We start from the raw sequence: 144,179 nt of genomic DNA on the forward strand, positions 1-144,179 counted from the left end.
ATTTAAGTCAATGACCTAAAATCTGTTATATGCTATAAAATATTTTATGAGCATTTAATGGGAATTTTGATGTTATTGATGCATAGGTCTATAGATGTTAGATTAGCAAGGAAATAGAAGACATAAACTACATTGTACATAAAATAGAGTTAACATCTATAGAGATACAATTTAGTTCATGTCTTCTATTTCCTTGCTAATATTCTGTCTAGTTATTCTATTCATTACTGAAAGTGAAAAATTAAAGTCTAAAAATAATATTCTTAAATATTTATTTCTCACCTTAATTCTGTCAGTTGTTTACTGCATGTTGTGTATTCTGATACTAGGTGCATGTATATTCACATTTGTTTCATCTTCTTGGTGAATTGACTCATTTATCTTAATAAATGTTTTGCTCTTTTCTCTATGACAATTTTTGTCTTAACATTAAATCTATCTGATATTTGTATAGCCAATCAAGCTTTCATTTTGTTTATATAAGGTTTCTTTTTCTATCCTTTTACATTCAACATATTTACATCATTTTCATTTCTATAAGTTCTACTCTGTATATGTTGTGGCACACCTTCAATGTTGAGGCAGTACTATGGACTTCATGATTTTATCTCCCAAAATTTATAAGTTGAAATCCTAACAGCCAACATGATGGTATTAGAAAATCAGACCTTTGGTTGATGATTAGGTCATGGAGGCAGTGCCCTCCTAAATGAGATTAGTGGCCTTAGAAAAGAGACACTAAGGAGCTCCCTCACACTTTCAGCATGTAAGGACACAGTAAGGCCATCACAGTAATATGAAGACCATTTATGAACTAGGAAATACATGCACTAAACCTGCTAGCTCCTTGAATTTAGACTTTCCAGTTTCTACGACTGTGGAAAATAATTTTCTGTCATTTATAGCCAACCAGTCTCTGGCAATTTTGTTAAAGAAGCCTAAACAGACTGTGACAGGCAGGAAGTTTATAATTCTGCCTTTGTTTTATGCTAACACAACATCTAAGAGTCAGGCTGGTGTGATCGTTTAGGGTCTTATTAGATCTTTCCTGGGCATGTAACCAGCCCTTTGTATGTACTAGTCTTTTACATGTGCAGCACCTTTAAATTTCCAGGAATATATTAGAAGGTTTCAAAGCTACTAAATAAACAGGTTTGTTTTAATTTCAGCTTCTTATAAGTGAATAGTCAGAGATATATTTATAAAATAGTAAAAATGTTTTATATAGTATATACCCCATTTTTTAGTTACTATTTTATGATGAAGCCTTACCTATATGCTAAATATTTCTCTAAAGCAGGAATTTTAACTTCTGCCTTACAGTTGTTACAGATACATTATATATTTTGCTATGATATTAAAAATACCTACAAATGAATATAATTAATGATAGTATTTATGCAGAAGCCAAAGACTACTGCTGTGTATTAACATGTAGATTTTGAAGTTTTTATTTATTCATAGCAGGCCGTGACTGATTAGTTTAAAAAAAAAGACACCATCACCAAGTCAAATTTTCACCATCAAATTGTTTTAATTATAGCCCCAAATTAACAGATTTTTAACAATGTAGACTCTGCCTTTTTCATAGCCTATGAAAATGCACTAAACATCTACTAGCCATAAATAAGATAAACCCCAGAAAATAAAGACTACAAGCCACTCCTGGCCTTTAGAACTTTCTGACACAAAGATTTTATCATGCTGCTAACTAATATCACCTATACATGTGAGCCCTTCCTCTCTAATACCCCTGTCTCCTGGGAAATTCCTGACCCTTCTAAGTGGTGAGCCATGCTATAGCCTCTGATGAGATTTCTACTGTGAGGAACTTCCCCAACACGCAAATATTTCAAGGCATTACCCAATAAAGTCTGTGTGTTCTACTGCCTATGAGTAGACAGGTCTTTTTTCTTGATATGCTCCCAAGTCCCTAAAACCCCTATATACACATCACTGTGGTCCTCACTGATTATATCTTCAGATTAAGTAACTCTAAATAATATAGTGTTCCCAAAGTCATTAACCTTTCTAGTAACATTCACATTTTATACATTTGCAAAAACGAAACATATTAATTCTATAAATTTTGAAAAACTGCAACATGTCAATTATTAAAGTATATGCATTTTTAAATCTGATTAAGAATTTAGAAGAAAAAAATTTACAGATTTCAAATGAGTCAGAGAAAATTATTTCTGGTGCAGTTTTTGCTCTTTATAGATATATATGTAATATATATACACGTGTATTTTTAACTAAAATATGACATATTATACATACACTTGGAGGGTAAAATTTCCATTTAGTATTCTGTATTTATTGTATAAATAAATATGCTACATTAATTCATAGTTATCTAGTATTCTGTTGTGTGACTGCTTCATTATATAATAAAGCCCCTATATTCAAATATATACATTATTTCATTTACTTTGTTATTGTAAAATTGTGGTCTTTCAGAATAATGTTTTTGCAAATATTTTTTATCATTCACCTCAAGAAAGCTTAAAAGTTACATTGTTGAATCAAAAGGCAATCAAAAAAGGTGTTTTGTTTTGTTTTTGACTTTTGGTATACGTAGCACCATAAAGATAATCTCAAGCTGTGCAAGATGGAGAACTATGAAGTTTTAAGCTTTTGTTGCCCCATGGCAACATTTAAAAAGTACCTAGAGTTGGCTAAAATAACTTTATAAGAACTCTACAAAACAGTCAAAGATGTGCAGAAACCAAGTAAATGCCCATGAAGAAAAAGTCACATTTTTAAAAGTAGGAAATTTCATGATATATGTACTTGCCCTTGCCCTGCCTCTGTACCACAAAACACACTGTGGTCGGGAGGAAGCAGCAGCTCAATTCCCAATGGCCACCCTTGAGAGAGTAGGAGAAGAGAAAACTTTATTTACAATGTTCTATTCTGCCTGTGGAATGCCTGAAGTTCTTTGTTTTGTATAACTCAGAACTCATAGGGGAAAAGCAGCATAGTTCAGTTCTCAGGTTAGGAAAAGACACTGTAAAGAGCAGGCAGGCTTCATAAAAGCTGAAGAGGACTACAAACATTCAGATACCTCAGAATAAGAGATTACTTGTAGATAAATACAATAGAATATCTAAGGCACCAAGAAGTAGCTGGTAACTTAAGTAAACTGGTAAATTAAGACCTTGAAAAGCAGCTTTGTATAAAGAGGAATAAAATAAACATGCATACACAGAAACACACATACATTAGGCAAAATTCATGACCAGGTAAAAACTGAGAATTCCAGAAACCCTCGCCCTGGGCTAATCCCAAGGATCAGACCATGTCCTGATAATTACTGAAGCACTTCCCCAGCAAGAAGCCAGTCTGTAAACACTAAGAGAGATGGCTCTTTTTTTTTTCAAATGCCCAATTTTCAACAAAATAAAACAAGAAATTAGAAATAAAAATGTGTTTCATTTGAAGAAAGAAAATTTAGTGGCAGAAATTGTCCATGGGAAAACAAAGACATTGGCCATACAAGGCAAAGATATGAAAACTGTCTTAAATATGTGCAAAATGCTTAAGGAAAACGTGGACAGAGAACCAAAGAAAGCTCAACAGAAAAATGATATGTGAACAAAAATGAGAGTATCAATAAATAAATAAAGGTGAAAAGTATAATAATTTAATTAAAAAGATATCACTAGAGGGGTTCATGAACTTACTGAAGCAGATAGATGAAGATCCAGCAAAGGTGAAGATAGGACATTTGAAATTTTTGAGGTCTGTGGAGTAGAAAAAAATAAAGAAATTTAAACAGAGCCTAAGGAATTTATCAGATATCATCCAACAGATAAATACATACATTATGGAGGTTCTAACAAGTAAAAAGTGAGAAAATGGAAAAAAAAGATTATTTGAAAAAATAATGGCCATAAAATTTTCTAAATATATATATTTTTAAATGTGGATATACAAATCCAAGGTGCATGATCAGCTTCAAGGAGGGTAGACCCAAAGAGACCCATAATGAGGCATATAATCAAATACCCCAAAGCCAAAAAAACAGAGAAAGTCTTGATGAACAGTAAGAGAGAAGTGACTCAAGTACAGCAGACTTCCCTTATCTGTGGGGAATATATTCCAACACCCACAGTACACACCTGAAACCATGGATAGTACCAAACCCAATGTATACTACAAGTTTTCCTATACACACTATGATGAAGTTTAAGTTATAAATCAGGCATAGTAAGAGACCTCTTTTTTTGGCATATATTTGGCTTCTCTTTGGTATATTTTAAACTTTCAGGGTCACTACACTAGTGCTTTGAAGTCATTATTAAGGAAATTAAGTGTTACTCGAGCACAAGCACTGCAATACCGTGACAATCAATCCAATAACTGAGATGGCCTCAAAGTGACTAATGAGTGGTTAGTGTATATAGCATGGATAAGTTGGAAACAGTGGTAGTTTATACCCAGGGTGAGATTTCATCACACTACACAGAATTTCACACAATTCAAATCTTATAAGTTGTTTGTTTCTGAAATTTTGTATTTAATAGTTTTTTTTTACCATGGTTGACAATGGGTAACAGAAATCATGGAAAGTGAAAATGCAGATAATGGAAGACTACTGTACAAGAATTCCTAGTGAGATTACCAGTGGATTCTTCAGTGAGAACCTTAGAGGCCAGAAGTACTGGGATGATAATTTAAAATACTAAAAAAAAAAAAAAACTAAATCAAGAATTCTATATCTAGCAAAACATTGGATAGACATTAAGCATCTTTAAAAAAATGAGGGAGAAATTAAAACATTCCCAGATAAATAAAAGTTCAGAATATTCATTACCTCTAGAGCTACCTTATTTTTAAAAAATGTTAAGTGAAGTTCTTCTAGTTGAAATGGAAGAACATTAGACAAACACACAGCCATAGGAAAACATAAATATCTGTACTAAAAGCAAATACATACACAAATATGAAAATATTATTCTAAATTTCATTTAACAACTGCTTTTCCTTTACCACAGGATTCCAAAGACAAATGCAGAAAAAAATCATTGTAAATGTATGCTAATGTGCACAAAATGTATAAAGATGTTTTTTGTACATTAACATAAAGTAGGGGTGATGAGTTATGAAAAGTAGAGTTTTGTATACCCTTGAAGTTAGATTGTATCAATTAAAAATAGATGGTTTTAACTTTAAGATGTTATATGCTATCTACATAGTGGATACTAATAAAATACCTATAGAATATACTCAGAAGGAAATGAGAAGGGTGTAAAAATTTGTCACTATGAAAAATTAACTAAAAGTAAAGGAAGGCAGTGATGAAGCAAACGAGGAGAAAAAACTGTACAGAAAACAAATAACAAAACGGCAAATGTAAGTTCATTTCTGAATTGTAGAAGATTTCCATCTGAAAGGCAGAGAAAATATTTACAGTTGCAAGTTTTCTAAAATAAATTCTCTAAGGAAAGGTAAGTCAGAGGTTTATCATCAGGTTTTGGCTGGAACAAAGAGTAAATTATTTTGGTAGCATTGAGATTTCTCAGGCAGGCACTTTCAAATGGCTAGGGTCATCCTAGCAGCATAGTCATGATAGAATTTGATCAAGTCTCTTAATGTGTGTATGTACAGAGGGGCTTGGATGGAGTCCTTGGTATCATGTTGTTGTTATTTACTTTTTTAAAATTAATTCTTGTTTGTGTGTATGTGTGTTTATTAAACATTTTTTTAGAATGCTGTAGGTTTGCTGCAGAATTGAGTGGAAGGTACAGAGATTTTCTATACAACCTCTGCCCTACACATGCATATCTTCCTGATTATCAACATTCCCCACCAGAATGGTACATATGTTAAAATCAAGGAACCCAACATTAACAAGTCATTCTCATCCAAAGTCCATAGTTTATTTTATAGTTTACTCTTTGTGGTGTACATTATATGGGTATAGACAAATATATAATGATGTGGATCCACCATTATAGCACCATATACAGTAGCACTACTGACCTAAATAATCCCCTGTCCTCTGCCTATTCATCCCTCCTTTCTCAAACCCCTGACAATGACTGATCTTTTTCTGCCTTTGTAGTTTTACCTTTTCCAGAATGCCATATATTTGGAGTCATACACTATGTAGCCTTTTCAATATGGCTTCTCTTAGAGATATCCTTTTAAGGTTCCTTCATGTCTTCTCATGACTTGTCAGATTATTTATATTTGGCACTGACTATTTTATTATCTGGATATACTACAGTCCACGTATCCATAATTCACTTACTAAAGGACATTTTGATTGCTTCTGTGTTTTGGCAATTATAAATAAAATTGCTGCTAAAAATATCCCACAGATTTCTGTGTAGACATGTTTTCAATTTCTGTGAGTAAATATCTAGATGTGTCAGTGTTGGATAGTATGGAAAGATTTTTTTTTTTTTTTTTTTTTTTTTTTTTAAGACAAAGTCTTGCTCTGTTGCTCAGGCTGGATGGAGTACAGTGGTGCAATCAAGGCTCACTGCAACCTCTGCCTTCGGGTTCAAGCAATTATCCTGCCTCAGCCTCCCTAGTGGCTGGGATTACAGGTGCATGCCATGATCCCTGGCTAATTTCTGTATTTTTCATAGAGACAGGTTTTTGCTATTTTGGCCAGGCTGTTCTCAAACTCCTGACTTCAGGCAGTCTGCCCACCTTGGTCTCCCGAAGTGCTGGGATTACAGGCATGAGCCACCGCACCCAGCCGATTTGTTTAGTTTTGTAAGAAACCACCAAACTGTCTTCCAAAGTGGCTGTATCATTTTGCATTCCCACCAACAATGCATGAAAGTTTTTGTTGCTATATATCCTTATAAACTTTTGGTGTTGTCAGTGTTCTCAATGTTGGTAATTCTAATGGGTGTGTGGTGTTACCGCATTGTTGTTTAAATTTGCATTTTCTTGAGCCATGTGAGATGAAGAATCTTTTTATATGCTTATTTTTTATCTGTATATCTTCTTTGGTGACTTGTCTGTTAAGGTTGTTGGTCCATTTTTTAATGTGGTCTTTTGTTTTTCTATTCTTGAGTTTTAGAAGTTCTTTGTCTATATTAGATAACAGTTCTTTGTCAGATATGTCTTCTTTGCAAATATTTCTTCCAGTCAGTGGCATGTCTTTTTATTCTATTGACAGTGTCTTTAGCAGAGAAGAGCTTTCAATTTTACAAAAAAGTTGCAAAAATGGTACAAAAAATTATCTTGAGCTCTTTATCCAGATTCATGATAGTTAAAAGTATTTTGTCCAATTCGCTTTGTTAGTCTGTCTCTCTCACTTTCAGAATCTTTGGGAGTAAGTGGTAATCCTCATGACCGTTTAGTGCTGAAAAACTCGGCATGTATTATTCAGAAAAAGAAATAGATAACCACGGTAAAATTATTTCATTCTGGGAATTTAATATTCATAAAATATCTAATCACAACCCATATTATTTATTTTATTATATAATTAATATATTTTATTAATTATATAATTTATCATTTATTATTAAATGAAAAAATTCATACGAGGCAAGAATGAGCCAGAAGTGATGTGTTCTCTTCAGTGTATTTTACCAAGATGACTGTGAATATTGGTTTATATCAATGTTGGTGATACTAACTTTGATCGCCTAGCTAAGCAGTCCTACAAGATTTCTCCATTGTAAAGATACTATGATTTTTATTTTAAGTAATAAGTAATACTTGGTAGACACTTAGAGACTATTTAAATATATTTTCCCACATGAATCCCTCCACTATTTTTAACATTTATTTATAATTTTCTAACTCTTATTCCTTCTGTATTTGTTGGTTGTCATTAAAATATAAGGAATAGTTTCTCATTCTTCCCTCATATTTATTTATTTAATCATTTATATCAGTTTGAACTCATGGATAATATAGTATTGACAAAATTATCATCCATCAGTATATTTATTTAGTTTTCCATTTTTTAATTAATTTTTTTTTTTTTGTGCGTGTGTTTTAGAGATGGGGTATCATTATGTTGACTAGTCTGGTCTCAAACTTCTGGCCTCCAGCATCCTTCCATCTTGGCCTTCCAAAATGCTGAGATTACAGGCTTAAGCCATAATTCCCAGCCTATAATAATGTAGTTTGATGTAATATCACCTTAGTTTTGACCAGTGGGGATTCATTCAAACTATTTTCTGTGTGTCTTTGACATATCCCTATCATTCTTTGAGTAGTCTCTAAATTTCTAGCACAACAAGTGTTTCCAGGACCATCTTGTACTTTTTTTGCTCCAGACCTGGAATTGGCTATTTCTCCAAGGAGCACTGGAATATTTTATTGGGCAATGATATTCATAAATGAAAATCTGATTGCTAATCTTGCTCATTCCCACTGGGGAGTCATTGATTCTAGTTCTCAGTAGAAAATTGTACTAATATTTCCAATGAAAATCTGATGTTACCTGATTAATGGATGCATTCTACCTCAAATTGTTTTTTTAAAATTATTTATTATTTTCAACTGTAAAATGAGAAAGCTGAATCTATACTGAATATATTTACTTATTTGCGCAAGCCTAGATTACACAGGAAATAGTTTCAGAAACACTAACCCATAACATTGTTAAAAGAAAATTTACTAAAACATGTTCAGTAATTGTTTGCAGTTATTCTTTTGTGAAGAAAATTCCTATAGAAGGAAATACAAAGGTATTAACTGTACAGTTCAATAAATTTTGATACGTATGTGTATCTCTGTAATTATCATCATAATTAGGATATAGAATAGTTCCACTACACCCAGAATTCTTTTAGGTCCTCATCCAGTAAATTCCTACCCCATCACAGACAAAGAATATTCTGAATTTGTCACTTAACTATTCATACCTGTTCTGGTACCTAAATTATTTTAGCTATACCTCTTTGGATTATTTCTATGATTGCTAGTGATTACAATATATATTATTAATTTATAATCAGACGAAGTCTAGTTAGAACTAGTATTTAACCACTTTACAAAAAATTTTAATTTAGAACAGTATGATTACATTTACCTATACAACTTTGTTGCTATTGTTGTCATATAGCTCACATCTTCATATATCAGACAATCTATTATACAATTTTTGTTTTGCTGTAAACAATTTGTTTAAAGAAATTAAAAATGAGAAAAACATATTTATATTTGCCTATGCACTTATTCTTTTTGCCACACTTCAGTCCTTTGTGTGGATATGCTATTTAATCTGGTGATATAATGCTTCATTCTGAAGAAGTTTCTTTAACATTACTTTAAGTGAAAGTTGGATAGTAATAAATTCTCCATTTTGATTTATTTGAAAATGTATTTTTTCTTAATGTTTTAGGGATATTTTCACTAGTTATAGAATTCTTGATGGATCCTTTTTGTTTTTAATTTTCACCATTTTAAAACTAGTGTTCCATTGTGGTGTTTGTGTGTGTGTACTTGATTATTTACAATGAGAAGAAAGACATTATTTCCATTACTATTTCTTTCAAGAGAATCATTATGAACCCTGTCTGCTTTCAAGATTCACTCTTTATTTTTCGTTTCACTAGTTTGAATATGATTTGCTGAGGTTTTGGTTTGATTCTATGATGACTGAAATTCTTGGGTCTCTACATTAATGTTTTCAACTAAATTTTGAAAAAATAAAAAAAAATAATTATTTTCACCCCTCTTTTTTCCATTCCTTCTTTTTGATTGATTTTATTACTGATGAATGTACAATTTTCCATCTTTTAAGAAGAGTATTTTCATGGGTTAGTTTTCTAGGGATTTATCATATTTAGAATGTCAGTTGTGTTTATACCTAAAAAAAAAAAAATGCTGCTTTTGCATAAAATTCTTGTTATCTTTTTTCCTTAATACTCTACAGAAAGGTAATTCTTAATCATTGAGGACATATGATGAAATAGGTATAATGAAATAGCATGCTGAAATAGGTAGGTAAACTTCAAACCCTGAACCATAGTTACCAGCTCTTAATGTACGCAATGCTGCTGTTAATAGGAATGAGTTAGGCACATAAATGATGAAAACGTAGAAAAATATATGGCTGTTTCTTTTCTGATTTTTTTTTATCAAGTAAGTTTGTACTGAAGTGTGATGTCAATTCTATTATATCCCATGTTTTTAGGTTATATATTTTCTTCTGTTATACTTTTTAAAACTTAAATTTTCCTTTGTAATCTGAACACATTTTCAGTTGGGTATAGATGTGGGTATCACTTTATTCAGCATGGATTATTCAGCATGGAGTCCATCAGTCTGCAAACACATGATTTTTTTCAACTTTGGGAAAAATCTACAGATATAAGGTTGAGTATTTATTTACAATTGTATTGATTTATTGTCCAGAGATAACTATACTTCTTTTTAAAAAATAATTTCAGGTTTTATTTCTAATTCAGGGAGTAAATATACAGGTTTGTTACCTGAGTATGTTGTGTGATGCTGAGGTGTGAGGTATGAATGATCCCATTACCCGGGTACTGAGCATAGTACTAAATAGGTAGTTTTTCAGACCTTGGCCGGCTTCCTCTCTTCCTGCTTTTGTAGTCTCCTGTGCCTATAGTTCCTATACTTTTGTCTGTTTGTTCCCAATGATAAAATATCACTTATAAGTGAGAACATGTAGTATGATTTTCTGTTCCTGTATTAATTCAATTAGAATAATGACCTCCAGTTACATCTGTGTTCATGCAAATGACATGATTTTTTAATGTTTTAATGGTTTCTTACTATTCAATGGTGTATATGTTCCATATTTTTTATCCAATCCACCATTGATGGGCACTTGTGTTTTTACTCCATGCCTTTGCTATTGTGAATAGCACTGCAATGAACATATGAGTATGTGTGTCTTTTTGGTAGAATGATATCTTTCCCTCTGGGTATATACACAGTAATGGCATTGCTGGGTTGAATGGTAGTTCTGCTTTGAGTTCCTTGTGAAATTTCACAACTTCTTTCCACAGTGGCTGAACTAATTTACATTCTTATCAACAGTGCATAAGTGCTCCCTATTCTCTGCAGCCTTGCCAGCATCAGTTATTTTTTTACTTTTTAATAATAGTCATTCTGACCAGTGTGAGATGATATCTCATTGTGGTTTTGACTTGCATTTCTCTGATAATTAGGGATGTTAAGCATTTTTCATGTTTGTTGGCTGCTTGAATGTCTTCTTTTGAAAGGTGTCAGTTCATATCCTTTGCCCTTCTTAATGGGGCTGTTTTTAACATGTTGAATTTTTTAAGTTCATTATAGATTCTGAATAATAGATTTTTGTCTGATGAGTATTTTGTGAATATTTTCTCCTCTCCTGTATGTTGTATTTTTACTCTGTTGCTAGTTTATTTTGCTATGCAGAAGCTCCTTAGTTTAATTAGATTCCACTTGTTCATTTTTGTTTTTGCTGCCATTGCTTTTCAGAAATTAGTCCTAAGTTATTTGCCAGGACCAATGTACAGAATGGAAACTAGGAAACTAGGTTTTCTTTTAAAATTATTGTAGCTTGAGGACTTACATTTTAATTTTTCATCAATCTTGAGTTAATTTTTGTATGGCTGAAATGCAGGGGTCTAATTTTATTCTCCTGCACATGGCTAACCAGTTACCAAAGCCCCTTTTTTTGAATTCGGAGTCCTTTCCCCATTGTTTATTTTTGTTAACTTTCTTGAAGATCAGATGGGTGTAGGTGTGCAGTTTTACCTGGGTTCTCTCTTATGTTCCATTAGTTTATTATGCTATGTTTTTTACTATAACCTTATAATATAGTCTTAAGTCAGATAGTGTAATCCCAGCAATAACACATTCAGATCAGATCCAGGTCACCAAGCTGGTCCTGACTGCAAGTCTGGTAACCCAGGAGAAACCATGGCTGCAGCAGCTCTCCTCCAACCCCAGACTTTTATCAACTAGATGCCATTGCAGGGAGTGTTTGCCTACCTTCTACTTCCCAATATCTGGGATGTCCTTCACTATTACATTGGATTCTCATTTTCCTTCTTGAATAAAATCTCACAGAGTTGACATTATGTACTATTTTGCTATTTCCATGTGGCTGGAGCACGCCCAAAGCTTCTAATCCATCACTGTTTTACTAGGAATTCTGGGGTATTTTTTTTCTTTTCTTTCTTTCAGAAGTTTTTTTTTTTTTTCCTTAATCGGATGACTCCATCACAGTTTGCAGAATGAAGAAATAGACAAATGAAAAGCCTTCCAATTTAAGTCCAGGTGTCTGTTTTTTAAGCATTTACTAACTCTTGGTAGCTCTTGCTAGTTTTCCTGTGTTCTCTGGAGGGAGGACTAGAAGGTGATGTGGGGTCTCAGTACCCAGTGTTCTCCCTATGTGGACTATTGTGAGGCACATATATACTCTTGCTGCCTCTGCTTTTGGAGGGGCAGCCTTCAAAACAAAAGGAATGAGTATGGGGGACATATGTATGGGGGTTTCCATGGTCACTGGCTGGTCCCACCTCACCACTCCTCAACCTACACACACCTCTTTGGGGAACTTATCCCCCCTCCCATCTGTGCACCACCCTGGGGGTTTCCCTGGGGTGCAGCCTCAAGTTGGCTCTGCTAACTGCTGCTGCTGCCATCATTACTGCAAAAGGATAAGGTGGGATAACTGTAATTCTTAAGTTGAATATCCATTTTTCTTGACCTGCATAGAAACTGCTCAGTATTTTAATTTTTATTTGTTTGCAGCTTGAGGACTTTCATCTTACATTTATGACTTGTCTTTCCTTTTTCATGGAGAGCATGTTTTCCAATGTCTCATTGGTAATACCAGTCAGATTTCTTTTTAGTTGTTATCCTTGTGTATGGAATAATTTCAGGAAGATGTGTTAACCAGGACTTCAGAAGCAGGTTCATTTCCCTAGGCCCTCTATATATTGTAAAGAATCCTTATGAGACTTTTATTTTTATTGCGTTTTAGGTTTTGGGGTACATGTGAAGAACATGCAAGATTGTTGCATAGGTGCATACGTGGCAGTGTGATTTGCTGCCTTCCTCCCCTTCACCTGTATGTGGCATTTCTCCCCATGCTATCTCTCCCCAACTCCCCACCCCCCACTGTCCCTCCCCTATTTCTGTTAAAGTGTCCTGGAATCATAAGAGAGATGTATGCAGTGTTTTCATGAGATGATGTGGTTTGAATTGGCCCTAGTAATGCCATATAATTTCAATAGAAGCAGAAAATCAGAATTTTTCATTCAATGAGCTTCATGATTGAGAAGGACCATTTTACATGTTTTCATGGCACATTCATTTTTCACAAATACAATGTTTAAATACATGACTGCTCAATAAGAAATATGAGGAGCTACTATGCCCATTCTTAGATACTGAGTATTGTTTTTTTTTTTCCCAAAACAACAGATGAAGAAGGTTGATGTGACTATATTTCAATTTCTACTATCTTAAAATTATTTATCTATGACAACTGTTTAAACATTCTATAACACTCTAACCCTAGGGAATTTCTGTAAATAGCTTAAATTTTCAGCATAAACTCTAGATGATTCGTTGATCAGTACCTACAAACCAACACAGAATTCTTTTTTGTCTAAGTGCTTTTCTCCACTTTCTAGTATGCAATATTCATTTGGCTTTAAGCTGTGTTAGGAAGAGAGGGAAAGATAGTTGTTAGTATGGTTTCAACGTATGTGTCTCTCCAAATTTCGTATGTTGAAAACTAATCCCTAAGACGATGGTATTAAGAGGTGGGTCTTTGGAAGATAATTAGGTTGTGAGGATGGAGTCCTCATGAATGGGATTTGTGTCCTTACCATTTTTGGCTTGAGGAGGCTTGCTAGCCCTTTTTTGCTCATCCACTATGTGAGGACAGAGCAAGAATGTGTCATCTACAGGGAATGGGCTCTCACCAGACATCAAATTTTCTGGAGCCTTGATCTTGTACTTCCCAGCTTTCAGCACTGTGAGAAATAAATTTCTGTTGTCTATAAATTACCCAGTATAAGATGTATTGTCATAGAAATTTGAAATGACAGAAACAGCTGTATTTTCTTGAGAGTAAATAAAAAATCAGTTCTAATCACAAAATCAGTTCTTGTGTTTCCAGGATTATTACTCTGGCACTTTTATAGAAAAAATACTCATTCTAAAGAGGGGTGGCTTTTCATTGTTTAGTTAATAAACCCTTACTATCCGTCTACCTGGCAAGACTGCTATTTATATTGCTCATTGTGACATTTATTTAAGCTCTTTTGACCTTATTATGAGTAAAGATTACTTTCTAACTCCACTACTAGGTAGCATATCAGCCTTGTTTAGGTTTTTGAAAAAGAAGCTATTACTTTTTACCTATTTTTGTGTCATGGATATTATAAGAAAATTGAGAAAGAGGTGTAAGGATGCCATTTTAAAAACTCAGAAAATCATGATTGGAACATTGAAGAAAATACCACGTATCTTCATTTACCCCTTCTTTCTTCTATAATCACAGCATTTTTTCCCTTGAATATTCACTGGAGAATTGATGAACATTTTAATACTTGTATTTTATAAAATGTGCCATGAGATTTCAAGTCATTTTTTTATTTTTTTAAATCATTCATACTTTTGTTATGTTGTCTTCAAGTTAAATTGAGATTAATCTACAATATTTTAAAGGGAATAATACACAGAAAATGAATAATAAGGGGAGGAGAACTTGAGGAAAATTTCTTACTTTGACCTAAAAGCTTACTTCCCTGCTGTAAAACTTTATCCTAAGAAAATAGTAAGTTTTCCACCAAAAGCAATTGAAAAAAAGCCAAAATTGACTAATGGGATCTAATTAAACCAAAGAGCTTATGCTCAGTGAAAGAAACAGGGTGAACAGGCAACCTACAGAATGGGAGAAAATCAGAGTGAACAGGCATCCTACAGAATGGGAGAAAAATTTTGCAATTTATTCATCTGATAAAGGTGTAATATCCAGAATCACCAAGGAACTTAAACAAATTTACAAGAAAAAAAAAAAAAACATGAAAGAGTGGGCAAAGGCAATGAATAGACACTTCTCAAAAGAAGACATTTATGCTGCCAACAAACATATGAACAAAAGATCATCATCACTGGTCATTAGAGAAATGAAAATCAAAACTACAAGGAGATGCCATCTCATGCCAGTTAGAATGGGGATCATTAAAAAGTCTGGAAACAACAGATGCTGGGTAGGATGTGGAGAAACAGTAATGCTTTTACACTGTTGGTGGGAGTATAAATTAGTTCAACCATTGTGGAAGACAGTGTGGTGATTCCTCAAGGATCTAGAACTAGAAATATCATTTGACCCAGCAATTCCATTACTAGGTATATAACCAAAGGATTATAAATTATTCTATTATAAATATACATGCACATGTATGTTTATTGCAGAACTCTTCAAAATAGCAAAGACTTGAAACCAACCAAAATGCCCAACAATGTTAGACTGGATAAAGACAATGTAGCACATATACACCATGGAATACTATGCAGCCATAAAAAAGAATGAGTTCATGTTTCTTGCAGGAACACGATGAAGCTAAAAACCATCATCCTCAGCAAACTAACACAGGAACAGAAAACCAAACACTGCATGTTCTCACATATAGTGGGAGTTGAACAATGAGAACACATGGACACAGGGAGGGGAACATCACACACTGGGACCTGTCAGGGGGTGGGGGGAAAGGGAAGGGAGAGCATTAGGACAAATACTTAATGCATGCAGGGCTTAAAACCTAGATGAGGGGTTGATAGGTGCAGCAAACCACCATGGCACATGTATGTAACAAACCTGCACATTAAGCACATGTATCCCAGAACTTAAAGTAAAATTTAAAAAAATTATAAGTAATTAAGATTATTTTTTTAAAAGTTGAAAATAATAACTTTTCTTATTCAATCAAATTTTATTGAGCCCTTAATTCTGCAAACTAGTCTAGGCACTGTGGTAGAATCTAAGATAAGACATAATATTCATTTTAGTTCAGGTCTATATAATCTTGTTGATACTTGCTTTAATGTGACCTTATAGAATATATCAGGTTAACTGAATTTGTGAGAGTAACCAATCTACTTCAGGTAAATATTTATCATTCTTTATTCATTAATTTTATAGTCCTTCACCCAGAAACGATTATGAGTGATTACTGAAAAATTTGGTGGGAATTCAAAAAGGAATATTGCATTTCTCCTGACCTGCCTAAGGTGTTCACATACTAGTGGAGAAGACAGAAACAAACACCAAAGATTATAGTAACTAATATTAACATGAACAAACACCTATGAGAGTAAAGAGAAGAAAGTGATTAATTTCTTCTTGTTTACTCCTTGAGAGCAAAAACTATTTCTTTCATGTTCAAAAAATATCACCCATGGACAAGTGCCTGTCTCATTATAAGCATTCAATAAATATTTGTTTAATACATAAATAAAATTTTAAAAGTAATTTAAAATATTTTACAGAGAAAGTTATATTTGTGTTAATCTTAAAAGACAGGATATTTCCAGGAGAAAAGTGGTAGGAAGGGCTTTCCAGGCAGAAAGGATAACGTGAGCAAAATTATACAAAGACAAAAATGAATGATGTGCATGAGGAACAGTAATTATTCAATTATAGCAAATAATGCCATATATACTTAAGGCTTTTTCTGAAACAGGTTCTTTAGACTCAGACAATGAGTGAAAATGTATGACAACCGAAGGAAATGAAACATTATTCTGTAGGTAATTAGGAATCACTGATGGTTTTCAAGTGACAGGATGAGAACTTGTCTGAGTTCTTTGTACTAATGGAGAGAGAGAGAAAAAAAAAAGGAAATAGTATGCCTAAAACCTTTATAAGTATTTTTAAAGGATTGTAAAAATAAAGATTCAAAAATTGTCTCCACACATGGTACAAAATTTGATTCAAAGACTGAGATGTGCTGCTTTACATACAGGTAATTTTTCTCAAAAAGTTGGCATCTACTCCCTTAGACAAGCTGAGTAGTAACAAAATGATGCCATGTATTACTGTGCTTTTTTACCTCATGAACTCTTGTCATATTTTAATTCAATATCAGATTATTTCTTTGTAGGAGATGCTTTGAGGATATGGACAGGCATTGTATTTATGAACTGTAGTGTAGGTTAGCCACTTCTAATTTAGTAGAATCAGAACCTTTTTTTTTTTTTTACAATGACACAAATGCTCTGGGTTTAAAAACTACTTCTTTAAGAGTATGTGAGGACTTATAGCCAATAATGTTTGTCATTAGCTTACCATACAAAAAATCATCCAGTGTTTATTACTTGATGCCTTTTATTTTTGCGGCAATCCTAGTGGCTAATATATACATTTACCAGCTGTATTTTATTATTTGAAAGATCTTGAAATATTGTTTTATCAGTAGGAAGTTGGATAATTTCCATGAGAATAAGAAAAAGCTCCAAAGAATAGATTCAGAAAGATTTAAAATAATCAGTAGATGGTTTTAAAACAAAAAAGCTAACAATAAAGGATTGAGGCTGATTCTAATGACCCAGTCATGTGCCTGCCTCCACTGCTATCATTATAGCACAAAAAAATTCAGATTTAAATTCTTTCTGTAGCTGAGGATGCACATGTAGTTTCAAGCTGCCCTTTCATGATAGCTGCTTTGCAATATATATTTTTTCAGAATAATGTATGTATTTAATTTATATTTTTGTGTAACGTATTTTATTTTTTTATAATTTTTTTTGAAATGGAGTTTTGCTTTTCTTGCCCAGACTGGAGTGCAATGGCATGATCTCATCTCACCACAATGTCTGCTTCCTGGGTTCAAGCAATTCTCATGTGGTTTCAAGCTGCCCTTTCATGATAGCTGCTTTGCAATATATAATTTTTCAAAATAATGTATTTATTTATTTATTTCTTGAGACAGAGTTTTGCTTTTGTTGCCCAGGCTGGAGTGCAATGGCATGATCTCAGCTCACTGCAACATCTGCTTCCGGGTTCAAGCGATTCTCCTGCCTCAGCCTTCCAAGTAGCTGAGATTATAGGCATGCACCACCACGTCTGGTTAATTTTGTATTTTTAGTAGAGTCAGGGTTTCTCCTTGTTGGTCAGGCTGGTCTCAATCTCCCGACCTCAGGTGATCTGTCCCCCTTGACCTCCCATAGAACTGGGATTACAGGCGTGACCCACTGTGCCCGGCCTAATTTTTCATAATAACGTATTACAAAAAGAGCATGCTATTGTAACATTTCCATGTATACTCCCCAACTGCCCTTCACATCTGTTGTTGTCCAAAGTTTGTTGTATGTCTCTCCTCAGTATAATAATTTTCAAGTCCATAGTCATGCAAAATTAAATGTGCATACTTGAAAGATGTGCTGTGTGGGTAAACAAAAATATGATTTTGCTGACTTTGAGAATTATTTTATTTGGTTCATGAATTTATATTCATATATGTAAGCTTTAAGTGCTTCAAGATACTATGTATGTGATACCAAAAAAACAAATCATTAGTCAAGGCCATAATAATTGTTAGCAGTATTTAATGCATACAAGGCATCATATTTTGGTCACTGATATGATCAGTTATGAGTAACCTATTACAATTTGTTAGCACAGAAGTGACCTTTTCCTTGTAAGCAAAGGGCACATTTTACAGCTTTCTGAACATGTCTTATCTACTTAAGAAGTTTGAGAAGATATAAGATGTGGTGACATTTAGTTTTATTCTAGTTCATTGCCGTTAACTTCTCGATGCTGACTTTTAGTCATATATGGTCCTTTAAGACAAAAAATAAAAACTCTGTATGTCAGTGAAACTTGTTAAACTATGAAGAATATAAGAAAAGGATTGAAGAGTTTAATAAATTCTTGTGATAGTTAATACTGAGTGTCAACTTGATTGGATTGAAGAAAACAAAATATTGATCCTGGGTGTGTCTGTGCTGGTGTTGCAAAAGAGATTAACATTTGAGTCAGTGGTTTTGGGAAGGCAGATCCACCCTTAATTTGATGAGCAGAATCTAATCACCTGCCAGCAAATATAAAACAGGCAGAAAAACGTAAGAGACTGGCCTAGCCTCCCAGCCTACATCTTTCTCCCATGCTGGATTCTTCCTGCCCTCAAACATCAGACTCCAAGTTATTCAGTTTTGGAACTTGCACTGGCTCTCCTTGCTCCTCAGCTTGCAGGCCGCCCATTGATGATCATGTTAGTTAATACTTAATAAACTCCCATATATATATAGATATAGATATCGATAGATATCTATATAAATATATATATATCGATATGTATATATCGATATATATATATCTATATATGGGAGTTTAAGTATTTATATATATAAATATATATAATATATATTACATATAATAAAATATATAATATATAAATATATAATATATAAATATATATATTATTATATATTTATATATTTAAATATAATATATTTGTATATTATATATATTATATATATAACTATATTATATATAACTATATTATATATATAATATAAATATATATAACATATATATATAAGTTCTGTCCTAGAGAAGCCTAATAACACTTTTATTAGTCATCTAGTACATCTCTTAAATAACCACAAGAAATACATACCCAATCAAAAAAGGGATGCTTGAGAAGGTTTCCATCAAACTCTGTTCTTTACAAAAACCTCACCACTGCAAAAACTTAAACTCTCTTTGAGCAGCAATAACTTATAAGTGTCATTTCCACATACTTAAATTCACATCAACAGTAGAAAGATTACAACATAGAATATGCTTCTGATTCTGAGCTTTTTTCCAATGTTGAAATTTAATCCAGTATGCAATTCCATGCCAACTATGCCACAGCATTTAGTATACTCAGTGTCTGGCCTTGAATCCTGTGGATCAATCCAGCCATCAATTTAACAAAATGTAGAACCTTTCTATGAGCATATGTTCAACCGTGCATTTGCTATCCTCCTCTCCACAGTGTGTAATGAATTTGGACATAAAATTTAAGGTATTTCACAGGCTGCTTGGTATGTATAGAAAATCAGAGTTCAGAATGAGGATTTTATTTCAGTTAATTCAATGTTTGAAGTGTGTGTGTCAGATATATGAGAGATAGGTAGTTATATTGTGTGTGCGATGAAAGAATCAAATCTTTCTTACTCATCCCCTATGCTTAGCCTTCCTTGAATGTGTTCATTAAACTGATAAATGACTTCCAACAAAGAACATTAGAAATGCTTCAGATATTGGAGAATATTAAAGGAGAATGAGAAAAACTGAAATCGAAGTTAGAATATAACATAGAATGTTCTATTACAAACTTCAATCTTAGTAATTGTTATTTTGATACTGTAATTTTCTTTTCACTATTGGCTACGATTATATTCCAAATATTAAATTTGTAAAAATCAGACCCTTATACTAATTACAAATGTGAATGGAAAATATCTGAGGTATGTCTTAGTCAATTTAGAAAGTTCATTTTGCCAAGGTTAAGGACATGCCCAAGACACAGCCTCAGGAATTCCTGAGACATGTGCCCAAGGTGGTCAGGGGTACAGTTTGCTTTTATACATTTTAGAGAGACATGAAACATCAATCAATATGTATAAGATTAAGTGGTCTGGTAAGGTGGGACAATTCCAAGTGGAGGCTTCCAGGTTAGAAGTAGATAAGAGAAAAAAGGTTGCATTCTTTTGTGTCCTTGATCAGCCTTCCACTGAATACACAATTCAGTCTGGCTCACTGAATCTGCATTTTTACATAAATAATAGAAAAGAGGGAGCAATCAAATATGTATTTGTCTCAGGTCAGCTCAGGAGAATAACTTTGAATAGTATGAGAGGCAGGTTTGCCCTAAGCAGTTCCCATTTGTCTTTTGCCTTTAGCTTAGTGATTTTGGGGTCCCAAGATTTATTTTCCTTTCATATTTCTCCTATTTTCTTTAAAAATCTTTCAGAATAAGCACTTTTGAGAGAAAAATGAGTCTCTGATCTCAGGTTTTGTCTGATCTCTTATGGTTGGAATGGTTTATTCCTAGATGTGTATGTCCCACAATATGAGGAAACCTCATTTTTAGCAGGTTGTGAAGTCTCATTTCCTACAAGGGGAAAATAGGAAGAAAAGAAAAACAGCAACAAACAAAAAAAGAACAATCTTGGAAAACCAATATAGGCCATATTACTCTGAAGTTCATGTATCATTAGGCATGTATGAAAGTGGCTTATATATGTAAATAGGTTGCTGTTATTACCTTCCAAAGTTTAAGTTGTCTAGCTTCAGTTTGCAGGGCTTTAAGAAAGCACAGCTGCATTGACTTTGGAGAAGTGAAGCCAGGAAAAATTTTAGAATTCAGTTCAAACCGTAGAAAATAATAAAACTTATAAAAATTAGGCAAGACTAGAATATAATAACAGATGTACTAGTTTATATTGAAATATAATTTGTCTCTTCAGTCTCTTCTTATTAAAAACATAATAGGATCAATTTATTTGTGAGCTTTATTCTTATGCTTGACATTATTATCTGTATAAAGTGCATCAAGGATAATTATTTTTCACATAGGTTTTTTAAATAGGCTTTTGTGGAACTCTTTTCCATAAGAAATCTCAATAAGACTTATTTTTTTTTAAGCTGAGCCCAGACATGAGTTTGTACCCTCAAATACCTATGAGTTGAGTAAATTTCTTTCCTCTTAAGGTCCAAAGATAACTTGGGGTTGCTGGGCCTGTTACAAAGGCCCTTTACTTACCAAAGGTCAGAAATCCTATACAGGGACTCTGCAGACAAGGTAACAGGCTGGTTTTCCCAGTGGGCTTTTATTGGCTTTTTAAGCCAAGTTTAAAGGAAAGCAACAACATTCCTGTAAAAGCCTTGGTAAAACAAGCAGTTTCTCCCATTGTGTCCTGTTGCAAAAGGAAACATTCTTACTACACTTATGCAAATAACTATATTGCCATAAGTTAAAAATACTCACAAATAGTTTCCAAATTCTGGAGAAATTAGGTAGAGAGAAACATGCTCCAAATTTTGTTCACAGGAATATACTTTACTCCATTGTTCAAATCTGTAAATAGCTTAAAAGACAAGTTTTCTTGAAAAACAAAACAAAGGATCAGCAACATTTTAAGCAAAAAAATCAAGATTACTTTAGTCTTTAGTTCAGTCCATGAAGTTAACTCTTTTTTGACATTGATGAACATTTCAGCTCTCTATGAGTTCTGAAAATGTTTTCCTTATTCTAATGTCACAATTTCCAAAGTCATAAGAGACTTACATTCAAGAGCACCTAACAAGGTGCTATACATTGATTAGAAATCACCTTTTGAAGAGAAATCACCATAGACAATAGTCTATGGATGACAAGTCTTAGGACAACCATTATTAGTCACAATTGACTAGAAATGCATTACTTCTGTGGCATATAAAAGTTTCACATAAAAATTATAATTAGTAATAACATACACTAAGTCTTATTAAAATTATGAGTTTCCCAATATTTTGGAACACAGACCAAGAACATTTATATAAATATAGCCCAAAGGAAACCAAATGTTATTTTATATTTGTCAATGCTTCCTGTGTGATTTTTATACCAAATAAGCTGAATATGTCTCATTTGGACTTCAAGGAAATAATATCAGGAAATTAATGAAAATTAATATCAGAAAATTAATGAGAATGCAAGTTAGAATTTGACTTTGGAAAGTTTGTCAAATATAAAAAGTTTAAAATGCTTGATATCACAAAATAGGATCACGGGTCATTGTAAAATAAGTCATTAATTTAACCAAAGTGATAAAAAATTCTTTAAAAAAAAAAAAGGTGAAAACCTTTATTCTTTGAGAAAGCAGTCAATTTCACAATAACCTCTAATAAAAACAGTGCAAGACCAATTAAATCTGTCCCTCAATATCTTATAAGCAATCTATAAAATTTTAATTATCTTGACTGTAAGATAATTTCCATAAACCTTCTTATAATCTTTATAATTTGTATTAAGGAGTCAGTTAACATGACAAGGAAACCTTGTTAATCTGACACCAGGGCCCAGATGTTGCTTTTGCATCAGTGTACCAATGATATTAATGGTTAATTTCTAGAGAAACTGAACTAATTTTATACCTTAAAATTATCCCTTAAAATCTCATGTGTTCACCTTTTCCTAGATATTTCCTAGGAAATGAGATGTTGAATAGTTTTAATTCCTGGCCCTGTGTCTCACAAACAAAGTTCATTTTGATTGGCATCTTCTACTGGGTCTGACGATGAGAATTTAATTTAAGCTGTCAATGTGCTAGATTTAGCAGAACTTGTTATCCCTTTTACACTTAGGAGTAAAAGAGTTATAACTGAATGGCATAAGGACTTTAAAAGCATGTACAGAAAGTTACATGGATGTAACTACTGTAATTAAAAATACTTTTTAGGCTGCTTTTTTTCTAAGCAACCCAAAACTTACTAATGACATGGGGATTTATTTTGCTAAAACATAAGATCTGTTAAGTCAGTTGCAAATAGGCAAAAGAGAAGACTTTCTGCAGTGCACAGAAAAGTGTGTTGGAAATAAACATTTCCATTAGACTTTTAAGGAAGCATTTTTAGCATCAGGCTACAACAGTTAGAACCCAAGAAGGAAAACAACTTATATGAACTAAAAATGAGTTAAAGAATGGTGTCATTATTTCACACCTTTTAAAAGAGGAGAGAAAACCAAAAATGATGAGACACAATAAAAGTTAAAGTTAAAAAAGTTAAAATCTGTTATAATTAAGAGTAAATAAATTCCTTAATAAAATTTCATTGTTCTAAATAATTCTTTAGTGTATACATGCTTTTTTTTAATAGCAAAATGTGATTTCTAGAAAGACTGTTATAAATAATTTTCCTTTAATTATAGACAATGTGATACAAATTATTTATGATATGCTTAAACTTTCTATTTTATCCCAGACATTCCTCTTCCTTAAATAATGAGTTATTTTATTTTAGGACAAAATTTTCTATACAAGATTATTTTTCAGATAAAATTATTTTCCTTTTAACCTTTCTTGCCAAAAAAACCTCTTTATTTTTATAACTTTACTTACATTGTTCTTATTCACTTATACTTAATTTCATGAATAACTTTTAAATTACCTTTGAATTAGAAAAAAAATTATTTTCCTTTAAATAAAAACACTTTTGTAAGAAAAATATTGTTCTATAAGTTAAAAAAAAACTAGAAAGGACCCAGAAATTTAATAGTTACTATTTAGCTTGATATAATTTCAGATTTTAAATTACATGACAAGATTATTTACAAGCACCTATTCCATTACATTTACCTAATTATTTTTTAAGTGTACTCACATTCTTTATGAAAACTGTGATACTTATAATTTAAAGTCATTTCCCTTTTAAACACTTTTATAATGTGAATTTAAGCTTTTTCTAAGTAAGAACCTTAAGGTTAGATAAGTATGTTATTTTTGTTTGTTTGTTTTTTTCAGGATTTATTTGTTTTTGTTAACTGAAAAATATGTAAATCAAAAACCAAATTCTAATCCCCCCTCCACACCAACATTCTGAATGGAATTACTCCTCAGCCAGGGCTCTTAAAATTTAAGACTAGTTCAAGCCATGATAGGTAGTAGGAGTTGGACTTGCTTCATTATTCTTCTCTGGCATTAACATCAACACAGACTTTAAGTCTGATAAGAAGCATTTTATGACTTATTCTCTCTGAAGCCTGCTACCTGGAGGCTTCATCTGCAAATATAATAAGAACTTGGGTCTTCACAATCCTTTGCCATAACCCATACATTCTTTTCTATTGATCCCTGGTCTTTAGATAAATGCAACCAACTGTCAACCAGAAAATGTTTAAATTTACATATAACCTGAAAACTCCTGCTTTGAGTTGTCCCACCTTTCTGGACCAAACTGATGTATTTTTTAAATGTATTTGATTGATGTCTCATGTCTTCCTAGAAGGTGTAAAACCAAGCTGCACCATGACCACCTTGGGCAAATGTTCCTAGGACCTCCTGAGGGCTATATCACAAGTCATGGTCACTCATATTTGGATCAGAATAAATCTTTTTGAATAATTTATAGTTTGACTCTTTTTGTCAGCAAATATTAAATGTCTTATTTATGAAATTTTACATTAAAACTAATTCTCTTTTTGGCTGCATCCATAGCTTTATAACCCTAATGCCAAATTTTAACATCTAGCAGAGATAAATAATACAGGTTGGCAATTCTGAAGTCATTTCTAATTCTATTTCACCAAAAATTTTAAAACCAGCTTATTTATTAAAAATTTACTTAAGTCACATGAACATGCAAAACCATTTGGCTTAAAGTCTATTTTTCTGATAAAGTGTTTTATTTAAGCACTTTTTTTTTTGAGACAGAGTCTTGCTCTTTTGCCCAAGCTGAAGTACAGTAGTGTGATATTGGTTTACTGCAACCTTTGCTTCTCAGGTACAAGCAATTCTTGTGCCTCAGCCTCCTGAGTAGCTGGGATAACAGGTGAATGCCACCATGCCTGGCTAATTTTCTTATTTTTAGTAGAGATGGGGTTTCACCTTGTTGGCCAGGCTGGTCTCAAACTCCTGACCTCAATTTATCCACCCATGTTGGCTTCCCAAAATGATGAGATTACAGGCATGAGACACCATGCTTGGCCAAGATTTAAGTGTTTTATAAACCCAATTAGTTACAGCTCTTTTATACATGTTTAGTAGTGAAATATCATATCCACAACACATAAATACCTAGACTTATTAGACACATAGATAGAAATAGATCTTACAGATTCATAAGACCCCTATTTTTCTCTTATTTTAGACTTCCAAGTTCTTGGTAACCTATTTTATTACCCTAGGTGGTTGTCAGCAAGATAGCCCCAAATTTGCATATTAAAGAAATTCTTAGGTGAAAAATCAGATAACAAAATTTGCATCTCATAATACAGAGAGGAAGTGTCTTGTGGTGAAATGGGTGAGGCCAAGATGGCCAACTAGTAGCAGCAGTGATTAGAGGCTTCCATGGAAAAGAAACATATGTGTGTGACCTCTCAGCAGAAACCCTAAAAGCCAGAAGATAGTGGGGGCAAATATTTAATATTCCAAAGAAAAAAATTTTCAATCCAGACTATTGTATCAAGCCAAACTAAGCTTCATACATAAGCAAAGGAGAAATAAAATCCTTTTCAGACAAGCAAACACTGAGGGATTTTGCTACCAACAGGCCTGCCTTGCAAGGGCTTCTGAAGGAAGCAATAAATATGGAAAGGAAAAACCCAGTACCAGCCACTGCAAAAACACACCAACATATAAAGACCAGTGACACTATGAAGAAACTGTATCAACTAGTGTGCAAAATAACCAAATAGCATTATGATGACAGGATCAAATTTACACATAATGATACTAACCTTAAATGTAAATGGACTAAATGCCCCAATTAAAAGACACAGACTGGCAAATTGGATAAAGAGTCAAGATCCATTGGTGTGCTGTATTCAGGAGATTCATCTCATGTGCAAAGACACACATAGGCTCAAAATAAAGAAATGGAGGAAATTCTTCCAAGCAAATGGAAAGCAAAAAAAAGCAGGGTTTGCAATCCTAGTCTCTGACAAAACAGATTTTAAATCAACAAAGATCAAAAAAGACAAAGATGGGCATTACAAAATGGTAAAGGGAATAATTCAACAAGAAGAGCTAACTATCCTAAATATATATGCACCCAATACAGGAGCACCCAGATTCATAAAACAATTTCATAGAGACTGACAAACGGACTTAGACTACCACGCAATAATAATGAGAGATTTTAACACCCCACTGTCAATACTAGACAGATCAATGAAACAGAAAATTAACAGGAATATTCAGGACTTGAACTCAGCTCTGGATCAAGTGGACCTAATAGACATCTACAGAAGTCTTTATTCCAAATCAAGAGAATATACATTCTTCTCAGTGCCACATGACACTTATTCTAAAATGAACCTCATAATTGGAAGTAAAACACTCCCCAGCAAATGCAAAAGAACTGAAATAATATGAAACAGTCTCTCAGACCACAGTGCAATCAAATTAGAACTCAGGATTAAGAAACTCTCTCAATGCCACAAAATTACATGGAAAGTGAACAACATGCTTCTGAATGATTCCGGGGTAAATAATTAAAATAAGGCAGAAATCAAGAAGTTCTCTGAAACCAATGAAAAAAAAAAGATAATGTACCAGAATCTCTGGGACACAGCTAAAGCATTGTTTAGAGGGAAATTTGTAGCACTAAATGCCCATACCATAAAGCTAAAAAGATCTCAAATCAACACCCTAACATCACAGATTAAAGAGCTAGAAAAACAAGAGCAAGTTAATTGTAAAGCTAGCAGAAGACAAGACAAAGATGAGAGCAGAATTGAAAGAGATAGAGACACAAAAAACCCTTTGAAAAATCAATGAATCCAGGAGCTGGTTTTCAGAAAAAATAACAATAATAATAATAACAAAAGAGATAGACCACTAGCTAGACAAATCAAGAAGGAAAAAAAAAAGAATTAAATGGACACAATAGAAAAATGATAAAGAGGATATCACCACTGACCCCACAGAAATACAAACCACCATCAGAGAATACTATAAACATCTCTACACAAATAAACTAGAAAATCTAGAAGAAATGAATAAATTCCTGGACACATACACCCTCCCAAGACTAAACAGGAGGAAGTTAAATCCCTGAATAGACAATAGCAAGTTTTGAAATTGAGGCAGTAATTAATATCATACCAAAAAAAAAAAAAAAAGAAAAGAAAAAGCCCAGGACCAGACACATTCATAGCCAAATTCTATCAGAGGCAAAAAGAGAAGCTGGTACCTCCTCTTTGTTCCTTCTGAAACTATGTCAAACAATTGAAAAGGAGGGACTCCTCCCTAACTCATTTTATGAAGCCAGCATCATCCTGATACCAAAACCTGGCAGACACACAACAAAGTAAGAAAACTTCAGACCAATATCTCTGATAAAATCAATACAAAAATCTTTAATAAAATACTGGCAAACCAAATCCAGCAGCACATCAAAATACGCATCCACCACAATCAAGTTGGCTTCATCCCTGGGATGTAAGGCTGGTTCAATATACGAAAATAAATAAAAGTAATCCATCACATACACAGAACCAAAGACAAAAAACACATCATTATCTCAACAGATACAGAAAAAGCCTTTGATAAAATTCAACATCCCTTCATGTTAAAAACTCTCAATGAACTAGGTATTGATGGAATGTATCTCAAAATAATAAGGGTTATTTATGACAAACCCACAGCAAATATCCTATTGAATGGGCAAAAGCTGGAAGCATTTCCCTTGAAAACATGTACAAGATAAAAATGCCCTTTCTCACCACTCGTATTCAACATAGTATTGGAAGTCCTGTCCAGGGCAATCACACAAGAGAAAGAAATAAAGCATATTCAAATAGGAGGTCAGATTGTTTCTCTTTGCAGATGACATGATTCTATATTTAGCAAACCCCATCATCTCAGCCTAAAACTCTTTAAGCTAATAAGCAACTTCAGCAAAGCTTCAAGATACCAACTCAATGTGCAAAAATAGCAAGTATTTATTTCCACCCACAACAGATGAGCAGAGAGCCAAATCATGAATGAACTACCATTCACAATTGCTACAAAGAGAATAAAATACCTAGGAATACAACTAATAAGGGATGTATAGGACCTTTTCAAGGAGAGCTACAAACCACTACTCAAGGAAATAAGAGAGGACAAAAGCAAATGGAAAAACATTCCATGCTCATAGATGGGAAGAATCAGTATCATGAAAATGGCCATACTGCCTAAAATAATTTATAGATTGAATGCCATTTCCATCAAACTACCATTGACATGCTTCACAGGATTAGAAAAAACTACTTTAAATTTTATATGGAACCAAAGAAGAGCACATATAGCCAAGAGAGATAATTCTAAGCAAAAAGAACAAAGCTGGAGGCATCATGCTGTCTGACTTCAAACTACACTACAAGGCTACAGTAACCAAAACAGCATGGTACTGGTACCCAAACTGACATGTAGACCAATAGAAGAGAACAGTGACCTCAGAAATAAGACCACACATCTACAACCATTAAATTTTTGACAAACCTGACAAAAACAAGCAATGGAAAAGGGATATCCTATTTAATAAATGGTGGTGGTATTACAGGCTATCCATATTCAGAAAACTAAAACTGGACCCCTTTTTTATACCTTATACAAAAATTAACTCAAGATCTATTAAAGACTTAAATGTAAAACCCCAAACCATAAAAACCCTAGAAGAAAACCTGGACAATACCATTCAGGACATAGGTACAGGAAAAGACTTCATGACGAAAATGCCAAAAGCAATTGCAAGAAAAGCCAAAATTGACAAAAGGGATCTAATTACACTAAAGAGCTTCTGCACAGAAAAAAAAAAAAAAAAAAAAAAAAACTGTCATTAGAGTGAACAGGCAACCTACAGAATGGGAGAAAATTTTTGCAATCCATCTGACAAAGGGTTAATATCCACAATCTACAAGGAACTTAAGGAAATTTACAAGAAAACAACATGAGACCCTATGAAAAAGTGGGCAAAAAATATAAACAAACACATTTCAAAAGAAGACATTTATGTGCCCAACAAACATAAAGAAAAGTGCAACATCACTGATCATTAGAGAAATGCAAATCAAAACCACAATGAGATGCCATCTCATGCCAGCTAGGACAAATTGCTGATATTTTAAAAGTAACAAGTATCAAACTGGGAAGGGTTTGATTTAGAAACCGACTCCAGGCTATAATGTTGAAAAAAAAAAAAAAAAAGGAAGAAGAAGACAGAACCTTAACAATGGAACTGCAGTGTGGGGCAACAGCCATTGCTTTTACAATCTGGCTTGGTTAGCAAAAAGGTGGCTCTGTTCTGTAAATAAAGTCCCTTTTTTAGTCAAAATAAAAAAATCTACCCCCTTTTTATTTTGTGGGAATTTAGCCACTTCAGAGGCCTTGTTCCCATAAATTGGAACTTTCCTTCAGGTTTGATCAAGCCAGATAGAGTTGGTCAAACCCAGTGGGAAAAAGATTAAAACAACCAAAACAGGAACAACAACAACAACAACAAACAGTTAAGCAGCAAAACAAATAATCTTACAATTTATGCTAATACTGAGCACCCTAATGGTAAAAATACATTAAGACCAGATGGTTGTTAATCTTAACTTTAGCCAAAACAAAACCAATTCAGCTACTTAGCCAGGAATGGGTCTTAGGCCGAAGACTGCTATCTACCATCCTGGAAGCAGGAAAAAACTCAGACTTGCCTTCCCTGTTGGAAGTTTCCTCAAACTCCAGAAAGGAGTTACCTGCCTTCCATCATCATGGAAGCAGGAAAACTTGCCTTCCCTGCAAGAAGAAAGTAAAATTCCAAAAAGAGAAGTTGTACAGCAAAATAAACTTTAGACCTTGACCAAATTTGGAGTGATGAGGGATTCTCTGGAGGAGGAGTTTCCAGGCCTCAGCAAATTGTCCTATAGCTTGAGCCATAAAAAAGCTCAAGCTGGTACCAAGCACCTATAGGAGATTTGTAAAAGATCGGGGCACCTACACTCAGAATCCCTCTGTGGTTACTCATTATAAATGCAAAATATCTGAGACGGGTCTCAGTCAATTTTGAAAGTTTATTTTGCCAAGGTCAAGAATGCATTTGTGACACAGTCTCAGGAAGTCCTGAGATATATGCCCAAGGTAGTCAAGGGTGCAGTTTGCTTTTATATATTTTAGGGAGACATGAAACATCAATCAATATGCATAAGATGTACACTGGCTTGGTTCAGTAAAGTAGGACAACTCAAAGGGGGGCTTCGAGGTTAGAATTAGATAAGAGAAAAAAGGTTGCATTCTTTTGGGTCTTTGATCAGCCTTCCACTGAATACACAATTTAGTCTAGCTCACTGAATCTGCATTTATACATAAACAATAGGGGAGAGAAAGTAATCAAATATGTATTTGTCTCAGGTGAGCCTCAGAGGGATTACTTTGATTAGAATGGGAGGAAGGTTTGCCCTAAACAGCTCCCCGGCTTGACTTTTCCCTTTTGCTTAGTGATTTTGGAGTCCCAAGATTTATTTTCCTTTCACACAAATAACAAATAAACAAAGGCAAGTTGAATCCAAAGTGGTGGTAAAAATTCACTTTTATCTATATTAATGTTAAAGTAATGGTTTACATTTCCTAATTGCCAAATCATGCAAGGGAATTATAAAAAAAAAAAATCACATTTTGAAGAAGCATGTAATTTATTAAAATAATTTGGAGAAAACATTTTTCTAGAACATAGCTTCATGTTCCTATTTGATTCCAACTTTGATTGTGATTTGGGTGTTTTATCCAAATAGCTACTGTCAAATTTCCAGTGCTTTTAATCACCTAATTAATTTTTCTTTTTCACTATTGAATAAAGTTAGACTTATTCCTTTGTCTAGAAAGCATTTGCTTTTTCATGTGGTTTCTTTGCTTTATGTAGTTTTATCTATTCTCATTTAATAAATGAGATAGGTGAATTACATTAAAATATATATGCAAAACATAGCTTATTTTAGAATTATGACATTTTCAAATGAGGAAATTTAGTAATTCAATTATAAATCTATTAATGTATGCAAACTTTGAGCATATCATGGTTGTTTTCCTGGTGGAGTGACCCAAACCTTCATTTCTGAAGAGTCTGGACCATTTGTAGTCCTGCCTGGATTGGGCTGTTGTAGTTTCCCATTGACCTTAATCACAGAGTGTGGTAATACTAAGAGACACCCCAAGGGCTCTCCTGTATTCTACAAATACTCTTCCTTACCTCTTGACTTAAAGGTAGGAGGAGCCCAAAATATCCAGGTGGCAATCTTAACTTCCACAATTGAAACGTTGTGTCTCCTGGTGGCAGGATCTCTCCCTCTGGAATTAAGACCTCTAGGCCAGCAGAATATAATGTCATGGGAAAAGGAAGAAAAAATTTTGCTAGTGGATCATGAGGGGTGATGGTGAGTGGTGCCACTTCCACTTCCACCTCTTGATTTTGGGACCTGTGAATCCTGGCTATGGGAAAAACAGTACCATATATTGGATGCTGATTCAAAGCATACCTGGCTTTCTGGAGAACTTTGCCCCATCCCTGAAAAGTATTGTCACCTATTTGGCATTGTCATTGTGACTTGAAAAGGCCATTCCACCATTCTATAAATCCAGCTGCTTCAGTATGATGGGGAACATTGTAAGACCAGTTAATTCTATGAGCATGAGCCCACTGCCACAGTTCTTTAGCCATAAAGTGAGTGCCTTGGTCAAAGGCAATGCTGTGTGGAATACCGTGACAGTGGATAAAGTATTCCATGAGTCTACAGATGGTAGTCTTGGAGGAAGCATTGTGTGTAGGATAGGAAAACCCATATCCAGAGTTGGTGTCTATTCCAGTGAGGACAGATCTCTGCCCTTTCCATGATGGAAGAGGTCCAATATGATCAACCTGCCACCAGGTAGCTGGCTGATTACCCTGAGGAATGGTGCCATATCGACGGCTCGGTGTTGATCTCTGCTGCTGGCAAATTGAGCATTCATCAATGGCCATAGTAGCCAGGTCAGCCTTGGTGAGCCAAAGTTCATGTTGCTGAGCCCATGCATAACCTCCATCCCTGACACCATGGCCACTTTGTTCATGGACCCAATGGGCAATGACAGGTGGCTGGGAGAAGAGGCTGAGTGATGTCCACAGAATGAGTCCCCCTATCCACTTGATTATTAATATCCTACTCTGCTGAGGTCACACATTGATGGACACTCACATGGGATACAAATACCTTCACAGTTTTTGACCACTCAGAGAGGTCTATCCACAGACCTCCTCTCCAAATTTATTTGTCACCAATTTTCCAACCATGCTTGTTCCAAGTCTTTGACCATCCAGCCAAACCACTGGCTACAGCCCATGAATCAGTATAAAATCACATATCTGGCCATTTCTCCTTCCATGCAAAGTGCACAACTGAGTTCACTGATCAAAGATCTGTCCACTGGGAAGATTTCTTTTCATTGCTATCCTTCAGGGATGTCTGAGAATGGGGTTGTAATGCTGTAACTGTCCACTTTTGGTTGTTGCCTGCATATTGTGCAGAACCATCTGTGAACCAGGCTCTATTCTTCTCTTCCTCTGTCAACTAATCATAGGGAACTCCCCATATGGCCAGGGGAGGCTGGGGGAAAGAAGGCAGGGTGTCAGGAGTGGAGAACATGGGCATTTGAGCCACTTCCTCAGGCAACTTACTTGTGTCTTCAGGACCTACCTTTAGTTAACATTTCTTTCAAAAATAAGAGAATCAGTATTTTAACTTTAGTCATAGTAAATAAAATGCTGTCAAAATGTTTTTCATTACATTTTCTGTCTTTTTTGTGTGTATACATACATATATATATATATACACACTGTCAATTATATGTGAGTATATTTTAAAATAAATACACATAAATTGGAAATATATGTTTTTTTTTCCCCCGAAAGGAAATACTTAAAAGTATTAGAGCCCATTTCTTATTTTTCAAGTCTAAACCTGTGAAAACAAAACCTTTGAAAACAGATAATACAGAATATCACAAAGGATATTTTGGGTCACATGTATAGAAACATATACTTCAAATAATCCTAACCTAATAAAATTATGTTAGATTTAGATTATGTTCCAGCAAAATTATGCATAGGTAGTATTAAAACTATAATTGGCTTTTCACTCTAAATGAAATGCTTTAGTCATTTACCCTTATAACAGGATTTTAATTATTTTGTACTAACTAAAGACATAATTATGCACTCTAACAGACATTATCCTTTTCAGTTGGAAGAGGATATGTCAGCTCAACTATGTGTGTTAGTTTAAATCCTAATTATATATATTTCTTATTTCATAGTACAGTTCAAAAAAAGGATTTCCAGAAGGTGTAAACAAAAGAAAATATTATAAGCTCCCTCTACACCCTCCCAATATTAGAAAGTAACATTTTCAGAATGAAGCCAAGTAAAGAGTAAAAATGCCAACATATCATAAGCCTAATGTTTAAAATGTATGTATCAAAACATGGTTAAAGCCTAGCTCATGAACTCAGGTTTTCAAATAAGACTCTGTAACCTGCTCCCCAAGTGGAACCCTGGAGAACTGGAAGCTGTACTTTACCCTGGGTCAGCACTCAACCTGGTGGGCATCAGGGCTTGCACAGATCTTCTGGGCAGGCCAAAATGGAAGCTAAGTCTTGTGGTCAGGACTTCTGGGAAGTGATTGAAACTGCTTGAACTTGAGATAGGGACTGAATCGATTAAGAGCCACAGGAAGACGGGGCTAGCAGAATCTCACATTAACTTGTTGTTCTGACTCAGGATATACAGATCCATTTTAAATGCCTTTCAAAAGTTCTTCACAGCAGGAAAAGAGAGAGTAGTTGCTGAGTTATCTAGAGGACCTGGTCTGCCTAGACATCAGCTTCAGGTGATTTGGAGTACCAAATTTAAACAAAAGCAGCCCTTTTTAAGTTCCCTGAACAGTAGATATTATTCTTTCCTCCCACTACAAGTACTCACATGATCTCAATCTCACATTCTAGAGTCTAGGAGATCTAATTTACTTGCACGTTTTTCCTTCATAAATGTAATGTATTCTAACCACTTTATTTCACCCTCAAATATAAACACTTGTGTAATCTTTTCCTGCACTGTTTTTTAGTTTGTCTGTTTTCAGTTTCACTTTAAGATTTTTTTTTTTTTAAGACAGAATCTCGCTCTGTCTCCCAGGCTGGAGTGCAATGGTGAAATCTCAGCTCACTGCAACCTCCACCTCCTGGGTTCAAGCAATTTTCCTGCCTCAGCCTCCTGAGTAACTGGGATTACAGGTGTGTGCCACCCCACCTGGCTAATTTTTGTATTTTTAGTAGAGACAGTTCTCACCATGTTGGTCAGGCTGGTCTTGAACTCCTGACTTGTGATCCACCTACCTCAGCTTCCCAAAGTGTTGGGATTAGAAGCATGAGCCACCACATCTGGCCCAAGATAAATAATTTATTATTACCTGAAGAAATGAATGCTTTGATTGAACCCATTTATGGCTCCAAATGTCTTGTATGGAAACATTATGCTTCTATAATTTCAAATGTGGGGACTCCCTTGACATGAGATGGGGACAAAACATATTTTAAAAATGAATGGCTCTGGTGATGCTGATTCAGTTACACCTCAGAAACCTAACTCGCTTCTTTCTGGTTCTGCTTTGGCCCAAGCAAGGCAGGCAATGATATAGATAAACACAGTAGAAGTTACTGTAGCTGAATTCTCTTTCTATTTGGCAGTTTAATACCAGTAGAGTGACAAGATATGGCAAACATTAGCTCCAAGACATGATAAATTAATTAATTTAGGAGGGATTATAGGCAAAAGATAGATAATAAAAAGGCAAATAGCAAAGATTTTAGCCTAAATTTGAAAATTTAAAGCCAAGAGCAAGTCTAGATTTTATGATTATATTTAGCATTACTTTATGTTCTCTTCTCAATACTCTTTTCCAAATTTACTCCTATTCCCACATTTAGACACCTAATGGTTTATACTTCTGAAATATCTACCTTAATTTTTAGGCTATTGCAGTATGGATTTATTACACCTTTGGAAGCTAATGGCAAATGCCAGTGATTTATCACATTTGATTATACAATTTCCTCTCCTGACTCTAAAGGTAGGACATCCATCTCTCTCTTTTTTTTCCTCTTCTTGTATTTTCCCCTTGATTTTCTCTTGAATCAGTAAAAAAGCTATCTCTGGCCAATTGATTTACCTACATATACTGTTAGCCCAGATCATAAATAATGTTTTCTTCCTAGATGCTATTTAAAATAATTGCATTTTTAAAACTTTTCTTTTTTAATTTTTAAACTAACATAAAGAACATTTAACATACAGTAATATACACTCATTTTAATTGTACATTAACATGGATATTGGTATACAGTTTTTAGAAAATGTTCTTATTATTCTTTTAATCATAACATTGGTAAGTTGTTTTCTCTCTCCTTTATTAATGATAACATTGGCTTGAATTTTGTCAATTTTGTTCATCTTTTATTAAGCCCTCTTTTTTTTTTTTTTTTTTTTTTTGAGATGGAGTCTTGCTCTGTCACCAGGCTGGAGTGCAGTAGCGCAATCTCGGCTCACTGCAACCTCCGCCTCCTGGGTTCAAGCGATTCTTCTGCCTCAGCCTCCTGAGTAGCTGGGACCACAGGCGCATGCCACCACGCCTGGCTAATTTTTTTGTGTTTTTAGTAGAGACAGGGTTTCATCGTGTTGGCCAGGATGTTCTCCATATCTTGACCTTGTGATCCGCCCGCCTTGGCCTCCCAAAGTGCTGAGATTACAGGTGTGAGCTACTGCGCCTGGCCTAAACCCTCTTTTTGTTACAGTCTCTTACTCTCTTTCCCTATTTGTTGATTTTCACTCTTATTATTATTATTATTTTTCTTCTACTTACTTTGGGTTTTGAATTCAAATTGCTCTTTTATTCTAGATTTTTAGAGGTAGTGTAGGCTTAAAGCATTGATTTTAAGCATTTTTAAATATTTTTTATTGTGTGTATTTATCATGTACAACATAATGTTCTGAAATATGTATACATTGTGTAATGTTTGAATTGAGCTAATTAACTTATTCATTACTTTAGTTACTTATCTTATTTTCAGTGAAAATGCCTATGTCTTACTTTGTTCTTATACTGCTATAAAGAACTTCTCAAGAGCAGGTAATTAATAAAGGAAAGATGTTTAATTGAGTCACAGTTCCATGGAGCTGAGGAGGCCTCAGGAAACTTCCAATCATGATGGAAGGAAATGCAAACATGTGTCCCTCACCCAAGATATGGGGAATTATAATTTGGATTACATTTCAGGATGAGATTTTGGGTGGAGACATAGCCAAACAATGTCATTCCACCCCTGTCCCCTCCAAAATCTTATTTCCTCACATTTTGTAACACAATCATGCCTTTCCAACAGTCCCCCAAAGTCTTAACTCATTTCAGCATTAACTCAGAAGTCCAAGACCAAAGTCTCATCTGAGACAAAGCAAGTTCCTTTTGCCTAACAGCCTGTAAAATCAAAAGCAAATTAGTTAATTCCTCAATACAATGAGGTTATAGGCATTGGGCAACTACACTCATTCCAAATGGTAGAAATTGGCCAAAACAAAAAGGCCACAGGCCTCATGTGATTGTGAAATCCATCAAGGAAGCAATTGAATCTTAAATCTTTGAAATAATCTCCCTTGACTCCATGTCTCACAACCAGGTCAGACTGATGCAAGAGATAGGCTCCCATAGCCTTGAACAGCTCCAAAACTGTGGCTTTGCTGGATAGAGCCCCCCTCCAAGTTGCTTTCACAGGCTGGCATTGACTGTCTGTGGCTTTCCAGGTGCATGTTGCAAGCTGTCTGTGAATCTACAGCTCTGGGGTCTGGTAGATCGTGGCCCGCTTCTCACAATGCTACTAGGCAGTGCCCCAGTGGAGACTGTGTGGGGCCTCCAACCTCACATTTCCCTTTCACATTGCCCTAGCAGTGGTTCTGCATGAGGACTCCATGCCTGCAGCAAACTTCTGCCTGAACATCCAGACATTGTCATATATCCTCTGAAATCTAGGCAGAGGGTCTCAAACCTCAATTCTTCACTTCTGAGCACCTTAAGGCTCAACACCACATGGAAGCTGCCAAGACTTGGGGCTTGCACACTCTGAAGTAAAGGCCTGAGCTCTACATTAGCCTCTTTTAGCATGCTGGGATACAGGGCACCAAGTTCCTAGGCTGCACACAGCATAGGGGTCCCGGGGCCTGGCCCATGAAACAATTTTTCCCTTATAGGCCTCTGGGCCTGTGATGGGAGGGGCTGCTATGAAAGTGTCTGACATGCGGTGGAGGCACTTTCCTCATTGTCTTGATGACTAACATTTGGCTCCTTGTTACTAATGCAAATTTCTGCAGCTGGCTTGAATTTTTCCCCAGAAAAATTGTTTTTTCTTCTCTATCACATCATTAGGCTGCAAACTTTTTAAACATTTATGCTCTGCTTTTTCTTGAATAATTTGCTAGTTAGAAATTTCTTCTACCAGATACCCTAAGTCATCTCTCTCAGGTTCAAAGTTTCACAGATCTCTAGGACAGGAGCAAAATGCTGCCAGTCACTTTGCTATAGCAAAGCAAGGATTACCTTTATTCCAATCCCCAACATGTTCTTCTTCTTTATCTGAAACCACCTTAGCCTGGACTTCATTGTTTACATCACTATCAGCATTTTGGTCAAAGACGTTCAACAAGTTTCTAGGAAGTTCCAAACTTCCCCATATCTTCCTGTCTTCTGAGCCCTCCAAGTCGCGAGGAAATTCCAAACTTTCCCACATTTTCTTGTCTCCTTGTGAGCCCTCCAAACTGTTCCAACCTCTTTCTATTACCCAGTTCCAAAGTCACTTCCACATTTTTGGGTATCTTTATAGCAGCAACCTCCACTCTGCAGTGCCAATTTACTGTATTAGTTTGTTCTCATGCTGCTATAAAGAACTGCCCATGGATGGGCAATTTACAAAGGAAAGAGGTTTAATTAATTGCCATTTCTGCAGGGCTTGGGAAGCCTCAGGAAATTTATAATCATGGGGGAAGGAAAAGCAAACATATTCTTCTTTATGTGGTGGCAGGAAGAAGAAGTGCAGAGAAAAGTGGGGATGGGGAAGCTCCTCATAAAACCATCAGGTCTCATGAGAACTCATTCACTATCATGAAAACAGCATGGGGGAATTTCTCCCATAATCTAATCACCTCCTACAAGATCACTTCCCCAACACATGGGGATTATAATTCAGATTACAATTCAAGATGAGATTTTGGGCTGAGACCTAGCCAAACCATATCAGCCTATGTATTAGTCCATTTTCACACTGCTGATAAAGACTGGGCAATTTAGAAAAGGAAGAGGTTTAATCATCTTATAGTTTCACATGGCTAAGGAGGCCTTACAATCATTGCAAAATGTGAAAGGCACATCTCACATGGCAGCAGAAAAGAGAAGAAAGTTTGTGCAGAGAAACTCTCCTTTTTAAAACCATCAGATTTCATGAGAAATCCCATTTTCTATCTAGTATACTATCATGAGAAGAGCATGAGAAATACCTGCCCTTCTATCTCCATGATTCAATTACCTCCAGTTGGTTCCCTCTCACAACACATGGGAATTCAAGATGAGATTTAAGTGGAGATACAACCAGTCCACATCATTTCATCCCTGGTCCCTCCCAAATCTTATGTCCTCACATTTCAAAACCAATAATGCCTTCCTAACAGCTCCCAAAGTCTTAATTCATTTCAGCATTAACTTAAAAGTCCACAGTCCAAAGTCTTATCTGAAACAATGCAAGCCCCTTCTGCCTATGAGACTGTAAAATCACAAGCAAGTTAGATACTTCCTAGATACAATGGGGGTACAGACATTGGGTAAGTACAGACATTCCAAATGAAAGAAATTAGCCAAAACAGAGGGGCTACAGGCCCAAGGAAAGCCTGACATCCAGCAGGGCAGTCAAATCTTAAAGCTCCAATTTTGTCTCCTTTGACTCCATGTCTCACATCCAGGTCATGCTGATGCAAAATGTGGGCTCCCACAGCTTTGGGCATCTCCATCCCTGTGGCTTTGTGGGGTATAGGCCCCCTCCTGGCTGCCTTTCAGGCTGTCATTGAGTGTCTGGGGCTTTTCCAGGTGCATGGTGCAAGCTGCCCCTTTATATACCATTCTGGGGTGTGGAAGACGGTGGCCCTCTTCTCACAGCTCCACTAGGCAGTGCCTCAGTGGGGACTCTGTGTGAGGACCCTAACCCTACATTCCCCTTCCACACTGCCCTAGCATAAATTCTCCATGAGGGCTCTGCCCCACAGCAAATTTCTGCCTGGACATTCAGGCATATCCATACATCCTCTGAAATCTAGGCAGAGATTCCCAAACCCCAATTCTTGACTTCTGCGCACTCACAGGCTCAACACCACATGGAAGCTGCTAAGGCTTGGGGCTTACATCATCTGAAGCTGTGACCCAAGCTCTACACTGGCCCATTTTAGCTACAGCTGAAGCAGCTTGGACACAGGGCACCAAGTCTCTAGGCTATATACATCATGGGAACCCTGGGCCTGGCCCACCAAACTTTTTCCCTCCTAGTCCTCCAGGCCTGTAATGGGAGAGGCTGCTGTGAAGACATGTGACATGCCCTGGAGACATTTTCCTTATTGTCTTGGGGATTAAAATTTGGCTCCTTGTTACTTATGCAAATTTCAGCAGCTGGCTTGAATTTCTCCTGAGAAAATGGGATTTTCTTTTCTATTGCATTGTCAGGCTGCAAATTTTCCATTTTATGCTTTGCTTCCCTTATAAAACTGAATGCCTTTAACAGCACCCAAGTCTGTTATAAAACTTAATGTCTGTAACAGCACCTGTTAAATGCTTTGCTGCTTAGAGATTTCTTCTGCCAGATAACCTAAATCATCTCTGTGGAGTTCTAAGTTTCATAAATCTTTAGGGTAGTCTCTCTGATAAAACATAACAAGAGTCACTTTTGCTCCAGTTCCCAAAAGGTTCCTCATCTCCATCTGAGACCACCTCAGCCTGGATTTCATTGTCCATACCATCATCAGCATTTTGGTGAAAACTATTCAACAAGTCTCTAGCGAGTTTCAAACCTTCCCATATTTTTCTGTCTTCTTCTGAGCCCTGCAAATTTTTCCAACCTCTGCCATTTACCCAGTTCCAAAATCATTTTCATATTTTTGGGTATCTTTTCAGCAATTCCCCACTTGGTACCAATTTACTGTGTTAGTCTGTTTTTATGCTGCTTGTAAAGACATACCAAAGACTGGGCAATTTGCAAAAGAAAGAGGTTTAATCGACTTACAGTTCTAAGTGGCTGGAGAGGCCTCATCATCATGGCAGAAGGTGAAAGGCACATCTCACATGGCATCAGATAAGAGAGCTTGTGCAGAGAAACCCCCTTTTTTACATCTCATGAGACTTATTATCTATCATGAGAACAGCACTAGAAAGACCTGCCCCCATGATTCAATTACCTCTCACTGGGTCCCTCCCACAACATGTGGAAATTCAAAATGAGGTTTAGGTGAGGACATAGCCATATCATGACAGCCTGTATGAAGCATTTTAAGCTATAAATTTTTCTTTAAGCCCTATATTAATTGCATGTGACACATTAATATATAGTGTTTCATTTCCATTCTCTGCTCATTCAAAATATTTCTCTTGTGATTTCTTTTTTGACCCATGGGTTATTTAGAAGTGTTATTTAATTTTCAAATACTTTGTTATTATTTAAATATTTTACTGTTATTAATTTCCATTTTAATTTTACTATGGACAGAGATTATACTATATGATTTTAAAACTTTTAAATTCAGTGAAATTTCCTTTGTGTCATAGCACAGATTCTCTCCTGGTGACATTTGCACTTAAAAAATGTTTATTTGTTGTGGCCGGCATGGCGGTTTGGTGCAGAGTGAGCGGGACTGGGTCCCCTTTTGGCCAATGTTGTTTGGAGCTCCGGGAAGACAGAGTTGCCCATTCAGCTGATTGAAGGATGGACTCAAGAAGGGAGCTAGACCAGAGATTCCCGGGCAGAAAAGCACCATCAATCTTAACACCGCTGTTTTGGCCGGCACAGTGGATTGCTCAGATTTCGGTGCCGGGAATCAATGAGTTGGACGTCCACTCAGAGACCTAATTTGAAAGTCAGTAATCACAAAGATGACAGGTGGATAAATTTACAATGATGGGAAGAAACCAGCATAAAAAGGCTGAGAATACCCAAAATCAGAATGCCTCTCCTTCTACAGGGGATCACAGTTCCTCATCAGCAACGGAACAAGGCCTGATGGAGAATGAGTGTGTTCCATTAACAGAAGTAGGCTTCAGAAGGTGGATGATAAGAAACTTCTGTGAATTAAAAGAACTTGTTCTAACCCAATGCAAGGAAACTAAGAACTTTGAAAAAAGGTTTGACGAAATCCTAACGAGAATAGACAATTTAGAGAGGAATGTAAGCGAATTAATGGAGCTGAAAAACACAACACGAGAACTTCATGAAGTATGCACAAGTTTTAACAGTCGAATTGATCAAGCAGAAAAAAGGATATCAGAGGTCGAAGACCAACTTAATGAAATAAAATGAGAAGTCAAGATTAGAGAAAAAAGGATAAAAAGGAATGAGCAGAGTCTCCAAGAAATATGGGACTATGTGGAAAGACCTAATCTACGTTTGATAGGTATACCTGAATGTGACGAAGAGAATGAATCCAAGTTGGAAAATACTCTTCAGGATATTATTCAGGAAAACTTTCCCAACCTAGTAAGGCAGGACAATATTCAACTCCAAGTAATACAGAGAACACCACAAAGATATTCCTCAAGAAGACCAACCCCAAGGCACATAATCGTCAGATTCATTAGGGTTGAAATGAAGGAGAAAATACTAAGAGCAGCCAGAGACAAAGGTCAGGTTACCCACAAAGGGAAGCCTATCAGACTTACAGCAGATCTCTCAGCAGAAACCCTACAAGCCAGAAAAGAGTGGGGGCCAATATTCAACATCCTTAAAGAAAAGAACTTTCAACCCAGAATTTCATATCCAGTCAAACTGAGCTTCACAAGTGAAGGAAAAATAAAATCTTTTGCGAACAAGCAAGTACTTAGAGATTTCACCATCACCAGACCTGCTTAACAAGAGGTTCTGAAAGAAGCACTACACATATAAAGGAACAACCAGTATCAGCCTTTCCAAAAATATTCCAAAAATATATCAAAAAGTAAACAGCATTAACATAATGAAGAACTTATATCAACTAATGGGCAAAACAGCCAGCTAGCATCAAATGGCAGTATTAAACTCATATATATTATTAACTGGATAAAAAGCCAAACCCCATCGGTATGCTGTATCTAGACCCATCTCACATGCAACGACACACAAAGACTCAAAACAAAGGGACGGAGGAAGATTTACCAACCAAACAGAGAGCAAAAATAAATAAATAAATAAAAAGCAGGAGTTGCAATTCTCACCTCTGATAAAATAGACTTTAAAGCAACAAAGATCAAAAGAGGCAAAGAAGGACATTACATAATGGTAAAAGGATCAATGCAACAAGAAGAGCTAATGATCTTAAATATACACGCACCCAATACAGGAGCACCCAGATACATAAGACAAGTTCTTAATGACTTATAAAGAGACTTAGCCTCCCACACAATAATAGTGGAGACTGTAACATCACATTGTCAATATTAGACTGATCAATGAGATAGAAAATTAACAAGGACATCCAGGACTTGAACTCAGACCCAGAACAAGTAAACTTAATAAACATTTATAGAACTCTCCACTTCAAATACACAAAACACACATTCTTATCAGTACCATATCACACCTGTTCCAAAAGTGATTACATAATTGGAAGTAAATCACTCCTTAGTAATTGCATAGCATTTCATAGGTTTAAATGAAATATTGGTTGGCTGCTTGTTTGTTATTTTCTTCCCTTATTCCTTCCTGTCTCCATTGTTAAGCACAATTATTGGCATAAAAGAGGTTTTCAATTCCCATTTTTAGATTGCATTCTAGCCTGGGCAATAAAGGAATACTCCCATTCTCTCTCCCTCTTTCTCTTCCTTTTTCTTCCTCTTCTTCATTCTTTTTTTCTTTCTCTCTTTCTTCCTTTTTTTTTCTTCTTTAAAAACATGTTTATTGGGCTGTTGTTTGGTTTTATGTTTTATATATATCAACTAGGTCAATGTAGTTGCTAATATCTTTAATGACACTTTATTTGTTTTGTCAATTATTGATGTGGCAGTGTTGAAAACTCTAAGTGTGATTGTCTATGTTTATTATTCAGTTCCTTTTGCTTAATTTATCTTGAAGCTCTTACATGCATAGACATTTAGTATTTCATAACTACCTTACTAATTCAGACTTTCTATCATTATACAATGTGCTTTTTATTCCTGGTTTAGTCCTGAATCTATACTTATTTTAATATTAAATAGCACTTCCAGTTCCTATGATTACTGTTTGAGTGCCATCTTTGTTCTATCATTTTAATTTCAAACTATTTATGCCTTCATATTTAGATATGTTTGTTATAGGCAATAAGTTTAATCTTTCTTTTCTAGACAGTGTGACAAACACTGCCTTTTAATCACATTTAATATAATCATCAATATATCTATGTTTGTTACATTTCTTTTTGTTTTTTATTCTTATCTTTTATTTATTCAGTTTTTTCACTTTGTTTTACTTTCTTTTAGATAAATTGAGGATTTTATTTTACAAATTAATTTGTCTTGGTAAGTGTTAACCCAGCAGGTTTGAGTTGCTTAAATCCTGACCATTAGCAGATTGGCCTATTTGCATGATTGGCTATTGGTCAGAATGTCCCCTATGCTGCTAATTGATAAGGGTGTTTGGTACTCTTAAAATTTTAAACCATGGTGTTCCAGTTTCTTATAAAGTTTATGCAAACAATGTGATACTTGATTAACGTGTGCTTTGTTTCTGTGAGGTTTGGAGTGTCTGTAACTGAGGTCAGTCATGAAGATACTACCACTTGACCAACTCCCAGTATAAACCCTGCACTTTTAGACTTGAAAGAACTTTCTGGAATAAAACACTTCAAACATGTTATTGTCATGCCTTGCTGGGAGATTAAATATGTCCTTTATGACTTCATTGACTTTTGGAAACTCATGCCTGGTATTCTCCAGACATTGCCTGGTGGTCTTACTTTCCTTTATTAGACTTTACTTTCCTTCACTAATAAGTCTTATCCATTAATTTGAAAACTTCTGTGTCCTGAGAGTACTTCTAGTGCATCCCAAACCTGAGAGTGGTCTTGAAAAAAACTGATTCACCATTTTATCCACAATATTGGCATACTAGCTATGCTTGTTTGTTGTTTTTAATGATTGCTCTAGGGTTTTCCATATTTATATTTAGCTTATTCCAATTTACTGTCAAATAACATTATGTTACCTCATGTCTAATATAAAGGTCTACAACGTAATATTACTTTTTACCTTTAATAAAAAAAAAAACAAAACTATGACAGACCTTTTTTCTCTTATACAACATCAAGACTTGCTTATAATGAAGGTGAGTTTTTCCCCTTAAATGATAATAGGACACACTATAGATAGTAGACTGTTGTTCTAATTTTTTATTACATATATGATTATAATATACACTGATTCTTTTAAACATTGTCTTCATTATGCTAAGTCTATATTTAACCATGAATTATTGTTTAATAATAGATACTGTTCATTTAATATATTGTGCATCTACACATTAAATACACTATTCATCAGTTATAGAATGAGATTTTGACAATGGGGAACTGTTAAGAGAGAGATTAAAATGTTTTACAGGAATATTTTTAAAAATTTAATTGCCTTATGAAGGTAAACTGAAAAATAATATGTTGAAGATACATATATTCTGATGAAAGAATGGGATTATAGTCATCCTAAAGTGAAATACTAGTACCTTCTAGTTGGAATGCTTCTATAAAAACAATTTAGAATTGTATGTATATCCTAAATATTTATTACAAAATAATTTTCTGATAGTCACACAGTGTCTATTTTGTCAGTTCAACTATCTATACAATGCAAACACAGGATATTTGAAATTAAATAGCCAGAATGATGAAGATGAGATTTCTACAATAGATACATTGGCAATTTTATTAGTCAATAAATAACTCACTTGAATTACACAAGTATAATTTTTTTTATTTTTAAAACTAAACTTTATTTTTTAGGAGTACTTTTAGGCCCACAACACAATTGAGCAGAAAGCCTGGTGAGTTCCCACATGTCCCCTGCCCACCACGTCCCAATCTCATCCTCCCCCATCATCAATATTCTGTACTGCAATGACACATTTGTCACAATTGATGAACCTATGTTGATACATCATTATCACCCAAAGCTGTAGTTTTCACCAGGGTTTATTCCTGGTGCTCTACATTCTATGGGTTTTGACATGTACATTCTGTGTACATTGACACAAATTCACCATTACAGTATCACATAGAATAATTTCACTGTTGTAAAAATCCTCCGTGAATGAGTTATTCTTGCTTCACATCCTTGTCTGCATTTGGTGTTGTCAGTGTTCTGGAATTTGGCCATTCTAATGGGTGTGTCATGGTATCTTACTCTAAAAAAAAAAAAAAAAAAAAAACTTTTATATTATGTTTGGGGGTACAATTGAAGGTTTCCTAAGTAGGTAAACTTGTGTCACAGGACTTTGTTGTGCAGATTATTTCATTACTCAAGTATTAAGCCCAGTACCCAATAATTATTTTTTGCTGCTTCTCCTCCTCCTCCCACCCTCCACCTTCAAGTATACCTCAGTGTGTCTGTGGTTTCCTTCTTTGTGTTCATAAGTTCTCATCATTGACCTCCCACTTATAAGTGAGAACATGCTGTTTTTTGTTTTCTGTTCCTGTGTTAGTGTCCTAAGGATAATGGCCTCCAGCTCCATCCATGTTCTTGCAAAATACATGCTCTCATTCTTTGTTATGGCTGCATAGTATTCCATGGTATATATATGACACATTATCTTTATCCGGTTATGTCACAGGTGCACATTTAGGTTGATTCCATGTCTTTTGTGAATAGTGCTGCAATGAACATTTGCATGCATGTGTCTTTCAGGTAGAATTATTTATATTCCTCTGGGTATATACCCAGTATTGGAGTTCTTGTGTCAAATGGTAGATCTACTTTTAGTTCTTTGAAGAATCAACGTATAGGAGTCCTCAATAGTTTAGCTAATTTATGCTTCCACCAAGAGTGTATGAGTGTCCCCTTTTTCTGCAACCTCACTAGCATCTGTTATTTTTTCACTTTTTAGTAATAGCCATTCTGACTGGTGTGAAGTGGTATCTCATGATAGTTTTGATTTGCATTTCTCTAACTATCAGTGATCTGGAGCTTTTTGTTTTCATATATTCATGGCCACATGTATATATTTTTTTGAAAATATCTGTTCATGTCCTTTGCCTACTTTTTAATGGGGTGGTTTGTTTTTCTCTTGTGAATTTGTTTAAGTTCCTTATAGATGCTGGATATTAGACCTTTGTCGAAAGCATATTTTCTCCCTTTCTGTAGGTTATCTGTTTACTCTGTTGATAGTTTCTTTTGCCATACAGAAGCTCTTAAGTTTAATTAGATCCCATTTATGAAATTTTGTGTTTGTTGTGATTGCTTTTGATTTCTTTGCCTATTTCTATGTTCAGGATGGTATAACCTAGATTGTCTTCCAGGGTTATTATAGTTTTGTGTTTTACATTTAAGTCTTTAATCCATCTTAAGTTAATGTTTGTAAATGGTATAAGGAAACGGTGCAGTTTCAATCTTTTCAGTTCTCCAGGCACCATTTATTGAATAGGGAGTCTTTTCTACATTGCTTGTTTTTGTCAGCATTGTTGAAGATCAGATAGATGTAGGTGTGTGACTTTATTTATGGGCTATTTGGTTCCATTGGTCTATGTTTCTGTTTCTGTACCAGTAACATGCTGTTTTGGTTACTGTAGCCCTGTAGTATAGTTTGAAATTGGGTAATGTGATATCTTCAGCTTTTTTCTTTTGGCTTAGGATCGCTTTTGCTATTTGGACTCTTTTTGTTTTCATATAAATTTTAAATTTTTTTTTTTTGGTTCTGTAAAGAATGTTGGTAGTTTGATATGAATAGCATTGAATCTGTAAATTGCTTTGGGCAGTATGGCTATTTTAATGATATTGATTCTTCCTATGCATGAGTCTGTAATGTTTTTCTATTTGTTTGTGTCTTTGATTTCTTTGACCAGTGTTTTGTAATTCTCTTTGTAGAAACCTTTCACCTCACTGATTGGTTGTGTTCCTAGCTATTTTATTTATTTATTTTTTTTATTCATTATTTTTTTTTAGCAATTGTGGATGGGATTGTCTTTCTGATTTCTCTCTTGGCTTGGCTGTTGTTGATGTATAGGAATGCTAATAATTTTTATACATTGATGTTGTATCCTGAAACATTGCTGAATTTGTTTATCAGTTAAAGAAACTTTTGGGCCTAGACTATGGGGTTTTCTAGACATAGAATCATGCTGTATGCAAACAGAGATAATTTGGCTTCCTCTTCCTATTTAAATGTCCTTTATTTCTTTATCTTGCCTGATTGCTCTGGCTAGGACTTCTAATACTATGTTGAATAGGAGAGGTGCCTTGTCCTGGGGCATAAATATTTTTATGGGAACTGAGTAGTTTCTTTTTTTTTATTCTTATTAACAACTATTTTCAGATGAGAAAGGTACTGTAAATTATGAAACATATCATACCGAAGATGAATTAGTCTTAAACTTTCAATTAAGACAGATATATTATTGCCTTGAGTCAGGGAGGGATATGGAACACTTGAAGTTTCTGAAAATTCTACTAAATATAAGTCTGGCTGTGGTTTAGGGTCTCTAAGCCAATAGTCATTCAAGTCTGAGTTAGAGCCTGAATTAAAGATGAGCAACTTGAAATAAAACTGGCAATTTATTCTTTCCAGACAATTGCTATAATTGGCAATTATAGAAAAGGAATATCATGTGCTTCAATTTCAAAGTGTATGTAATACATAGTCTAAATAAAAAAGGAAGGGATGGTGAATTTTTTAAATTCTGAATTTCAGGGAAACTGGCCAGGGAGAAAATGTTTTAGAGATTTGGCATGGAATTTCCAGACAAGATTGTAAATGAGAAAGTAAGAGAAGCAGATTTTTTATGATTCTCTTGGTGATGTGTATTTTTCATTCTCCTTATTTAGAGTCTTAAAAGCAATTTGGATCCAGTAAAATTTAGATCAAGACTAATAGACACTATATAAAGATATATTTGAAGAGCTAAGAGGTAGAAGAAGGTCCCACTTGAGTTGTTTTGTGATGAATGAAAGAAATAGGCTGAGTTGAAATGCTAATATGACCTAATTCTAAGTAAATATGTAGTACTCAAGTTAACACAGAGCTTCTGGTGGGACAGAGTCTGAGATAATTTGAGTATTTTAATCTTCTTTATGTCAGGGATTGGGCTGTTCACCTCTTTTATATTTGGCCATAATTATGCAGTAGCATTAAGCACTACTGGCAGGCTGACTATAGGAATGCTTATCATTTTCTCATGTATTTACTATAGCATTAAATTATTTGAAATATTTTAAGTAACTCTATGATGTAAATACTTGGAAGCAGACAGGAAAAACAAAAGGACTTACCGCTCAAACAAGTTTACTTAAAATATGTTAAAATACAAGTTGTTATTCAAAACATAACTTTTATTCTCATTTATTAATAAAATTAATTGAACATATCTCAAAAGTGAGAAAAAAAATGAAATTCAATTCAACCCCTTAGTTTAATTCCTTCATAGTAGCAAAGTTTACCATACACCTTTATGATGTTACCAGACATATTTTAGTAAATATTTAGTACATACGAATCAATCAATATATATTGAACACAAATTCTATGGAAGTGATTAAAGGAGCATCTTATAGAACCCCAAATCAAGTTGGAATACAAAAGCTAAATTACATGACATGATTGAAGAATAAGGAATAACTTTGCAGTATTAACAAGTATTAACTCTCTAAAAGCCCAGGACTGTAACTATTGTTTTTCACTGTGTCCCTAGTAGTACCACAATGCCTGGTAAATAGTAACAACCCAAGAAATATATTTAAAATGCATAGACACATAAACAAATATGCATGTTTACTTAGCACATCTCATGTAGAGTTTCTACTTCTTTACCATAAAAATGAGACTTCTATGCTGGTATTTTTTAAATTGCCTCCTATTTATCTCATTGTTGAGGAAAAGATTTCTGCCCTAGGTTTATGGAGATAACAAAACACAGCTCTTATGACACTGGACAGATGTGATTAACAGCAGCTTATTCACCTCATGTAACTCATAGCAAAGGGGAAGAAGACATCACACACCATGCATGTCTACACAGGGACTGCATTCTGGAGCAGAGTGACTGCTTTGTAGTATCAAGAAAGTGAGGTGCCTTTGGTTCTCACTGGAAGAAGAAATCAGTTTGAATAATTTCATAAGCTGGCAGGGGACTAAAACCTATTATGCAGGGATAAGTAAGAACTCCTCCTGGTCCTTTTGCTAAGGAGTATTGTCTGGCTAGGTGACCTTATCTGTGGGAACACAAACATCTAAATAAGTTATAAAGACGTAATAAAATAATAAAAGATGGAGGGGAAATTTGCAGTTAGGCTATTCACAGAACTTCCAGTGCATGCTGGATGTTGTGGTAGCACTTAATATTAAACCTTAATTTTAGGCCTTCTATAAATTCATTCTCTGAGGTCAAAGGAAAAGCTGCTATTGACTGTTTGTTGTTTTAGGTATCTTCAGCCTAACATGGTGATATTTTTCTACTGAAGGTTGCTTTTAGAATAGGTTTATGGCTGTTCACTGAGGTGGGAGAACAATGCTTGCATATTTTGACTTTCCATGTGTGTTTCTGTAACAAAGTCAAATCAGAGAAAAGATGATGTTTATCTCACTCTATTTAGTTCCTTAATTATTTTATGGCTATCACCAGAAGCAGTATATGACCTAAAAATGTGCAGAACTCTTGTTTTCACACCGTTTATCTTGCTACTGAATCAGATTCCATCACAAAGATTAGTTGCCTCATTCGCAAAAATGAGGCTGAGAGTTAACAAAATTAATTTTGAATTCAGGCCTAATTTTTATCAAGCTTTGACCTTCTGGACAAGGATTTTAGTTTGTCTGAACTGCAGAAAAAAAAATTGTGTAGCACATCATGAGATTATTTTGGAAACTGAATAATTTAAAATAGTTAAATTTAGCCATGATCTACCAAGCTCACTAAAAGTTCTCTTCAATCACCCTGTTCTGACCCTATTTGGAAGATTTTTGCATCAAGTCAAACAACCTTTGACGTTTAAAAATATCTAATCTGTGTCCTCATTAGCAATATATATATGCCTTTACACCAGTATTTAGTACGATTAGTACAGAGTTGTTTCCTTTTATTTATCATTCCAGTACTGAAAACTTTCCAGCGACTGATATACAATATGTTCTCAAACCCTCTGTCATCAGACAAGGGAACAGACATGCATTTCAAAGGCAATAGAAGTTGAAAACTTTTCTCCTGATTTGTAGTGGTGGAATTAGATATTTTTGTGTCCCGTTAGAAAGTATACCAATTTTTTTTCTTTTTTGAGACAGTGTCTTGCTCTGTTGTCCAGGCTAGAGTGCAGTGGCACAATCTCGGCTCACTGCAACCTTTGTCTCCTGGGTCCAAGTGATTCTCCTGCCTCAGCCTCCTGAGTAATTGGAATTACAGGTGCCCACCACCCTGCCCAGCTAATTTTTGTATTTTTAGCAGAGACAGGGTTTCATCATGTTGGCCAGGCTGGTCTAGAACTCATGACCTCAGGAGATCCACCCTAGACCTCCCAAAGTGCTGGGATTACAGGCGTGAGTCACTGCACTCGGTCAGGAAGTATACCAATTTTCTTACCTTGCTCCTAACCTACCATACTTTTCTTCTGCTCTACTAGTCCAGATTTTACTTCAGACATTAATATGGCTGTGTTTATGTCTTTTTCTTGACGTTAGGAGATAGTAAAAGTAAAACTTCAAGATTTTATTTAAGATGAAGTTGTTCCTGATCTGAGTAGGTTTTGACTATCCTGAGGATATACTTGACAAAAGAAGGTAATCATCAATAATTATTACTTTAATGAGAAATAGGAATGAGACAATTCTACCATGCTATGCATTCATTTCCAATGTATCCTTTTAGGAAAGTTGTAGCTATAAAAAAATTCAGTTGAGAAAGCAAATTTTAGAATTTTCACTTGAGAAAAACTCATAATTCCATAGCAATTAAATAGAAAACATTAATGAAATAATGTATCACTTTAAAATGTAAGTATAAATACATTCAGGAGATCTATTGTGCAACATGGTGACTATACTTAATAATAAAATGTTGTATTCTAGAAAAATGTGAAGATAGTAAACTTTCAAGTGTTTCCACTATTAAAAAATCATAAGTATGTGAAGGAATTGATATTTTATTTAGCTCAATTTAGCTATTTCACATTGTATACATATTTCAAAAATGTACATGATAAATTTATGTAACTTTTGTTTTTCAATTAAAAATAAATGTTAAAGTGTGAAAGTCTTGAATTCTCTATGTAGTTTATATACAATGCAAAAAATTAATACTGACTGTTGCTGTCTCATCTTCACCACAGTGTTACTTAAGAAAAACCATTATTGCATGCTGTAGTAATGGTCCAAAGCAATACTGTAACTTGGTAATAGTGTAGTGATCCTCACTTTCACAGACCATTGCTGCATAATTGAGTCATTTATATTACTAGCAAAGTGTGACTAGCCTAAATGAGAGTTAAACATTCATGTCATGAGTCTACCAAGTGCTCACATTTGTTGATTCTGAGGCAGCACTTTTGAAGTATGTGAGGAAATACTACATAAATATTATCGTTGAGTTATTTTAAAAAGATCCAATAATGTCAATTTTCATTACTGCAACAAAACTTGTGCATTATCAAGATGAATGTAAGTGATTCCTACTTGAATCACAGTTTTAAAAATTAATAAAATAAAATGGATTACTAAGTAGAAAGGCTATTATATAATAATGATAATGGTAGAAATTATCATTCTCAGATTGCAAAAGCACCATTAACTCTAAATTAGTTTCAAATTTGCTAAGAATTTTCAAATCAATGACGATTTGAAAGAAACCATATTATGGTTTCTATCAGGGACTAGATGTCCAACATTCATTATCTTTAGTTTTGTTTAGAAAATCTTTTAAACATAAGGAAAATTAAGCATTATAATATAATAAACATGTATGTATCCACAATTAATTTGAAATAGATATTAACATTTACCAAAATTGCCTCAAATTTCTTTGTATTTTAAAGAAATAAACCTTTGTAGTTACATCCAACATCTTATATCTCTATCCCTTTCCCTCTCTTCTTTCTCCAAGCATCATGAATTTGGTATGCCATTGTAGTTCATGTTTTTATACTTGTATTTCAAATGTGTATGTGTGTGTGTGTAGTCTTCATATTTTTACTGTGTGCATGTATCTATATGTAATAACAGACAGATGTTCATAATCTACTATTTACAATAAAAAATAATACTTTCCCAACACATTAAATATTCAAGGAATTTTCCCAGCATCACTAAGACATTTTATATATATATATAACAATCTAGAAAGAATTTTTACATAAAATAAAGTATTCACAAATCAAACGACTTAATTACTTATTGCTTAGTCAACCTTTTTGGTGGTTATGTTTGTGTTCAGTTAATCATCAATAATGTAGAGCAATTGATGTAAAAATTATCCATTCACACTGAAACAAACATAATATGTTTCAATGCTAAAGATTATGTATAAAGTAAAAATTTGTAGTCACCACAAGCTTCAAGAAAAAGCAAAGACTTGGGTTTATGAAGAGACAAAATGTCACGAAGTTTTGGAAAGTTTGGGGAAGATAATTGTGATGATACAAAACACGTTTAAACAATGTTAGCATAGACATGATCCTATCTAGACAGGAGCTGAACTATAACTGCAGTCTAATCTATACCCTTTCTTCAGGACTTGTGATGCAAAGCCAAAATGTATCCATGTAGACTATTATGATAGGATTTTCACATAGTAAATTTGGGGAAAATTTTTACAAGTCATTGTAGTGAATATTTAAGTAGTAACATCTGGAAAGCAAGAGATATCTGTGCGTATAAAACTATGAAAAACATTGTATGTGTATATGCATATAATATGTATATATATACACATATACTATATGTGTCGATATCTACATATATATATATAATGATATAATGATGCTTTGGGTGTGCTTTAAAATTTAAATAAATGATATCTTAAGCATCCAGCAATATGAATAAAACTTGGCAATAATATGTGAAAGAAGACCCTAAAGGTTATATCCAGAATAGTACCTGCTTTTAATAAAGTTAAAATAAAACAAAATTTAAAAAAGAAAGGCTACATATAAATATAATAAATCTATCTAAAAAGAAATCCAGGAAATGATAAAGATATATTTCAGGTTTATAATATCTTATATTGTTTTGGGAGATGCATTAAAGGACTGTATTGTGAAATTAGCATTTTCTCAAAGTGCTAGATTTTGGTATTGGTAGGTGTTATTTATTGCATCATAAACTGTTATTTGTTGCATCATTAAAAGTAAATGAAGAAATAATTAGAAGCAGGTAATTCATGAATCAATGAAGATAATATGTGATAAACAAAGGATTTTTGATTAATTTAATTGTATGCATCTGATTGGGAAGGGAGGGGAGGGGAAGGCAGGGCAGGGCAGGGCAGGACAGGACACAGCAGGGAAGGGTGGGGCAGGGTGGGGAAGGGAAGAAGGAAAGGGAAGGGAGGGGAGGAGAGGGGAGGAGAGGGGAGGGGAGGGAAAACACACACACACACACACACACACACACACACACACACACACACAGAAGAATCTCACTATAGATTGTCCATATCAGCTTATTCAAATGAACACCTCACTCCTTTCCGTTTTGCAACTTCTCAAAGTGAATTAAACCCTAAAGGCCTTGTTTGGTTAACATTGCAGCATTGATTGATCAGATGACTTGCAATGTCATAAAAATGTATTTATTTTTCCTGAGTTTATTCTCTATGGCTGCAGGTGTCATTCCATCTGTTTGTTACACGTAAGAAAATATTTCTAGCTGAACTTAAAGACATATATACACAAATTTAAATTTTTATATGCCTGTAGAAACTGCCTTACAAACAATGAACTCTTCTGATATTCCAATGTAATAAATAAGTTAACACATAAAATAACTCACCCTAATTGTAATGTAACTTAGTTTAAGTGGAGTTACTTTTTTTAATTGTCAGAATAATAAACTATGACTGTAACTCTACCATATAGATAATACTCTAGAATAATTATTTAAGAGTGCAATCATGATGTATGAAACCATGGCTATTACAATCTTATCACCAACTCCTTATCAACCAACCCAAAGAATATATCCTGAATATCTGTTCCTCTCTGGGAAAGAACATTTCTGTGTAAATTTTACTATTGTCTCTTCTTGGCTCCTAAACTAAGATCTTTTTGCAGTCAAGTCATATGAGCAGTTCCTAATTTACAAGGATTAAATTGTACAAACACTACTTCTTCCTGTGTCCCACCTCTACATCTTCATAGTTCCATCTTCTGTTGGTTAAAAATAAAAATAAGGAGAAAGGAATGATGTTTGTAAAAGGCAAAGACAGATAAAATAAGGAGTTCCTTCAAGAGCCAGCCTAAAGAGTAGAGTACTATCCTAGAAAGGGCATCCTTCACCGTGAAGTTTTTATCCACCCTGGGCAGTGTAGATTATTCACCTGTGTTCTTACACTTCTTATGCATACTTTCATTATGGCATTTATTTAGTTATCCTGATAGCATTTATCTTGTTATCATTCGTCTGTCCTCTTGTATATTCTATGTTCTCCTCAAAGGCAAGAGTTATGTTTTACTTATGTTTGTACTAAACCTATTTTCTCTCTTAGTGCTTGTCATGTAGCAGGCATTTAAAGGAATGTGTGTTTAATGAATGATTATTAACTTAATATAATTAAGTGCACTGAAATATTCTAGTTGTTTTGCAACTTACTTTTCTCACTAATGATTTATTTCTATATCAATCCAGGCTGGGATAATTAATTCAAATTTTACTGTTGTGTGAATTATTATATGGTATGAATGTATCATATTCAAATCATACAGTTCATTATTGATCAAAATTTTTGTCATTTCCTATTTTTGCCTTTTTCAAATAGTGCTTAATAAATGTAGTTGTGCACCTGTGTGAGGGTTTTTCTATGTCATATAACTAGAAGTGACATTCTTGAATCAAAAAATTAAAACTTTACTAGATATTGCTAAATTGCCCTCTGAAGCAATTGTACCAATTTACACTCTGATCAACTGTGAATCATGTGAGTTCCCATTTCACCAGAAACTTACTAGCACTAGCTATAATGAAACTTTTTAAAAAATGTTTTGTACACACACACAAAATATCTTTTTGTTATTTCAGTGTGCATCTCCCTGATTAAGAGTGAGGTTACTCAAGCCTGTAATCCCAGCACTTTAGGAGGCCGAGGCTAGTGGATCACGAGGTCAAGAGATCGAGACCATCCTGGTCAACATGACGAAACCTTGTCTCTACTAAAAATACAAAAACTTAACTGGGCATGGTGGCACGTGCCTGTAATCCCAGCTACTCAGGAGGCTGAGGCAGGAGAATTGCCTGAACCCAGGAGGCAGAGGTTGCGGTGAGCCGAGATCGTGCCATTGTACTCCAGTATGGGTAACAACAGCGAAACTCCGTCTCAAAAAAAAAAAAAAAAAAAAGAGTTAGGTTAGCTATTTTTCTAGATCTTTATAAGGCATATTTTTTTTATCTTCTGCTGACTTCCCTAATAACTCAAGAGAGAGAAAATAATAAATACATTAGATAGTTAAATTAGAGATAGCAGACATAAAATCAGATTCCTTGAAGAAAATAAATTAAAGCAATGAAACTGAAAGATCACTAAGAACTATAACTCAAGAAAACTTTACTAAGATAATACCTGAATCTATATATTGAGAGGCATATCCTTTACCTGGAAAATTCTATCCAGTGTGGATAAAATATATGGAAAGTATAATAACCTCATTTGCACTTTTATAGGTAAAAACTGGGTATAACAACTTTAAATTAGATAGTAGTGAAGTCAAAGTATGAAGTGAGAAAGAAAAATTGTTAGCACATAAGATTTAGGGACAAAGAGGCAGCATCTAAAACAGGAGACAGAGGGCATTATATGAAGGTATATAATATAAAGGTTACCATTCCAACAAAATATAAACCTTCCTCATACCAAAAGAATTATGAGGAATAAACAAGAAAGCAAAAGTGGGACTCCATAATACTATGTATCTCCATATGTAAAGAAAATTTAAAATATAACATAACTAAGAACTAACCTATCAGTTATACCAACAAATGTAAATGACTTTGAATAATCTATAAAATAAAAAATGTAAGATTTTTCTAACAAAGAAAGCTTCAGTATATACATGAGACACACTTAAAAAGATTATAAAAATTTAATATGAAAGTATGAATGTATACCAGATAAATGCAAATTAAAAATCAGGCTTATGATTCTGGTATCAGTTAAGGTAGTTTACATTTTCATCATTAAATGCAACAAATATAATTTATAAGGCTAAGGAATAAAATTCACAATTAATATATAATAGTAACCAATATATAATAGTAAATAATAGTAATTAATATGCATTTAGTAATACAGCAGAGTTTATACATTAGAAACTACAAGAAACACAAGATGCTAATATTACCACACATCTTTGAGTCCTGTTGGAATTCACTTGGGGTGGCTGGCAAAATATTAGGGAAACATTAGGGAATGTTATAGATTATAGTCTCAAACCTTTTAGAAGGCCAAAAGCTTTTATTGGGACAGGTCAAAGGCAGCCGGTCCACTATGTTAGGGAAGAGATAGGAACGATAAGAGGCTTTCCCAGTTTAAGTCTGTTTACCCCACATCCCTTTGTCTCTACTCTAACTGTTTACTCATGTAAACTTTATGCTGGATGGTCCTCTCAGGGGGAAATCAAAGGGGAATAACTCATTAATAGTTTTTACTCTGGGCCCCCGGAACCTAAGGCTTTTATCATTCATAAAACCACTCTTTTAACCATGTTAATTATTCACAAGCGTGTTGACTTAGAACCTCTATTATGAAATTCATACTGAATAAATGTGAGGATGGAGAGGGAATCTTGGCCGATTGGTTGCATTTCGCCCTCTGAAAGCAGCTGATGACAATCCCTATCCCACATGAATCACTGAAATAGGTGTGAGAGTGCATTTATTCATCTGTCATTGAGTCAGGGTCTGCAGTACAGACTTCCGCAGGTGGTGTCTGAGGTCTCACAGTCCAGAACAGACCACATATGTAAAATTTTTAAAATATATTTAAAGAATCAAATAATATAACCAATGTTTTAGATTTTATACATATATATCAAAAATTGAAAATATACATTTTTCAAGTGCATACGGAATATTAATAAAACTTGATATATTGATCTTATAGAAAGTTCAACACATTAAAAAATTTTCAGTAATACAAACCAACACTTTAAGATCATAATGAAATCAAACTAGATATAATTTTTTTTAACTGTTGAAGATTCTTGTACCTGGAAAATTTTAAGCTCTATTTATATATATTTTATATATATATATATATATATTGCCAAAGGACATATTCAAGCTAAAATTGATATGTTTCTAAATTTTATGTCATATTAGAATCTATAGATTAGATAAACTGATAAAACAGTCCTCAGAGGAAAGTTAATCTAATTGGAATATCAATAAGGGAAAAAGAAAAAGTATTAAATACCTAGCCTAAACATTAGAAAAAATAAATAAAGTGAAAGAAGGTAGAGGGAAATAAATAAAAAAGAGAAATGGAAAAAGTGAACTAGAAAAAAGGAATAAAATAGAACTAACAAATTAAGCCCTAAACTGATTTTTTGAAGACAAATAAACCTGAGTAATACTACTTTAACATGGACTACCTATAACAGAAAACCAAATACCATATGTTCTCACTTACAAGAAGGAGGTAAACATTAAGTATACATGGACACAAAGAAGAAAACCAAAAACTGCAGGTAAGAGTCCAAAAACTGCCTATCACATACTATGCTTATTGCATAGGTGACAAAATCACCAGTACACCAAACCACTGTGACATGCAATTTACCTATATAGCAAACCTGCACATGTACCCTGAACTCAAAGTAAAGTTTTTAAAATAAAAAAAACTGTGGAAATCATAGAGTAACAGCAACCTATATGATGAAATTAAAATACCTAGTAATTTGGGGGCATGTTAACTTATTATATGTAGACCTGTTACAGTGTTTGAGCATGGCATGTGAAATTATCCTTCAATTCTGAAGTATTGCTATAAGGATTTTATTGACAATTCCCATTGCTATCACCTCAGCAGAGCTGATTCCCTCAATATAATTTAATAAAACTATGTTTAATTTTTAACCAACAGAAGTTGTCTAATTTGAGATTTCATGTTAGTGGAGCTCACATTATGTGATAATCTTGATTATAACAAATAATTAGTAATTTTGATGAACTAACAGGAAGACAAATATACTTAATTAATAGATATATAGTATTGTGTTTTTTAAATAAACACACATGGAGTGCTTGTGTGTGTGTATAAGTAAACCTCCAAACAAATATCTTACTTATTGGACAAACAAACTAGAGACACTCCTGTTGATGTTATGAACAAGATAAAAATGAAAATTATTTCCATTTTTACTTAACATTAGATTTTAGTTATTGGCCAATACTTTGAACAAGAGAAAATAATTGCAATGTAGTAATTGAAAAAGAAAGATAAAAACCACCTCTTTACACAGATGATTTCATTGTATATTTAGAAATCCAACAGAATCAAATGAAAAACTACTGAAAACAATTAAAAGGATTGAGTAAAGTAAAATTAATATAAACTATTGATCTTCATATGTATAAAATTAAGATAGATGAGAAGGTGCCATTTAAATTAATAAAATAATGATAATAAAACAACTAGCTAGGTATAAACTTAACAAGAAATGTCCAAAACCTACACAAAGAAAGACTTAAAAACACTCCTCATTGTCACACACTTAGATTTGAGGAAATGGAAAGACATAACACTTTCTTGATTAGTAAAATTAGACATGTTCATATGATACATTAATTCTTGCTAGCATAATTTATTATAATGTAATCCCAATGTGATGCTACTATTTTAAACTAAATCCAGAGAAGATGATTATAAAATTTTTTATTTTCCAATGCCCATCAATAATAGACTGGATTTTTTAAAATGTGGTACATATACACCATGGAATACTATGCAGCAATAAAAAGGAATGAGACCATGTCCTTTGCAAGGACATGGATGGAGTAGGAAGCCACTATCCTCAGCAAACTAATGAAGGAGCAGAAAACCAAACACCACATTTTCACTTACAAGTAGGAGCTGAATTATGAGTACACATGGACACATGAGGGGAACAACACACAGTGAGGACTGTCAGGGACATGGTTGGGGAAGGGAGAGCATCAGGAAAAACAGCTAATGGATACTGGGCTTAATATCAGGTGATAAGATGATCTGTGCAGCAAACCACCACAGCACACATTTACCTATGTAACAAACCTACACATCCTGCACATGTACCCCTGAACTTAAAGTAAAACTTGAAGAAAAAAAAGATCATTAGAGTAGCTAGGAAAATCCTGTAAAAGAAGATCAAAGGGGAGACATTTGTTCTCAGATATTAAAAGATATTACAAATCTTCTGTAATTAGAAGCATATGGTCCTCATTTATTTAAAAGTTGGAATTGGTTCATTTGTGCTGTTCTGAGACTATTTGGCCTTTAGATCCATTCTTGCCCTTCCCTTTGTTTTGTTTTGCATAGCAAATTGGAAAACCCCTTAAGATTTTCTTTCTATATTCCTGGATTCTAGCTGTGTTTGAAAATTGGAGGCAGTAATGGGAGAATGGAGACCCCAATGAATGTAGAAGCCAAGGTACTTCTACCACTCCCCTTCTGTCTCCAGCACCCAGTATTCCCTTTTGTTGCTCCAGCTCCTGCCATGATTCTAGTGTTCAACAAATGAACCCAGTGTAAAATACAGATTGAGTAGGAAGGGGTATTAAGGAAGTATTTTTAAGTCCCTATCTGTTAAATATATTCTAACATATTTATATGTGAAATGTCAAAATGTTTTTCACTTGTTCTGAAATAAATTAGCATAAAATAATTGTGAAATGAAGAACAGAAAGATTGTCAGAATGGTGGTGGTCATTTTTGAAGTTGGATGATGGAGAATCTCAAATTTTTTGTATGTTAGACATTAATCTAAAATGTTGAATAAGCAATTTATTTCAGATTGCTTATCTATATTTTCTTAATTATGATGCTTTTCTATGAGGGGAAGGTTATAATCATTTCTCATAGTACTGATTGCACTTTTTTCTTTTGTAATTTTTTTAGTAATATCTCTATTGAGAGTTTTTTTTCTTCTCAGTTATGCTTATCTTTTCTGGGATGATTTGGCACATTTGCCATATTCTGGCTTTCCTGGTGATATGGCTCCTAATCTGATCTTAGAATTGTATTTTGGGGCTCCTCCCCTGTTCTAATAGTGCAATGCCAACCATTACACCTGTGTTTTGTAGGTTAATTTCACAGGCTAACCTGGTTGGCTCTGCTTTGTATGGTTCCCTGGCAGTGTAACCCAGGTTCGTGGGAGAGTGCTATTTTAGCTTCAGTGCATAGACATGATGCTAGAATCCATCCTTTGTCTTCATATAATGAAGCATTTATAACAAGCTGTCATTTGTGGGTTACATTTGGCACCCATCCACATTATGAGTGTTAATTCTCTGATCTCCACCACTTCTAATCAGCTTTGGTTTCTGATTATCATTTAGCTTTAGGCCCTGTTACATTGTTAGTTTCCTTTTTTGTTTTTTATTAGCCCTTGCATATTTTATTCTATGTATTTTTACGTATTTGAATATTTTTTTAATTTATGTGAGCCATTAGGTTATTAAATCTAACTCACATCAATAAATAAGCTTCTCATTAATCCACTCACCTCACTCTCCTCACTTGTACCATAGTACAAACCACCATCATTTCTCAACTGCACTATATCCTTATTAATATCTCTGTTACCATTCTTATTTCCCTATAGTCCCTTTTCACACAAGAGCCAAGGTGAGTTTTTAGAAACATTCATCAATATCCCTGTTGTTGCTTCTTTCAATATCCTGATCTTTGAGTTTCTCAAACTCTTCGTCCATGATCTCATGTACTATCCTACTTGACACCCACTCCCGTGGTCTCAACTGCAAGCACTCCAATGTCTGACAAATGCCTTCTATTTTTCCTCTTCTTAAAGAATTTCAAATTCAGCAATTATTTGATCTAAGAATTAAAATTCACTGATTTATTTCCCTTTTACTCTTACTTTTTTCCATACTTTATTTTAATTTAATGTTCAATCATTATAGTCACAATTTTGTATGAACCTGTAATTGTCTTGCTCTTCCTTTGTTTCTTTATACTCACTTAGCTAAACCAAATTCTTGTAATATCCAACTATCTCTCTTCTTGGTGCCCAAACTCATGCAACTGAATATGACTGTAAGAAAATCCCACATACATTGTTTGGTCTCATTTCACATTTGTAATCACTAAACTACAAGTAGATCTGAAATTCTGCCTAGAACTCATATTTTCATAAACTATTCACCATTCCTTTTTTCTTAGATAAATATGTCTTATTTTCCTCTTCATTTGAACTAATGTATTTCCTCCCCATCCTCACTCTCTGTAGATGATCTCATTTTCTATTTTGCTGAGAAAATCAAAACAATCACAAAATAATTTATATAAGCTCTTAGCAACAGCTAAACCTTACATGCATCTGTGCTCCTATATTGTGCTCTATTTCTTGTTATTTTGTATGAAGTCTCTGTGCTCATTGCTAAGGGAAACTTTTTCACTTGTATGTTAGATCCCATCATCTTCGCCTACCCTAACAGCCACGGAGATGTACTGCTTGAATATCCCTTTAAGAAACAATTTGACCTTAGTTTAGCAGTGAGGAGTGAAGCTAGCTGACAGCCTCTAGCTGTCAGTGCCTCAAGGATTCCCTGGTCTTAAAACCCAGCCCCTACACCTGTGGGAAATTCTCAACTAATGGCTGAGCCATAATGTTGGGATCTAGCCATTTAGTTTCAATGCTGGAACCTTGCCTGATATTCAATATTTGGCCTAGATTTTCCCATTGGATTGAGCAAGACTTTAATAAATCTGTATAGCAATGTGAGGCTCTTATTTTTCCAAGTATTACATCCTCCTTCCTTTCCTTTCATAGTTATCAGATCTACATCATATTCTGAAAATTTTATTTACCCCATCCTGCTTCCTCACTTTTTTAACTTTCACAAACATTACAACCCCACTTTCCAAATGTGCTTCTTCTACACCCAAACCCACATTTTCTTCCTGGAGGACCAAAATGACACATCGACCTAAATAAATTGCCCCAACAATTATTGTTTTCATACTTGACAATCTGTTTTGGTTTTCCCATAACAATCCTGTCTTATTATACTTGGTACCCAGTTATAATTATTTATATCTTCTCTTTTACTCTTACAGGTGTTCCAGATAGATTTATACATTATTTGCATTATTTGGCCACTCTACACTGACTAGTTCTAGTCATTTTTAAATTTTCCATTTAACTTCATCCCCTTGGTGGTCTCTTCCATTCTTATTTGTAATTATGACTTATATGCTGATAATACTCCTATTTAATTCTTTGACCAAGACCAATTATCTGGACTCAGAGTCATATATCTGTTTACTCACCATTTTCACTTGAATGTTTAATAAACTTCTGAAATTTAACATATCTTAAACTGAAATATCAATTCCTAGATCTTCTCTTTTTTTCCATATCCCCACATCATTGAATTTTAGAAGCCCTACCTTCAAATATTAATCAATGATCAGACTACTGCTCACCATCTCTGAATGGGAAAACCTGCTATCACATTTCATTTTGATTATTGTAAAGATAGTTTTAAAAGTTTCTCTGCTTCTTTTTTTTTTCCTGCTTCTCTCTATTCTTAATGCAGCAACCAGAGTCACCCTGTTAAAATATAAATCAGATGATGCAACAAACCAAATGCTAAGAGCCTTCGAGCTCTTAGGTCGAGTCACCCATATCATTTAGAAAATTTGCAGTCCTTACCATATATGACTCTATGTCATGTATCCCCTATTATTTTTTAGTTTATTTCCCCCACTCACTCTTCTATATCCAAAACGTCTTCTTTTCCATTAGTTTGTGACCACTAATGATTAACAAGCTGGATTAGATATGAAATAGATTTATTAGAGGAGAGAGCATAAGAAGGCAAGGAAAGGCTTCATATTGTTATGAAGATCATACCTATGGAAAGATATAAGGAAAGCAGAAAAATTGGATAAGAAGTCACAGACTGCAGTGAAGTTCTGAGAAAGTTTTAGCCAGGATGATAGGAGGTCTTTCAGTTGAAGTTACACATTGGAGATCTCCATCCTCATCACAGTGAGCAGTATATTTTCAGGGCCACCACACATTGCTTTAGAGGAACCCATGTCATGGCTTTTGCATTAAATATTCTGTCTACTTGGAAAGTTCTTTCCTCCAATATCTACAAATCTTGCTTTCTCATCTCTTTTACTCAAATGTCACCTTCTGAACTAGGACCACTTTGTCTAAATTTTAACTCTTCTACCACCGTTGCCACAATGATCACCTTCCTCATCAATGTAATTCCCAATTCTAGCTTTTCAGTTTATTTTCTTCTTTAATAGTTATTCACTTCTAAGGTAACACATATTTTTGAAATATTTGTTTTGTTTCTTTTGTAGCTTTCCCACTACATTGAATATAACCTCCTTGAGGGCTGTGATTTTTGTTTCTTGTTCAATGGCTTCTTCACCACTTAGGACATTTCCTGGTACACAGTAGGCATTCAGTAAATAGGTGCTGAATAAATGAATGAAGCTCTATAATCCCTCTATTTTAAACCTTCAAATGACTTCTCATTATGCATGGAATAAAATATAAATTTCTTACTATGGTCTTCAAAGTCTCTGATAATCTCAGTTTATTTCTTAGAAATATTTTCTTGCTCAGTATGCACACATGATCTTTTTTCATTTATACTTCAAGTATTGCAGTTCTTCCATACTTTATTACATTTAGCAATATTTTGTCCTCTTTCTGCAATCCTTCTCAATTCTCCAAAAACCTCTAGTCATGTGACTGACTTGTACTTATAATTTTATGTTTATTTAAATTCTACCTCTTTAGAGAGAATTTCAGGACCACCATCATATAAGTCCTTTTCTTCTTTATATTCTCTATCACAACCTCTTATTTGTTTCCTTCATAATAAATACCACAACTTTTAAGGGGTTGTTGTTTTTGTTGAAGTGTTTGTTTATTTGCATACAGAGTATTTCCCCTCCAAAAAGTAAGTTTCTCAAAGACAAAAGCTGCATATATCTGATGTCTATCTTGTTACTAAGTGTATACTTAGAAGTTAGTAGAATGACTGATACTTCCCTATTGCTCTTTAAGCATTTGCCTCTTTTTCAGTACGGTCATTTACTAGGAATAGAACTAATTAAGAACATGGAGCTTTGGATCACACAAGCCTCGGATCTGTTCCCAACACTGTCACTAGCTCTATGAGGTTAAGCAAGTCACCTAACTTTGTTTTATATTGATAAATTCACTTCACTGGACTGGGATGAGAATTAAGTGATAATTATTGAAATCATTTACTCTCAGCCTGGTACATAGTCTGCAGTAAATGTTTTGAAAATATTTTATTCATTAACTTTGTTATTATAATCATTATCAGCTACTTTAACAACTGAAAGTCTTGAATAAAGTCTTTTTTGGTAGGAAAGACAAAGGTAGAAAAGAACTTTGTTACCTTAAGTACTGCAAAAAATAAAAGACATAAAAATGAAGACATAATTAGAATCATTCCATTTGTTATTTTTCTAGTTTTAGTCTATATAGTCATATCCCATATTATATGCTAAGTATGTTAAAAATAATGACTAATTCACAAACCCAGTCCATACTTGCAAACTTTGTGGATTGTTAACTTTTCAATACATTCTCAAAGCTTAAGAACCTATGTTTTAGCTAAAATTTAATAAAATAATATGAATATAGATCTCTCATTCTGGAAGTGTATTTGACACTAAAGTTGCCATGATTTAGGGAAAACAATAGTTGATATGTACTATTTACTTAAATATCTGTGCATTCCATGGTTAGCCTTTGATAATCTATATTTTCTCACAGCTTCTCTATAATTTGTCATCACTGAGCTTATTGCCCATATTCATGCACTTTACCATGTCAAAACTTATAGAAACAATAAAAATAGTTGTTTAAATTCTTGGCAATCATATTTTTAAAACTGTCATTAAGTACAAACCATTTTAATAGGATGCATTCATTTTAAGTAAAATGAAATATGATTTCCCATAGATATTAATAATTTTTAGTGTCTTTATTGCTTTAAACTACTACATCAAAACTCACAGAAGAAATAAAGTATTTCTTAGTTACAAAGTATATTTTGGAGGATGACTATTAATGCTTTATCATAATAGGCCTCACTGGATAATATTTGCTAATTTTTATCTTTTCCTCAGATTTTATTTCATTTAAAGGGTTTCCCAGAAGAATCTGACTTAGACTTTTCATTCCTTTTGGTTACTATATTTAATTTTATATTAACATAAATATCTTTTATTTATTTGTGAAAGTATGGCATTTGTATAAATTAATTTGCCTGGCACACAGTAGCTGTTTAAGGTGTTTCATGTATTCATTAAACAAATTAAATAACAGATGCATCTAAATATGAAAATATCACCTCAAAATTTAAATGAAAGTAATCCTCTAAATTTCAGAGAAAACCAATTAAATATATATTCAGAATTTTTATATATATGTGATTTATTTACAAATAGATACACAAACATACATATTTACATAAATGAATTTACACTGTATGTACTCTTCTGTAACTTTATTTTTGTTTATTATCAGTTTTTTAAAAATATTGATACAGTTATTTCTACCTTATTTTTCAGTGCCTGCACATTTTCATTAAGTGGGTATATCATAAATTACTTAATCATTTTAACTTTGTTGAATATAACCCCCTTCTAAAGGTGATGGCTACTACTTAATTCCACAGATTAATCTCATTCAGATATTCTGGCCCATTATTAATGGATCTTCTGGTGTTTTGAGAGAAATCAGAAATCATTTTTATAACAGCATGTTTCTTTTTCATGAGACAGATACACTTTCATCCTCCTAAGAATATTATGAATCTTTTAATAAGTTCTCTTTCTTAAGTGTACATTTAATCTTGGTTTAAAAATGCTTATGTGAGATCAAAACTTTAGTATTTTTAAGTATTCTTTTATTTTGAGGTTTCTGCTGTAGCTGAACTTAATCCTTACTGATTGAAGTACATATTGCCAAATGGAAAATCTGAAAAGTTGTATCAATTTACATGCCCAGGAATGTTGTGTGAGATATCTGGATTAACTCTGGACACTGCTAACTTTTTTACCTCTGCAGAAATGATGTGTTTTATATTATACTTTATAAGTAGGAAATATAAAATATTTTCAAGGATATCCTTTTTTTTGCATTTTCTTTTTATGACCATTTACCATTTTTCTATTTTGATGTCTGCCTTTGTCTATGGATTTGTAAGGTAATTTTTTTATTAAGGCTAGTACATATTAACAATTAATGTGCATTACAAATATATTTTTCTAATTTACTATTTGTTAATTCAATTCATGATGTATTTTTTCTATAAAGCAATTGTGAAGTTTTATGTAGTCAAAAGAAATTCTTCATTAGTCAATTAGGCCACTGCAAAATCTTTTTCTTCCACATAAGGAGTTGCAGAGATATCTACCCCTTTTACTGCACCAAGTGGAAGCAATGATTGAGGATATATAGCTCAAAGAAAAGGGCAGTGCCCTGAGCAGCTGTTGACACTCAGAAAGAATGGCAAAAAACCACACACTGAATGCTGGCCACAGGTACTTTCCTACCCAGATGGATTTCCCATTGTTTCAAATGCATGTTTAATTAATAGCTTGCACAAACTAGCAAAAAAGGAATCTCAAAAATAAAAAATAACAAACACACTGTTGAGATTCTCCCAATATTTTAGAAAAGCCACCACCATGAAAGTAAAACCCCAAAGAGTGGCAGTATCTTGTGATAGTTAAGAACAAGGACTCTGCCAGAACATATGGGCTCAAATCTTGTCATTGCTAATTGCTGTGTGAACTTAGGTGAGTTTCTATATATCTCTGTGTCTGCTTCTGAATTTACAAAATGGCATTACCAGTAGTAATTACCTCTCAGGGTAGTATTGAGGAATAAACACATGCATATGCATACATATATATTACATTCATATGTAAAATTATAAATATTATTCAATAGTTATAAAATATTTCAATGTTGTAAACCAAAAATTAAATTCTAAGTCCTCCATCAAACTAAATAGACATCTCTTTGGCCAAGGGGATTCCAAAGAAAACCTGAAACACTAGTTCAGACCATCATGGAAATGGAGGTCGGAAATGCCTCATTATACTCCCTCCCTTTGGAGTTTAGACACAACTGATTAGCATTAATATTAAAATACAGAACATAAGATGAACAAAACAGACTCTACATAGCATAAGGAACCAAATTCCAAACTGACCCTGGTACAGCATTACATAACAGATAGCAGGTCCTGAGGAAAATCAGTGTTTTATCTTAAATAATATTTCTCTGACATATTGTGGGATGACCCTCCAAAGCCACCTCTTGTGGGGGAAAGTTACAATCTGTAGATATTATCCTTCCTTTTCCAGGTGTTTTCTTGATCGAAGAGACATTTAAGGAAGAGTCTGACACTTCATTAAATGTCTCCTGGATCGAAGATTTAAAAGCCTGATAAGAGACATTTACCATCTATTCCTTCTGAACCCTGTTACCTGGAATCTTTGTCTACATAATAAGAACCTTTCCTTCCACAAGCCTCATCTTATCTTAACTGAAGCATTTTTTTTTCTGCTGAATTCAACTCTTCAGGCAGGTCTTAATTTTTTCAACCAATTGCCAATCAGGAAATCTTTAAATCCATCTGTGGGCTCCCATTTTGAGATGGCCCAACTTTCTGGGCCAAACCAATGTATACTTTACATGTATTAATTTATATCTTTGCCTGTAACTTATGTCTCCCTAAAAGATATAAAACCAAGATGTAACCTTGGGACATCTTGCAGTTGTGTCTTGGGACATGGTCACTCATATTTGGCTCAGAATAAACCTCTTCAAATATTTTAAATAGTCTTGCTTTTGTCAAAAACAGGTAGTGATTTATAAATAAAAATATAATAAACTTCAGAACAAAGGACCTACAAAAGAAAAAACACAAATAGAGTAAAGAGACATTATAAAAAGATGATGGAGGAGAAGGATGCGAGTATACCTGTCACTATACACAGGGACAGGCTGTTATAAAAAAATAATGACTAAAGATCTTGAAAATGAATTCTCATCAACACTTGTAGTGTTTCTTTAAACAACTCTAAAGTAGTCTATTGCTCTTGAGAACACATTTGGAAATCTCTTAGTTTAGAATAAATTCCAGAGACGTTCTAGTTTTATATTGGTAAAGATAAATGTTTTGTTTTGTGTTTTTCCCTTTTCTGAACAGTCACCTTTGCTACTATTGTGTGCCTCTATGAAGATAGTTACATGTAGATTTCCCCTATCTCTCTCCTAATCTTCTCTACCTCTAAATATAGTTTGAGCATATTAGTAAATTTCCCCACCAGATCATAGATACTACTGCCAATTTTAAGGCACTGGGCTAGAGAAAAAATAATGAAATTATTACATTTATATATGACCTTTTAATGTGTCTCAGACCCCAGCAATGCTTCTATATATTCTTCATCCAAATTAAAGTGTATTATCAGGCTAATAGGTTCTACCAGATTTTTTTCCACCAAAGAAGATCAAAATATTTTACTCCAAAATATATTTCTTTGACGTATTTTGAGATGGTTCTGCAGAAAAAAAGCAAACAGAACTAACCTTGCAAAAGTTGTCTTTTTGGGGGCATATTTACAACTGTAGAGAATTTATATTGATCCAGCCAGGTTTTTTCTGAAGCCATTTCTAGTCCAGATCTAGAAAATAATTAGCTGAGAGCCTGAAACCATGAAATATCTGAAAAAACAAATATTTATCATCTATTCACTTTGAGGGCTGCTAACCTGTGAGGTTTGATCTACATAACAAAACCATCTTTGTTAGCCAAGTCTCCTCTCTCTCCCTCCCATAAACTGTCTTATCACTCTAACCTGATATACCACCTTAATCCATTTTGGGCCATGCTCAGAGCCCTCATTCTTTCTGTAACCTCAAAATGGTACAAAAGTTTCTGAATCTCATTAAGGGATTGGGATAATTACTCTGGTTCTCCCTCATGTGCACGTTAATAAAATTGTATGCCTTTTCTCTACATAATCTGCCTTTTATGAGCTGACTTTTTAGCAAAAAATTTAGAGGGTAAAGGGAAAGTTTTTCCTTGGCCCCTACACTACTTTTATAGGGAAAGTTGAGTATTCATTCTCATTGTCTTTCATCATTTTTTTCCAAATTATACTGCAAGTGATAAAAATTAATCAAAGCATATGTTCTGCTATTGTCACTATTCCCTAGTTGTAGTGTTAGTGGAGATTATTTTCCTTATGTTTCCCCGTTTGGTTGTTTTTAACCAGTCCTTATAAGTTCTAAGCCAGGTTTTACAAAGCTATCTTTTCAAAATAACTTGCTTGATTTACATAATGAACTATTGTAATGTATTTTCTATTATTGAACTACTTTTGTATTCTCTCAGTACATCCAATTATTAATTATGAATCATTGTTTATTACAAGGCTTATTTTGATTTTCTAATAATCAGTTCAAATTTGAAAAATACATTTGATAATATAAAATCCCGATATTCCCTATACCTCAGACTGAAACGCCCTCTCCACATTACAATATAATGATCCAATGTTTTAGTGAGAGTTGTAACTGTCAGAAATCTAAAAACAATAGAATTTGATTATACTGTATGTAAATCAAAAGGTATCTGAGAAAGGTCTCAATCAATTTAGAAAATTTATTTTCCCAAGGTTAAGGACACACCCATGATACAACCTCAGGAGTTTCTGATGACATGTGCTGAAGATGGCTGGAGCACAACTTGGTTTTATATATTTTAGGGAGACATGAGATATCAACCATTATATTTAAAATGTACATTGGTTCAATCCAGGAAAGGCAGGAGAACTTGAAGTGGGGAGGGGGCTTCCAGGTCACAGGTAGATAAGAGACAAATGGTTGCACTGTTTTGAGTTTCTGATTAGCCTTTCACTGAATGCACAATTTATAGGAATAGTCACTTATGCCTTAATCTGGCTTAGTGAAACAATAAGAGCAAAGGAAGCAATCAAATATGCATTTGTCTTATGTGAGAAAAGGAATGGCTTTGAGTTCTCCCTGTCCTTTGTCCATAAGAAATTTCCTTGTGGGCAAATTGTGAAAGAGTTATGCAGCTTTTTTTTTTTTTTTTTTTTTTTTTTTTTTGGTAAATCCTTGTAGCTATTTTATTTAAAAGTAGAATGGGAGTCAGGTTTGCCTGATGTATTTTCCAGCTTGCCTTTTCCCTTTGGTTTAGTGATTTTGAAGAGATTTATTTTTCTTCATACATATAAATCAAAAATAAAACTCTAAGCCCCCCAACTATCTGAATGAACCCCCTCCTCTCAGCCAAAGGCATTCCAAAGTTTACCTGAAAAATTGGTCCAGGCCATGATGGGAAGGGAAAGTAAGATATGCCTCATTGCCATTAACTTAACACAGACCTTAAGACTGACAGAACAGACTCTTTAAGATGGATGAGAGACACTTACAATCTATTCTCTCTGAAGTTGGCTAAACTTCAGGCCTATGATCAGATTCAGGATAACTCCATATCTTTATTCTCAGGCCAAGCCTGCAGAGGCAATAGCTACTAGAAAAATGCTCTTCACTTGGCATATTTCAGAACCAAAAGAGGAGAGGACAAGCAAGCAAGTCAAACAAGCAGATTAAAAGTCTCTTCTTGTTCGTGCCTTTGGCCCAGCGACTCATAAGGCCAAGCCTATCACTAATGAGATCAGAAAATATAATCCGAATACTCTAATGTAATGTACCAAAAGGTCATATGGCAAGGGGCATAGATGTATGATTCTATATCAGAGAGGGAGGAACAAATTGGAAATCATATTTCAAACATTCACACTATTATGTACATTCATAGGTGATTTTCAGTTTTGTTTTGTATTGTATTATTTTGTTTTATTATCTATGTTGAATTTCAGGCTAAGAAATCTATTAGCTTCATAACAAAGAATAATTATTGCTTTTTATCTACTCTGAAAATATTTAAATAAGATTGATGTATTTCTTTAACATTTGCAAGAACTTAGGTGTAAAACTGTCTTGACCTAATGCTTTTATTCAAATAATTATTAGGTAAAAATTTAAATTTGTTTCTTAAGTTCATTGAGACTTTTAATTTTTTACATTTTATTAATTTATAAATTTATAAATTATTATGTATTTAACTAATATGTTTAACTTTTGTCATTTAACCATATATCATTATATATATACCACATTCAAAATATAGACACTATATATTTCTTAATAAGATTGATTATAGTTGTGTTGTCTATTATTCATTATTTAATTTATTTAACAAATATATTGCTAAGCTATGAACATATGTCCTTCAAGTTTTAAATTATTCTAATTTTATTTTATACTTTATTTTCAGTATTATTTTTATTTGTCTTATTTGCTATTATTCAATTATTTTAAAAGGGTGTGCTTTCATATATATATTTATATTGTTATACTTTGAAAAGCACATTTTTATTAATTGGCTTATTTTTCCCATTCTTCACTGCTGTATCAGGACTGTAAATTTATAACCATTGTCATTTGAATTATTGACCTTTCAAATTTTCTTATACCAAATAATATACTAAACAAATATTCTTAAGGATTACGTCACATATGACTTTAATCCTTCCCTGGATGGTAAGAATTAGATGGGACCCAAGAATTAGGTAAAGATTAGACAAATTATTAAGTAGAGGATGGGTTCCTTGTTACTTACATTACCTAAAAATAACAAAAAGAGATTTTATATTTTTTTCTCAACTTGATAATTTAAGAGTGTCCTACATTATTCTTCATTGTGGATTACAGTCTTGCTCAATAAAAATAATTTTCTCATCCTGGTTTTAATACTATTTTAGCCTTGAAGTCTACATGTCCAACACTGACATCCTGTTCTGTTTTGTGTTTATTTGGCATGTATTGCCCAAGTTCTTACTTTTAAACCACATTTTGTTTATATGGTCTCTTACAAACAGTATGTGGTTCATTTGTTTCTCTTTAATCTTAGAATGAATTGTTTCCTATTCACTGGAATTTTTATTATTTCTGTTTATTTTTATAATTGATGTGTTTGGTTTCATTTGTCTGATATGGATTATATTCTCTATATGTATATGTTATCCTTTTTCAGTATATTGTATTATTGTCATTTTAAAAATTTTTAATGATTAGATGGAACATTAGTCAGGATAAGCTAGATAAACTTAATACACAATTTTAGAGGTATCATGAATTAAGTTTTTTGTTTTTTGTTTTTTGTTTTACTCAATATATAGTCTTTTGCTCATGGACTGCATCACATTTCCAAGACTTCATTCCTGGGCCAAGGCTGATGAAGAAGCCTTTACCTAAAATACTGCCAGTCTAGAGACAAAGCAGATTTAGTACAAAGAGAACCATTCAGTGACTCTTAAATTTTTTTAATAATTTGACTTGCCATTAAAAAATCATATGACCAAGCCTAATATCCAAGAAGTGTGAAAAAGTAACCCTTACCCAGAGAAGGGCATTGAATGTTTGTGGTAAATAATAGTATCTGCCACAGAAAATATTTGCCTCTGTAAAGCAAAAATAAAATTCTAAGACCTACAGCCGACTGAATGAACCCCCCTCTTGACCAAGTAAATCCCAAAGAATCCTGAAAAACTACTTTAGGCCATGATGGAAAGTGGGGGTTGGACATGGCTAACTGCACCCTCTTCCCTTTGGAGTTTAGACACAACTGACCAGCACTAACATTAGAACAGAGGTATTAAGATTAACAAAACAGGCTCATTGTAGCAATAAGATACCAAATTTTAACCTGACTCTGGTATAGCATCACATGACAAATAGCAGGCTCTGAGGGAAATCAAAGTGTTTAACCACAGAATACATTTCTTTGAGACATATTAAATGACCCTGCAAAGCTTTCTCTTGTGAAATAAATTTGCAATTCATAGAGAATCCCCTTCCCTTACTAGGTCTTTTAGAGAGTGTCTGACACCCTTTAAGGTCTAATAAGAGACAGTCACCATGTAGTCTCTCTGAAGCCTGATACTTGGAGGGTTCATCTACATGTCAAGAACCTTAGTTTCCACAACTCCCTTATCAAAACTCAATCATTTCTTTATGCTGAATTCAACTTTTCAGCCCAGGCTTAACTCTTTCAACCAATTGCCAATTAGGTAATTTTGAATCTACATATGACATGAAAGCCACCAGTTTCATGCCCTGGCTATTTCTTCCCTTTCTGATTTGTTTAATTAGTCTGGTGTTGTAGAGTAAAATAAACATCTAACAATCACTTTTCTGATTTAATTTTCTCATTTCTGCCTTGTGACTTTATTTATTAAAAAAAAAATTCAGTCTTTGTAGCTACCTTTGTCATGCCATCAGTATCCTTATGTCACTTATTTGTGTTTTATTAAAATTAATTCCTTAACTAGAGAACTTTTTTTGGTTTTGGTTTTGTTCAAGATTGTCATTAATCAATTGGTCTTTTTAAATGATTTTGTGTAATATAGATGATCCATTGCCTTCACTAAGAAATAAGTATATGCCTAGTTATAATATTAAAATTTTACTTTGCAAACTTTTTTCCATTAGAAAAATAGATATTTCATGCTATGATGTTTTGGATGGTCATGTTCTGGAGAATAAAACTGAGATAAGTTAAATCATAGTCTTTTTTATTAGCTAAGTAGTACTCCATTGTCTATACGTAACACATTTTCTTCATCCATTCATTTGTTGATAGACACTTATATTGCTTCCAAATCTTAGCTATTGTGAACAGTGCTAAAACAAACATGGGAGTGCAGATATCTCTTTGGTATACATTGTACCCAATGTGTAGTCTTTTTTTCCTCACCACCCTCCCACATTTCCTCCAAGTCTACAAAGTCCATGATATCATTCTAATGTCTTTGCCTCCTCATTGCTTAGGCAACCCACAATTCTATGGGATAGAGGGAGGAGGAATGGGGTGGTAGTGTTGAATAGGTACAGAGGTTCAGTTGTGAAAGATAAAAAGATTTTGGAGATGGACAATGATTACAATTGTACAACAATGTGAATGTACTTAATGTCATAGAACTGTACAAAGAAAAATCATTATAATGGTATATTTTATATTATGTTTATTTTACCACAATAAAAAAATAGGTAAATGAAATGCATAGAACACAGTGATAATTAAGAAGATTAAATGTTTTAAAATATAGAACCCACGTATGATTCAACCATGTATCTTTAGTAGGCTAAAAGTCAATTAGTTTCCTAAGTTTAGGGAATACATATATATAGGTCTGTAACGCCTTTTGTGAGAGAACAAGTACAAATAAGCTATGAAGGACAGTCATTATGTGAAGATATGATTGACAACTCAATACATGATGCACAATGCTCTCAAAAATTGCATTCAAAATATACTGCTTAAATTGTTACTGTAATAGAAATTTTGATTGGTTCATTATTCTATTACAATTGAAGGAAGATTACAGAACTTCTGCTTTCATGCGACTAAATTTTCCAATTGCCTCATAATATGCTTTACTAGTCAGGGTTCTCCAGAGAAACAGAACAAATTGGTTACATATTTAGAGAGAAAAATATATTTATTATAAGAAGTTGGCTTATTAAATAATGGAAGCAGGGAAGTTCCAAGATCCACAGTCAGAAAGCTGAAGATGAGGAAAGCCAATGTAGTTCCAGTCTGAGCACAAAGGACTGAAAAAAATTAGAGACAATGGAATAACTTCCAATCTGAGTCCAAAATCTTGATATCTAGGAGAGCCAGTGGTGTAAGTTCCAGTTCAAAATCTGGTAGGCTTGAAACCCAAGAGGTGATTTTCAATTTCAATTAGAAAGCAGGAAAAGACTAATTCCTAGCTCAAGCAGTCATGGAGAAAGAGTTTTCTCTTACTCAGCCTTTTTGTATTTAGGTCTTCAACAGACTGAATGAGGCCACTCCATACTATGGAAGGCATTCTGCTTTACTCAGGCTACCTATTCAAATGTCAGTCTCATCCAGAACGTTCTGACAGCCACACTCAGAATAATGTTTGACCAAATACCTGGACACCCTGATCCAGTGAAATTGACACATAAAATCAGCCATCCCAAGTTGACCCCTTGTCAATTTGGCACCCATATACATCTCCCTAAACCATATGCAATTTCTAAATGAAGATAATAACAAGGTTACATAATATTATATTACATATATATATATAGTAATATAATACAACTATACTGCATACAAGTGAAAATCCAACTAATCTCTTCTCCAGAAGAGGTAAAATTTTTGAGTGATGTTTACTTTGAGTAATGTTTTCTCCTGTTCTTGATACCCCATAACTTAAATAATATAATTTAAAATGAACAATATTTAAATAATTTAAAGTCAATATATCTTATGTTACATGATAAGGAAATAGATAGGAATACGAAGAAAGTTGCTTGACACATACATGCACAAACATATTCATAACAAAATAAAGAGGAAATATGCTTGACAATTATGGTCCTCATGTCTATAGCTAGTCAAGTGGTCATAGCTGGTATTTATGAAAACCCTCATCCACTACCCATCCTACATCCCCTTTGCCTTTAGCATACATCTCAGTAAGCAGTGTTTTTTTTTTAACCAATGGAGTGACCCAAACTTTCATTTCTGAAGGGTCTGAGCCATTAGTAGTCCTGCCTACATCAGGTTGCTATAGCTTTCCATTAAATTTAATCACAGGGCATGATAATACTAAGAAAGAGCCTGAGGGAATTATTTCCTGTATTCCAGACATAATCATCTTTACCTTCATTGTGGAGTAATACTCCAATTACCCCTTGGTAGATGGCATTAGTTGCCACAGCCAGTATAGTAATTTCCTCCTTTGCCTGTTGATTTAGAGGCATGAGGAGCTCAAGGTGACCTAGAAACCATCTTACTTTTCAATAAAGCCATTGTTGTATGAAAGTATTCATCATTTTGGAACTAAGACATCTAGCTAACAGAGCATACCATATCAGCTATATGAAGCAAAAAAAAAAAAAAAATTGCTAGTTGATCAGTAGGGGAAATAGTGAATAATGACACTGTCATTCCCACCTTTGGATTTCTGGATCCATCAATCTTGATTATGGGAGAAATAGAATATGTTGGACTCTGACATATAGCACATACAGCCTTCTAGAGAAGTTTTCTCATGCCTTGTAAAGTATTGACACCTAACTGGTTCTGTGAGTCTTCAAATGACCAAATTGTCAAACCAGCTGCTTTACAATTGTAGGAAGTATGGTAAGATTGACATATTCCATGATCATGGGCCAATTTCTGCATTTTATTTACTATGAAGTGAATTTCTTAGTGAGAAGCAGTTCTACGTGAAATACTATGATAGTGGATAAGGCACTTTTTAAGTCTGTGGATGGCAGTTTTGGCAGAAGTATTGTGTGAACAGAAGGCAAATCTGTATCCAGAGTGTCTATTACAATAAAAACAAAACATTACCATTTCCATGATAAGAAGAGTGCAGTATATTCAACCGGTCACCAGGTAGCCGGCTGATCACCTTGTGGAAGGGAGCCATATAGAGTACTCAATATTGTTCTCTGCTACTGGCAGATTGTGCACTCAGCAGTGCCAAAACCAGTTCAGCTTTGATGAGTGGAGCCACATGTTGCTAAACCGATGCATAGCCTCTAACTCTGCCACCAAGGGAACTTTGTTTATGAACTCATTAGGAAATGGCAGTGGTGGCTAGGGAAAGGGGTTAATATCCACAGAATGGATTGTCCTATGTACTTGATTATTAAAATTATTTTCTGCTGTGGTAGCTCTTTGATTAGCATTTATATAGGACACACATATTTTCGCTTTTTTTTTTGGCCCATTCAGAGATGTCTATCCACATATGTATTTCCCAAGTTTTCCTGTCACTAATTTTTCAATCACATTTTTTCACAGGTTCTGAACACTTACTTAACCATGGGCAACTTCTTCATGTAACTTATTCTTGCCCTCAGAACCTGCTTTAGTTTGATCACATATGTACCAATTCCATTTGATTATTAAGTGACATTATACATACCCAACTTTATGGCTTAGTGAGTCAGACAACACAGTTCATGATGGGCATCTCAGTACATGGTAACTTGGTGGCCCAGTGTCAAGTGTTCAGTTTCTACTAAGGCCCAATAGCAGGTCAAATGCTATCTCAAAAGGAGAGTAGTTATATATGGATTATGGCAGGGCCTTACTCTGAAATCATAAAGGTCTCTGTTGTAATTCACTTATGGTGGCCTGCCAAAGGCTTCAAACAACATCCTTATGGGCCACTGACACCTCAATACCATTGGATCTGCTGGGTCATATAGAATTGGCAGAGCAGCTTGCACAGTAGCCTGAACCTGTTTCAGAGCCTTATCTGGTTCTGGGCTCCAAGCAAATTTAGGAATACTTCATACCACTTGGCAGATAGGCCAGATTAGCACATCCAAATGACCACAATGAGAGGCCCACTTAGCATTGTACTCCTTTTATGGGTATATGAACCAACTTTTTCCTTCACCTTTGAAGAGATATCTGGACATGCCCCACACCACTGGACCCCTAGAAACTTCACTGACATAGATAAACCCTAAATTTTAGTTGGATTTATTTTCTACCATCTCTCATGCAAATGTCTCACCAATAAGTCTAGAGTAGTTACTGCTACTTGTTTACCATGTCCAATCAGCATAATGTCATCAATGTAACAAGTGAGTAGGTGTAACATCTTATGGAAGAAAAAGGTAAAAAATAGCCCTGCAAAGTAAATTATGGCAAAGGATGAAGAGTTGATATATCTTTGAAGTAGGACAGTGAAGATGTATTGCTGACTTTGCCAAGTCAAAGCAAAACATTTTGGTGGTCTTTACTAACAGATAACAAGAAGAAAGCATTTTTCAGATCAGTAGCTACATACCAAGTACCAGAGGATGTGTTAATTTGCTCAAGCAACAAAGCCCCATAGGGCATAACAACTACAATTGGACTCGCCATCTGGTTAAGCTTATTATAATCCATTGTCCTTCTCCAAGATCCATCTGTGTTCTGCGGAAGCCAAATAGGAGAGATGAATAGGGATATAATGTGAATCATGACACCTGCATTATTCAGGTCCCCCATTGTGGCACCAATCTCACAATCTCTCGTGGAATGTAGTATTCTATTGGGTTTAATATTTTACTAGGTAGAACAAATAATATTGACTTCCCCTTGCCTTTCTCACCACAAGTGCCTTCACTAATCAGATTAAAGAAGAAATGTGGGAATTCTGCCACATGCTGAGCATATATGTTCCAATTATGTATTTTGGAAATGAGTAAGAATGACAGAATATGTTGGGTTATTAGGAGAGCTGATATTTAGTTTGAGTCCAAATATGGGGAAAGATCAATGGTCTATTCAGGCAGTCAGTCAGTCAAGCAGAGTTTCCTTTTACTTGCAGTCAGTCAAGCGGAGTTTCCTTTTACTTGACTTTCTTGTTCTATTTAGGTCTTTGAATGATTGGATAAGGATGAGGCTTGTATCCATTAGAGAGGGCTATCTGCTTTACTCAGTCTACTAATTAAAATTTTAATGTCATCCACTATAAGCACACTCAGAGTAATGTTTGACAAACATCTGGGCATTCCATGGCCCAGTCAAGTTGACATATAAAATTAAGTGTTTCAAACCTTGATCTTAGGAATCTAATTACTCACAGTTGCTCTTTCCTGTTGCTGTGCATTTAGGCTCTTTGCTTCTTATAACCTTAATTTTTTTCAGAAAATGAACAAGTAGAAGAGTTAAAGTGAATTCATTCACCTTACTAAGTTATGAATATCAAAAAAGACAATTACAGGTTATCTCTTGTGCATCCTATTTGAAATATAGTATACTTACAGATATATAAGTACCCTTTGAAATCATGTGGTCCAATCTCCTAACCAATGCAGGCCATAGTTAAAAAAAAAAAATCACACCTTAAAATGTATCATGTCTTATATTGTTTTTATCTTAGGCTGGTGATATTTTATTCGGTTTTGTTTTTATACTGAATCACCTAAACCTTCACATTGGATTTGGACTGCCAGCTCTAAAATTACTAGCTTAGTATGTTCTAATCAGAAATGGGACATAGACATGTTGACACATCTTTTTGGCCATATACTTCTTCCCATCTCTCTATGAAGATCTATTTGTGTAGTACTTATTTTGACTTACCCCATATTTAAAAAATTTACAATGCTTACTGACCTACATCTTCAAATACATGATTTGACTGGCTATTCACATTTTAACCAATTGTTTTGGTATTTCTTAGACATCTCCAAGGTTAAATTAAAAAAATATATATTGGGAGGCCGAGGCGGGTGGATCACGAGGTCAAGAGATCGAGACCATCCTGGTCAACATGGTGAAATCCCGTCTCTACTAAAAATACAAAAAAATTAGCTGGGCATGGTGGTGCATGCCTGTAATCCCAGCTACTCAGGAGGCTGAGGCAGGAGAATTGCCGAACCCAGGAGGCGGAGGTTGCAGTGAGCTGAGATCGCGCCATTGCACTCCAGCCTGGGTAGCAAGAGCGAAACTCCGTCTCAAAAAAAAAAAAAAAAAAAAAATAGAAGTCTGAAGGAAACTATATGCTTAACCAGAGCTTTCTTATGTGAGCAGTCTTTTGTTGGTATTCCAATCACAGAAATGTATTGTTTGCAAAACGAGAAAGTTTACTTTGTCAGTCTACTAAAAGCTGTTTTTGTTTCAAGGATGATGAAAATGGGAATGATAATTGACATTGACTGAACCTATAAAAGATCAATGTATATAACAGAATGTTGATGTGCTAATTTACATTTGTGAAATTTTTTTTTAGTAATCAGAGTACCATATTAAGAACACAAAAATCCCAGAATCAGGGTTAACTAGGCAACTGAGTTAGTAATCAGAAGACAAATTAATGATCATAAAATCAGAGCAAAGGGTATTTATCCACATGTCCTAGAAAGACAATTTATCCACATGTTGAATATTGTTATTACTAATCTGAGCCACAATAAAATGTATATATGGTTTTCAGTTTCCCATGCCTAAATGTTAACATCCTTCTGTTATCAAATATCTTTAAGAGATGTGACGATATGATTAATTATAGGATAGATTTCTTTATTTATATTCTAGTTTATTCTCAGTACTACTAATAATATTTCTTCATCTGTTGGAGTAAAGTCCTTTCCAGAGCTTCATGAATCCCATTTAAAATGATCTCAGTTGTGTTGGTAAGGCAGAAATTTAAAGGTCTTATTTATCTTTCTAATCAGTACCAAGACCAGTGTGCAGTTCCCAGTAACTACTCAATAAATATTTTTTTCAATAAATATTTTTGAATTATATTCTGAATACTGTTCTTAGAGGTAGACATTAACTCTGTTCCTATACACTGATATTTCAATACTTGACTGATTATTGGCATATGCTTGAAAGGTTAAAACATATTTCAATTCATGTTTATGAGCTAATTTTGCAGTTCTCTATCATCAGCTGACTATGTGATGTATTCCCCTCTAATTGATATTGTGTTATACTGGGAAGATGATTTTTGAAATTCTACAATGTTTATGTTTAAAAATTTATAAATATTTATAAATATCAAGAAATGGAGTATTTCATTTATCAAATGAAATAAAAATCCTAGAAAGTATTATAAAAAGCTCAAATTGTTCAGTGAAATATTTTTTGTATTCCCTATGAGATCACAGTAGAATGGGAAAATAGAAAGTGGCAATAAGAATTTAAGTCATTTTATCAAGCATATATTCATTTTAAATGTAGTACTCTGAAGTGTCAGCTAATTTTCTGTTTTTTAATATAGCATATAATTTTCCTAATGCTTTTCAAAAACAAAAACAAAGAAAAACTTTCCAGTAAACAAAAATCCTGTATCTACTTTTCAATTTTTAACAGTTTACTGATACACTGATACATATTATACAATATATTCATTTAAAGGGTACAATTTGACATTTAGTATATTCACAGAGTTGTGCAAACATTGGCACAATCAAACATTAAAACATTTCCATTATCCTATTGATACAGGAGTTAAGAAGAAATTACTTAGGCAGATAGTGTGGGTACAAAAGTCCTCAGTAAGGTTTTCCTTTTAATGAAAATCTGCCCAAAATTATTTCCCTTTCTAACAAAGAGCAACTTATAAAATTGAAATGCAGACACAGATGCCAGCAGTTGTGCCAATCTGTTTAAGATGGCAGCTCCATCTTCCATTCTCTGTCAGCTGTGTGTACCGTAAGGAACAGACAAGATGGCACCAACCAAGGGGAAAGTTTATTTGCATAAGTTTAGGGTGGGGCAACCAGCGTTCCCATAACACTATGTAAATGTCATACTTAAACAATCAATCTGTGAGCCCTATGTAAATCAGACACTGCCTCCTCAAGCCTGACTATAATATCTGTTGCATTTGCCTCTGGACAGTCTTTCTTCTTAGAAGTTTCCTCTCTCTCACTAGAGAGAGAGCTGTTTTTGTTTCTCTTTCTCTTTATTTTGCCTATTAAATCTCCACTCCTAAACTCCCTGGGTCTGTTTGTGTCCTAAATTTTTCTGGCATAAAACAACAAACCCTGGATATTTACCCCAGACAATGTGGCTCTTTTATATTGGGGGCTCCTCCAGGACACCAAGGTACAACATTCACCTAAACGGTTAGTAGAGGAGCAAACTCCAACTCTGTCCTTTCATTTCAAGGCTCTTGACCTCCATTTTGAAACCAGATCAATTCAACAACAGGCGTCCATCAGCCAGTGAAAAACATGGGTAGCCTGGCTGCCATTCCTAAAGGTTCAGTTTAGAGGCTAACAGGAGAGAACACAGAGAATCCTCCAGTGCCCATGGGTTGCTGGGCAGGTTGGCCATGTTTGAACTAGCTTCCTTTCATGGAGGATGTAGCCATCATGTGGGGCTGGAAGAGGTTCTGAAGAAACTGAGGATTTCTGGCTGGCACTATCCCCTGGTGTTATTCAAAGGCTTGTAGACTGACCCCAGCCTCCAATCACCTGATGGGGTGTTGGCAACAGGATCTCCAACTTTTCTATTTCCTCGTTTCCTGTCAGCTACCACCGTATCTTCTATCCTCTCTATGTAGGCAATGTGCGGGAAGTTTTATAGTTCAGGGAAGTAATTTTGTTAGGCAAGATCACGGAATGTCATAGTAGCTGGGGATATAACTCAAGGGAAGGTGTCTTTGTGATCTTCTAGAAACAGAGTGTTCCCCCCCAACTCCCTTGTGCCTCAGTGAGCATCTCTGCCCTTGGTCTGGAGAGTACATGACATGTCAAGGTCAACACCGCCACCTAGTGGAATAAGGATTCTCTCCATGAGGCACATTGTTGATCCTTTATTGGAACACCCTAGCTTCCATATTATCTTCCCTTTTCATGTCTCTCTACTAGAAACCAGCATTTATGCTGCTTCTGTGAACAGGAATGCTCTGCTTTTAACAATTAGGAGTAAAATGTCCTCAGGAAAACAGCCAGTCCCTATGTTCCTTTAAGGTACCTATTCTGCCTCCAATTAGAATGATACTTAATTAGTGAGGGGATTTTTGAGTTCAGAAGTTAACTGGAATCATTCTCTAAGGGTAAGTACTTTAGCACTGGCTGTAATAGCGGGAGATACTGCTCAAACCAGCACACTTTCTCCATTAAGAAGGGAAGTACAACAGTTGCCCAAATGCAACTGTCACATTGTCTGTCTGGAGTCATGCCTGCAACCATGGGTGGCATGTTCAACAAGGTGTTGGGACCCATGAACCACAGGGGAAAACAGCAGGGAGGATATCCCCACTGTCTTTCTCTCTACACTGGGTCACACCAAAAGGAAGAAGACTAAAGAGACACCTATTTCTCATGTCTCTTTTTGGATGGGTACCATCTTCAGCCTGCACTCCCCTGGAGTGTATTCTGAAGCACTGGGACTCCTTTCACCTGAGATTTTAAAGAAAAAGCAACTCATTTTCTTCTGCACAGGGGTGTGGCCTTCTCATCCTCTTGAACCATCCTGGCCTGCCAAGGGGCGCCTTGATGGTAATATTATCCAAAAAATTAGACCTTTTGTGAAGATGGGAGGGCAAATGGTCCAAGGTCTCTTGTGTACAGGTTTTCATTGCCCTGCAAGACAACCCAGACCTTTGCAAACATTGCACAATTAACCAAGCCCTTTTAGCAATCATATCAGGCACTCCTAAAGAGAAAAATTCCCCCAAAGTAGAGGAGAAACTTCCAGGCAAACAATTGAGGGATCTCTCTTATTTGGGGCCCCCTCAAGTTTCGTTCTTATTACAGTACCTTAGGCAAATACAGAAAGACTTAGGCTGACTTTCTAGTGACCCTGATAGGTATATAGAAGCTTTCCAAAATTTAACTCAGGTGCTTGACCTCTCGTGAAGGGATGTTATGTTGCTTCTAAGACAAACTGTAACTGCAGCTGAAAAACAGCCGTTTCTGCAGGCAGCAAAGAATTTCAGAGATGAGCAATAGGTCTTCTATAGTAGGCCAAAAGAAAGAGAAACTAGGGGAAACACCATTGCCAAAGAGAGGCAGTACCTCTTGACAACACTAATTGGAACCCACAGACTTTTCTATGGTATTTTTCCTTCTTTCATGACTTAAAATGGCTCCTATCTTTTCTTTTATAATATTCCTCTAAACTAGGAAAAGTTAATTTTCCACACCTTAAAATGAGTTGAGCTTGGGGAAAGGAAACCCAGAAGCCTGACATGCTGGCAAAAAGGTAAAAGTTATTTTTACCAGTTGGACTTTTAGCTTATCTTTCCCTGTGCAAACCAGTAAATGAGATAATAAAGATCATTGTTTATATTCTCTGTAAAGTTTTAATTAATGAAAAAGGATTTGTGAGGTTGGTCTTAAGCTGTAACCAATCTGGTGTGCTTTGTGTGTCTGCATGGTTCTGTCAAAAGACAGGATATCTTTGGTTAGGGTGCAGACTCAGGTCCATATAAGCCTGCTGTTCAAGCCAGCCCAACAAGGTGGTCAGTAACAAACAAACTTGGCTACAGGCCTCCATCTTGTTTCATGTCCTTGGGAATATGACCTGTAACCACATGACAATACTTTGTTTTAGTCTCTGCCATTTTACAATGGTGGCTGTCTTCTTGTGCTAAATTAGTTCCTGGGTGAGGACCAGAAAATCACATAAGCCAGTTTATCATTATGGATGGAGCCAGCTAATTCATCCAGGGGAAGGTTTACAAAATATCTTAAGCAGTGATCTTGAGAGCAGTTAAAGGAGGGTCAAAATCCCAGCTACATTTCTCTTGAGCTATGGTTTCTAATCTTGTAGTTTCTTGGTTTGGTCCCTAGGCAAAAGGAAGTATATCTTAGGAAGGGGCTGTTATCACCTTTGTTTTTAATTATAAACTGTAAACCAGATGGGCAAAAACAGCTTGAGGGCTAGAAACAAAACAGAGTTGGTTGGTCTGATCTCTTTCACTGTCTCAGTCACAATTTTGCAATGACAGTTTCAAAAGCTGCTTGTTACCCCTTTGAAAATACTTTGTACACTCCTGGTTAAGTCATAACCTAATTAAGGCTTGCTGGTTTCACCCATGAGGTTACTTTTCGTAAAGTTTAAAAGCTGAAAAATCTCAACTGCTTGGCATGGCTGAAGTTGAGTAACAAGACATGTAAAAATATTTTCTTAAAGTGTGCTCAGCTTAATTAAAAGAGGATATCCAAGTTATAGGTATATTTAAAAACCCTTTATGTTTTTCTCTTTTTGAATCTTTTTTCTGGGAAAAAGTCTTTTTTTTTTTCAGTCGACTGAATTATTATTCTCCATTTTTTTTGTGTGTTGCCACTCTCAATGCACACAAGAGAGGCCCTAAGATAACTTCTGGTAGACTGCAACAGTTCAGGAAAAACAGAGGAAACATCACAGATCCTGTTTTTTGGGAAAAACCTCTGTTTTCTTCATGAAACTCCAGGAATTAAAAGCAGATAGTTCCTTTTCAAAATCAAACACTCTGTTCTGTTTTGCATTATGTTATCTGACAGTTTTGAGTTTGGGGAGTATCAAATTCCTTCACATTATGAGAGAGTTTTGGTGTGTAATAACTATTTAGGGAATATACTTTAAGGGATGGCTAATAGTAGTTATAGAGGGATACTTAACTCTTTGCTTATTTGAATAAGAGAAGCATGTTCTTAGTCATCTGAAAGATATGGAAACATCCCCACTTTCCACTGAGAGATGAGACTCCCATGGGGGATGGGCTGATAATAAAAAAGAGCCGATTGGCTTTGGGTTGCCTTGGAATAAAATGCATGGTAGAAGCACTGCACTGTCTTCTTCCATAGTATCTCCTTTTGGGGATTCAAGATCCCGTATAAAATGGCACCTTAATTGGGGGATCTGTCTTTGCCTTTAGCTGTAGATGATTAGGCTCTAAAAATGCATGCTATCCTGGCCCTGTTACTCCAGGGTCATAATAAAATGGAACAATTAAAACAATATACTTTAATAAAAGTTATTTTAATGTGGTCTCTCTCTCCCAAAATATCTAATCCTACTGTACTCATTCTTCTGCTTGTAATGATATGAGATGATAAAATGCCTATGTGATGAGATAAAATGAGGTTAATGATATAGGCATTGTGACGTCACATTAGGCCACTATGTATCATCAGAAGGAGGATCATCTGCTTTGGTCGATCCTGGATCATTGAGCCACTACAATGTTGTTGGTTGGATATAAGGAGAAGATAATTTCAATGGAAGTTCTTGATAGTTGCAGTTATCTTGCCAAAATCTTTTGGAAGAACATTGTAATCACAAGTTGTTATCTTTTTTTTTTTTTTTTTTTTAACTCATCATAGTGTTGCTATAGAGGTTGTAATCATTTGGTGATCATACAACTGACTTCAATGCTGCATTCCATCTGATGACTAAATTTCACAATTTTGTCCTTTAATGTTTGTGAAATTTGAAACACTTTGATAAAATTTGGTAATGCCTACCCTGTGGATTCTACTTCAGTTTCTTTTTCAGCTTCTTCTTTCTCTGTAGATGACTCAACAAGTTCTTCTAATTTTTCATTTAACAAATCATGAGGGCCTTATATATGTTCTTCCAATTCTTCATGAAGCATGTCAGCACATCCTGCTCCATCAGCTTTCCTTGCTGTGTGAATGATTTTCCTGACTTCTCCATCAATCCTCATAAAACCTTTAAAATAATATATGACTTAATCCCATAAGTTCTTCAGCAGGCATTTACAGTTTATGGGTATATTTATTTATTTTTATGTTTTTTTAAAATATGTTTTTATTTCAATAGTTTCTGAGGTACAAATGGTTTTTGGTTACATGGGTGAATTGTGTAGTGCTGCAGTTTGAGATTTTAGCGCACTGGTCACCATGTAGTGTACATTGTACCCAACATGTAGTTTTTTATCCTTAACCTCACTCCAAACCTCCCTTGTATGAGTCTCTGAAGTCTATTATACGGCTCTTATTACCTTTGTATATCCATAGCTTACTTCTCACTTATAAGTGAGAATATATAGTATTTGGTTTCCCATTCCTGGGTTACTTCACTTAGAGTAATGGCCTCAAGCTTCATTCAAGTTGTTGAAAAAGGCATTATTTTATTCTTTTTTATGGCTGAGTAGTATTCCATTGTGTATATATAATATATTTTCTTTATCCACTCATTGGTTAATGGGCACTTAGGTTGGTAGTAGTAGGATTGCTGGATAGAATAGTAGATCTATATTTAGTTATTTAAGAAATCGCCATACTGTTTTCTATAGAGGTTACACTAATTTACATTCCTACCAGCAGTGTATGTGGTGTGTTTTCACCAGTGTATGATGAAAAAGCATTGTCTTTTTGCCACATGTATATTTTTTTGACATTTTAACAATGGCCACTTTGCCTAGAATAAGGTGGTATCTCATTGTGGCTTTAATTTGCATTTTCTGACAATTAGTGATGTTAAGCATTTTTTTATATGTTTGCTGGCCATTTGTATATCTTCTTTTGAGAAATGTCTATTCATTTTACTACTTTTTGAAAAGATTGCTTTTTCTTTCCATTTCTTTGAATTCTTCATAAATTCTGGATATTAGTCCCTTGTAGGATGCATAGTTTGCAGATATTTTCCCAATTTTGTGGAAAGTCTTTTACTCTAATAAATAGAAATACATATATTTAATATATAAAATATATATAAACATATATTTAACAAATAAATATATATATAAACATATATATTTCTATTACATATATGTTTATGTTTCTATATATTTAATATATATGTAAATATGTTTATGTTTCTATATATTTAATATATATTATATAATATATACATATATAAATATATTATATAAATTAAATATATATAATATATGCATATATAAATATATTATCTATTAAATATATATATTTATATATGCATATATTATATAATTAATCTGCTTGATTATATAATATTAAATAATTAAATATATTAAATAATTATATATATTTAATATATATTTATATATGTATATATTAAATTATATAATATATATGTATTATATATTAGATATATATAAAAATATATAATGCATATATATTAAATATATATTACATATATAAATATAATATATATTTTATATATACATATACATATTTTATATATATATTATATATTATATGCATATACATATATGTATATGACATGTATATATGTATTTAATATATATCATGTACATATATATGTATATAATATATATTAAATATATAATATATACATTAACTATACATATACATATATATGTAACAGAAACATATCATGAATAGTGGCAGCACTAACAATTCTTTATGGGCTTCACATACACAGTGCATTTTCTGGAATACTTTTATTGAGACTATGTTATCCATACCAAGTTAACTTAGAAAAGTCTAAGCATTTCTTCTATATGACAGCCCTTCCCCTGCAACTCATTACCAGTGACATAAAATATACCTAATTATTATTAGCTATTCTCTTTTTATAATATGAAAGGATAAACCCTTTGTTATTTTTCAGGGATCCTGGGGAACTCTCAAAGCAGTTTAAGGTGGAAAAGATATTTAAGATTCAATTTCAAAAAGTCAAAATGTCAAAAGTTGTCAGTAGATATGAATGCTTTATTAAGATAAAATCATGGGTTACTGAGAAACAATATTTGGCTCTCTATTTAACCAAAGTGATAATAAACATTTTTAAAAGTGAACATAGGATGTGACATCAATTTAAATAGTAGTTAAAAATGCCAATATTTCACCCTACCATAAATGTAATAAAAATAAGCAAAATCTGTTAGAATAAACTAATGTGGAACTCTGTAAATTAACCAGAGGCATGCAGCAACTGGAAGACTTAATCAAGAAAAATGGCTGAATCTAGATACTAACTGGGCTTTGTGACATTTTAACGTACCCTAAGTCTATCCCCTGCTCCCTAGCTCAGTGATAATAATAGCTTATATAAACATTAACTAAGAAACCAGGAAAAACTTTAGTCACAAAGAACTGTGTTATTTGTTTTGACCTGTCTGGTCTCAGAAGAAGAGAAAAAAGAGGAAATAGCACAAAGAATATTTGAAAAAATAATGATATAAGAAGTCTCAAATTTTGTGAAACTATTAATCTACACATCCAAGAAACTCAATGAACTTCAAATAGAATAAAATAAATCTTCAGTAAGCACTTCATATAATCCTATTGAAAGAAAAAGGCAAAAATGTAATCTTGAAAATAACAAGAGAAAGGCAACCTACCACAGAGAAGGAATCCACAGAATATTTTTCATCAGAAACCATAGAGGCCAGAAGGCAATAGGATAAAATTTGCAAGGTGCTGAAAGACAAAAATGGTCAAATGAGAATTGTACATCAGCAATATTTTCTTTCAAGTATATAGGAGACTCTGAGGGATTCACTTTAGAGTCAAAGAAGCAAATGCATAAAAAGAAAAAGAATAGAAAAATAAATAGAATGAAAATTGTAATAAGGGAGCTGGAGAGGTTATAGTAATGCAAGACACAATAGACTTTAACAGAAATGTTTTCACCAGAAACAAAGGTAGGCATTGTATGATGATAAAAGGGTCAATCCATTATCAAGAGATCAGCTCAGCTGGAAGATGGAGAGCAAATTTACCAGGTGTCAGCATATTTAATTAAAACAACAAAAAGACAACATAAAAGTAATCATCTTAGTAGTATCTACGTCTTCAGAAATTTATTAATATTTTCTAGGTTGTATAATTTTTTGGAGTATAAATTTGTATAGTAGTCTGGAATGTTCCTTTGCATTTCTGTTGCATCAGTTGTATCTTGTCCTCTCTGATTTATAATTTTTTTTATTTGAGTCTTCTCTTTTCTTAGTCTAGCAAGAAGTTTGTCAATATTCCTATTTTCTTAAACTGTTCAATGGATCTTTCCTATATTTTAGTCTATTTCACTTATTTCTTCTATAATCTTTATTTTCTTTCTTCTGCTAAATATGAGCTTACCTTGTGCTTCATTTTTTTAGTTTCTTTACATGTAATGTTAGGCTGTTTATTTAAAATCTATCTTCTTTCTTAAAATAGTCATCTACCAGTATAAACTTCCCTCCTAGAACTGCTCTTGTGTATCCCATATGTTTCTATATGTTATATTTTCAATTTCATTTGTCTCAAGAGATACTTTTATTGAAACTTTGATTTATTTATTGACCCATTGGTTGTTTAGATCTGTACTGTGTCATTTTCACATATTTGTACATTTTATAATTTTGCTCATGTTATTGATTTCTAGTTTCAAACCCTTGTACTCAAAGAAAAACCTTGATATAATTTGAAACTTTTTGAGTTTTTTAAAAATTTGTTCTTTTGGTCTAAAATATGATCTATCCTGAAGAATATTCTATGTGTGTTTGCAGAAATTCATATTCTGTTGCAGTTAAATGGATTGTACTATATATGCTTATTAGGTCTATTTGGCCTATAGTGTTATGGAAGCCTACTGCTTCCTTAATAATTTTCTATATGGATGATTTATTCACCCTATCATCAAAATTGAAAGAGCTAGAGGAGCATGATCAAAAAAAATTCAAAAGCTCACAGAAGACAAGAAATAACTAAGATCAGAGCAGAACTGAAGGAGATAGAGACACGCAAAAACCCTTCAAAAAATCAATAAATCAGGGAGCTGGTTTTTTTGAAAAGATCAACAAAATAGACCACTAATCAGATTAATGAGAAAGAAAAGAGAGAAGAACCAAATGGATGCAATAAAAAAATGATAAAGAGGATATCACCACAGATTCCACAGAAATATAAACTACCATCAGAGATTACTACAAACAACTCTATGCACATAAACCAGTAAACCTGAAAGAAATGATAAAATTCCTGGACACTTGCACCTTCCCAAGCCTAAACCAGGAAGAAGTTGAAACCCCGAATAGACCAATAACAAGTCCTAAAGTTGAGGCAGCAATTAATAGCCTACCAACCAAAAAAGAAAAAGCCCAGGTGCAGATGGCTTCACAGCTAACTTCTACCAGACATACAAAGAGGAGCTGGTAGCACACCTTCTGAAAGTATTTCAAACAATATAAAAAGAGGGAATCCTTCCCAAATCATTTTATGAGACCAACATCATCCTAATACCAAAACCCATCAGAGACTCAACAAGAAAAGAAAATTTCAGGCCAATATCCATGATGAACATAAATGCAAAAATCTTCAATAAAATACGGCAAACTGATTGCAACAGCACATGAAAAAGCTTATCCATCACAATCAAGTAGGCTTCATCCCAGGGATGCAAGGCTGATTCAACATACCCAAGTCTATAAATGTAATTCACCACATATGTGGAACCAAAGACAAAAACCACATGATTATCTCAATAGATGAAGAGAAGGCCTTCAACAAAATTCAACAGCCCTTTATGCTAAAAACTCTCAGTAAACTAGGTCTTGACAGAACGTATCTCAAAATAATAAAAGCTATTTATGACAAACCCACAGCCAATATTATACTGAATGGGCAAAAAACTGGAAGCATTCCCTTTGAAATCTGGCACTAGACAAGGATGCCCTCTCTCACCACTCCTATTCAATATAGTACTGGAAGTTCTAGCCAGAGCAATCAGGCAAGAAAAAGAAATAAAGGGTATTCAATTAGGAAAGGAAGAAGTCAAATTGTCTCTATTTGCAGGCGACATGATTATATATTTAGAAGACCCCATCGTCTCAGCCCAAAATCTCCTGAAACTGATAAGCAACTTCAGCAAAGTTTCAGGATACAAAATCAATGTGCAGAAATCACAAGCATTCCTATACATCAATAACAGACTTAAAGAGAGCCAAATCAAGAAGGAACTGCCATTCACAATTGCTACAAAGAGAATAAAATACCTAGGAATACAACTAACAAGGAACATAAAGGACCTCTTCAAGGAGAATTACAAACCACTCCTCAATGAAATAAGAGAGGACACAAACAGATGGAGAATCATTCCATGCTCATGGTTAGGAAGAATCAATACTGTGAAAATGGCCATACTGCCCAAAGTAATTTACAGATTCAACGCTATTCCCATCAAGCTACTGATGACCCTCTTCACAGAACTGGAAAAAACCACCTTAAACGTCATATGGAACCAAAAGAGAGCCCGCATAGCCAAGTCAATTCTAAGCAAAAAGAACAAAGCTGGACGCATTACGCTACCTGACTTCAAACTCTACTACAAGGCTACAGTAATCAAAACAGCATGGTACTGGTACCAAAACAGAGATATAGACCAATGGAACAGAACAGAGGCCTCAGAGGCAACGCCACACATCTACAACCATTTGATCTTTGAAAAACCTGACAAAAACAAGCAATGAGGAAAAGATTCCCTGTTTAATACATGGTGTTGGGAAAACTGGCTAGCAATGTGCAGAAAGCAGAAACTGGTCCCCTTCTTGACACCTTACACTAAAATTGACTCCAGATGGATTAAAGACTTAAACATAAGACCTAACACCATAAAAACCCTGGAAGAAAACCTAGGCAAAACAATTCAGGACGTAGGTATAGGCAAGGACTTCATGACTGAAACACCAAAAGCATTGGCAACAAAAGCCAAAATAGAAAAATGGGATCTAATTAAACTCCAGAGCTTCTGCACAGCAAAAGAAACAATCATTAGAGTGAACCAGCAACCAACAGAATGGGAAAATATTTTTGCAATCTACCCATCTGACAAAGGGCTAATATCCAGAATCGACAAAGAACTAAAACAGATTTACAAGAAAAGAACAAACAAACCCATTCAAAAGTGGGCTAAGGACATGAACAGACACTTTTCAAAAGAAGACATATATGAGGCCAACAAATGTGAAAAAATGCTCATCATCACTGGTCATTAGAGAAAAGGAAACCAAAACCGCACTGAGATACCATCTCATGCCAGTTAGAATGGCGATCATTAAAAAATCTGGAGACAACAGATGCTGGAGAGGATGTGGAGAAATAGGAACACTCTTACACCATAGGTGGGAGGATAAATTAGTTCAATCATTGTGGAAGACAGTGTGGCAATTCCTCAAGGACCTAGAAATAGAAATTCCATTTCACCCAGCAATCCTATTACTGGGTATATATCCAAAAGATTATAAATCATTCTATTATAAAGACACATGCACACGTATGTTCATTGTGGCACTGTTTACAATATCAAAGACCTGGAACCAACCAAAATGCCCATCGATGATGGTCTGGGCAAGGAAAATGTGGCACATATACACCATGGAATACTATGCAGCCATAAAAAACGATGAGTTTGTGTCCTTTGTAGGGACATGGATGAATCTGGAAATCATAATTCTCAGCAAACTGACACAAGAACAGAAAATCAAACAGCGCATGTTCCCACTCATAGGTGGGTGTTGAACAATGAGAACACATGGTCACAGGGAGGGGAGCGTCACACACTGGGATCTGTTGAGGGGGACTAGGGGAGGGACAGTGGGAGGGTAGGGAGTTGGGTAGGGATAACACGGGGAGAAATGCCAGATATAGGTGACAGGAATGGAGGCAGTAAACCTTATTGCCATGTATGTACCTATGCAACAGTCCTGCATGTTCTGCACATGTACCCCAGAACCTAAAGAGCAATAAAATATATATTTTTAAAAAATTATATAAATAAAAGATTCTGGAGATGGTTGATGGCAATGATTGTGCAGCAGTGTCAATGTACTTAATCCCGCTGCAATTATACATTTCAAAGTTGTTAAAATTGTGTATGCTATGCATATATGCATTTTTTTTTTTACAAATTTTAAAACTATAATTTAAAAAACTGTTACTCATTGGCTTATACTGCACCCCATGTACCCCATAATGGCAATTGTTTATCTCATTGCTTTGTTATTATTATGTCCTTCTTACATGAGGCACCTATTTTTCATTATGTAAAAATTTTCCATTACTGAACCAAGTGGTAGTATCCTGTTGTTCACAGTTTCCTTATCCTTTATTTGATCAATTTTATTTTCCCCATAGAGAGTCAAAAAGTTTATAAAATACCAAGCAAAGTGTTTTTCTAAATTTACAAACCTGCTTACTATCAGTTATTTTTTCTAATAATCTTTGTTCCAGGACCATCTGCTCTATCTACAGTGATTGCTCTCAAATACTGGCAATTAGCTATTATACCTGGACTTCCCTTTGCAATTTTTATATCATAATCTGTTTCTTGGGTCTGAGCTTTGTTTCTGTTGGTTTGCACTTTTATTTATCAAGCAGTCCTTTAGTAGAAAGGATTCATGGCATATAATATTTTTCAGTCCTTGGATGTCTGGAAATATATGTTTTTCCTATGAGAGTTTTTAGTTTCTTCACTTTAACCACAATGTTCTGAAATTTAATGCTGAAGTTTCCTCGTGTGTGTCATTAATCATTTTTTTTTAACCTGGAACACCGGGGTATTGTTTAAATGTTAAGATTAGTATCTTTGAATTATAGGACATATTCTTGTATATTTTCAAAATTTCCTTCCCGTTTTATTCACTCTTATAACATCTGTTATTTGCATATAAGATTGCCTGAGTTGATTCTCTATTTTTAAAATTTTTTCTCATGCTTTTTTTATTGCTTTGTTCTTTTCTTCTGCTGGCTGAGAGCTGTTCTTAACCTTAAACTTTATAAGTTCAGACTTCTTTAATTTTTTTTTTGTTCTTGTCATGTGGATCATGTTTTAGTTTTATTGTTGCTAATTATTATTTTTCTAAAGCCATTTATGATTATTATTTTATCTTCTACTACCTTCATTGTTTCTCCTCTCATAGTTCTTTTTTCCTTATTTATTTCTTGTGCTGGCTTTCTTGCTTCCCCCTTTCCTCAAATGCATAATTAATTTTAGCATTCATATTTAAGAGTGAGACATTAAAAGTTCTCTGTATGTGTGATGGAGTTAGGAGAGAGACATGCCAACTGGTAGATTTCATTATACAGTCAATAGGTAGCAAACAGAAATTCTAATTAGGAAGTAGGATTCATTTTGCCTTTTTATAGGTCTTTTCTTTTGGAACTTTCATTTGCTCCAGAAAAACAAAACAAAACAAACTTTTTAACTCATTTGTTTGAGGTGTTGAATACATCTGACTTCTGGCAGTCAGAAATACAAATGGAAGAAGCGGAAAGATATTACTGTAAGTGCTTTATGAAGGCCTTTATTCTTCCTGTTTTCAGTACTGCACTTAATTCCAAGACTTTGCTCACTTGATGCCCTCAAGTCTGGGACGTCTTAAGTTCATTTTTAACAAACAATTACCTATTTGCCTCCTCATTGAAAAGGAGAATACAAAGAGCTAGTTTTTTTTACAGTAATTATTGTTACAATTATGCAGAGACTTTCCAACAATCTTCCTATTTTATCTCCATCTCTCAATCCAACCTGGTACCTGGTACCTTCAACACTATGTCTTTGAAGGATTCTATAAAGTACAACGGCTCATTTCTCAAAATTATATCTCTGTCTTCCTTTCTGCTTCTAAGTCAAGTACAAATTCTACAGCATAATCCATTCTCATCTCCTCTCCTATTCCTATTGCAACTAGAGGTTTATATATTGGTTAATTGATCAACCAACAGGAACATAGTGTACACCAAAATTAAAATTCTAACCTTGCCCAAGTGACTGAATGGATCCCTCCTCTCAATCAAGGAAATTGTGAAGAAACCTGAAAAACTAGTTCAGGCCATGGTGGAAAGAGGGGGTCAGACATGCCTCATTATGCTATCTTCCCTTTGAAATTCAGGCAGAGCTGACCATCATTAAAATTGAAACAGATATCATAAGACTGATGAAACAGACTCTTTGTAGCGATAAAATACCAAATTCCATTATGACTCTAGTATAGCATCACATGACAGATAGTAGGCCCTAAAAGTATAAAAGTATTTTACCTCAAAATATATTTCTTTGACATATTTTGAAATGGCCCTGCAAAGCTATTTCTTGTTGGGGAAATTCACATTCTGTAGAGAATCCACTTCCCTTTCCAGGTTTATCCTGAGAAGATTAGCTTACAGTCTAGCACCTTTTAAAGTTCTGAATAGAAAACGTATGCCATCTACTGCCTCAAAGGGTGGTTGCCTACGTGACTTCATCTACGTTATAAGAACCTTGATCTCCACAACACTCATGTTAACTCAGACACTCCTTTTTATTGATTCCAAGTCTTTATAGAATAACTTAACTCTTTCAGCCATTGCCAATCAGAAAATTTTTGAATCTACTTATGATCTGTAAGTGCCTGCTTTGAAGTTGTCTTGCCTTTCCAGAAAATTTAAAAAAAAAATAAAAACAATGTATACCTTACATATATTGATTAACGTCTTATGTTTCTCTGAAACATTTAAAACCAAGCTGTAACCCATCTACCTTAGGCACATGTTCTCAGGACCTCCTGAGACTGTGTCATAAGTTATTGTCCTGATATTTTGCTCAAAATGAATCTCTTCAAATATTTTGCAGTTTAACTTTTTTGGCCAATAATACATAGATGAAAGATAGATCTTATATTTTCACGTTAATGAAATATTTAGAAGAAGAGGACAAAACATATTTGTTCTAACTTTGATTCTAAATGAAAGTTTAAATGACAGTTTCAATAAAAAATTCTTCTATGTGCAGTGATTACTTAAAATAATAGATGGTGCTGTTTTGCTGCATTATTTGATAATAATGGCTACAAATTTACATGTATTAATTACTACGACAGAGGAATTACTAAACAAGCCTTTCTATCCCTACAAAAAAAAAGTTGAATAGAGTAATATGCTCTATCTTAATTGCCAGGGAACTTGAATACTGATATATTTATATCTGCAAAACTCATACAAAGTGGCATTTGTCATTTTTAACTGAGGAAAAGTAGTTTAAATATAACTTGCAGGTATTATTACTTGATGGTATCTAAAATAATTTTATATAAAAACCATGTGTTAACCATTTTATCTGTGTGTTGAAAATTTTACATGGTTTTAAATTTTTCTGTATTTCCACTTTTTCTACAATGAATTTATATTATCACTGAAACAAGGGAAAATATTATTCTAAAAATGTAATCCAATCATATGTATTTTTATGAAGTCAGCATTATGATGATATAGAGTATCTCTTGCTACAATGGACTGTAGGTGAGTTCTTGAGAGTGTACTTAGGCTGTGCTTAAGAAGCCAGTTTTTACAGAAGATGAGATAAAATGTAGAATGCCAGAGTAGGCAGTCAAGTGGGAAAGTTAATAGAAAAATTAACTCCAATGTAATGACCAATTAGTGCCTTCTGGGAGAGAGTAGAGGGACAAAACTGGACATTAAAATATTAAAGCAGATTAAAGAAGAGATGAGATAAAGTACGGGTGCCTTTCATTCAAAATTAAGCCTTACTACTACATTCATTTTATACACTAGGTTGGAGGTGGGCCCTTAAAGCATCAGGGCTTATAACATGAGGACTACACAGAGCACTTGATGTCAAATAGTGCTGCTACTCCTTTAAGACAGTCACGACAAAGCCACAAAATGAAGCTGACAGAGCAGTTAAACTTAAAAGCTATGGTCAATCCATTCTACTCTCATTTCTTCATATACTTTAATTAATTTTGATCTGACTGACATACTTTAATCTAGTTGATTTTAGGACAAAACCACCTTGAATAGATATCCTCTCATTTAAGCACCTATTTTCATATTATGATGAAATCAAAATTATCTTTCCAAGCTCAGTTATTCTACAGGTTTCTAGTATTTGTTCATGCTTAATTTGTTTGCACATGTCATCTGCCTCCCCAACACCAGCACTCATGACTCTGCTATCTTTCTGTTGGTATTTATTAGTTTAAAAAAGGGTACTTGAAAAACATTATAAACAAATTTTCATCATGGAAAATTTAAATGTCAGTATGAGTACGATTTCAGCAATTCCACTCTTTTCCACCATACCAAGGGGACTTCACTTCTATATATACAACTTTAATCAGGTGATAATTGACTAATGCACACATATTATTTATATGTGGGTATTATCAATAAATTGACTTTATACTTTTATTAATATGTTAATATACTTAAATAATATGAGCATGGCTATTTAAGGGATTTCTTTATTCAATAAATTATACTCTTTTAAAATAAGGTCACATTATCTATTTGCAGTTTAGTCAAACATTCATTTTACTTAATTTTAACATAAATAAAATATGGCATATTTAAAAATTATCTTGCTTTATTATAGTCACCCTACTGTGCAATAGAACAGCAGAACCTTTTCATAGCTGTAAATTTTTACCAATTGACTAACCTATTCCCATTCTCCCATGCCCCACTCCCTGCCCAAGCCTCTGGTAACCACTATTCTACTGTCTACTTTTACAAATAGTTAATAATAATATATTGTACATTTCAAAACAGCTAGAAGACTGTGTTTTGAATGGTCTCACCACAAAATGACAAGTGTTTGAAGTGCTAGATATGCTAATTACTCTGATTTGATTATGACACAATGTATACATGTCTCAAGATATCACACCATACTCCATAAATATGTACAATTATTATGTCAACTAAAAACAAAATAAAACTTGAAAAAATATTTTAGTTGTACTAAAACTGTTTTGAGAGCAAGGTCTACACCCATATCATTTTACGTGATTTTCTTGAATTGCTTTGAGAGCAAAGATATGTGTATTTTTAGTGGCAAAAATAGATCATATGCTTTAATAGATAAACCCATCTAAAGTACTCATTCTAGAGAATAATAGGTCCTTCTAGAATTCCAGAAATGTTATCTCACAGAAAATGCTCCAAGATTGAAGTTTGTCTTTTAATTTTGGAGCATTTTGCTCTTCATTTCATGGTTACTGACTCAAGAAAACAAGAAGTTGAGCCCCATGTTAACATTGTGATAGTTATGTTGCTAGAAGGAGCCCTTCACCTTTTGTTCTGCTATGTTCATCACAGAACACTCTACTTTTATGTGTTTTGCTTTTAAGACTAGTTTCTCATGGAAACTTGATTCTCAGGAATAAAAGGTCTAGAAAAACAGTCTAAGTTTTGCTTCCAGGCTGTTAGGGTGAAAAGCCACTCTAGCAAACACCTCCATTGTTTGTGAAACCAGTTTAAAAAATGATGAAAAGAGGCCGGGCACGGTGGGTCACGCCTGTAATCCCAGCACTTTGGGAGGCCGAGGCGGGTGGATCACGAGGTCAAGAGATCGAGACCATCCTGGTCAACATGGTGAAACCCCGTCTGTAATCCCAGCTACTCAGGAGGCTGAGGCAGGAGAATTGCCTGAACCCAGGAGGCGGAGGTTGCGGTGAGCCGAGATCGTACCATTGCACTCCAGCCTGGGTAACAAGAGTGAAACTCCGTCTCAAAAAAAAAAAAAAAAAAAAAAAAGATGAAAAGAGCACGATGTAGAAAAGAGGCAACCCAAGGCTGAGTACATATCTAAAAGATGCACACAAATGAATAAAGACAAAGTAAATTGCTGGTACCATCACTTTGTTGGGACTGGTATAATGAAACATACAAGTAAGAGTCAAGGAGAAAAATATAATGTGATCATGTTTAGAAAATGCTGAGTTCTACAAGTTTCTTCTACATATATATAGGTTATCTATCTCTATTTGGATTTTTAGGATTTTTCATAAGATTATAATATCATATAAACATATGAAATGTTTATCCTATTCTAATTCCTTACACACTCAGAAAAAAGGCACAACCAAAGGAATGATTTGCCTGATTAGTTTTAGCAGATGAACTGAGCTCAGTTCTTTTCTCTCTTTCTTGGATGTGCTTGACCACAGATATGGTATAGTCTGGTATATCTTTGCAGTGTGGTAAGTTTATCAGGATAGGTAGCCTTTTTTCTGCAATTCAGCATTTCCCATGCCTACATAAGTCAATATATTGGGTTGAGATATAGAGAGGAAAGTATTAGAAAATCTATTTGACTGAGAATCCAAAGCCACATTCTGATATGTGCTTAAAGTTGATGTTTTAATCCCCATTTGTCTGATTCTTATATCTTTCAAATGGTATTGGAATTTGGTGTACAAGTGAGGAGGTATTTACTGAGCTCGCTATATTGCCTAGCGTTAATTGCACAGCTACTATTTTTCATACATTGTTCTCAGTGATTTACAGACATTCTCTCATTTAAGCTTCAAAATAAATGTCTGGTAAGTACTATAATTTTCTGTTTGTCAGTTCAGAAATTGGAAAATTAAAGAGGTTAAATAATACACTCAAAGTTGCATGGCTAAGAAGCAATAGAGCCATACCATACTTCAAAACTCATACTATTAATTACCATAGTGTTGATGTCAAGAGATGTGTAAAATTATTATTTTCTGGAGGGAGAACTACAGGAAAAGTTTTATTATTCTCGTCAATATTTTGTATACAGTGCACTTTCTTTTCTCTTTCTTTTTGTGGGTCAAATTAGTTGATGAAGAGGAGAGTCTTTTCCTTCAATTCATTGTATCCTCTCATTAGAGAACATCACACCTAGTCTTTTGTCCTCTTATGTCTGACAGAAATGATACTTAGAGTCCCCTCTAGAAACTGTTTGAAAGAATGAAAGCAACCATTAAAGATGGCAATAGTCAGCCAGGTGCAGTGGTTCACACCTGTAATCCCAGCACTTTTGGAGGCTGAGGCAGGTGAATCACCTGAGGTCAGGAGTTCAAGACCAGCCTGGCCAACATGGTGAAACCCCATCTCAGCTAAAAAAAAAAAATGCAAAATTAGATGGGCATTGTGGTGGGCCCCTGTAATCCCAGCTACTTGTAAGGCTGAGGCAGGAAAATCACTTGAACCCAGGAGGCAGAGGTTGCAATGAGCCGAGATCACACCATTGCACTCCAGCCTGGGCTACAAGAGTGAAACTTAGTCTCAAAAAAAAAAAAAAAAAGAAAGAAAGAAAGAAAAAGAAAAAGGAAAAGGAAAAAAAAAAGAAAGAAAGAAAGATGGCAATAGTCATTGCAGGTGCAAGTGAGGTGATAGGCAATATTGAATTAACAGGTTAATTTCTTATTCTGTATACATGGAAGGCTATCAAGAATATAAGGGTAGCCTGTCCTTGTACTACCAAGGCAGGAAAATAGATGGCATTACATGAAATCATTTATTATATTACAAACAAGATAATCAGACAAAAAGTAGTTGTTTTTATGAAATCCTTAAATTGATGTGCAATTCCAATTATTCTACATAAAATATGCACATAGAAGCAGTATCTGTGATCCTTCCTGACAAATTAAATGAACTACAATATAGTCTTCATATCTTTAAAAGAAGCAAGACTCAATCATTAGCTTGATGCTATTGTACTTGCCAGACAATTTATTGTCAAGTACTTGTCAGTAGAAAAAAAATTACTTTTTCTAGACACTCTCAATGGCACTGACATTTACTCAGAGTAAATCTAACCTAAATTGGCTCAGTACAGCTAAGCTTGACAGACATGACATTTACTGCTGCCATACTTTAACCAATATTGTGATGATAAGATCTTGGATGTCCCACGGAATTGGTGAAACAGAATATCAAACCTAATGGATAGTCTATTTACCTCTTTGCTAAGTCCTAAAAAGAAATAAATTAAGGGCCTATCTTTTGGTGTACTTTGGGAAAGGAAACCAAGTAAATTAAAATATATTTTCTACCAATGTCCCCAGAAATTTTTATTCATTGGTAGTTTTATATTTCATTTCGTGTCTGTGAATTTTTATAAACAAGCTATTTCTCACTTCCATGGGTAACTCACACATTCTGTATTGTTCTATAATTAGTAACAAAAGAAAAAATTTATATATGCCTACATTAGAGCAAGGTTATCTCTCTCACACTATTGCTTTCTTACTCTTTCTCCCCTCAAAAACACACATTTTTGTAACATGATACACATTTCAAATAAATATGTTGATATACAGTTAAATGTATGCTTTTCAGTATTTCCTTTATAGAGATTACATATATATATTTATATTTTATAACATATTAAAAATTAACCTCCTCTTTCTAAAACTATTGTGTTCTTACAGTGTGATGTGGGAAAAGGGAGATGTTGATCACAGGGCACAAAGTTTCAATGAAATTCAAGGAATAAGTTTTAGTGGTCTATGTGTTATTAACCAGAGTTAATAATGATGTGTTGTGCATTCCAAAAATTTTTTTAAAGAATAGATTTTCAATGTTCTTACCACAAAAATAAGTTGAAGAGATGATGGATATGTTAATTAGCATCATTTAGTCTTTCTACAATATACATATATTAAAACATCACAGTACTTCATAAATATTCACAATTATCAATTAAAATAATAAAAAGCATGACGTGAGTTACACATTAAATAGTATTTTTAATATAATCTTATTCAATGAACAAGAGGGAAAATAAAATTCTGATATTTACTTGCTACCTAATATAATTAAAACTGGTGAATTGGTAAAATTCTCCTGTATCTTTGAAAATGGGGAAAGTTTTCAAAAATCTGTTCTTACTGATTGGGCCAGAGCATGGTTTCCAGCCCTCATAACTAATTCTAGTACTTCTTTCTTACCTTGTCATGAGTTATATATATCTACAGCTACCTGTCACTTTTCACTCAAATAAAACTAACACGTGTCTTTTTTCCAAAGTAATTTAAAGCCACAATATTGTTTCCATTTGAATATCAACAAATTGATCTATTATTCCAGTGATCTTGGCCATGTTAACTGAATAAGATTGATTTTCTTTCCAAATACATTAACTTTACAGACAGCAGTTTTAAAAATTCTCTCTGAGAATATTTAAGGCCAAGGACATTCCTACACAATCCAGGAAACAATGAATTCTTTCCTTGGGTAGAGAACTATAGTAGGTGCAGTGAGGAGGGAAAATATTATTCACTTATCATTAAAGAAGATATTTTGGCCAAGAGAAATTTATTTTTTAGTTTTGAATGTTTATTTCCACTTCGTAGTATAGTTGTAGCTTTAAAATACAAAAAATTAGCTAAAATGTTCTTTTAGGAAAAATTTTGGTACACCTTTATTAATATATTTATTTTGGCATAACAATGAAAGACTTTCCACATATCATCATGATCATTTTTGCCTTTCACCCTATACACAAGATTATTTAGCTTTAGCTTTTTTTCTGCTATAATCTTAGAATGAGCACAGTAACCCTATAAAAACTGTTAGACTTAAATCAGTTAAATCAGTTGATTTAAACTCATCATCTTCTCACAACATTCAGCTTTATCCTCCTCAAAAAAACAAGAAACCAAATTTGTGACTCGGCTTTATCTCTAAGATTGCATTATAAAGTAATACTTATCCTATGATTTACTTTACCTCCCTTTTCTAAGTTTTAAAATGATTTCATTTTCTAATGGAAGAATCAAATCTTTCATACACATGATTTGCTAATAATGGGACAAAACACACCAAAAAGCACAGATTAGTATGCTATGACATCTAAACAGATGGTTCCTAGAACGCAAACACCTGCAAACCATCTGTGCAACAGTGACTATTGTGGCTGAATTGGAAGCTAGCAATAATATGAGCCAAAATATCTGAACACCAAACTGCCTGGCTGAAGCTGATAGACAAAAGAAAGTAAATATATTTCACCACATATGCTAACTCTGTTCATCAGGTAGTGGCTGCCTGGAGTGCTGTGCAGAGAACAAATGTACAGTAACAGCAACTCTCATTAGGAAAGAAACCATGATTGGGTAGATAGGAGCTATGGATATGGATGTGAAGTGTCAGGAAACATGCAAAATAATTATCATTACTGACTTAAGCAGAAGTTACAGCTAAATAAATTATATTGTATAAGTGAAGTTGGAGTCATCACTTCTGATTGTATGTGTGTATGTGTGTGTTCTACTATTTTGAAGTTTGGGGAAAAGTTTTATTTTTAATCATATATTGGTTCTGCTTGATCATTGGAAATATTACCTTTGAATCTTTATGAGTAATGCATCTGTGCAAGCACACATACATATTTTAATGGCAATAAAAATGAACCACAGAAGTGTCCATTTGTATGTCCTTATAACCTATGCACAAACAAGCCAACTTTTATATAAATGTGTTTACTAACAATGAACATTTTATACTTTAATCAAATAGCTACATCTAGTAATTATGATCTCTCTGGTACCCCTCATCTCCATTTCATAGCTTTAAAAAAACAATAAATTTGGAAGAGCTAACAGAAAGAGAATATATGGAAGCATGCAATTTTCTAGGTAGAAATATACAGGTTATTTAAGATATATATCTATCTATCTTAAATATACATATATCTTAATATATATAAATATATATATATCTTAAATATACATATATCTTAACCTGTATATTTCTACCTAGAAAAGACATATATATGTGTCAAATGTCCAATTTAAGAATAATAATTTAAAAAATATATATCTTAAATAACCTGTGTATATCCCTTATATGGGATTAAGGAAGGAATAGTTGAAGATGATGCTGGAATAATTATCCGGGCAAGGAGAAAATAGTGCTCATCAAATAATGATGACATGTCAAAAAAACACTAAAACCAGCTTGCAAGGACTTCCTCCAGCCAAATCTTGGTCAATTTCAGCATCATAATTAAGTCACTAATAGATTATAATTCATCATATAAAACAGGAAACCACAAATTTATACTGATATAGAAAACTGCATTAATATATTGCCAGATTGGTACAAAATATTTACATATTCTGAGAATAGCTCTCTATAAAATATTTATTAATTAGAGATGAATAAAGAATGCCCCCACTGTGGAAAAGGCTAGTAGACAGATATCATCTTAAGTGATAACAGTTAACATTGTTGGTCATAGAACAAATTTGATAATATCACACTCAATAGAATGCAATAAGAAAAGAGCATCACTTATGCAATATTACTGCCAAAGATGCATAACATAATTGTAACCATGACAAAATATCAGATCTAGCCACATTAAGGAGCATTCTATGAAATAACTAGCCTGCAATTTCCAAAAGTACAAAAAACATTAAAATCATGGAAAAGCTAAGGAATTATTGGAGATTGATGGAAACTTAAAGAGATCTGACAACAAAATACAACAAAGTACCTTTCTGAACTGGAACCTTGGGTTTTAAAATATGTTTTGGGGGCAACTGGAAAATTTTGAATGGTATTCAAACATTAGATGGCAGTAATTTATCTATATCAAATTTTTTAATGTTGAGTATTGTATTGTGGTTATTAGAGAATGTCCTTTTTATAGAAAATACTATAATATTCAGAATGGGATGGCATCGTGTCAGCAATGTACTCTCAAAGGTTCAGGAAGAAAAAGTTACTTTACTGGCATATCAACTCTTTTGTTAGTCTGGGATGGCTTTAAATTTTTTAAAATGAGAAGTTTACGGAGAGAGATCCAAGATGGCCAATTAGCAGCAGCTCAGGATTGCAGCTCCCAGTGAAAGCACAGAGAGTGAGTGGACGCCACACTCCCAGATGAATTTTTGTTGCCAACGGACCAGGAGATTCCCAGCGGAGGAGCCCCATGGGTCACTAGCGCAACTCTTTTGGCCGGCGCAGCTGTCTTGCCGGCCCTCTGGTGCAGCGGTTCTCAGTGCGGAGTATACGGGACGGGGTGCCCTTTTAGTTGGCGTTTGGAGCTCCAGGAAGGCATAGTCACCCATTCAGCTGATTGAAAAGGGGACTGAAACAGAGAACCAGACCAGGAGATTCCCAGGCAAAAAAGCACCATGAATCTCAACGCCACTGTTTCAGCCGGTGCTGTGGGTCACCGCAAGGGAAACTACACAGATTCCGGTGCCCTAGGTGATCAGGCTCAGCTGGTCCCACCCCCACAGAAAAACAGCAATTGGAAATGCTGAGGATTGAGAGTTTCACAGCAAGCACAGCTGAACCCGGGAAGGTCCAGCTCTGTGGGGTAGGGGCGTCCATCAAAGGAAAACTAAGAAACAGAAAAAACTTCATTACCAACAAGCTGGACGTCCACTCAGAGACCCAATCTGAAAGTCAGCAATTACAAAGACAACAGGTGGATAAATCCGCAAAGATGAGAAGAAACCAGCACAAAAAGGTTGAAAACACCCGAAATCAGAATGCCTCTCCTCCTACAGGGGATTGCAGCTCCTCATCAGCAAGGGAACAAGACTGGATGGAGAATGAGTGTGATGAATTGACAGAATCAGGCTTCAGAAGGTGGATGATAAGAAACTTCTGTGAGCTAAAAGAACATGTTCTAACCTAATGCAAAGAAACTAAGAACCTTGAAAAAAGGTTTGACGAAATGCTAACGAGAATAGACAATTTAGAGAGGAATATAAGTGAATTAATGGAGCTGAAAAACACAATACGAGAACTTCACTAAGTATGCACAAGTCTTAACAGTTGAATTGATCAAGCAGAAGAAAGGATATCAGAGGTCGAAGCTCAACTCAATGAAATAAAATGAGAAGACAAGATTAGAGAAAAAAGGGTAAAAAGGAATGAGCAAAGTCTCCAAGAAATATGGGACTATGTGAAAAGGCCTAATCTACGTTTGATAGGTGTACCTGAATGTGACGAAGAGAATAAATCCAAGCTGGAAAATATTCTTCAGGATATTATCCAGGAAAACTTTCCCAACCTAGCAAGACAGGACAATACTCAACTCCAGGTAATACAGAGAACACCACAAAGATATTCCTCAAGAAGAGCAACCCCAAGGCACATAATCGTTAGATTCACCAGGGTTGAAATGAGGGAGAAAATACTAAGGGCAGCCAGAGAGAAAGGTCAGGTTACCCACAAAGGGAAGCCTATCAGACTCACAGCAGATCTCTCAGCAGAAACCCTACAGGCCAGAAGAGAGTGGGGGCCAATATTTGATATCCTTAAAGAAAAGAATTTTCAACCCAGAATTTCATATCCAGCCAAACTAAGCTTCATAAGTGAAGGAAAAATAAAATTTTTTGTGAACAAGCAAGTACTCAGAGACTTCATCACCACCAGGCCTGCTTTACAAGAGCTTCTAAAAGAAGCACTACACATAGAAAGGAACAACCAGTATCATCCATTCCAAAAACATACCAAAAGGTAAAAAGCATCACCATAATGAAGAATCTACATCAATTAATGGGCAAAACAGCCAGCTAGCATTAAATGGCAATATTAAACTCACATATTTCAATAATAATCCTAAGTTTAAATGGACTAAATGCCCCAATCAAAAGACACAGAAAGGCAAATTGGATAAAAAGCCAAAACCCATCGGTATGTTGCATCCAGACCTACTGCACTTGCAAGGATACACAAAAACTCAAAACAAAGGGATGGAGGAAGATTTACCAACCAAATGGAGAGGGGGAAAAAAAAAAAGCAGGAGTTGCAAGTCTCGTCTCTGATAAAATAGACTTTAAAGCAACAAAGACCAAAAGATACTATGAAGGATATTACATAATGGTAAAAGGATCAATGCAACAAGAAGAGCTAACGATCCTAGATATATATGCACCCAATACAGGAGCACCCAGATACATAAGGCAAGTTCTTAAAGACTTACAAAGAGACTTAGACTCCCACACAATAATAGTGGGAGACTTTAATACCACATTGTCAATATTAGACAGATCAACGAGATAGAAAATTAACAAGGATATCCAGGACTTGAACTCAGACCTGGAACAAGTAAACTTAATAAACATTTACAGAACTCTCCACCCCAAATTCATAAAACATATGTTCTTCTCAGTATCACATCACACCTATTCTGAAACTGACCACATAATTGGAAGTAAATCACTCCTCAGCAATTGCATAGCATTTCACAGGTTTAAATGAAATATTGGTTGGCTGCTTGTTTGTTATTTTCCTCCCTTATTCCTTCCTGTCTCCATTGTTAAGCACAATTATTGGCATAAAAGAGGTTTTTAATACCCATTTTTAGAATGCATTCTAGACTGGGCAATAGAGCAAGATTCCCATTCTCTCTCCCTCTTTCTGTTCCTCTTTCTTTCTCTCTTTCATTCTTTTTTTCTTTCTTTCTCTCTTTCTTTCTTCTTTTCTTTCTTTTTCTTTCTTTTTTCTCTTTCAAAAAAAATGAGAAGTTTAAGGTACACAGTTATTATATGGACTTAATCTCAAATGATAGTATTTTAGAATGTAAAATGAAGCTATTTATTTTAAATTTATGCCTCAGTTAACATAATGAACTTTAAGAAATCCTATAAAATCAAAAATATTAGGTTAATTTAAAATTATCAATCCCCTACTTAATATACATTACATTTGAAAATCAAATTAGTTTTTCAATGATAGGTATAGTTTTACTGTTTTTGCTATTGTTTTTGTTGGTTGCATTATTCCCCTCTAGTTCTATAAAATATATTTTCAACTAAATAAGCAAAATTAAGTTCTAATGGTAGCTGAAGATGTGTGAAAATAATAATTTCCAAAAATTATTTAGAGAGTGACACCATTAAAATGGCAGAGTTGGTGATTCCAGTCCCACATTATTCATGGAAACACAAAAGAATTAATAACATCAACAACAACTAGAGACTGGCTTAAATAACTATAATTATAAGGCATCTATATTGGAAATGAAGTAAATTACCTTGTTTACAGATAACATGATCTTATATGTGGAAAATTCTAAAAAGCCCACTAAAAATTTACATTTAAACAAATTTAGCAAATTTGCAGGATGTAACATCAATGCGAAAAAAAAAAAAGATGTGTTTTCTATACTAAAATTGAGCGATTCAAAAAGGAAATTACGAAAAATTCAATTTACAAGGCCATCAAAAATAACAAAATGCTTATAAACAATGAGGCAAAGGACTTGTAAATGAAAAAATACAAAACATTGCTCAAAAAAGCATTGAAAGACCTATAGCAATCAAGCAAATGTCCAATTCAGAAAAAGCCCCAGCCGGGTGCAATGGCTCAAGCCTGTAATCTCAGCACTTTGGGAGGCTGAGGTGGGCAGATCACCTGAGGTCAGGAGTTCAAGACCAGCCTGACCAACATGCTGAAACCCCATCTCTACTAAAAATACAAAATTAGCTGGGCATGGGGTGCAAGGATAAAGAAAGGATCCTAAAAGCAGAAAGGAAAAAGAAACAAATAATATGCAATGAAGCTCCAATATGTCTGGCCACAGACTTTTCAGTGAAAATCCTATAGGCCAGAAGAAATTGGAATGACTTATTTAAAGTGCTGAGTATTTGGCAAAAAATATCCTTCAAACACAAAGGAGAAGTAAAGACTTCCCCAGAAAGCAGAGGGATTTCATTAACATCAGACCCATCCCACAAGAAACAGTAAAGGGAGTACTTCAATCAGAAAGAAAAGGATGTTAATGAGCAATAAGAAATCATCTAAAGATATACTCCTCATTGGTAATAGTAAGTACACAGAAAAACACACATTGTTATAATACTACAACTGTGCTGTATAAACTACTCATATTAAATTAAAATGGAATAATGAAGTTAAGATACAGAGATTTTATTAGTTTTACTTTTGTTGATTTGTCTACTTATGCAAACAGTGTTAAATTGTTATCAGCTTAAAACAAGGGGTTATAATATATTATTTGCAAGCCTCATGGTAACCTCAAACCAGAAAACATACAATGGAGACACAGAAAATTAAAAATCAAAAAACTAAATCATATCACCAGAGAAAATTACCTTCACTAAAGGAAGAGAGGAAGGAAAGAAAAGGCAGAATAGTCTGCAGACTAACCAGAAAATAAATAACAAGTGGCAGGAGTAAGTCCTTACTTATCAATAATAACATTGAATATAAATGGACTAAACTCTATAATATAAAGACATATACTTTTTAAATGGATGAAAACAAAAGACTCATTGATCTGTTGCCCACAAGAAAAATACCTCACTTATAAAGACACATATCAACTGAAAATGAAGAGATGGAATAATATATTCCATACCAATGGAAACCAAAAAAAAGCAGGACTAGCAATACTTATTTCAGACAACATAGATTTCAAGACAAAAGCAATAAGAAGAGAGGAAGGTCACTATATAATGATAAAAGGGTCAATTCAGCAAGAGGATATATCAATTTTAAATATATATGCACCCAACACCGGAGCGCTCAGATATATAAGGTAAATATTATTAGATTTAGAGGGATAGGCTCCAATATAATAAATGCTAGAGATTTCCATACCCCACTTTTAGCATTTGACAGGTCTTCCACAGACAGAACATCAATAAAGAAACATTGGACTTAATCTGCACCATAGACCAAATGTATCTAATAGATATTTACAGAACATTTCATCCAATGGCTGCAGAATCCACGTTGGGATTATTCTCAAGGATATACTACATGTTAGGTCACAAAACAGGTTTTAAAACATTCAAAAAATTGAAGTAATTGCAAGCCTTCTCTCTGAGCACAATAGAATAAAACTAAAAAAATAATAAGAGGAATTTTGGAAACTATACAAATATGTTGAAATTAAATATATGTTCCTGAATGACTAGTGAGTAAAGAAATTAAGAATAAAATTGAAAAAGAAATTATTGAAACCAATGATAATGGAAACACAACATACCAAAACCTATAGTATACAGCAAAAGCAGTAACAAGAAAGAAGGTTATAATTATAAGGGCCTACATCAAAAAGGAGAAATAACTTCAAATAAACAATCTAAGGATGCATCTTAAAGAACTAGAAAACCAAAAACAAACCAAACTCCAAATTACTAAAAGAAAGTAAGTAATAAAAATCAGAGCAGAAACAAATGAAATTGAAATAAAAAATACAAGAGTTTAATAAAATAAAAAGTTGATTTTTTGAAAAGTTAAAAAGAATGACAAACCTTTAGCCAGACTAAGAAAAAATGAGAGAAGATAAATGAAATCTTAATTGAAAAATGGGACATTACAACTGATACTGAAGAAATTCTAAAGATTGTTAACAGCTACTATGAGCAACTGTATAGCAATAATTCAGAAAATTTTGAAAAAATTCACAAATTCCCAGACACATGCAACCTACCAAGATTGAGCCAGTAAAAAAATCCAAAACCTAAACAGACCAATAACAAGTAATGAGATCAAAGCTTTACTAAAAATCTCCCACTAAAGAAATGCCTGTGCTCCAATGGCTTCACTATTGAATTCTACCAAACATTTAAAGAGTAATATAAATCTTACTCAAATTATTCCAAAAATAAAGGAATAGAGAATACTTCCAAACTCATTTTATAAAACCAGTATCATCCTGATACCAAAACCAGGCAAAGACACATCAACAAAGGAAAACTACAGACCAATATCTCTAATGAGTGTTGATGCAAAAATTCTCAACAAAATATTAGGAAATGGAATTCAACAAATGCTTTAGAAAGATCATTCATCATGACCAAATGCCATTTATCCTTGGGATGCAAGGATGGTTCAACATATACAAATCAATTGACGTGATATATCAACAGAATGAGGAACAAAAACGTATGATCATTTCAATTCATGCTGAAAAAGCATTTTAGAAAGTTCAATGTGGATAAAAGGAACATATCTCAACATAATAAAAGCCATATAAGACAGACTCACAGTATCATACTAAATGGGAAAAAACTGAAAGCCTTTCCTTTAAGATACAGAAAGTAACAAACTAGCCCAAAGTCACCACTGTTATTCAACCTAGTACTAGAAGTTTTAGCTAGAGCAATCAGAAAAGAGAAGGATATAAGTGGCATTCAAATTGGAAATAAAGAAATCAAAGTATCCTTGTCTGCAGTTAATAAGATTGTATTTCTGGAGAAACCTAAAGACACCACAAAAATCTTTTAGAACTGATAAACAAATTCAGTAAAGTTGCAGGGTACAAAAATCAACATACAAAAATTAGTAGTAGTATTTCTGTATACCAGTAGTGAACAATCTGAAAAAAACATATAAAGTAGTCCCATTTACAATAGCTACAAATGAAATTAAACACATAGTAATTAACTTAACCAAGAAAGTGAAAAAGGTATAAAGGAGAAAAGTTTTTGTATGTAATTGAACTGAACTTGGTATCAATTCAAAATAGATTCTTATAACTTTGGATGTTACACATAACTCTCATGGTTACCTCAAACAATATCTATAGAATATGCACAAAAGGAAATAGAAAAGAATTAAAAATGTGTCATCACAAAAAAACAACTGAATAGCAAAGAAAGTAGTAATGAAGGAAATAAGGGGCAAAAATGGTATGACATACAGAAAAACAAATAATAAAAAAAGTAAAGTAAGTATCTATTAGTAATTACTTTCATTATCAATGGGTTAAATTTCCCAATCAAAAAGCATACATTTGCAGAATGGATCAAAAAATTGGTTAAATCATATGCTGTTTGAAAGATGATTAGGTTAAAAAATGAGTAAAGCTATAACATGCAAATAGTAAACAAAAAACAATAGGGGTGGCTATACTTATTTCAGACAAAATAAACTCTTAATCAAAAACTAGTATAAGAGATGAAACATATTATATATTAATAAAAGGGTCAAATCACCAAAAAGATATAGGAATTATAAACATATATACAGGAAAACTCAGAGCTTGAAAGCATATGAAGCAAACATTGACATAATGAAACATAGAAATTCACAACTCACAATAAGTCAGAGACTTTATTACCTCATTTGAAATTGTGGATATATTGTCTTAAATCAAGTAGTAGCTGCCCTCAAACTTTCTCTTCATTAAAAAAAAAAAAAAGATTCTTTTGGCTATTCTGTTTCTTTTACCTTTCCATATAACTTTTTAATTCAATTTTATTTTAACTTTAAAAAATATACTACTGGGAATTTGTTTGGGATTGCATAGAATCCACTAATCACTTTAGGAATAATTGATATCTTAATAATATTCAGTTTTTCTTTCTAAGAACATGATATATCTCTAAATTTATGTAAAAAATAATTTGTTTCTGTTTTATAGATTTCACCGTAAAACATGTGTACATATTTTATTAAACTTTTACCTAAGTATTTTGATTTTATTTATTGGTGTTAGTTTAAGAGTACTTTCTAAAATCTTTAATTTCTGGTTTTATTATAGTACATAAAAATACAGTGGATTTTTGTATACTGATCATGTATCCGGAAACATGGCTAAAGATATGTGTTAGTTCTGATAACTCTTCTGTAAATTGTTTTTTGATTAAGTAGAGAATTATGCCTTCTGTGAAATAAGGCAGATTTATTTTTCCCATTTCTGTCTGTATGGCTTGTATGTATGTGTGTATATATGGATGGATGTGTGTATGTATGGATGGATGGATGTACATATGTATTTCGACTTACTGAACTGGATAGAACTTCCAGTATAATGCTGGAGTGGTGCAAATGGTCATCCTTGTATTGCTTATAATCATAGTGAATAAGCATTCAATCTTTGTCCATTTAGTGTGATGTCAATTGCATGATTTGTAGATATTCTTTAATCTTCAAATGTTTCCTTCTATCTTGTTTGCTCAGATTTTACCACAAATGAATATTGAACTCTTATCAAATGTTTTCTCTAAAACAATTGTGTTGATGACATGGTTTTACATGTTTGATTTGTTTATATGTGATTTGTATTCATTCATTTTTAAACAAATTTATTGAGGTATATTTTTCAAATTACAAAATTTACTTATTTTAAGTACATAATTCTATGATTTAAGTAACTTTACTACGTGGTATGAAATCAGCTTTAGAACATTTTCATCTCTAAATAAAACTCAGTGTGCCCTTTAAAATGAATCCTTATTCCATTTCTCAGCCCCAGACAAGCACTAAATGACCTTTGGTCTCTATAAATGTGACTTTTCTGGATATTTTATATAAATGGAATCACACATTATCTGGCCCTCTGTGTATGGATTCTTTCACTTACCATAACATTTCCAAGGATCATCCATGTTTTAGTTATAAAGTAATACCATTTTTTCCTGGCTGAATAATATTCCATTGTATGGATAAACTCTATTTTGTCAATTCATTCCTCAGATAGTAGATATGTGAATTCTTTTCACTTTTTGGAAATTATGAATACTGCTATTATGAACATTGCTGTACAAGTTTTTGTGTGACCATATGTTTCTATTTTTCTGAAAGTATACACATAGGAGTAAAATTGCTGGGTTAAATGTTGATTCTATTTAACTTTTTGAGGAACTGCCAAATTATCTTCTACCAGGTATGTACAACTCTACATTCCCACCAGAAATATATAATGTTGAATTTTTGCCAACATTTGTTGCTGTCCCTTTCTTTGATTATAATGATTCTACTGTGTGTAAAGTAGTATCTCATTATGGATTGCTGAATTTGCATTTCCCAAATGATTAATGATATTGTTTTTTCATGTCTTTTTGGCCTTTTGTATATCTTCCTTAAGGAAATATATATTCATATCTTTTATTCCTTTTGTAATTAAAATGTTGTTTTATTGTTGAGTTATGAGTACTTTTATATATTCTTGAACTAGACTTTTATTAAGCATGTGTTTTGACAATTCCTTCCCTCAGTCTGTCAATCATCTTTCCAGTTTCTTTATAGTGTTCTTTTAAGTATAGAAGTATTTAACTAGAAATAAAATTTATTTATTTTTACTTTGGCTGCTTGTCCTGTAAGTGTCATATCTAAGAAACCTGAAAATCTGTTGTCTAATCCAAGGTCACAAAGATACACATCTATGTTTTGTTTTCACAGCTGTACAGTTTTAGGACTTACATTTAGTTTTTTGATATATTTTTTGCTTAAATTTTGTAATGATAAGAAGTCCCAGAACGATTAGTTGAGAAGATCATCCCCTTCTATTAAATTTCTGCAAATTAATTGACTATAAATATGAGGGTTTATTTCTGAAAGCATGAATCCAGTATAGTTTTCTCTCTTACCCTTGCTTTTACTATTATTGTCATTAAAGTTATATTTATATACATTTTGAGCCTATCAACAAAGTTTTATATTTATGACTTGTATATTTGTCTTAATTCAGACAAAGGAAGAGAATTATGAACAAAAATATTGATACCATCTTTTATATTTAACTATGTATGTACCTCCAGTAGTGTTTTCTTAAAATATATTCACGTGGATGTAAGTTATTGCTTGTGTCCTTTTATTTCAGCTTGAAGGAGTCATTTTATTATTTCTTATGGTACAAATCTGCTAGGAATAAATAATCTCATATTTTCTTTTTTTCTTCATTTCTCTTTCATTTTTGAAGTGTAAGTTTACTGGATAGAATTCTTGTTTCACAGTCGTTTATTTCTTTCAGGATTTTTCTACATCATACCTGAGTATGTTTAAATATAATGTTTACTGATGTAGATCTCTGTTAGTTTATTCTAGTTGGAGTTCATTGAGCTTCCTGTCTGTGTGAAGCAATATTTTTCATGAAATTCGAGAGGTTTTCAGTCATTATTTTTTCAAATATTTTCCCTGTTATTCTGCACTTTTTAGAACTCCTACTTGATGTCCTGCATTTCTCTGAAGTGCTATTCATTTATTTATCTTTCTTAATTTATTATACTTTAAATTCCTCAGACTAGATTATTTTAGGTGACTTATTTTTAAGTTGAGCAATTCTTTCTCTTCCAAGTTGATTCTGATGTTGAACCCTTCTAGTGATTTTTTTCATTTCAGTTATTGTTATTAAGTATAGGATTTCTATTTTGTTCTTTTAAAATTTCTCTATTTTTATTGATAGTATCTATTTGATGAGAACTGTTCTAATACATTCCTTTAATTCTTTAGAAATGTTTTCCTTCAGTTCTTTGAACATACAACATTTAATAGTTGATTTAAAAATTTTTTCTGTTAAATTTGACATCTGGGCCCTATCTTAGGCCATTTGTGTTGCCATTTTTTTTTATCATGTGTATGGACCATACTTTTCTGCTTCTTTGCATGTATTATAATTTTCTTTGAAAACTGGACATTTAAAAAATATAAAGATAATAGTATATATTATTTATGGGAATTATATTACTCCCATCCTTAGAGTTTTTGTTGCTGTTGCTTTTTACTATTGTTTTGTTGACATTATTGTTGATGATTGCTGGTTTAGTAAATTTTCTGGACTAATTTTGCAACATCTGTATTCCTTGTAGGGTGTAATCACTGTATTTGTTTCTCAGCTAGCATAGAAGACAGTTAATAATTAGTCAGAGATTTCCTTAAATGCCTTAGTCAAATGAATTTCTTGTGCATGTTGGCATACATTTGACATTTGAGCAGTTTAAAACTTGCCTTGGCATTCATTTTCTGCTTATATAGAGTCTCAGTTTCAGCCAGAGATGAGTCACTAGGGCCCTCTCATGTGTTTCCCAGGCAGGTGAACAATGCAAAACATGCATGTTGTCTTCTAGAGTCCAAAGAATATGTCACAGTTTCACAAAGTTTCCTGTGGACATCTCACTCCTCAGATCTTTTGTTTAAATTTTCGGCTGAAATCATTTTTGTCCAAACTGCTATCACAGCCTTAAATTGTAAATATTTATTAATTATGGCTAATTGTTTTCAACAAACACCAGAGATACAGCGTTTTTTTTTTCCCACTGAGCCGGATCTGAGTCAAGTCAAATAAAGAGAATACTCTCTATTGAGTCTTTCCAGAGGGCCACAAGACATGTCAAATAGTGACAATTATCTAGTGATAAAAATTTTTAGAAGCCCAGCTACACTCTCCAGTAACTCCACAGCTGTTGTCTTTCCTAGGTTCCACTGTAAAAACTGCTGGCTTTGAAAGATACTGTGGAGTTGAAGCTTTGAAAGAGACTGTAGAGGTGTTATGAGGAGCTTTGAAAGATACTGTAGAGGTGTTGTGAGGAGGAAAGATACTGTAGCTTTGAAAGATACTGTAGCTTTGAAAGATACATCTTTGAAAGATACTGTAGCTTTGAAAGATACTGTAGAGGTGTTGTGAGGAGGAAAATTAAAATATCATGTAACTTATTACTGCTAAGGGTGGGCAATATTTTTTTTTGACATTTTTTAAGTTGTTGCAAGCATTTATTTAATTTCAAGAGTTTTGAAAAAGTTGGTTTTCATAATTTTGCTAGTATTTTCATTACTTTTATGAAAGAGTAGATTCACAGAGTTGTTAGATCATTCAGAAAGTTACTCTGAATTGTGTGATCTTTGAAAGTTGATCTAGCTTTTCATTCCAGGTGTAAAACTCACTTGGTCTTGAGCTATTATTTTTTACACATTGTTGGAATTGATTTTATTATATATTTTTAAGCATCCATGTTCATGAAAGATATTAATTTGTGATGTTCTTTTATTTTAATGTCTTTGGCTTTGCTACAAGGGTAATATTGGGCCCATGATATTAGTTGCAAAGATTTTTCTTCCCTTCTCTTTTGATGGAGAGTTTTGTTTGTTTGTTTGTGTTTGTTTGTGGAGTTGATATTAATATTTCTTTCTTCAATGATGGGAAAGCAATCACAACCAACCACACAGAGATCAGAATTTTTAACTAGGCCAAAGTTTATGGGGCAAGTAGGTTTCATCTAACTGTTTAGGCCTAGAATTTGATGCTGAAGCAGCATGCATGTCAAATAAATTTATAACAGGTTATAATTGTTTTTTTTTTTAATTCAGCCTACCAATATTTTTAAATGATGTGTTTAGACCACAGTTTGAGAAATGTCTTTAATAAATGGACAGAGAGTAAATAATTTACATTTTGCAGGTCTTACAGTCTCTTTCTTAAGTACCCAACACTGCTATTGTTACATGGAAGCAGCCACAGAAATAGGTAAATATATGGTTATGACTGTGTTCTAATCAAACTTTATTTACAATAATAGATGGCAAGGCAGAGTCATCCTGTTGGAATGTAGTTTGCCAATGCCTGACTTATACCATTCAAATTAATGTCATTATTGATATGGTTGGCATTAAGTTACAGGGTGCTAATTATTTCTCTTCATTTCATTGGTTCTATATTTTTTTTACCCAGTTTTTCTGAGTCCTTTTGGATTAATTGTTTTTATTATTCCATTTTATGAGGATAATAGTGGTTCATTATTTATACTACCATTTTATTTTTAAGGAGTTATTGTGATGTTTGTAATGTGCATCTTCAATTAATTAGGTCTACTTTCAAAACATATTAAACTGCTTTAAATAAAGTATATGAATCTTACAATAGTATACTTACAATTATTCTCTTTCATATTTTGTGCTATTATTGTCTGAAGTTTTATTTTTATATATGCCGTGAACTTACTAAATGTTGCTGCTATTTTTCATTAGATTATTAATTACCTACTTAAGTAAGGTATTTTTGAGCTTTTTAGAGCTGTGCTTTGAATATTGTCACTAATTTTGGAAAAATCTTGGCTGGTATATTTTTGAATATTTCTTTCAGCCCAAGCTCTCACTTCTACTCATGAATTCCGATTATATGTGCTAAAACACTTGCAATTGTTCTGCAGTTCTTGGATGTTTTGTTCCCTTTTTATATTTCAATGATGGTTATTTCTATTGACCAGTATGATGGTTAATATTGAGTGTCAACTTGATTAGATTGATGGATGCAAAGTATTGTTTCGGGGTGCATCTGTGAGGGTGTTGCCAAAGAAGATTAACATTTGAGTCAGTGGACCAGGAGAGGCAGACCCAGCCTCAATCTGTGTGGGCACCATTTAATCACCTGCCAGCACGGCTAGAAGCAAGCAGGCAGAAAGAAGTGTAATGAGAAGACTTACTGAGGCTTTTAGTCTTTATCTTTCACCCGTGCTGGATGCTTCCTGCCCTATAACATCAGACTCCTAGTTCAGTTTTTGAATTTTTGGACTTACACTAGTGGTTTGTCAGGGGCTCTCAGGCCTTTACCAATGGACTGAAGGCAGCACTGTCAGCTTCCCTACCTTTGAGATTTTGGGACTTGGACTGGCTTCCTTGCTCTTCAGCTTGCAAATGGCCTATTGTGGAACTTCACCTTGTGATCATGGGAGTCAATACTCCTTAATAAACTCCCCTTTATGTATACATCTATTCTATTAGTTCTGTCCCTCTAGAGAACCCTAATACAACCAGTTCTCAAATTTGTGGATTCTGTTCTTTTCAAGTACACTGAGGAGCCCATTGATGACATTCTTTGTCTTTGTTACCAAATATTTTATTTATAATGTGTCCATCTTATTATTTTTTACCATTCCCATCTAAAACTTTATATTGAAATTTCCTTGCGAAAATTTTCTATCTTTTCATACATGTTGCCCATCTTTTTTACTAGAGCCTTGGACATACTAATTGCTACAGTTTAAATATGTTTCCCTTTTCTAGTGAGACCCTGGGAAAGAAAAAAATAAATGTGTGCCTTATTCAAAATTCATGTTGAAGCTTTATTCCCATTGTGGTGGTACTGAGATATGGGTTGTTTTTGGAAAATGATTAAATCATGATGGATCCACCCTCATAAATAGATTAGTGCCTTATAAAAGGGCTACAGGGAACTAGCTTAGGCCCTTTTACACTTTCAGTCCCTACTGTCATGTAAAAACACATTGTTCCTCCCCGTTCAAAGACACATCAACAAGTCACCATCCTGGACGAAGGGATCAGGCCCTTCACCAGACACTAAGACATTTGATCCCTTGATCTTGGATTTCTTAGCCTCCAGAACTGTCAAAGATAAATTTCTCTTGTTTGTAAATTACCCAGTCTTACATATTTTTATAGTAGCACAAATAGACTAAGACAGTAATCTAAGTTATTTTAAATTTCCTACCTGATATTGTCACCATCTGGATTATCACTCTATCATCTTTTTTTATTATTTTGTAACAAGACAGTATTGTCAATACTGTTTTGAAAATGAGTCTTACAATTGTTACTTATTGAGTGCTAGGCATACTGTGTACCATATTATGGCGGTAAATAGTATATATTCATGGAATGGGTATGCCTTTTCTTTTATTAATTATAGTCTACTAGGTTTTTTGTGTGTGGAACGCTTGAGTCAATCTAATTAGGAAGTGAGCTAGGTTTGGGTTTTATTGTGGTTGTGGTTGCCATAAGTATATATCCAGTTTTAAATATTGATATGGTTTGGCTGTGTCTGCACCCAAATTTCATCTTGAATTGTAGCCCCCATAGTTTCCACATGTTGTGGGAGCAACCCAATAGGAGGTAATTGAATCATGGGGGGTGGGTTTTTCCCATGCTGTTCTTCTGATAATGAATAAGTCTGATGAGATCTAATGGTTTTATAAAGGGGAGTTTCCCTGTACATGCTCTCTTTCCTCCTGCCAGGTAAGATGTGTCTTGTTTCCCCTTTGCCTTCTGCCATGATTGTGAGGCCTCCCCAGTCATGTGGAACTGTGATTAAATTAAACCTCTTTCCTTTATAAACTACCCAGTCTAGGGTGTGTCTTTATTAGCAGTGCGAGAACAGACTGATACAAATATATTTTGTATTACCTTTATTTTATGCCCTTGGGGTCCACCCTTAGCTTTTTACTGGCCCTATTTGCCCTTGCCTCAGAGGGGTTTTCTCTTTATGTGGCTGCCTGTCCTCTAGTAGTAGACTTCTGTCCCTTGTCAAGGGGTACCTGTGCTAGCTTAGTGGTAAACAGCATGCAGAATGCTCTGTTATCCTAGTTGAGCATCTTTCATAGGCAGACCCATGTCCTGGCATCTCAGCAGCGGGGCTTTCTTAGTGATTCTGCCCCTTTATCCCAGTGACAAACTCTAACCTGTAACTTTGGTGGGTCATTTGCAGAATTCCCTGCTTTTTTCCCCATGATTAGGAGACTTCTAATGATCTGTGGCTAAAATAATTTCAGTCTCCTACTTCCTGAGCAGAGTATTTATTAACTGTTTCTCTGCATCTTCACCTTGGAACTGGAGATGACAGAGTGTGTTAGCCTTCCACAAGTAGCTTAAGATTTTTGTTCTTCATGGGAGTAGAGTCTAAGCGTGGCTTAATGCATTTCATGCAGTTGTTACCACTTATGTCCTCCAGACACACTCACTATATCTTTCTGTAGTCCTTTACTTTGTTCCTAATCTTTCTATTGAACATAAAGTATAAGGCTACAGAGAGTATCGTATGAATAGGTGCAAACCCCCCTTTCGTATGCAGTTACCGTGGGTTCTTTACTCTTATGTTAGTCCAACCTTTAACAATTTGTTAAAGTTTTACAAAAAATTATTTTTAGCCACTTGTATGGCTCTTAGCATGTCTTCATTCTGTTCTCTGTGGCAGGTGACTCAGTACTTACGTCCCCTTATCATTTGAGGTGTCTGTCTCTCCTAAAATTTTAAGCTACTTATTGCTTTTATAACTTCATCTTTTTGATGGGTTAAGGAAAAGTTATAATTGTATACTTCATGTGGCTTTTTCTTATGTTTTGGGTAGCAGCAATATTTTCCAGCCTTTTGTGTCATAAGTAAAAGCAAAATTCCCCCACTATCTTTTAACAGACGCAAAAATTTATCTAATATTACTTTTTAGGGGTGTATTTGGGGAATTAGGCATCATCTCCAAATATTTAACACAATTATCTAATTCAAATGATGATTTCTAGACTTATCAATTCTTATATATTGTTTTCCTTTTTAGAGATGTGGTCTTACTATGTTGCCCAGGTTGTATTTGAACTCTTTGTCTCAAGCATTCCTCCTACCTTAGCCTCTCAAATCCCTGAGACTACAAATGAACACCACTATGCCCAGCAAAACAATAATTTTCAACATCATAAAATAGAAAAGTATTCAAGTTGGAATAATCCAAAAAGATTATCTATTTCAACTATTTACATTTATTTAAAAAAAGATTTTACTATCAGATCCTGTGTCAGGTGTTAGGCATCAGTGAACAAAAGAGATATAGTTGCTGTCCTGATTAGATTATAATCTAGTAAACTCCAATTAAATAATCATACTAATGGATGTCTAACTACAAACAGAAAAAAAATCTGAGTAAATATGCTACCCTAAAGTCCTATAGTAAAGTAATCTGACTTAAATTTGGGGATTGGTAGTGGAATTGAGGATAAAAGTGAGAAGTCATCTCAGTAATTCTTTATTATAAAGTTACATTTGAGTTGGTAAGGTTGAAAAGATGTATATAAATAATTATTTGAGAGCTGGTGTATGTGTAAAGAATTTTGCCATAACTTAGTATCATATGCCAAGGACTTATTTTGGAAAGCAGTAAAGACATATTTACATAATTGGAAATACATGATTGGAAATGCATCTGGTGTGAGGAAACAAAGGAGAATATGATTTGATATGATGCTGAAAGAATAAAGTTTAAACAATGAATGTCTTGTAAACCTGTTAAGTTTCAGCTTTTTTCTAACAAAATTTTGAAACCACCCAAGAATGTTTTAATTATAGAATAATAATTATATATATTTATGGGATATAATGTGAGGTATTGATGTATATATACATTGTAGAAATATTAAATCAAGCTAAGTAACATATCTGTCACATCATCTACTTATCATTTTTGTGGTAAGAACATTTAAAATTTATACTTTTAGAAATTTTGAAATATACAATATATTATTAGTAACTATGGTCACCATGCTGTGTAATAAATCGCCAATACTTAATCATCCTATCTAACTTAAAATTTGTACTCTTTGGCCAACATCTTCCCTTTCCCTATCATCCCTTCTCCCAGCCTTGGGTGACTACCATTCTACTTTCTACTTATGTAAGTTTGACTATTTTAGATTCCACATGTATGTGAGATTGTGGTATTTGTCTTTCTGTGCCTTTCTTATTTAACTTAACATAATGTACTTCAGGTTCATCCACGTTGTCACAAATGACAAGGTTTCTTTCTTTTTTAGGCTGTATAGAACTCCATTGTATAGGTACACCACATTTACTTTAGCCATTCATCCATCAATGGACACTTAGGTTGATTCCATATCTTAGGTATTATGAAAAATGCAGCAATAAACATGAGAGTTGCAGATATCCTTTTAACATACTGATTGCAATTCCTTTGATCTATATCCAGAAATGAGATTGCTGTATCATATGGCATTCTATTTTCAGTTTTTGAGAAACCTTCATACTATTTTCTATAATGGCTGTACTAACTTACATTCCCATAATGTTCAAGAGTTCTCTTTTTTTGCATATAGTTGCCAGCACTTGTTAACTTTTTTTTTTTTTGCAATAGCCATTCTAATAGCAGCTAGTTGCTATTTTATTGTGGTTTCAATCTGCATTTCCCTGATAATTAGAGATGTTTACAATTTTTTATATACCTGCTTGCCATTTATGTTGTTTTTGGAGAAATGTCTGTTTGGGTTTTTTACCCATTTTTTAATTTGGGGTATTTGCTTCCTTGCTGTTGAGTTTTTTTGAGTTCCTTATATATTTTAAATATTAGCTCCTTATTAGATAGATGGTTTATATGTATTTTCTTCCAATCCATGGGTTCTTTCTTCACTCAATTATTTCCTTTGTCTTTTTAGTTTGATGCAATGTCATTTGTCTACTTTTGCTTTTGTTGCCAATGCTTTTGGGTTCTATCTAAGAAATCACTGTCCAGACCAATAAGGGTGGTCATAAGGGTCAAATGCTGCTGAGAATTCAAGTAACCTAACAACTAAAAATTTTATATTAGAGTTAATGACACAAAGTCACTGGTGACCATAGCAGGAGAAGTTCCAATAGAATAATAAGAGCAAAAATAAAATTAGATTCAGTTGAGGAGTAAGAGGGACTTTTTGATTTGGTGATGATAGATAGAGTGGTAGCTAGGGAGATGAAATTAAGGGAGGCTTTAATTTTTGTTTTTGTTTTTGTTTTCTTTTCCACATAGGCAATTTTTTTTCATCCTGCCACCAAACCTCATGAGTTTGCTTTGCATATTTCAGATATCTTTCCTTAAGTGAGGTGTGTGCTTATGACTCCTTATTTATACTGCCTGCATTCATGAGTCTGTGTGACAGAATTTCTACTCTTAAAATCTTCTATTAAGCCCTCATGCAATTTATTTTTCACCAGTATTTATATATTTAACTACCTTTTCCACCTCCAGTATCTTGGAGGTTACTAGAAAAGTGGTAGTGCTTGGTTTTCCCCAAGGACAATTAGAAAGGTTCTCAGCTATATACTGTATGTTCTGGAAAAACCACATGGTTTTCATGTTTTGTGGTGCCAGAAAGGCATAATTACATAGGTGGCATCTTGGATTAGACTTAAAATAATCTACCCTTTTCACTGAGAACTGAATCAGGCTGGTTTACTGTGATTTTGTTTTCAATAATAAAAAATACGCTAGACAAGAAAAGTTCAGAATTGAAGAAAGGAGTCTATCCTGATTTTGTCTGAAGGACAAAAGCTCCAGTATGATACTCAACAGAAAAACTGTGTTTTTGGTTGTTTTGACTGCAAGATAGATTAACAATTTCTTCTCTGCAAATGATTAAGAAAAAATATTTTTGAAATGAACAATAAAAACACTTCTAATGCTGAAGTAATAAAATGTATGATTATGTAGAAACAAGCTTCTGGCTGAATACACTAAAGGTAAGGCAATAAATGGAAAGAGCCTCTCTTAGAGAAATGAGTTATTAATCAACAGGGCACAGCTGCATGTTTCTGCTTACTTACCTTCTTGTAGCACTTAGGTCTCAGTTTTTTGTTGTTGTTGTTGTTGCTTTTTTCACCTTGTTGAGTCGGTTATCATTCAGGTGGCTATATTCCATCCACTAAAATGTTGTCAAACTTTCAAAAATGCTGTGGCTTATCGATTCCTTTCTTTTTTTCATCCTTCTGAATTAAAACCTTTGTGTATCTTTGTTGTAGTGTTTAAAAAGGGCATGTTTGATATGCCATATTAAAAATTGGCATATATTTTAAGCCTTAAGCAAAGAGCTTTATGAAAAGTATTGTGTAATTTGACAGAAATTCTTTTAAAAATAATACACCTTATAAATAGTATATTTTCAGAATATTTTATAACTTTTTAAGGGGTTATATATCTCCACAAGCACTTATTCTTTGTGTTAGAAACAGTTCACTTAGATCTCTTAAATTAATTTAAATGCACAATTAAGTTACTATTGACTATAGTCACCTAGTTGTGCTATAAAACAGGTTTTACTCATTCTATTTTTCTTGTACCCATTAACCATTCTCATCTTTTCCTCAGCCCCCTACACGTTTCCCAGCTGCTGGTAACCATCCTTCTACTGTCTATGTCAGTGAGTTCAATTGTTTTGACTTTAGTATCCCACAAATAAATAAGAACATGTAGTGTTTCTCCTTCTGTGCCTGGCTTATTTTACTTAACATAATGATAACCAGTTTCATCCATGTTGTTACAAATTACAGGATCTCATTTATTTATGATGGCTGAAGAGTACTTCATTGTGTATAAGTACCCACATTTTCTTTATTCATCTGTTATTGGGCACTTAATTTGCTTCCAAATCTCGGCTAATGTGAATAGTGCTGCAAAATAAATGGGAGTAAAGATATCTCTTCGATATACTAATTTTCTTTCTTTTGGTTGTATAACCGGCAGTAGGATTGCTGGATCATATGGTAGCTCTATTTTTAGGTTGTTGAGGAAACTCCAAGCTGTTCTTCATAAAGGTTGTACTAATTTACACTCCCACTAACAGTGCACAAGTGTTCCCTGTTTACCACATCCTCACCAGTGTTTGTTATTGCCTCTCCTTTGGATATAAGCAATTTTAACTGGGGTGAGATGATATCTCATTGCAGTTTTGGTTTGCATTTCTCTAATGATCAATTATGTTGAGTACCTTTTCATATGCATGCTTGCCATTTCTATGTCTTCTTTTGAGAAACATCTATTCGAATATTTTGCCCATTTTGGATCAAATTATTAGATTTCTTTTTATAGCATTGTTTGAGCCCCTTATAAATTCTAGTGCTTAATACATTGTCAGAGTTTAAAATATTTTATACCATTCTGTGTGTTTTTTCTTGATTTTGTTGACTGTTTCCTTCACTGTGCAAAAGCTTCTTGACTTGATGTGATTCTGTTATTATTTTTTACTTTTACTTTGATTGCCTGTGCTTGTATGGTGTTACTCAAGAAATTTTTGCCTATACCAATGTCTTGGAAAGTTTCCCCAATGTTTTATTGTAGTTGTTTCATGGTTTGAGGTCTTATATTTATATCTTTAATCCATTTTTATTTGATTTATGTATATGGTAAGAGACAGGGTCAAATTTCATTCTTCTGCATATAAATATCCAGTTTTTCAACACCATTTATTAAAGAGACTATCTTTTTTCCTTTGTATGTTCTTGGCCCCTTTGTTGAAAATTAGTTTACTAGAAGTGTGTGAATTTGATTCTGGGTTTTCTATTTTGTTTCATTGGTCAATGTGTTTGTTTTTATGACAGTACCATGCTGAATTGACTCCTTTATCATTATCTCCTTTGTCTATATTTATAGTTTATGTCTTGAAATCTATTTTGTCTGAGATAACTACTACAACTACTCTTTTTTGTTGTTGTTGAGAAGGGGTCTCACTCAGTCACCTAGGCTGGCATGCAGTGGTATGATCTCAGCTGACTGCAACCTTTGCCTCCCAGGTTCAAACAATTTTCATGCCTCAGCCTCCCAAGTAGCTGGGACTACAAGTTTGTACCACCATGCCTGGCTAATTTTTGTATTTTTAGTCAACACAAGGTTTCATCTTTTTGGCCAGGCTGGTCTCAAATTCCTGGCCCAAGTGGTCTGCCTGCCTTGGCCTTCCAAAATGTATTGGGATTACAGGTGTGAGCCATCACACCCAGCAACTATGACTACTCTTGCTATTTTTTGATTTCCATTGGCATGGAATATCTTTTTCCATCCCTTCATTTTCATTCTATTTGTATCTTTATAGGTGAAGTGTGTTTCTTATAGGTGACAGATCAATGAAAATTGTTTTTTTCATCCATTCAGCCAGTCCATATCTTTTGACTGGAGAGTTTAGTTTATTTACATTCAACGTTATTATTGGTAAGCAAGGACTTACTCCTGCCATTTTGTTATTTGTTTTCTGGTTGTTTGGTCATCTTTTCTTTTTTCTATCTTTCTTTTCTGTCTTTAGTGAAGGTGATTTTCTCTTGTCATATGCTTCATTTTTTTTTCTTTTTCTTTTTTGTGTACCCATTGTATGTTATTTGGTTTGAGTTACCATGCAGCTTGCCAATACTATCTAAATAAATCCATTATTTTAACCCAATAACAACTTAACACTGTTTGCATAAACAAACAAGAAAAAAAGCTAATAAAACCTCTATGCCTGAAATTCATTCCCCTGCTTTTTAACTTTTATTATTTCTATTTATATCTTATTGTACAGTCTAAGTCTTGAAAAATTGTTATTTTTTATTGATTCATCATTTAGGCTTTTTACTTAAGAATAGTTTACACACCACAATTACTGTGCTATAGTTGCTGTGTTTTTCTGTTTACTTACTATTACCAGTTAACTTTGTACCTTCAGGTATTTACTTATTGCTCATTAACAGCTTCTTCTTTCTGATTAAAGTACTGCCTTTAGCATTTCTTGCAGGACAGGTTTTATGTTAATGAAATCCCTGAGCTATTGTTGTTCCTGAAAAAATTTTTTATATTTTTTTGTTAAGTTTGAAGGATATTTCAAACATAGAGATTTGCTAGATATACAATTCTAGGGTAAAATATTTTTTCTTCAGCATTTTAAATATGTCATGCCATGCTTTCCTGGCCTGTAAAGTTTCCACTGAATATTCCTCTGCCAAACATATTGGTGTTCCATTGTATGTTATTTGTTTATTTTCTCATGTTGCTTTTAGAATTCTATCTTAATCCTTGATCTTTGGGAGTTTGATTGTTAAGTGCATTGAGGTAGTCTTTGTGTTAACTCTGCTTGGTCTTCTATAACCTTCTTGTACTTGAATATTGCTATTGTCTTGGTTTCAAAAGTTCTCTGTTATTATCCCTTTGAATAAATTTTCTACCCCATATCTCTTTCTCAACCTTCTCTTTAAGACCAATAACTTAGATTTGCCCTTTTGAGGCTATTTTTTAAATCCTGTAGGCCTGCTTCATTGTTTTTTATTATTTTTTCTTTCATCTACTCTGTCTATTTTTAAATAGCCCATATTCAATCTCACTAACTCTTTATTTTGCATGAGCAACTCTGCTATTAAAAAGCTCTGATGCATCCTTCATTATACCAGTTGCACTTTTCGGCTCTAAAATTTCTGCTTAATATTAAAAAAATATTTCAATCTTCTTTTTCAATTTATCTAATAGAATTCTGAACTTCTTTTCTATGATGTCTTACATTTCTTTGAGTTTCCTCAACATAGCTATTTTGAATTCTTTCTCTGAAAGGTCACATATCTCTCTTTCTCTAGGTTTGGTCCCTAGTGCCTTATTTAGCTCATTTGGTGATGTCATGTTTTCCTGGATGATGTCGCTGCTAGTAGATGGTCTTCAGTGTCTGTGCATTGAAGAGTTAGGTATTTATTGTAGTCTGGACTTACTTGTATCCATCCTTCTTGGGAAGGATTTTTAGATATATGAATGGACTTGGGTGTTGAGATATAATCTGTATCTTCTTTAGGAGGCACCCCAAATTCAGTAGTGTTGTGTTTTGTGTAGAGTCATAAAGTTACCACCTTGATAGTCTTCAACAAGATATGGGAGAATTCTCTGGATTATCAGGCAGAGACACTTGTCTTTCCTTATTTTCTCCCAAACCAATGGAATTTCTTTCTCTGTTCTGAGCCACCTAAAACTGGAGGTGGAGCGACACTAGCATCCATGTGGCCACCACCACTATGACTGTGCTATGTCAGACCTGAAGCCAGAACAGCAGTTTTAAGTCTCAACCAAGTCCTGCTGTAACCACTCCCTGGCTACTGCCGATGTTCTCTCAAGACCATGGGGCTCCTCAATCAGCAGGTGGCAATGTCCGACAGGTCTATGATCTTCTCTTTGTGGCACTGAGTTTCTTTAGGCCCTGAATAGGTTCAGAGGTGCTATCCACGAGTCAGGGACTGGAGTCAAAAACCTTAGGAGTCTACCTTGTGTTCTATTGTACTGCGGCTTAGCTGACACTCAAACCACAAAACACATTCCTTCTCACTCCTCTCTCCCTCTTCCAAAGGCAGAGGAGCCTCACCCCCTAGCCATAGCCACTGCCACCATAGGCAACAGGAAGTATTGCCAGACTACTGCTGATGTCCCCTTCAGGTTCAAGGGCTCCTAAGTCACTTTGTGGTGAATGCTGCCTGGCCTGGGACTCAACTTTCAGGGCTGTGGTCTCCCTTCTGGCCCAGAGCAGGTCCAGAGATGCCATCCAACAGTCAAGTCATGGAATTGGAGACCCCAAGACCCCTCTTGCTGTTCTACTTCTCTGTGGCCATGTTGTACCTGTGGTGCAAGACAAAATCCCCTTTACTTTTCTCTCAGCTTTTCTCAAGTAGAAGGAGTTTTTCTCTATAGCCACCACAGCTGGTAACTTCCTGAGTCTTACCTGAACCCAGCGTGTCTCAGATGTCCACTCAAGGCCCTCAACATAATACTTGGGTATCACTGATGGTTATTCAGGGCTTAAGGGCTGTTCACTTAGCAGGTAATAAATAATGCTAGCACTGGGTTTTTCTTTACAGCACAGCAGGATTCCTTCTTGCCCAGGGCATGTCTAGAATTGCGCAGAAGATAGGTCCTGGAAAAAGAGTCTCATGATTCTGTCTGGTGCCCTATTCTGCTGTAGCTAAGCTGGTATTCAAGATGCAAGACAAAGTCCTTCTCACTCTTCTCTCTGCTTTCCTCAAGCAGAAGGAAGGGGTCTCTCTTGGAGCCACCAGCTGTACAGCCTGGGGGAGGGGTGATGCTAACACTCCTTTGGCTTCCCAAGCTGCTGTCTCCATAGTTGATGTGCCTTCCCAGTCAACTATCTCCGGGCCCAATCCAGCACTAAGTCCCACCTATGAGTTGCAGCCCTTATGGCCTACACTGCATTTCAAGTTTATTAAGAGCACAGAACTTTTTAGCTCATAGTGGTGAGGTTTGTGGAAACTCAAACCTCACCACCATGGGCTAAAGGTTTGGAACTGCTGGGATTTGCTATTTAACTCTGGTTAGAGTCGTGTTGAATTTTCCCTTTGTGGTCTGGCATCAGCTCAGTTTGGTCCAGTTTTCCTTTCTAATCTAACAGGTCAGCACTGAGTTCAATACCTCCCAAATGCTGTGTTCTTCCTCCTCCAGAGCCCAGAGATGCCCTCTCCACCACATTGCCACATTTCTGGGGGTCGGGAGGTAGGGGGCTATTGGCAATTCAAGAATGTTTTTTGTATCTCTTCAGTGCCTCTTTCAGCAATATGGAGTTAAAACTAGGTACTTTGAGGGCTTACCTGATTTTTGGTTCTTAGGAAGGTGTTATTTTCTGTGTAGATAGTTGTTAACTTGGTGTTATTGTGTGGAGGGGATGATAGGTGGAGACTTGTATTCTGCCATTCTGTTCCACCTTGTTTCATAACTTTTTAACCAACCATTTGTGCCGCGTTGGGTTAAATATGAAACCATTGAAAGGTACTGCTTAGAAAAAAAGATTTTACCTAATAATTGTTTTTTATGATATTTGAATGCATTGTTGGATTGGTCACAGTAGCGACTTCTTATAAATCAGGAAGTATAATGCTACTTAAAATTAGTATTATTATTACTCCAAATAAGTTAATGCTTTTAGTCATATAATTTTTCTTTAAGAGACTTCAAATGGAAACTAAATAGCAACATAGAGTGAAAAAATGGCTTTAAAAGATGTCTCATAAGTTGAAAGGTATTTCAATTTTATTTGCATATTATAATTTGAAATAATTTAATGTTAGTACTGAAAGTGAACTTCATATGACAATAAAACTGTGAGAGAGCTATCAATACACATCAAGAGGCTGCACATTCTAAACATGTACTTTTGGAATGACATGCCAGTCAATGAAAAATCACAGTTTATGGTGGTTTTCTTTATTTAAATTTCTATGGTAGGAGTGAATAAATATATTTGTGAAGTCAGATTTTTATGGTTCAATTTAGAGTGAAAGGCAGAATAGATAATACATGCAAGTATAGTAAAAATGCATATAAATGGATGCAGAGGAAAGAATAATGATTTTATTATATTTTTAAGAACTTAAGAATAAACTCATGTAAATCAGTCCTTTAGGGAAACTTATATTCTAATTAAACCATTTAGTTACAGGGGTTTGGCCTTTTCTTCCACTTTTAAAAATGTACATAAAAGAGAGTGGTTGGTTGTAATTTTGTATTATTAGCACCCACAACTAACAAGGATGGATATCAGTTTTGTTTTCTAACTTCTTTCTTCTTTGACCATAGATTTCCAAATGTGCCTCACTGACTTTCACAAGCAGTCTTATCAACATTATAGTTGAGCTCTCCTCAGTCTTATCAAATAGAATTTCATCACCAGAGAGGAGCCTTAGAGTCACAGGCTTAAAAAACAAGCAAAGAAAAAAAAAGAAAAGAAAAGAAAAGAAAAAAGTCTCAATCAATCAATCCACCAAAATTGAGTCAATACCCCTAACAACATATATATTGCAAGATATTGAGTGATCCTCATACAAACTATTCGATGTCAGCATTAAGTAGGGAGGCTGAAAGCATGAAGGACAAAAGAAATGTTTAAAAGCATAGGCGAGCATATACTTTCTGTGGTCAGTTAGTTTATACCAGCAGCTCTATGGAAGAAACTCAGCACTCAGGACTCAAGGCAGTCATAGTGATATGGCTCTGATGACTGGAGGAACACCAGGGTCCTTTGTCTCCTGCCGATTAGATAGATGACACAGACACACGTGGAGTGGTTTTAAGGAGCAGAGAGTTTAATAGGTAAAAAAGAAGAAAAAAGCTCCCCAGTACAGAGACAGAGGGAGGTCCCAGCGGAGACAGAAGAACTCTGAGTGCAGTGGAAAACAGTCCTTTATGTTAGGAGGCTGGCAGAGGAGGTGTCTGATTTGCACAGGGCTCAGGCGATTGGTTTGATCAGGTGTGTCATTCAAGTAGCCCATGAAAAAACCGGCCCTCCCCCCAAGCTTTTAATATGCAAATGCAGGTCACCATGATGTCCTGAATACGTGGAGTTATCTGGAGGTGGCCATGATGCTTGGCACATGGGGTAACAAGAAGAGGGTGGGTATCACCATGTTGGAGGGACCCAGGTTCTAATGGCTTGCATTTGCATATCAAAGCTTCCCAGCCTTGCCCTTCAAGTTGCTTTTTTGTTAGAAATGTTTTGAGAGATGCTTTATTAAAAGAAAAAAGAGCCTTACCTAAGACTCCTTACCGTCTCTGTCTGCCTAAAATAATTTCTTGATATGATTAACATATATAATATTGTAAGGTTAGCTGGGAGAAAGGAGAGTAGACCCAAAGTCAGACAAGCAAGTTTTGTTAACCTGCCAAGCTGCCCTGTAATAATCAGAGGAGGCAGCCCCAAACCTAGAAAACAAGGTTTTATATAGGATAAGAAAGGCATAAGGGAAATTCAGGACCAACATAATCTATCAGCCTGTAACAAGCACAGAGATAGTTTGTCAGTTTGTGATAGACTTATAATACATCATCTTGTGACAGCAGTTTTAAAAAACAGGATTTTACAGGTATGTGTAAAACAGAAATTTACAAGTATGTATAACAAACATTTGTTTTCCCTGACCTCCCCCGAGCTGCCCAGATGGCTACAATCAGGCTTTGTTTAATTGTAGCATGTCGGGCAGCCTTGCTGTAGCGCCTAGATAGGAGTTCAGGAATGCAGCTTCAGAGCAATGCGGGTGGTGGGGGGTCAACTTGTGTGTGTGAGGGGAGGTTCTGAGGCAGCTTGTCCCTAACAAATATATATTATATATAAATAATTTATTAATAATTCCTATAATAATAGTCATCCTGAATAATGATTTGGAACAAATTTAAAGTCTGAGAGATTGGCAAGTCTACCTACTGATGACCTTTTCTGATTTCAACTGCTAACCTAGCTGGATTTCTCAGCATGGTCTGCTTCTAAATTTCTTGTCACTGTGTTCTCCCCATCTGTCAAAATAACCTAGTCCCCACGTGCACTATTCTAATTAGTGGGTGTGGTGAGAAAAAAAAATGGACCACAACACAAAGCCTAATACCTACTTGTAAGACTTGATGAGGTATATGAATATGCATTGTGAACCCAGTGGTTTTATACATTTTAGCGAGACACAAGACATCAATCAATATAAGATGTACATTGGTTTGGTTGGAAAGGTGGGATAACTTGATGTGGTGGAGGGGGCTTCCAGGTCATAGGAAGATAAGAGACAAATGGTTGCATTCTTTTGAGTCTCTGATTATCATTTCACTGAATACACAATTTGCATGTGAAAGGAGAATAGAGAAAATAGTCACTTATGCCTTAGTCTGGCTTAGCGAAGCAATAGGGCAAAAGAAGTAGTCCGATATGCATTTGTCTCACGTGAGCTCCAGAGGGATGACTTTGAATTCTGCCAGTCCTTTGTCCACAAGGAATTTCCTGGTGGGCAAATTGTGAGAAAGGTATGTATCTTTTTTTTTTTTTAAACTTTGTAGGTATGTTATTTAAAAATAAAACGAGGGTCAGGTTTGTCTGATATAGTTTCAAGCTTGATGTTTTCTTTGGCTTAGTGATTGTGGGGCCCTGAGATTAATTTTTCTTTCACAGCATTATGCATCCTACAGTAATGCAGCTATTTAAAACATTACTGCAATTGTAACTAAATAATAGGTTAGTGCTCACTGCATGTAGAGTCCAATTAACAAGAGCGACCTGATACAAATAAAAAAGTGAATTTATTCTAATGCTAGCTTAGGGGAAGGAGCAGAAAGTGTCCTGCCCTTAAATGTGCTGCTTCCCCTTTGGCACAGAAAGCACACACTTTTATAAGGTAAGAGGAGAAAATGAGCAAGGGAAGAGATCCCTCTGCTACCAGGCAGTTATCTACTGGACAGTTGAGTTGGCACCCTCCTGGGCAGAAGTAAGTTGTAAAAGTGGCCAAGTAGGCATACTTTCAACATACCCTCCTAGTAAGTGTGAGTTCTCAGATGACTCCTGAAGAATGGAATTTCTGAGGCAACCTCCTGTAGGTGAAAGTTCCTTGGCAGGTATGCTTTGATCTGCAAGTCAACTGTCAACTCTGGAGGAGAGATTGTCTTGGAGCACATAATTAGAAGAACCTGACCTGTAGGGAATGTATGGTGAGGGGAGAAGTGAAAGGTTATATTTGCATTTCTGAAGAGCTATCAATGAAGAGTCAAACTCTGTAAAATATTTGAAAAGATTTATTCTGAGCCAAATATGAGTGACTATGGCCCATGACATAGCCCTCAGGAGGTCCTGAGAACATGTGCCCAAGGTGGTCAGGGTACAGCTTGGTTTTATACATTTTAGGGAGGCATGAGACATCAATCAAATACATTTAAGAAATACATTGGTTTGGTTTAGAAAGGTAGCACAACTCAAAGCAGGGCTTCCAGGCTATAGGTAAATTTAAACATTTTCTGCTTGGCAATTGGATGAGTTTGTCTAAAGATCTGGGATCATCAGAAAGTAATGTTCAGGTTAAGATAAAAGATTGTGGAGATCAAGATTCTTTTGAAGTCTGATAGTGGCTGCCCTTAGAGAGAATAGATGACAAATGTGTCCTGTTCAGACCTTTAAAAGGCACCAGGCTCTTATTTAGTCTCTTCAGGATCGGGAGGGCATGGAAGAAAAAGATATAGCTATTTTATTTTATTTTTTATTTTTTTTTATTTTTATTTTTTTTTTATTGCATTTTAGGTTTTGGGGTACATGTGAAAAACATGCAAGGTTGTTGCATAGGTACATATGTGGCAGTGTGATTTGCTGCCTTCCTCCCCTTCACCTATATCTGGCATTTCTCCCCATGCTATCCCTCCCCAACTCCCCACCCCCCTCTATCCCCCCCTCTCCCCCCCAACAGACCCCAGTGTATAGTGCTCCCCTCCCTGTGTCCATGTGTTCTCATTGTTCAACACCCACCTATGAGTGAGAACATGTGGTGTTTGATTTTCTGTTCTTGTGTCAGTTTGCTGAGAATGATGGTTTCCAGGTTCATCCATGTCCCTACAAAGGACGCGAACTCATCATTTTTGATGGCTGCATAATATTCCATGGTGTATATGTGCCACATTTTTCCTGTCCAGTCTATCATCGATGGGCATTTGGGTTGGTTCCAGATCTTTGCTAGATATAGCTATTTTAATAGAGATTCTTTACTGATGCAAAATTTCCCCCCTCAAGGGACAGATTTGCAGGGCCATTTCAAAATATGGCAAAGAAACATGTTTTGGGATAAAATATTTTGACTTTCTTCTTTGTCACATAATGTTATATCAGAGTTGGATTAGAAATTCTCATCACCCATCTGATGAGAATTTATGGTTTGTAGAGCATGAATCTCCAGACCACTTAGATAATAATTTGGGCAAGATAAAAAAAAAAATCAGAGCTTAGTCCTCAGGGATAATCAGGAAACAGGGAGCCAGGGAAGTGAGAAAAGATAGAGGAAAAAAGTAATTAAACAACCTCTAGAAAAATGGGGATACTCTGTTATGTAATGACTAATTGAGTAAGAGTTGTGTAAGAAATGATACTTGATCCAGCCTGGGCAATGTAGTGACACTCCATCTCTACATAAAAATAAAAATAAATAGCTGGGCATGGTAGAGGCTCACACTTGCAGTCCTAATGCCTTAAAAGGTTGAAAAAAAAAAAGGTTGAGACACAAGGATCGCTCAGGGGTTCCAGACTACAATGAATTGTGATTGCCTCACTGCACTCCAGCCTGGGAGACAGAATAAGACCTTGTCTTAAAAAAAAAAAAGTGATAAGTGATGCTTGGAAATACAGAGTAAGCATAACTTACACATGGTAAAAATGACAAGTACAGTCATATCTCATATAGTTTATAATTTCTTGTGCATGTATATAGCTCCTTGAAATTAGATTTGGCAGCAGTTTAGCCTATTTTGGATTATTAATAAAAGATTTAATTTTTAATTGTACTTATAGAACATTTTATTACTATTCATGAGGAAGAAATGAACAAAAAATTGTTTTGTTATATGGGAAATGGCGTATATTAAATCCCTCTTGTGGGAACTCATGTATAACATTAACATTATTAACACACAGTGCATATTAACACAGTGCATAGTAATTACATTACTGCAATTGGAATCCTGTTTAAACTGTTTCACAGCTAAGTAGTCATATTTGTACTGATGAAGACTTCTTACATCTTTAGAGATTTTCTTTAAAGTCAAGTTAGAAGGGTCACTAATCAATCAAATATTTATTATTCTAACTAGTCTACGATTAGGATTGTCTGGAATAATAGCAAATCATATATGACAAATGTCAACAAATTTTTAAGAAAACTGCCAATTATCTTCATGAATAATTTTGATTGCTACTGACATAACGTTGAATTTTAAATGCATTAGCCGGATACTGTTGAAATGTTTCATTTTCATGGGCCTTAATTTAGAGTCCAAAGGTTCTGACTTTCAGCTGTTGAGTTTTCTGAAGTAAGAAAAGAAAAATAGCTCAGAGCAATTTCAGGTCTGTAAGCAATGCAAAATTTATCAGGGCAAGAGAGACATGAATACGGGGGACTTCAGTCATGGCCACCCTCATCCACTCATGCTCTGGGGCAACTGTTTAAAGGCATTTTTTTTTTTCTGACTTGTTGTCTCACCCATTATCTTTATGTCTTGGAATTTGTGATAACAAAGAACACTGTATAGTCGATTGATAGTTTATGTTAATTTAATGTAAATTATTGGCAAAATTAGAAACTGCCTCTTACTTTTTCCTTAAAAAACCCAACTACAACTTCTGCTAATCGAATATATAATCAAGACAACTTGAATCCCACATAGCTATGTTTAAGCTTTGAGTCGAAATAAACTCTGCTTAATTTTATTTTCTGAATCTCGTTATTTAAGGTTAATAGAACCAAGTCTTACCACAGACTTCAATGTTTGCTTTTTTGCAGCTCAACCTCTGGTTGCTCTGTGATTTTTTTTTGTATAATGAAGTCACAACCCTTCATATTAATAAAGGCCTTGCATAAAAATCTCCCTCGTTTTCAACAATGCCCTTAGACAGGGAGTTCCCTGAGCTCCAAATAAGACCTGTCCCCCTAGGCAGAAGTTCAGATATCTTTATCCTTATGGCCCACATTCCTCCTGGACAGAAATCTTGTCCCACTGCATAGGAACTGAGATTGGGATTCCACTGTTCCACGAATGACTCTTTACAGGTAAACATGATAGGGGATAAATGGCAGCCCTTTGTCTTCTTGGCTTGCCCCTTCTGGCATGGAACCTCCTTTCTAAAAGTAATCTGAGACAGAAGCTCATGGTGTTCTCAGCCTACCACGCCTGAAGTAAAGCTTTTGCCATATGAGTAGTGATTGGGAGAAGGAAAATGTAGTTCCATGCGACACTTGCCTGAAATAGTTTTTGCAATATGGGTCTGGGAGAGAAAAAATGAGAACTACTAACAGCTTGCCCCTCCTTTAACAGTACTGACTCCATGTTTGAGAAAAGCTTCGTTGCTTAAATGTGATTACTAATTTGTTTAAATTTGTAGTTTATTCACTAAAAACAGCCTCAGGAAGACAGGACCTTCAAAAGAGATAAAAGAAAATATGCAGACCAACAACTCTGGAAATGGACTGACTGGCCTTATAGAAATAGGCTAATATGCCTGCAGAAGGCCACAAAACATTGACCAAAAAAGCAATGATTAACTGCCAACCTGAGACTGTCATGAGTACCTGCCCAATGGGTTTACCTTGCCTCCTACCTAGACAGAGCTGATTTATCAAGACAGGGGAATTTCAATAGAAAAGGAGTTATTCTTGCAGAGCTAGCTGTGCAAGAGACAGGAGTTTTACTATTACTCAATTCAGTCTGCTTGAGTCTTTGGGGATCAGATTTTTTTTGTTTGTTGATCTTTGTTTTGTTTTTTGAGACGGAGTCTCACTCTGTCACCCAGGCTGAAGTGCAGTGGCATGATCTCGGCATCTCGGCAGGTGGAGATCATGATCTCGGCATGATCTCCACCTCCCAGGTTCAAGAAATTCCCCTGCCTCAGTCTCCCAAGCAGCTGGGACCAGAGGCCTGCACCACCATGCTCGGCTAATTTTTTGTATTTTTAATAGAGACAGGGATTTCACCATGTTGGCCAGGCTGGCCACAAACTCCTGACTTCGTGATCCACCTGACTTGGCCTCCCAAAGTGTTGTGACTACAGGTGTGAGCAACAGCACCTTGCCAGGGATCAGAGTTTTTAAGGCTAATTTGGTGGGTGGGTGGGGCAGTAAGTAAGGACTGCTAATTGGTTGGCTCAGAGATGAAGTCATAGAAAGTCAAAGCTGTGCTCTTGCACTGAGTCAGTTTCTCAGTGGTAGCCACAAGACCAGATGAGACAGTTATCCATTTGGGTAGTTCCAGCTGATCCATCAAGTGCAGAGTCTGCACAATATCTCAAGTACTGATCTTAGGTTTGATGTTATCCCCAGGAGCAATTTGGGAGGTTTAGAAATTTGAAGCCTCCAGCTGCATGACTCCTAAACCATAATTTCTGATCTTATGGAGAATTTGTTAGTCCTACCGAAAGGAGTTATCCAGCATGCTTTAGGCAGACAGTAAGGAAAGGGACCCCAGAGAATTTCCAACCTGCCCCACAAGTGTTTACACCAGATGTTTTCTGCAGATAAGGTAACCTGTACAGAAGGTTTCCCCAAATATGTGCAAACCAAACTAAGGCCCCCTATGCACACTGCAGAGGATGGGGTAGAGCCTTTTACAAAAAAAGAACCCAGTCTCATCAGCTTAAAAACAAAAGCCCTGTATTAAACTGAGAAGGGAGCGACGGGCAACCTGCTTTCAGGACCTCTCTTTTTGCTGAGAGCTTTCCATGCACTCTTCAAGTGTTCATGTGCCTAATTTTTCCTAGTCATGAGACAAGAAATGATCTAGCCGAGCTAAGGAGCAGAAAAATCCTACATCACTACAAAGGCAGTAGTCCCCAGGCAAGAAGGGTTTGTTTGGGGAAAGGGCTGTTATTTATCTTCATTTTAAACTATAAATTATAAAACTAAGTTCCTCCCAAAGTTAGTTTAGCCTATGTCCAGGAATGAACAAGGGCAGCTTGGAGGTTAGAGGCAAAATGAAGTTAGTTAAATCAGATCTCTTCAACTGTCTCAATTATAATTTTGCAATAACAGTTTCACGTGTTTTAAAGAATGTGTTGATGACTGTTTTTCCTAATTTCCCATGAAAATCCCTTATCCAAGACACTGTTCTTTGAATACTAGTTTACTGCCACCCTCAAGTTGCTGGCTTCTTGAATAAAGCAAACTTTCATTTTACTAAAGCTAGTCTTTTGAGTTTTTGGCTTTCGAGGGACAAGGGGCACAGATCTGAGTTTGATTATACTCCCAGCTTTAAAATGTGGCTCCAGACTGGAAGTTTGGGGCAGAAAGCACCATCTTTTTGGCTACCTATCTCCAGGATAGGATCATAGCTCAGATGCATGGAGAGAGCTTGGGGCTATGGAGTGCAGCTGCATGCCAAAATGCTGTGTGTAGTTTTTCAGAGCCAATCACAGGCAATTACAAAGGCTTTGCCTGAAAATCTCATAGGGAAAAACTGCAATCCCCACACCAGACTTGGGGCATAGCCAGTGTGTTGAATGTCTCCATTGAGCTGCAGTCAAAGCCTCTGGCCCACTCTGAGCCAGCGATGCTCATAAACATATGTATTCCCAAATGAGGTGTCTCCATTTAGAGGCCACCTTTTCTGTGAGCCTCAGCTATGGCACTTTTCAGTCACCTCCACTAAGATCTCCTGACCTTTGGTTCTCAAGGCTCATAAAACAGTAGGACTGTTTTATTTAGGGCTCCTTAGCACTGAGACAATTCCTATGCCTGCATTGCCTGTCATAACTTATGCTTACCTTGTGCTGTTCCCTAGGGAGAAATTGAACATTAGGGAGTTAGCACTATTTTCTTTTTTGTCTCTTGCCTGCACTATCATGGTAAGTGAATAAAGGCTTGATTATTTGTATTATTTTGGCTTGCTGTCCTAATTGACTACCTAAACACCTGGCAGCTAGACATGGTGTGATGGGTAATGGAGCAGGTCATGACTCAAGTGTCACAGACTCCTGTTGTTCTTACTAAGATTTAGTAGATTTTCTTGAATAAATGTTTCTGTATGCCCTTAGGGCAAGTTCTAGAGATTTTAAATGATTATTTTCTATTGCTTTCACCAGTCAAATTGTAAATTTGCTAGGAAGAGGATTCACCTAGGTCTCAACTCCGCCATTTCAGAAGCTCTAATTTTCATGAGTTATATTCTTTTCAGAGTTGGTAGTGACTTTACCTTAGGACATCCAAATCTCTTCTTAAACCTCAGCATTACAAATTATCAAACATAATGTAAAGAGTAAAAGTAAAAATTTAATGGTTTTGATTAATGAAAGTGGTTGTGTGCTGGACACAATGAAGTAATAAATGGGCAAAAGGAAAATGGTGTACCACTAAATCATTGCAACAAATTAGAATAATACAGGATTCAAAAGTGTGGGCATCATTAACATATATGCTATAATTTAAAATCAGTTAACTTTATATAGGCCCCAAATAGTTTCAATATGCTTAAGAATTGTTTCCAGGATGGTAAGTTAAAAGTTATTTGCCAATACAATAAAGCGTCGCAACACCCCGTTCTCCAAGAAAAGAACACAGAAGAGTTTCTTCTAGATCATGAAGAATAAGCATTATTTTACAATTTCACTAAATCATGATATCTTTAGTGAAATACAGGGACTGTGGTTTATCCAGTTTTGTATTCTCCTTAGGATTTGGCATTATGCTATTTAGGAACCAGAATATTTGATAGGATTTAAGCTTAAGCATAATCTCATTTACCCTTACTTGTTAATAGTTTTAGTAATTGAATAAATATTTGATATAATCTTACATATTTGGAGAAATCCAATGATACATATTAAGGTTGTTGCATTGCAATATGAGGGATACCTTATTTTCCTTGCAGTCTCTTGTTTGAAAATAACTAAAATATCTCAAAAAAGACCATTTAGAACATTGTATACATTCCACTGAATGACAGAATTTATTTTCAAATAAAAGTACTGCATTTTTTCTAACATGTTTTTATCTTTGGCATTATCTCATGGTATGTTCAAGTTTTCTAAGGAAGTCATCAAACTGTTGTTGAAATGAGTGCTACAGATTTAAGTGCTTATGGCACTAGTTTTATAGCCTCCACATCTTTACCTTGTCATTAAGGTGGGATACAGATAGACAACCTATCCCTCCATCAGTCTAGTAATCAGCTGATTAATAGGATTCATCCATGTTTAGGTATTGCTGATTTTTTCTAGGACCTGATTGTGTTATTTAGTTAATACAAAATATATAGGTGTTTTGTTTTGTTTTGTTTTGTTTTGTTTTGTTTTGTTTTGTTTTGGTGTAACAGGATCACAGTGTGGATCAATTTGAAAACAAAGTAAGCAGTTAAATTAAGCATGAACAGTAAATTACAGAATTACCCCACAGGAGTAAATTTAGTTTTGACTGCTAATTTAGTTTTTACTCTTCACTAAGCAGTTAGTACTTGCGATAGCTCTGTAGCCAGGGATATCAATATCCTACTCTGATTTGTTCTGTATTTAAATCTACTGGGTTCTTAAGAGTGTCTCAAGGAAATTCACAAGCTGCCTCTATAATTAACTCAATTTTTACTAATTATTACTGCCCCACTACAAATTATTTAAAATGCACTTCCTTTAGTGATCTTGCAAATTTTGTCAAACAAGTCATTGCTGAACCCTTTATCTACCCCATTGCATCCTGTAGCCTGTATATCTTCTTGCAGACTGTAAAAAGTGTTTTGCATTGTTTTGTTTTATATAGAATACCTTTGCTAGACTCTTAAGTCTAGTAAAAGTATCAGGACTATAGATATTATATATACAAATAATATATATATAATATATATTCAATGATATTATATATGCAACATATCGTAATATCTCCTTCCATTTTCCTTTTAAATAGACTTTATTTCTTTTACAGTAGTTTTAGGTTCACTGCAAAATTGAGCAGAAAGTACAGTTATTCTATACCTCCTGATTACACACATATACACTCTTTCTCTCTCTCTCTCTCTCTCACTTCCAATATCTCTTCTCCAACATCCCATACCAGAATAGTGTATCTGTTACAATTGATTAATTTACATTGACATGTAATTATCACCCAAAGTCCATAGTTTTTACTAGGTTTCATCTTTGTATTGTACATACTATTGAGGGACTTCTCTTCTCGGGTCTGCAAGGGGCATGGTTTCAAAGGCAGGAGTTTCCAGGCTCCATGCCTCCATTCAGGAACCAGAGGGGTTTCAAATGTAAAGTTCATTGTCTGGGTTTCCTGCACGTGGGCTAGGTAGGGAAAGCCAGGTGAAGCTCCTTTGTCCCAAAAAGCCATGGAAAGCTCTGAGAGGAGGGGGCTCTGTAACTCAGGGCTGCGAACCAAGTAGCCAGTCCAGTATCAGAGTTAAAGATCAGTCACTCCAGAGGAAGTTTGAAAGAACTCTCATTGGATAAGAACATGAATGGGGAGGGAATAACTCAAGGGTTAAAACTCCAGCTGCTCCTTACCTATACAGATTCCTTCTCTGGGTCCCCTCCCGCAGCAGTATGGGAACTGTCTTTCATTCTCTCTCTGTCTAATAAATCACTTTTCCACAAAACTCTGGGTCCTAGCCTCTGGGGCCCCTTTCCCCATTCTTTGGGGTTAGCAAGGCTAAGAACCTCTTCGGAACTGGGA

The sequence above is a fragment of the Aotus nancymaae genome, unplaced genomic scaffold (assembly GCF_030222135.1).
Source record: "Aotus nancymaae isolate 86718 unplaced genomic scaffold, 86718_ANA_hifiasm-v0.15.2.pri h1tg000004l, whole genome shotgun sequence".
Classification (NCBI taxonomy): Eukaryota; Metazoa; Chordata; class Mammalia; order Primates; family Aotidae; genus Aotus; species Aotus nancymaae.